General features: G+C 38.0%; 18 protein-coding genes and 1 pseudogene across 22 annotated transcripts; 8 read left to right on the top strand and 11 right to left on the bottom strand.

Annotated features, from left to right (window-relative positions):
- Window positions 1-2363: 2363 nt before the first annotated feature.
- LOC141840434 (7-deoxyloganetin glucosyltransferase-like) lies at window positions 2364-4106 on the top strand. Its single transcript, XM_074728417.1, has 2 exons — window positions 2364-2913; window positions 2990-4106. The coding sequence occupies exons 1-2, from the start codon at window positions 2397-2399 to the stop codon at window positions 3925-3927; spliced, it is 1455 nt and encodes a 484-aa protein (XP_074584518.1). The 5' UTR covers window positions 2364-2396; the 3' UTR covers window positions 3928-4106.
- An 8318-nt stretch (window positions 4107-12424) lies between these two features.
- On the top strand, window positions 12425-14083 carry LOC141840736 (7-deoxyloganetin glucosyltransferase-like). The gene is made up of 2 exons (XM_074728800.1): window positions 12425-12970; window positions 13047-14083. Exons 1-2 carry the CDS (start codon window positions 12457-12459, stop codon window positions 13982-13984), a joined length of 1452 nt encoding a protein of 483 aa, XP_074584901.1. The 5' UTR covers window positions 12425-12456; the 3' UTR covers window positions 13985-14083.
- A 1268-nt stretch (window positions 14084-15351) lies between these two features.
- LOC141841079 (7-deoxyloganetin glucosyltransferase-like) lies at window positions 15352-18157 on the top strand. Its single transcript, XM_074729204.1, has 2 exons — window positions 15352-15880; window positions 17162-18157. Exons 1-2 carry the CDS (start codon window positions 15373-15375, stop codon window positions 18088-18090), a joined length of 1437 nt encoding a protein of 478 aa, XP_074585305.1. The 5' UTR covers window positions 15352-15372; the 3' UTR covers window positions 18091-18157.
- A 2028-nt stretch (window positions 18158-20185) lies between these two features.
- LOC141839200 (protein EXORDIUM-like 2) lies at window positions 20186-21339 on the top strand. Its single transcript, XM_074726895.1, has one exon. The coding sequence runs from the start codon at window positions 20205-20207 to the stop codon at window positions 21156-21158; it is 954 nt and encodes a 317-aa protein (XP_074582996.1). The 5' UTR covers window positions 20186-20204; the 3' UTR covers window positions 21159-21339.
- Window positions 21340-25939: 4600 nt separating this feature from the next.
- LOC141839199 (uncharacterized) lies at window positions 25940-28890 on the top strand. Its single transcript, XM_074726894.1, has 2 exons — window positions 25940-27164; window positions 28580-28890. Exons 1-2 carry the CDS (start codon window positions 25993-25995, stop codon window positions 28584-28586), a joined length of 1179 nt encoding a protein of 392 aa, XP_074582995.1. The 5' UTR covers window positions 25940-25992; the 3' UTR covers window positions 28587-28890.
- Window positions 28891-30660: 1770 nt separating this feature from the next.
- LOC141841466 (uncharacterized) lies at window positions 30661-33795 on the bottom strand. The gene is made up of 3 exons (XM_074729641.1): window positions 33691-33795; window positions 32340-32450; window positions 30661-32224 (listed from the first exon to the last, which is right to left on the bottom strand). Exons 2-3 carry the CDS (start codon window positions 32439-32441, stop codon window positions 30851-30853), a joined length of 1476 nt encoding a protein of 491 aa, XP_074585742.1. The 5' UTR covers window positions 32442-32450; window positions 33691-33795; the 3' UTR covers window positions 30661-30850.
- Window positions 33743-37113, bottom strand: LOC141837181 (phospho-2-dehydro-3-deoxyheptonate aldolase 1, chloroplastic-like). Its single transcript, XM_074724626.1, has 6 exons — window positions 37084-37113; window positions 36118-36197; window positions 35767-36041; window positions 35089-35336; window positions 34085-34088; window positions 33743-33825 (listed from the first exon to the last, which is right to left on the bottom strand). Exons 1-6 carry the CDS (start codon window positions 37111-37113, stop codon window positions 33743-33745), a joined length of 720 nt encoding a protein of 239 aa, XP_074580727.1.
- Window positions 37114-37776: 663 nt separating this feature from the next.
- On the bottom strand, window positions 37777-38322 carry LOC141842351 (uncharacterized). Its single transcript, XM_074730560.1, has one exon. The coding sequence runs from the start codon at window positions 38320-38322 to the stop codon at window positions 37831-37833; it is 492 nt and encodes a 163-aa protein (XP_074586661.1). The 3' UTR covers window positions 37777-37830.
- A 6605-nt stretch (window positions 38323-44927) lies between these two features.
- LOC141841495 (homeobox-leucine zipper protein HOX20-like) lies at window positions 44928-46493 on the bottom strand. Of its 2 annotated transcripts, none has more exons than XM_074729670.1 (3): window positions 46079-46493; window positions 45620-45972; window positions 44928-45500 (listed from the first exon to the last, which is right to left on the bottom strand). In XM_074729670.1, the coding sequence occupies exons 1-3, from the start codon at window positions 46119-46121 to the stop codon at window positions 45060-45062; spliced, it is 837 nt and encodes a 278-aa protein (XP_074585771.1). In that variant the 5' UTR covers window positions 46122-46493; the 3' UTR covers window positions 44928-45059. The 2 variants fall into 2 exon arrangements, with proteins under 2 accessions (XP_074585771.1, XP_074585770.1); XM_074729669.1 differs by having other exon boundaries at window positions 45620-45978; window positions 46079-46492.
- A 3360-nt stretch (window positions 46494-49853) lies between these two features.
- Window positions 49854-55063, top strand: LOC141839665 (putative bifunctional riboflavin biosynthesis protein RIBA 2, chloroplastic). Of its 2 annotated transcripts, none has more exons than XM_074727466.1 (8): window positions 49854-49994; window positions 50096-50197; window positions 50703-51087; window positions 51188-51409; window positions 52079-52404; window positions 53622-53751; window positions 53939-54235; window positions 54548-55063. In XM_074727466.1, exons 2-8 carry the CDS (start codon window positions 50148-50150, stop codon window positions 54770-54772), a joined length of 1635 nt encoding a protein of 544 aa, XP_074583567.1. In that variant the 5' UTR covers window positions 49854-49994; window positions 50096-50147; the 3' UTR covers window positions 54773-55063. The 2 variants fall into 2 exon arrangements, with proteins under 2 accessions (XP_074583567.1, XP_074583568.1); XM_074727467.1 differs by having other exon boundaries at window positions 49858-49994; window positions 50084-50197.
- Window positions 55064-58180: 3117 nt separating this feature from the next.
- Window positions 58181-59721, bottom strand: LOC141838369 (transcription factor bHLH94-like). The gene is made up of 3 exons (XM_074725818.1): window positions 59260-59721; window positions 58396-58788; window positions 58181-58323 (listed from the first exon to the last, which is right to left on the bottom strand). The coding sequence occupies exons 1-3, from the start codon at window positions 59719-59721 to the stop codon at window positions 58231-58233; spliced, it is 948 nt and encodes a 315-aa protein (XP_074581919.1). The 3' UTR covers window positions 58181-58230.
- A 3210-nt stretch (window positions 59722-62931) lies between these two features.
- LOC141838368 (glucose-6-phosphate isomerase 1, chloroplastic-like) lies at window positions 62932-71919 on the top strand. The gene is made up of 14 exons (XM_074725817.1): window positions 62932-63515; window positions 64918-65040; window positions 66562-66660; window positions 66763-66846; window positions 67284-67427; window positions 67498-67563; window positions 67673-67741; window positions 67828-67935; window positions 69021-69073; window positions 69161-69299; window positions 69684-69840; window positions 69929-70007; window positions 70726-70792; window positions 71644-71919. Exons 1-14 carry the CDS (start codon window positions 62997-62999, stop codon window positions 71776-71778), a joined length of 1842 nt encoding a protein of 613 aa, XP_074581918.1. The 5' UTR covers window positions 62932-62996; the 3' UTR covers window positions 71779-71919.
- A 1215-nt stretch (window positions 71920-73134) lies between these two features.
- Window positions 73135-74543, bottom strand: LOC141840627 (mitochondrial uncoupling protein 5-like). The gene has a single exon (XM_074728668.1). The coding sequence runs from the start codon at window positions 74280-74282 to the stop codon at window positions 73308-73310; it is 975 nt and encodes a 324-aa protein (XP_074584769.1). The 5' UTR covers window positions 74283-74543; the 3' UTR covers window positions 73135-73307.
- An 8536-nt stretch (window positions 74544-83079) lies between these two features.
- On the bottom strand, window positions 83080-84504 carry LOC141837658 (uncharacterized). The gene is made up of 2 exons (XM_074725028.1): window positions 83743-84504; window positions 83080-83635 (listed from the first exon to the last, which is right to left on the bottom strand). Exons 1-2 carry the CDS (start codon window positions 84422-84424, stop codon window positions 83607-83609), a joined length of 711 nt encoding a protein of 236 aa, XP_074581129.1. The 5' UTR covers window positions 84425-84504; the 3' UTR covers window positions 83080-83606.
- A 2581-nt stretch (window positions 84505-87085) lies between these two features.
- LOC141840286 (phosphoglycerate mutase-like protein 4) lies at window positions 87086-93156 on the bottom strand. Its single transcript, XM_074728226.1, has 6 exons — window positions 92973-93156; window positions 89491-89541; window positions 89303-89413; window positions 88345-88476; window positions 87917-87992; window positions 87086-87603 (listed from the first exon to the last, which is right to left on the bottom strand). The coding sequence occupies exons 1-6, from the start codon at window positions 93069-93071 to the stop codon at window positions 87380-87382; spliced, it is 693 nt and encodes a 230-aa protein (XP_074584327.1). The 5' UTR covers window positions 93072-93156; the 3' UTR covers window positions 87086-87379.
- A 1848-nt stretch (window positions 93157-95004) lies between these two features.
- LOC141842097 (uncharacterized) lies at window positions 95005-96214 on the bottom strand (annotated as a pseudogene).
- Window positions 96215-101584: 5370 nt separating this feature from the next.
- On the bottom strand, window positions 101585-102686 carry LOC141841691 (heat stress transcription factor B-4c-like). Its single transcript, XM_074729872.1, has 2 exons — window positions 102438-102686; window positions 101585-102358 (listed from the first exon to the last, which is right to left on the bottom strand). Exons 1-2 carry the CDS (start codon window positions 102684-102686, stop codon window positions 101585-101587), a joined length of 1023 nt encoding a protein of 340 aa, XP_074585973.1.
- Window positions 102687-106552: 3866 nt separating this feature from the next.
- Window positions 106553-124425, bottom strand: LOC141838649 (putative serine/threonine-protein kinase SIS8). 2 transcript variants are annotated; one of them, XM_074726187.1, is made up of 13 exons: window positions 123651-124425; window positions 119784-120221; window positions 116211-116314; window positions 112955-114282; window positions 112778-112818; window positions 112145-112213; window positions 111015-111115; window positions 108922-109000; window positions 108706-108804; window positions 108499-108567; window positions 107793-107842; window positions 107526-107702; window positions 106553-107138 (listed from the first exon to the last, which is right to left on the bottom strand). In XM_074726187.1, exons 1-13 carry the CDS (start codon window positions 124158-124160, stop codon window positions 107009-107011), a joined length of 3195 nt encoding a protein of 1064 aa, XP_074582288.1. In that variant the 5' UTR covers window positions 124161-124425; the 3' UTR covers window positions 106553-107008. The 2 variants fall into 2 exon arrangements, 1 of the variants encoding a protein (XP_074582288.1); XR_012602656.1 differs by lacking the exons at window positions 106553-107138; window positions 107526-107702; window positions 107793-107842; window positions 108499-108567 and having other exon boundaries at window positions 108714-108804; window positions 108922-109029.
- Window positions 124426-126246: 1821 nt separating this feature from the next.
- LOC141837770 (putative plant SNARE 13) lies at window positions 126247-138560 on the top strand. 2 transcript variants are annotated; one of them, XM_074725141.1, is made up of 11 exons: window positions 126247-126314; window positions 126385-126560; window positions 131572-131664; window positions 132247-132340; window positions 132422-132459; window positions 133043-133140; window positions 134531-134610; window positions 134683-134739; window positions 137364-137456; window positions 137611-137685; window positions 138218-138560. In XM_074725141.1, exons 2-11 carry the CDS (start codon window positions 126484-126486, stop codon window positions 138302-138304), a joined length of 792 nt encoding a protein of 263 aa, XP_074581242.1. In that variant the 5' UTR covers window positions 126247-126314; window positions 126385-126483; the 3' UTR covers window positions 138305-138560. The 2 variants fall into 2 exon arrangements, with proteins under 2 accessions (XP_074581242.1, XP_074581243.1); XM_074725142.1 differs by having other exon boundaries at window positions 126267-126291.
- The last annotated feature ends 1057 nt before the right edge of the window (window positions 138561-139617 follow it).

Here is a 139617-nt window from a genome sequence, read left to right as displayed (position 1 = left end):
AAACTTTGTCATGTGCCAATTCAGAAAAAAGATAACTAAAGCAATTTCTTCAGAGAATTAAAATTAAAACTACGTCGGATCATACTCAGGTTGAATGAAACTAGCTAGATTTGAAGTCTAAATTTTTTTGTCATAATTTTTACTGACCTTACCAACGACATAAAAGATCTTTTATAGGAAAATAATAAAAAAATTTATTATACTATATTGTTAATGAATTATTAATGCAAATAAGCACTTACAAGAAATTACAGGAATGTAAATAATTTTAGCAATGTCAACTCCGAGTTTAATTCACACGAGCTTTCGTAATTTATATATTTGAAAAAGTAACTGGAGCATAAATATTTATCTTTTTAAATTTATAAAGGTGATTATTCTTGTCATAAATTTATCGATCAAAGATAAGCAACAGATCTACCTAACTTCAGCAACAGATCTACCTAAGGACGGACTTGTCATAAGTTTTTAAAGCATGTTAAGGTAATAATATTATAAATTTATCACCTTTTCAGTTTTTGACAGTTTATTTTCATGTTTGAGTGGGTTCAAATCTCTATAGATGCTATTTTCTTTTGAGTTTTTTTTTTAATTTTCTCTTAATAATTATTATGTGATCCCCAAATAATTATTATATGCGTCTTTAGAAAGTTAAATGGCCATATCTGACAAAACTTTAATATTTTTGTTCATATTTCAAGGCCGTTCAACAATTTTTATCACCCATCCATTTGCCTAACGGACGTGCCAACGACAAACACACCCTATATATTATATAGAGCGGCATGGGGATAATCCCGGTGCATGACATACGATTTGATTAGATCGTTCATAAAAAAACAATTTTATCGTTGACCAATTTAACTAACAAACATGCCGACGACACATATATCCTATATAGAGTGGTACATGATATACAATTCGATTTAGCAATTCATGATGATATTTTTTATTGTCGACCAATTTGACTAACGGATATGCTGATAGTGCATATATCCTATAGAGCGCTACGGAGGCAACTCTCGGTGCGTGACATACGATTCCATTTTACATAATTTTCCGCCCAATCTGTCTTAGTTCTTACTTACTCGTGCTTAATTAGTCAATTAAATATGATCCCAACTATATATTGTTTATTCTTATTCAAAAGCATTTAATTGTTTTTAGACGTCAATCAGTATATATTATTCCTCACTGCAGCTAATTTTTTAAAAAAGAATTAGTTAATTATTAATTAATATTAATATTTTTAAATGCCGATTAATTGTTTGTCGATGGATACAATTAATAATTATTTTTAAAAAATAATTAATAATTATTTAATGGTTAAGATTAATAATTAATTTATTTTATTAAAATTAATTAGAAATAAAGTAGTTATTTAATTAAGTTTAAAGTGTAAGTATATGTTATCTTTCCAAAATCTATTTAAGATAATTAATTAATATTAATAAGTAAAATTACTAGATTAATGTCTAACTAAATGTATGGAATAATCATATTGTGTGGTTAGATCATGAATTATATAAATTCAAGTATTAAAGATAATTAATTGATTATTGAGGAAATTAATTTATTAGTTAAATGTTTTAATTGAAGTTATGCATTATATACATTGTGAGTCTGAATAAAGTTATATATATATATATATATATATAGTTATTTAAAATAATTAACAATTTATATAATCTATAGCTAGCCATTAACTAAGATAATTTATATTATTAGCAATCAAATGCTTTCTATCTTAAATAAGAATGATTCTATTTTTACTATAAGTCTGATTTATCCATTATATTTTTGATAATTTTAATTGATTATTAAATATGTTAAGTCAAATTGTTTTTGACAGTTTTAGATTCTTTAAATTCATATAAATAGAAATTATGTGCTCCTAATATTTTCCAGTGTTTCATGTCAAGTAGCATTTATAAATTTTAAAGCATATAGAGTAGTATTAAATATTCGATAAAATTAAATGCATTAATTATCTTTTTTATACTCGTCAGCATGTCTATCCGAATACGTAACACTAGTTTTGTTTGAACTCTAACAGCAAATGGCCCCAGTCACGATTATCTTTGGTTAAAAATTAAGATGCTGGTCCATGTTTGCATTAGGATATTCAATTTTAAAAATAACAAAAGGACAACATCTCACTATAGCTGGTATAAAATATGTAACAATTTAAAATTTATTTTACTTAAAAATTATTATATAGACAATCCATTTATATCAAAATCAAACACCATCGGAAGATAATAAAACACAAGCAGCCTTGTAATTTTTGGCCATTATCTTTTACCTTCAATACAAGGCACCGCTTATATAGTCCCACATCAATCATCATACCATACCAGACGAAGGTTGAATTGGCCATCCTTTCGGAGGCAAAGATGGAGCACTCAACCAAAACTCATCTCGTGTGCATGGCGCTCCCCTTCCAAGGCCACATCAACTCCATGCTCCACCTGGCCAAAGTCCTCCACTCCAAGGGCTTCTTCATAACCTTCGTCAACACCGAGTACGTCCACCAGCAACTTCTCAAGCATAGCGGATCATTCTCCGCTCACGCCGGCCTCCCTGACTTCCGCTTCGCCAGCATCTCCGACGGCCTCTCGCCCCCCGACGACGACAGCGACGAATACAGAGAAGACATTAGAAATATCCTTCTTGCCACCCAAGAGAACTGCCCTGCTTCTTTCCTCGGGCTTATATCCGCGCTGAACGATCCGAGCTCGGGTGTGCCGCCCGTTAAATGTGTTATCTCAGATTCCTTCGCCAGCTTCACCCTCAACGCCACCACCAAATTGGGGATCCCTAATGTGTTCTACTGCACAGTGGCCGTGTGTGGCTTCACGGACTTCTACTATTGCAAGGACTTGATCGAGAGGGGCCTCGTCCCATTGAAAAGTAAGTACAACTTAAAACTGATATATACTAACTTGTCATAGAGAGTCAGCTAATGCATCTAATTTGTTGATATTAGGTGAAGACGATCTTGCAAATGGGTACCTGGACACAATCATTGATTGGATACCAGGAATGATAACAGTTCGCATGAGAGATTTGACTAGTTTCATTCGAACCACCGACCGAGACGAACTGTTTCTCAACTTTGTCATGGATGGAGCGCATGCATCTTCCCAAGGCACAGCAATCATCTTCAACTCTTTTTCTGAATTAGAATCACCGTTGCTCAACGCATGCTCATCAAAGCTACCGCCAGTGTTCGATATTGGTCCTATGTGCCTACTTTCTCAGTACATTCCCAATGATTCATCAACCTCATCGATCGGTGGACTGAACATGTGGAGAGAGGACTTGAGATGCATGGAATGGTTAGACGAAAAGGAGTCAGGGTCCGTGTTGTATGTCAACTTTGGTAGCTTGACAAACTTGACGAGCAAGCAGGCCCTGGAGTTCGGATGGGGTTTGGCTAACAGTGGATGCTCGTTTCTTTGGGTTATTAGACCTGACCTTGTGGTGGGCGACGCGGCGTTGTTGCCACAGGAGTTCTCGGAGATAACCAAGGGAAGGAGTTTCATTACGAGCTGGTGCCCACAACAGAGGGTGTTGGCTCATGCTGCAATTGGAGGTTTCTTGACACACTGCGGATGGAATTCTACAACGGAAAGCATATGCTCAGGGGTTCCCATGATCTGTTGGCCTTTCTTTGCGGATCAGCAAATTAATTCTAAGTACATATGCTCTGTATGGGGCATTGGAATGGAGATTGATGAAGATGTAACTAGGGAGGAGGTGGAAGGGCTGATCAAGGAGCTGATGGAAGGGCAGAAGGGGAAGGAAACGAAGAGGAAGGCAGTGGAGTGGAAAGAAAAAGCAGTCGAGGCAGCCAAACCTGGTGGAGGATCTTGGAGAAATTTGGAAAAGCTTATCGAGGGGATAATTATGAAAGACTACTGAAAGAAAAGACTAGTAGAGGAACAAGACTGATGATGTTAAATGGAAAATCTTTCTAGTACTACTCAGTATTCTATATTGAATAAATACACTACTTTTCTATTAGCTTATTAGCTTTGCAGTTCTTATCTGGTCAAAGAATAGCAAAAAGGCAGCTAGTTCTCACTATTAATTGCTGGAACGCACACTTGTTAGATCCCCTGTAACTCGTAATTATATCTTGGACGATGTTTGTTATCAGTGCTACAACCTTCGTGAACCCCTGTGAACTGTCGACGCCAATCCTTTATAGTTTAGTCCTGAGTCCGCTCTTTGGTGACATAAATCGCATAAGCATACTTAGTGAGTTGCCGATGGTTAAGATTAAATTGTGATTGAATCTGGACCATTCAAAACGATCTTAAAAAGAAATCCTATCCCTCCACCTCTACAGGATTTGCATTTGTTTGACAACTCGTGACCAGCACGGATTCATTTTCTAAGCAGCAAATCATTGTCGTCTTCTGTGTTTTTAAACTTGCAAATGATAACCACCACTTATATTGCATCATTGATTATTTATTTATTTAGTAGGAGAGTAGTCTGGAGGAAGAAACTGCTAAAATCAACAGTATGACATCATTCCTTTGTTTTAAAGTCAGGATCAAGTCGAGATAGATTTCCTTCCTTCACGACTCAACTGCGTGATATTATTTCATTAGATGCGCGACTTTTTGTCTTTAGTTTCCGACTCTTGGCCCTGGCCATTTTGGGACTTCGCCATGCTTCAGTTGGGGACTGCAAACTTCGTGGACTTGGTGCAAAGTTTAGGAGTTTGGCGAAAATAGTGAAATATCGAGTATCTGATCATGATAAATTCTTAATTGGAGAGTCCGAGAAAATTGAAAACGTGGTCTGGTAACTCTAGCAATTCAAAAGGCTTGATGGATTTTTAATTTCTTGAAAATTTGAATTCACTTACAGAAGGGAAAACTCATCATGAGCAACATAGCACAAAGGTTTGGTGGACAAAGACATGGAATTTTTATTGGCAACATGAGACACTATCAAGGAGAGCTTGCCTCGGTTATTTGAAGATTTCTTTAATTTGAAGGACGAGCAGCCTTGCAATGCAATTTTTTTGCATATCCCACTTATTCTAAAAATTTGAGGGAGAATTAATCCGAAGTTTGTGTGTCCGGTAGCACTTGAACATCTACTAATAAAACCTGCACTCGGGCATAAAGACGAAATTGAACGATAAGGAGATCCTTGAACGCAATCAATTAAAGGTGGATAAATGAAAAGTTCTCTGGCAATTTAATTAGTCAACAAAATTTTCTTAAAAAAATATTGGATGACCTTGCAATTCAAACTGACCTTGTAAAAGACATTTCAAATCAAAGATGGGCGACTCGACATCACTTACAAGCGTCAAAGCAATGACACGGTCCGCTGGCTTTTTGTTGATGCCATTGACGTAGAGCTACCTGAAGCCGAAAGAGAAGGACGGCAACCCTTTTTCTTCTTGACTTGAACGCTTTTCCGGATTGTGAAAAATATTTTAGTAAAAAAAAATTGTTGATAAATTACATAATTAATTTGTGAATAAATAGAGCATCCATCCCATGTGACAAAAGTTCTTCAATATTTAGGCCGATAAATTAATTATTCTTAGCAAACGATACGCTTAGATAAGCTTGCATGTGCACCGATGTGACGGATTTTGTTTAGCTTTGAATGGCAAGGAACATGATATGGCGGATTATGATTAATTTTACATGACAGAAGTAATTAAGGGGTAAACTGATGTGTTAAATAAAAAAAAATCAATAGTTAATAGTCATGATCGAATAGACCGTCATCTTGAGTCTCAGCCGTCCTACTCAGCCACTCGATCTCTCGATCACTTGGTCACTCGAGTCTTTCGTCCACTTCATCTCATTCAGCCACTCGGTCTCTCGACCACTCATTCTCTCGATCACACAGCCTTTCGTCCACTCCACCTCATTCAGCCATTTGGTACCTCACGACCTCTCAACCACTAGGCCTTTTGACCACACAACCACTCGGCCCTTCTGCCTCTCCGCATCCTATTTTGATCGTCGTCCTTTGCCTTATGCAGAACTGCCAAAAGCCCCCTAACATACGGTGCTTGATAAAGAATTAAGGTGATTATGAGATTGTCAAACCTAATTCCTTGGATACCTTCTTGTCTGTGTATACAGCCAAAATGATAAGAATAATCAATAGTTGTCAAGCTCCAGGGTGATTACGAGATTGGTAGACTTGATCCTCCAAATGCCCCCAAGTCGAAATCCCATGTCAACAATCATCAAAATCAATCTCCTTAGCCCCATCAAAGGTCTCTCTTGGATCAACATGGAGATGTCTTTTCCATAAGTATATAAGCTCCCTCGATAGGTATGAAAAATTCTCTCAACAACTTCATACACCTCTTATGTATTTTCATCTTCTTCTTCACGTGAATACTAACTTGAATGACGAAATAATCTGTCGGAAGTCTCCAATATCTATCTAACCTTCTCGCTCAATCTACTTTCAGATCCCTTCATAAGTGGAAATGAAATCTCGAGTGAGTCAAATGCTTTCCTGACTAGTGACTTAACTATCTTCGACATCCAACCTAAACATGCACCTTGCAAACTTTGTTAGAAATCATTTTAAACCCAACGTTGAATAGAGCATCCCCATTCTCATCGCCTTCAATCTCATTCACATCTTCCTTTACATCAATTCCCATGATTGAACCTTCATATAATTCATTATAATTATTTTCTTTTCTCTTAATTATCCAAATCTCCAAGTGATTGTATTTTTTAATTTTTTTGATAACAAATTTATCAATCATTCTAACAATTACAATAGGTATTAAACAAACACTTAATTATAAAATGCTCATTTTAGTTTTAACGATGTTAAATTAAAATTTATACAAATAATTATTTAGAATCCTCAAATTTTATATTTCATTTTTAAAAATCATATATTAAATTTTGAAGTATCGTATTTGATAATTCTAATGCATCAATCTTCTAAAATTAAATTATTCAATACTAAAATACATAAAAAAATTTAAATAAATAATTTAAAATTTTAAAAATTTCAAATACCATCAAAGGTCGTTTTCACAATCCAAATTCGGAAAAGTCTACTTTCGAATTGAAATAGCTAAAATAAAATTTAATTCGAAGTGGGGGCAACAATCAGCTGATGAGAAAAATTACTAGTGTTGGATGATGCTAGAAGGAAAATATTTTTGATGGTGTCACGGATTTGATATAGTTTTTTGTGTTTTGATGTAATTTCTTGTGTGATGAATCATATGTGTGTGTTTAACAGTTAGAATCGTCTAGACTATGATGCTGATCTTTTGATTGTACATTTAACAAGTTTAACATCTTTTATTTTATTTATATATAAATCATTTAAAAAAAAAAATAGAAGGAAAAGAGTTTGTTATTGGTTTTGTTGGAAGAACAAGAACCCTTGCTGGAAGAACAGGAAAAAAGAAAATGAAATGAAGAAATTTGCTGAAACAGTGCAAGAAAAGGAAGGAGAACCCTTTTTCCCTTTTCGCTGGTGGTCGCGGCTAGCTCCGGCGGCGGCTTCGGAAAAAAGAAAAATGAAATGAAGAAATTTGCTGAAACAGTGCAAGAAAAGGAAGGAGAACCTTTTTCCCTTTTCGCTGGTGGTCGCGGCTAGATCCAGCGAGCTCCGATGGCGGCTCCGACTTGCTTTAGCGGCTGCTGTGGTTGGTTGGAAAAACGAACAACAAGATGCTGCTCTTGAGAAGAGAAGAGAGGGAGAGGTTGTTGTTTGTGTTCCTCTTGCTTACTAGTGAAGAGGAAGGAGAAGAAGAGATGAGGTTGCAACGTTGCTGCGGAGAAGAGAAGGAGAAGAAGGAAAAAGAGAGCAAGAGGATGGGACGGTACAATGATGGCGTGCGGTAGGACGACTACCTGCACGTAGAGGAAAGAGGAAGAGGAAGGCTGGGACGGTACGATGGCGTACAGTAGGACGACTACCTGCAGGGAGAGAAACGAAGAAGGGAATGGGAATTTTTTTAAAAATATTTTAATTTATTTAAATAGGTCGAATCAGTTATAATTTTAAATTTGATCAATTAATTGTTTAAATCCGTTAAATTTAATTTGAGCTCGATGTGATTTTAATTTAGAGAAGTAATCTTTATAATTCAATTCGTGTCTTTATTATTATTATATATTTTATTTTTTTAATTTTTAAAAAAATTCAATACTTAACACTTTTATTTTAAAAAGTACTTAAAAAAATTTTTGGGGCCAGCGGAGGTGGGGCCCTGTACGACGGCCCACGTAGGCGGACTCTGGCTCTGCACTAGATAGCCACCACTTAAAAAAAAAAATTGCATCGTTGTATTTTTATTTATTTAATAGGAGAGTAATCTTGAGGAAGAGGCTACTAAAATCAACAGTATGACATTATTCCTTCGTTTTAAAGTTAGGATCAAATCCAAATAGATTTCCTTCTTTCAAGACTAAACTGCGTGATATTATTTAATTAGATGCGCGAGTTTTTTTTTTAATTGATAGATCATATTTTAAAAAATATATAAACAAAGTTAATATTAATAAAATATATAAAATTTTAAACATACAATTGCAAAATATATAGAGAGAAAAATACATATGAATTAAAAATATATTTAAAATTTATATTATTTTTTTAAAAATGTATTTGAATTTAATTTTTTTTATTAAAAAATAGTATTAAATTATAAAATGGTTCCATTTATTGTAAAGTATAATAATAATATCTAAAATATAATCTAATCTGCAAGTCTGATTATTTTCCTCCGCGCATGCGTTTCCCTGCTTCAGCTTTGCGCCGCCCACCGCGACCTCACCCGAGCCAGAGAGCTCCATGCCCGCCTCCTCCACTCCTCCTGCCTCGTCATCTCCGCCCTCATCTCCTTCTTCTCCAAGTGCGTCAGACCTATCGAAGCCCTCTCTGTCTTACTCTTCGATCTATTCCAAATCCCCACCTCTTCGTCTGGAATGTCACCCTCTCTGCCGTCGCCTCGAACGCCCTCCCTGCTGAAACCCTCCGCCTATTCCACCGCTACGTCTCGGAAGTCGGCCTTTCCCCGGATGAATTCACCTTCCCTTGTGCCACCAAAGCCTGCTCCAACCTAGGCGCTTTCGATGTGCTCCAGGAAATTCAGGTCGCGCTGTTCAAGGTTGGGTTTTCAAATGAGATGTTCGCTGCTAGCGCTCTGGTCCATGATTACTTGAAAATGGGGTTATTGAACGAGGCGGAAACAGATGTTCGATGTATTGCCGCAGTGGGATGTCGTTACGCAATTGAGTCAGTTTGTTCTCGGGGGCATTGTGCTGGCTGAGTTAAAGAGAAGATCATTTATGTTCTTTATGTCTTTGTTATCACTTGGAGTTTATTGGTACTTTTCCCTATGTTACTAGCATTCAGGACATTCCTTGAGCAACCGAATTATGGCACTGCTCCTACTCTAAAAATTTTTAAGTAATTAAGCACAATTTTGACAGGTTGAGAAACTTCCCAATGAGAAAGAGGTTATTTATAGTGCGTTGGACAAGTGGAGTGCTTTTGAAACTGAATTTCCTGTCATTGCTGCTGCAAAAGCCTTGGAAATTTTGCGAAGAAAAAGAAAGTGTCTCCAAATCATTCATGTAAGATGTACTCTTAGTATTCCATGTCAATGTACAAATTCATGGTTTTGTCGTTGATAGATTACTTCTATTTTATGAATTTACTAACTGGTTTGGTGGTGTTTTGTGAATCAAATAACTTCTCCATTTTGACCTCTGATGAAAGGCACATTATAAGAACTTTTGACTTGTTAGATGTTTTTTTTTTTTGCATAAATTAGGTTACCAAGTGGTTGTTGAGCAAAGGCCAAGTACTTACAATGGGAACATATGACACATTGTTGTTGGCATTTGAAATGGACGGAAGTGTAGATGAGGCTCAATCAGTGTGGTTGTTCGGTCTCCAGAAGGTCCTTTGCAAGGATAATTGCAGTGTATGACCATCATCATTACCTTGATAAAATTTTGGAGGTAAGCAAAATCAGTCATTGGACTCCCAGCTTCTCAGCTATCTTTCTGTGTTTTTTGCTGGTTATAAAATGACGACACTAAAATTTTACACTATATATCATCGCAAAAATTACTAGTGTGTTTCTGAAACACCCTGAAAAACTCTAGTTAAAAAGGCTCCATGATACATTTGGCTATTATTGCAGATTTCTTTAACTATGGATCGATAACTGGCATCAAGTTAGTCGTGCCTTTGGGGGTTGATTATGCTAATTGAGCTTGTTAATTCAATTGGCTTAGTTAGTTTGAGCAGTTTGGATAGTCCAGGTGAGTCAACTAGGATGTTCTGACCTGAGCGGGTTGGTCAACCTAAGAAGGCTGAATAACAGACAACTCTAGGCGTGCTTGGCAGGTTCATCAACCTAAGTGGGCTAATCAATCTTGCAGCAAAGTAGTTAAGTTGATGGCCTAATCCTCATTGTACATTTTTGATATCTCTTAAAATATTATATCAACAAAAGGAATAATATTTATTACTAAATTATATTTTATATCTATGAAATTATATAATCAATATTACTATACTGAATCATAGCTACTATTAAATTGTAATTAAGTGCTACTAAAGTATAAAAAATAATGTTTTAAAATTCACGTGCAAATAAAAAATTATCATGTGCAAAAAACACTTGAATTTCAAGCTAATTAATTTTATGGCGTGAGGTGTGTAATCTGTTAGATTTATTTCACGGTTGTGAAACATGTTCATATAAAATATAATTTGTATATATATTAATTTTATCACCACAATGCAGGCATGAAAAATAAAAAATTATATCAACAAACTTTCTGGACGTAAAGACTTCAACGCCGTGAATCTACGAGAAGCAGCAGATTCGCTCCCTAGCTTCTTTTTGACGATGCGACCGCTGGCTTTTAATGGACTTATAGACATTTTTTTCTTATATTCCTCCGCTTTAGAATTACTCAATTACTGGACTTATAGACATTTTTTTCTTTTGTATCTTCCTTCAGGATAATTTTAATTTTAAAAAACTTTAAACGCACTTTTTTTTTCTTTTGTATCCTCCTTTAGGGCAATTTTAATTTAAAAAATGTATCTATTTAATTCCCCAGAATACACTTTATTGATTTTTTTATCTGAATTAAACAGGTGTAAAACAGAGTAACAGACTGTGGAAAAAACTGAAGACCTCGTGACCGCTCCAACACGAGATTGCGGACTTGCGGTCAACTTACGGCGGTGATTTCACGGCCAGTGTGGCCTCTTGTGACCAATTCAATATTTTAGCTGCGATTTTGTACTGATTAAATTGTTCAACTATGATTTTATAGATTAGTTGAATTGGTTATGATAGAATAAATTTATTGAAATGGACAAAAGTTGAATTTCGATAAAACTGAGATAATATCCTTTTCCGTAATGACCAATTGTATCTTTTCGATTTACTTCCTCATAAATAATTATAGGACCATTTGTGTGAAACTGTTGAAGTGACGGATTTTACATGTTGAAATTGTCTTCTAGCTGACCACAATTTGATGGGGACACCTGTCAAATTATCGTGATTTTACAGTAACCTTGATTCCTTGGTTGTGATTTTACAGCCACCTATTTGAACGCCCTTCAGATCAAGTCAAGTTGCTACAAGGTCACCAACTGGCTGGGAGATATTTTATTTTATTTTTTCTAATGTGATATTTTCATCCATTTGGTTCGAGTAAAAAGATTAATAAAAATTATGTTAGAAAAGATATATATATATTTTATAACATAATAAAATGACTTTTTAAAGTTGAGTGTGAGATTTGATAAATTGTCCTGTAGAAAGAGAAATCAATTTGTCTCACTGCTCCAGAGATATATGCTGCTTCCACCCTGCCATTGGTACGAAGGAGACGACACAAATGCACCACTGTAGAATCAGGCAATGAGCCTGACGGCCACGTCTTGCTCCGTTCTCCAATGAGATGAGAGTTTTCAATGAGAAAGTGCAATGGCTGCCCACAAAAGTTGGAAGTATAATCACCAACGACGTCGTGTTGGTATTAGAATGTTAAATTTCAATAATATAACCAGATTTGAATATCAGCGGTCTATATCAAGAATTAATTCACAGAAGTTCTTTCATAAGATGTTGGGACGGATAACTGGAGGTGAAATTATCATTTTTTACAATAATTTATACAGCAATTTAACGTAACTATTATCATTTTTGGAATAATCTTTGAGCCGTCTTACTTACGCTCACTCAATTAGTCAATTACCTACTATTTCAATTGTCTATTATTTATATATAACTCATCTCGTGCATGGCGCGCTCCCCTCCTAACGGAATTATTATATATAAAATACTGTTATATCAAATCAAACACCGGAAGAGCGGCCGTGTAAGGCAATCATTATCTTTTACCAGACGAAGGTTGAATTGGCCGTCCTGTCCGAGGCAAGATGGAGCGCTCGACCAAAACTCATCTCGTGTGCGTGGCGCCCCCCTTCCAAGGCCACATCAACTCCATGCTCCACCTGGCCAAAGTCCTCCACTTCAAGGGCTTCTTCATAACATTCGTCAACACCGAGTACGCCCACCAGCAACTTCTCAAGCATGACGGATCACTCTCCGCTCACGCCGGCCTCCCTGACTTCCGCTTCGCCAGCATCTCCGACGGCCTCTCGCCCCTCGACGACAGCGACGAATACAGAGAAGACGCTAGAAATATCATTCTTGCCAACCAAAAGAACTGCCCTGCTTCTTTCCTCAGGCTTATATCCGCGCTGAACGATCCGAGCTCCGGTGTGCCACCCGTTAGATGCGTGATCTCAGATTCCTTCGCCAGCTTCACCCTCGACGCCACCACCAAATTAGGGATCCCTAATGTGTTCTACTGCCCAGTGTCCGTGTGTGGTTTCACGGACTTCTACTACTGCAAGGACTTGATCGAGAGGGGCCTCGTCCCATTGAAAAGTAAGTATAATTTAACATTGATATATACTAACTTGTCATAGAGGGTCAGCTCATGCATCTAGTTTGTTGATATTAGGTGAAGACGATCTTGCAAATGGGTACCTGGACACAATCATTGATTGGATACCAGGACTGATAACAGTTCGCATGAGAGATTTGACAAGTTTCATGAGAACCACCGACCGAGACGATGTATTGCTCAACTATGTCATGGATGGAGCGCATGCATCTTCCCAAGGCACAGCAATCATCTTCAACACTTTTTCTGAATTAGAATCACCATTGCTCAACGCATGCGCATCAATGCTACCGCCAGTGTTCGATATTGGTCCTATGTGCCTACTTTCTCAGTACATTCCCAATGATTCATCAACCTCATCGATCGGTGGACTGAACATGTGGAGAGAGGACCTGCGATGCATGGAATGGTTAGACGAAAAGGAGTCAGGGTCCGTGTTGTATGTCAACTTTGGCAGCACGACAAACTTGACGAGCAAGCAGGCCCTGGAGTTCGGATGGGGTTTGGCTAACAGTGGATGCTCGTTTCTTTGGGTTATCAGACCTGACCTTGTGGTGGGCGACGCGGCGTTGTTGCCACAGGAGTTCTCCGAGATGACCAAGGGTAGGAGTTTCATCACGAGCTGGTGCCCACAACAGAGGGTGTTGGCTCATGCTGCAATTGGAGGTTTCCTAACGCACTGCGGATGGAATTCTACAACGGAAAGCATTTGCTCAGGGGTCCCCATGATCTGTTGGCCTTTCTTTGGGGATCAGCAAATTAATTGTAGGTACATATGCTCTGTATGGGGCATTGGAACGGAGATTGATCAAGATGTAACTAGGGAGGAGGTGGAAGGGCTGGTCAAGGAGCTGATGGAAGGGCAGAAGGGGAAGGAAATGAAGAGGAAGGCAGTGGAGTGGAAAGAAAAAGTAGTCGAGGCAGCCAAACCTGGTGGAGGATCTTGGAGAAATTTGGAAAAGCTTATCGAGGAGATAATTATGAAAGACTACTGAAAGAAAAGACGAGTAGAGGATCAGGACTGATAATGTTAAATGGGAAATCTTTCTAGTACTCAATTTTCTATATTGAATAAATACGCTACTTTTCTATTAGCTTTGCAGTTATTATCTTAACAAAGAATAACAAAATGGGAGCCAGTTCTCACTCTTTGCTGTTGGATAGCATAAATTGTTGGATCCCCGTAATTATATCTAGGAGAGTATTTTCTTATGAATTTTCTTTGATAGCGGTTGATCTATAAATGTTGAAAAATTTCTGTAAAACTAAATAAATTTTCTTTTTTAAGACTCAATTGAGTGATATTATTTGATCAGATGAGTGATTTTTTTATTATAAAATTAATAAATCGTATTTAAAAAATATATAAACAAAGTTAATATTTTAATATAATAATCGAATTAATATTATGAAAGTCAAAAATTAAAATTAGGGACCTTTAATTTTACGGCAATTGATAGATGTTTTTACGTACGTTTAAAAAAAACATAGTATTTTTCTTACTTGAAAATTGTAAAAATAAATTTGAAATAGTTTGGACAAATCAAATATGAAAACAACAACTGAAATATAGAGGATACAAAAGATGAAGCAACAAAAAAAATAGAGGAAGAAAAAATAATAAATCTTATAATCAAGTCGGCATTTTCTTAAGTTTCTCTAAACTGCACCCTTAAGAAGTTATGTTCTATATTATATTTTCTGTGTTATGATCGATATTTTTTTTCACATTTTGTTCTTTTTTATTTTTTATTATACATTTATATTTGTTTTAAATTTCTGTAGAAAGAGAAATCAATGTGGTATCACGATACGAACTTTTAAAAATAATTTCAATCACACTTGAGTGCGGAATCCCCGGCGCGGGCCGAGGAGTGGCTGGCCAACGTGTAACTGTGTAAGAGCATCCACAATGGATGTTTTAATCGGGTGTTATAATATTTTATTGATATTAAATATTATTGTATAGAGATGTTAATTATAATACCCTTCCAATTGAATATGATAGATTGAATTATTGTGAACTGAATTATTTCACGTGTATTCGGATTATAAAGTATATATAAAAAAAACCAGTAGCAACGTAGATGGTCTGCCGTTCTTCAATTTTACCACAAAGAAATAGGTAGATAGATTTCGCCGTTTCTGATAAATCGTCATTAACTTCAATAAAAATGGCAAATTAATGTCACACAACTGTCGCCCTTAATTAAAAATGATAATTTCAGTAGTCACATCTCTAGGGTGGTTGGTCCGGTCCACGCCCACCCTTGATTAAAGAAATATATAGGCTAGCTAGCTACTCAAATAATTCATCTGCACAAACATTGATTGTTGTTGTCCAGATACAGAGCGTTAAGGGGAAGATCGATATATCGATCCCATGGCCAACACCAAGCCTCATGCAGTCTGCTTCCCGTTGCCAATCCAAGGCCACATCAATGGCATGCTCCACTTCGCCAAGGTCCTCCACTTCGTGGGCTTCCACATCACCTTCGTCAACTCTGAATTCAACCACCGCCGCGTCCTGCGGAACGCCGGCCCCGCCTCCCTCGCCGGCCTCCCGGGCTTCCGATTTGCCACCATCCCCGACGGCCTCTCGTCGCCGGAGGACGACACCGACAAGAGCCAAGACCTCGCCGCCCTCTGCATCTCCACCAAGCGCCATTGCGCCGCTCCTCTCCGCGACCTCATAAAGGGCCTCAACGACCCCTGCTCCGGAGGGCCACGCGTCAGCTGTGTGATCTCGGACTCCTTCGCTAGCTTCACCCTCGCCGTCACCGCTGAATTGTCCATCCCGAACATCTTCTTCTGCTCGGTGAGCGCCACTGGCTTCTTGAGCGGCGTCTACTTTGAGGAGTTGAAGCATAGGAGCATCATCCCTTTAAAAGGTAATTAATTATTAATTAACCACAATTCTATGCCTTTCTCTCAATTAAAATTAAATCCTCGTCACTGTTGAAACACAGGGAAAAAGAATAAAGAAAAAACTATATTTATACAACTTAATTAGATCATATATAAAAATAATATGATAAATATAATAATAGTTATAAAAATAATTAATAATAAGTATGATGTGACTGTAATGTTAAATATGACAAATTATAAAGATTAAAATCAATTTTAACTATTAAAATCAACTTATGATTACTATTATTTTTATGATTATTATTCCCAATAAACTCAACTGAAGATCAAACGAATCAATTTATAACGACGGATCGGGTTAATTTATTAAAAATCTAATATATAACAAAGTGGGATGAGGCAGACCGATCAATCAACTTAACAATTTAAAAAATCTTCAATCTAACTTAATCAAACGGATTGAGGGTTAGACGATGGGTCAATTCACTAACTTATCAAAAAATAAAAATTATTAAAAAATTTAAATTTGGATTATATTTTAAATGGGTTAATTTGATTTTTAATTTTGAATTATGATTTAAAGAGGTCAAGCTACTAGTCTATTGAATTTTTATTTTAATTTTAAATTTTGAAAAAAAAAATTCTCAACTCGTCAGCCAATCTAAGTCCTCTACAGACCAATCCACATAAATTGTAGGCCTAAGCAAGTCAATCCATCTAAATTCACTTTAAAATGGATTTAATAAAAATTCAATTCAATCTGTTTAAATTATTTGACCGGACGAGCGAATTCAATGGACCCAATTCAAATTAATTGCTCTATTTGAAATATTAAATTTAATTATGAATCTATTAAATCACTATTTAGATAATGATGGGGGAAAGATGTCAATAATTTTAGAAGATTAATAATTGTCTAGCTGTTATACTTTTCTATACAAAGCGAAAATCTATCTTCATCTATTTTATGCGAGCGTGTATAAATTAACAAACTCTTCTCGATTGATAATAAAAGTATATTAAATTGTGTGATAGTGATATATTGCAAGCTTCTAATAATGCTTTTTTTATTTCAGGATCAACACTTCATCTTAGTTGTTGTCGGTTCATGCATGGTAGAATCCAAGTAATATATATATTTACCTTTTGAGAGGAGATAATTTTCAGAATTTGAGAAAAATTTAATAATCGTGTGTCATCCTCTCTAATAGAAAATTTATGATTAAGAAGGCGCAGCAGAAAAGTTATTTTTATAGTCATTAATCAACTCTTCGATATATTAACTGTATCTTTACAAATAGGCGAGGAAGAACTCACGAATGGATACCTAGACACCGTCATAGATTGGATTCCGGGAATGCCAAACATCCACTTGAAAGATCTACCGAGTTTTATACGGACCACCAATCCTGACGACGTCATGCTAAACTTCTGCGAGGAGGAAGCGCGCGCGTCTTGCGGCGCCTCGGCTGTCATCTTCAACACTTTCCATGACCTCGAAGCCCCCATCATCGAGGCATTGTCGTCAGTGCTGGTGCCGCCGGTGTATGACATCGGCCCCGTGTCCCTGCTTTCTGAATACGTTCCTGATCATGATTTGCTTGGAGTTGGAGTAAGCTTGTGGAAGGAGGACTCGAGTTGCATAGAGTGGCTGGACGAGAAGGAACCCGGCTCCGTGCTTTATGTCAACTATGGTAGCATCACCGTGCTGACGAATGACCAGCTTATTGAGTTCGCTTGGGGTTTGGCCAACAGCGGGTGTGAGTTCCTGTGGGTGATTCGACCTGATCTTGTGGAAGGCGAGAATGCATTGCTGCCGGTAGAGTTCGCGACTGAGATTAAGCCAAGGAGCTTCATCACGAACTGGTGCGCCCAAAAGGAGGTGCTCTCTCATCCTTCCATTGGAGGCTTCTTAACTCACTGCGGATGGAATTCTACAATGGAAAGCATGTGCGCGGGGGTCCCCATGATATGCTGGCCCTTCTTTGCAGACCAACAGCCAAATTGCAGATTCTTATGCTCGGAGTGGGGCATTGGGATCGAGATTGGAGAGGATGTGAAGAGAGAGAAGGTGGAGAGGTTGATCAAGGAATTGATGGGAGCGCAGAAGGGGAAGGAGATGAAGAGAAAGGCATTGGAATGGAAGGCAAGAGCGGTGAAGGCAGCTTCACTTGGTGGAGGCTCCTGGATTAATTTAGATAGAGTTATTAAGGAGGTAATAATGAAGTAAATTAAATGAACAACCTTAAGAACCAAAGGGTAAGAGTCACTAAATAAACATCGACGTTCTTCTATGAATTGAAGAAGGTCCTTGTCTTGTCTTTGTCATCTTTGGTCGTCATCATTATGTTCAATCCTTGCTTGAATTTATTTTCTTCAGATGCCACCAATAGATGCTGGCCTTGTTGCCCTCCATCCCTGTCTTGTAGATATTGTGCATTAAAAATTGACAACCTCACCTCACAACTCTTGAGCATCAGAATTGAAGGCCCTTGCCTTGCAACTCTGCTAAATCATCATTGGATTCGCTGTTGGAAATTAAAGTGATTTCTGGAACTATATCTTCTTAGAACTACATCTTATTAAAAATTAAAATTAACTATTTGAAACTATAACTACATTTTAGAACTATAAATAATTTTAATCTTTTTATAATTATCCTCTTGCATCAGTCAGGAGAAGGAGATTTGGCAGGGCTATTAGAGCTATTTGAAATTAGAACTTTAAGATTAAGGGTATCTAGGCATGTATGAGATTTTAGAGTTTAAATCATATCATAGATGATCATAAATTAAGACGTATAATTCGTTATGTTTGAATAGGTCACATTAATTTGTATTTAAATTGGTCGCACTAAAGTTTAAACTAGGGGCAATGTACAAGATGACAGATCTCTGTATCGAACAAAGAAGAAGGCATGCCATAAAACAGGAGAGTAACAGATAGAAAAGCAACAAAGTTTTAGGCTTCCACACACGGAGTCCTCGGTCCTTATCATACTCCTCCATCTTTTCTTCCGTGCATCGTAAGCAAAATCCTTTTCAAGTTTCCTGCTCGAGCTCTGGCTGCCACCTTCCCTTTCCCCCATAATTAGCTCGAAGGACAAGCTAAATTCACGAAGCAAAGTCAAAAGTTTTGGTAATTGAGAGCATCGCGTAGTTGACAACAGCTGCAGGAAAAAGTAGACTCTGCTAGTCTGCTTCAGTAAACAAGCCCGAGAAGAAGAGCCATGGGTAAAATAGAGTATTGTGTGAAAGAAGGAACACAAACCAGAGTTCAATAAAAGAACTAAACAGAAAAATAAGACATGTTTTCTTGAGCACTGCCAGACACTTCTGAGGTCAACACGACCCAATTCAACCTAATCCAAGCGCAGTTTGAGACTCTAACCGACTCAGATACTTATTGACCAAATCAAGAGCACGTTACATAGAAGCTATGTTCAGTATCGAGGTATTAAACCCTCGAGTCTATGTTGACCTAATTAAGATCGTGTCAGGTACCACCCCTATTCATTTCCCTATCAATCATAATGCGCATGAAGTTGCTTTTGTCTTATCTTGCTGAAATGCATGAAGTTGGTTTTGTCTTGCTGAAATGCGATATATCATTTTCAAGAACACAACAAAAGAAGAGATAGTTCATGGTCTCATGCACAAATTTAATTCCATTCTATTTAGATTTCAAAACGAGTCCATGTGACAAAATTCAAAATTCTGAACAAACTAATTCCAATTGATGCATTTCAAATCCATTTTATAAAAGGAAACGTTATCAAGAAACTAGAAGCTGCTTGATAACAAAGCAATTTTAATCTGGTGATTCCTTTTACGACATAACCAGCTCAACTAGTAAAAGAGCCGACTAAATTAGAAAACCAAATCAGCAACTCCATAAGCAAATAAAGAGAACTCATTACACTTGCAATTTGAATCTTCACTGCTGACATTCTATCATGTTTTTAAATTTCTAAAAAAAACACAACGAACTGGTTTTTAATTTATTATGCCCCTATTCGAACTGCTTTTTAATCGTTAAAGGATCATTTTTGATCGCAAAAGCATTGCATGCAATGTTCCTCCCCAAGGTGAAGCCCTTCCCATACACAACTTGCCCACCTCTGTTTCATGTCCTTTCTATCTTCCTTTTATTTTTGCTATTGCATATCAAATATGATACGTGTAGCTTTGAATGGTCAGTTTAGCGTGGCACTCATGGACGTGCCCGTCACTGCTATGCTCTACGCGTAATGCCTAACTAGTAAGCTCCTTTATCCCCTATATATATATCGTCCTGCAATAGAACCTCTTACTGGTTGCTCTGCTTCCACTGCTGCTCACGATAATGACCTACTCTGCCATGGCTTTCTCCCCTGCTCCTCGTCCTTCTTCCATGCTTCTCTTCCTCTCCCTCCTTCACCTCCTCGCTCTGCAGTCCTCCGCCATAGTCCCCCGCATGCTCTTCCTCGTCCCCCAGCAGCCCCTCGTTCTCAACTACCACAAAGGTGCCCTCCTCAAGGGCAACTACTCCCTCAACCTCCTCTTCTACGGCCGCTTCTCCCCCTCCCAACGTTCCATCGTCGCTGACTTCGTCCGATCCCTCTCTGCCACCTCCGTCCGACCACCCTCTGTCGCATCCTGGTGGTCCACCACCTTCCTCTACTCCCCCGTCGGCACCACTCGCCTTTCCCTCGGCCGAGTCTTTCTCGACGACTCCTACTCCCTTGGCAAGTCCCTCGCCCACTCCGACCTCGTTACCCTCGCCGCCAGCGCCTCACCCCATCGCTCCTCCATCACCGCCGTCCTCACCGCACCGGAAGTCCTCGTCGACGGCTTCTGCGTCAGTCGCTGCGGCTTCCACGACTCCGGCCGAGCCGGCCGGCACGGCCGAGGGCGGTACGCGTACCTGTGGGTGGGCAACCCGGCGACGCAGTGCCCAGGCGAGTGCGCTTGGCCTTTTGCGAAGCCGATCTACGGGCCGCAGACGCCGCCCCTGGTGCCGCCCAACGGCGACATCGGTGTCGACGGGCTCATCATCAGCCTGGCCACGCTGCTGGCCGACACGGTGACCAATCCCTACGGCGACGGCTACTTCCAGGGCCCTCCGACGATGCCCAATGAGGCGGTCACGACCTGCACCGGCATATTCGGCGCCGGCGCATTCCCGGGCTATCCGGGTAACCTGCCCGTGGACCCCACGACCGGGGCCAACTACAACGCTCGCGGATTGGAGGGGAGGAAGTACCTGCTTCCTGCCATGTGGGACCCGAAGACGAAGCAGTGTAAACCCCTCGTCTAGGCTGTGGAAGAAGCGATCATGGAGCTATTGTAATAGACTCATGCTGCTGTAATTCTTCATGTACCAAGATCGTACACGTCTGCATTTATATATATTTGGATTTTTGGTGTTTCTAGTTTACTCTTCTTCTCTGTTCCCTGTACCGTTTACTACTAAATTGGCTTTCCTTGTTGAATCAATCCACATCTATTATACTTCTATGGGGAAAACAGTATTTACAAACCATTATAGATTTTTAGCCCATCAAGAACACGCATATTATAGCTAGCTCGACTTGATGAAGTATGATAATAAGAAACACTAGATAAAAAAGGGGCAGTCCCTCAATGCAGGATCCTAGAGAAGCATATACTTGGCATTCAATCCACTAACACGTTGGAATGATGAAAAGATATTGCTGTAGTTTTCTGGCGAATTCTGTGGATTCATACCTAACTGATATAGAAATATACAATTTTCTTAAACAACCATTCGAAATATTATTTTGATCTTCTGATCAGTAATCCTACTTTTCAGCCAAGAGATTATAGATAACTTCTGTTTCCTCATCAATTCGATCACTGTTCACTTCACTCTTACCATCAACTAATGTGAGTGAGTCGTTCTTATCACTTTCTAACGACGGGGAGAATAAGTTTATTGATGCCTTTTTCTTATTTTTGTCTTTATCTCAATTAAGAGAGAGCTGTGATGGCCGAAAGCTAAAACTGTGGTGCTTGCATGATTGTTGAAGTTGGTCCCACTAAGTCTCCGGTTCCAATAAATCCATTAAAAGAGAAAGATATATATATTGCCGAAGGATTAAATTGAATCAGATTTGAACGTATCATTCAAATAGTCTTAAGTGGTTTCCAGTTGGAGCAGCATATATTGCATATATATATTTTTTATTGATATAAAATATATAAGTTGTCGTGCAGAATATTCATGCCAGCTGCTCCATTAAAGCTTGCATAATGTCTGTTCTTTGTCTTGTGCACAAATCATAGCTAGCTAGTTCTATGATTGAGCCAACAATAAGTGGCTAAACGCTAAAGCAATCATATCTGATTCTTATAAAATATTTTAGCTATTTTTTTCTTCTTTTCAGTTTTTAAATTCATTACGCTTTCTTGCCGATTGATGATGCCCATGCATCATGCATGTAGTGAACTTGATGTCTAATATTTAAAATATAACATGCTTGATGTTAGAATATTAATATAATATATATTAATATTATTATGTGACCCGGTCATATGAACCGGTCTGTCCTAACTATCTATATATATGGCTGTAATCCTCTTTGTTTAATTCATTCAATCAATAGAAAATTATTTCCGACAGTGAAGTCTGAATGGCACTCTGACTATCACAATGAAGATCGGTGGCAGGCGGTTGAGGAATGCCAAGATCAGAAAGAAGTCGTCGAATCCAAAGAAGCTCAGAAGTAGAATCATTATATTCCAAAGCATTGTCAGTGCGAAGTGTTTTAATAGGACATGAGAATTGTGTTTGAATCATTTTTGCAAAAGTGGAGTAAGTAGAGGCAAGTTCAGACCGATTTTTCAAAAAATAAATCCAAGTAAATCGGGAATAATCATCAACAAAGATTACAAAATATCGATAACCTTTAAACGTACCAACAGGAGAGGGCCCCCAAATATCTGAGTGAACTAGGGAAAAAGGTTTATCAGCAATAGAATGATTATTTGAGAAAGAAAGTGCTGGCTGTTTGCCAAGCTTGCAATGCACACAATCAAAGGATTCAAATTTAATAGAACCAAAAAAACCTTTAGCAGCAAGAGATCGGAGATTATGTGATGAAGCATGCCCAAGTCTGAGATGCCACTGATAGATGGAAGAAGGAGAAACGACAGCAGAGATAGAAGGAAAAGGTTGAAGGGAACAAAGCTCAAACAGGCGACCTGTCTTGCGCCCCGTCCCAAGAATCTGACCCGTATGCGAATCCTGAACCTGTACACCAGAAGACGTGAAAATAACAGTAAGTCCCTGCTCAACCAACTGACCAATAGAAACAAGGTTTAATGTTAAATGGGGAATGTAGTAGACATCTTGGAGAGATGGTGAAGTGGCATGACCAATGTGTGTGATATGCATGGGGGCACCATTTGCAGTGTGAATGGGAGGCGAAGTGGTGAGAGGTTTTAGAGAATGTAATAGATTAATGTTAGAGGTCATATGGTTGCAACAAGCAGAATCTAAGAACCATTGTTGGTTACCTGATGTGGTGGCTAATGAAGGATTAGTAGATAAAACCTGAGTGAGCAGTTTATAGATATCCATAAGGGTGGGAGTAGTGGACTGAGGCGGCTGCAAAACATTTGTGACGGCGGCCATGGAGGAGGAAGAGCCAGCTGTAGAGGATGTGCGACTCAGTTTTGGACAGTTCTGACGGACATGACCCTTTTTGTGGCAATAACGACACTCAATGTTGGGACAATGAGTGTAAGCATGATCAGCATTAGAACAACGACGACATCTAGCAGACTTGTCCGATCGAACCTCCTTGTAAGCATTAACACGATCCATATTGAGAGACATAAAGTAGATTTGGAGCCCCTGACAGCAAGTGGAAGAAAACCCGAACAGAGATGAAATATTGCGGTGAGTTGACGGCAGTATCTTCTCTGCACGAACAAGGCACGAACAGGACACGGAAAATGCGATCAGGGAGCGGCCCGCTCTACAGAAATCCCACACGGCTGCTGCCGAAACCAGAGATGCTTCATCGTCCGGCGGTTCTGGCTGTAGTTATGGAAGAGTAGGCCAGCCAAATGCGAGCAGCCAAAGCCACAAGAGGAAGGCGAGGGATGGCTTCACACCATGTGCTCTGAAGCAGTCCACTATTCCTCTCTCTCTCTCTGCTTTCGCAGCTGTTCTGTTGTTGCAAATCGGCAAGAGAAAGAAGCGGTGGAGGCGAGGGCCTCTTTCAGTTCTCCAACTTCCTTAGATGCATCTGCTGTAGCTTTCTTTGTGTCGGAAATTAAGTTGAAGGAAGCCAATCAATCTAAGAAATCTGCAACTGAATCTCTTGAAACTGCAAGAGAAAAGCTTCAATAATCCACCACTTTACTGCAAGATGCGAAAACCGAGATCGCTGATCTTAAAGGAAAGTCAAACACATGGAGATTGAAGTGGCCAATTGCAAAATTGGATTCAAGGATTCAGAGAGAAATAGATCCGGAAAGACAGCGAGCAGAAGGACAAAATCCTGGGCGCGGTGCTGAGGAAATCCAAGCTTGACGCGACGGAGAAGCAGGCGCTGCTCAAAGACGTGAAGTTGCTGAGGGCGAAGAGAAGGTGCGGCGGTATTCGGATGGTGGCGACGGAAGAAGGGATCTAGGGTTTTTCTAGATCTTTAGTCGCGGCGCTCTGAAAAAAAACTGCTCTGATACCATGTCGGAAATAATTTTCTATTGATTGAATGAATTAAACAAAGAGGATTACAGCCATATATATAGATAGTTAGGACAGACCGGTTCATATGACCGGGTCACATAATAATATTAATATATATTATATTAATATTCTAACACTTGAAATTTTTGATTCTACATTTGAGCTCAAAGAGAAGAGTATTTAAAGTCTCAAATGGGCCATATCCTTATTTTAGAAGACAATCTTGCTAGAATAAAGGGAACAAGTGAAGTTGCTTGAAATTATTTTATAGATTCAATTATTATATGATTTTAGATGGACCATTGTTAGGTTAGGTTTCCCCTATGATGAGTTATAAAGAAATCAGCTAAGAACAATGCTTTCCCTGTCCACTTGTTCAACGAAGCTAATTCATTGTGAAAGATTATGCTACTTTGGTGAATATATATTGCACGTCTTAATCTCACTTGATGCAACATTTTTTCCCGACATATTATGAAATTAAATTTCATTTTTTCAGCATTTTATCAACCTAACAAATATAAATATTTATATGTATGTCTGCTAAGGTAAAGCATCCTTTCTAAAATAAATGTTTAGCAAACATTTTATGAGTTAAAAATCATTCACAATATAATTTTAAGATATAAGTTGCTAAGCATTAATTTATTAATTTATATTGACACAGTATACAGCATAATGTGCTAAAGTGTTTTTTACCGTCATCATGATTTATTTTCTATATATATATATATATATATATATATATATATATATATATATATAATTTGATACTCATCCCACTAATCACCTGAATTTATCCATCCGATTAATTAATAAAAAGCTCATATAATCAAATCAAATCAAAGCCTAATAAGCACTACTAATAAAGTAAGAATTAACCAGAATTATTACTATCGACAACTTTTAATTATGTGAATTAATGTAAATAGATACACTGGGGGTGCACAATTAGATAGTCATCTATTATCAAAGGATGCTTGACGTTTGGGGTGATCGTTACGTGCACTTCCCGATTTATCTTAGTAGCCTGTGGGAAACTTTCGTGAGACCGAGCCGATCATTTTCAGAAATAGTCAATAATACTAACTGGGATTATCATTTTTTTTTTTTTGGTAAAAGGGAAAGAAACCAATAGAAGCGCCAAGTGGTCCGGACCTTCACGGTCCGACACACCACGGCCTGGGCGCAATACAAGCCTAAGCTGTGGAACATCCGGGCCAGTGCGTTGGACTGTGGACATCATGGCCTGGGCTGTGCACGATACAGCCTGGGCTGTGGACAACACGGCCTGGGCTGTGCTCAATACAAGCCCAGGCCGTGGACATGATAAACTGGCCCACGGGCTTAATTTAGACGAATTCAACCCCAATACATCTGCGACTCTGCAAGCAGTCGCCTCTGCATCCCCCTTCTGCTTTTCCTCTCCAGAATGACCGATTCCGATCACTCCGACGCCGCACCTTCTCCCTCCTCTTCCGCCTCCACCGCTACCCCTTCTTTTCCGGTGCTATGTTCATCATGTGCCGCTTGCGACGCCGCCACGGCCTCCTGGTCCTCCCCTCCGCCGTGGTCCGAGTCCTCCCCTCCCCCGGTCTACCGCCCCATCCGTGCCCCCGCCATCAACGCCCCCACGGCTACGGCTTCCATCGTCCTCGCCCCCGTTCCCCAACCTCTTCCTGTCCCCCCAGCCGAGCCCCCCTATCATTTTGAGGCCCCATCCAAACGCATCTCCTATCCCGACGACATCCGCCGCTTCCACTCATCCACCTCTGGCCGCCACTTCCTTGGCTTCATTGCATCTCTCTCCCACTCCGTCCGCGGCCGCAAGCTCTCCGATCCTGTCCCTTCCCCGCTCTCCGCCACCCTCTCTGGCATCCTCTCCCTTCTTCAAACCCTCGCCCGATGGATCGACGAGATCCCCCCTCTCCCGCACTCCTCCCGCTATGGAAATCCAGCCTACCGGACTTGGCACGCCCGCCTCACTGACGAGGGGCACGGTCTCGTTCTCGCCCTCCTTCCCGAGTCCGACGAGTTCCGTCCATCTGCGGACGAGCTCTTCCCGTACTTTCTCGATTCTTTCGGCAACGCCTACCGCATCGACTACGGCACTGGCCATGAGACCAACTTCGCCGCCTTCCTCTACTGCCTCGCCCGTCTCGAGCTTATCAAAGAGGAGGAGTATCCGGCGCTAGTCCTCCGTGTCTTCTCCACCTACCTTGATCTTATGCGGAGACTCCAGATCACCTACAGCCTTGAACCAGCTGGATCGCACGGCGTGTGGGGGCTCGATGATTACCACTTCCTCCCTTTTATATTTGGATCCGCCCAGCTGATCGATCACAAGTACATGAAGCCGAAATCGATTCATAACCAGGACATTCTTGACAATTTCTCAAATGAGTACATGTACTTGTCGTGTGTGGCGTTTGTGAAAAAGGTGAAGAAAGGGGTATTTGCAGAGCATTCGCCCATGCTTGATGATATCAGTGGTGTTCCGACATGGAGCAAGGTAAACAGTGGGATGTTGAAGATGTACAAAGCCGAGGTACTCGAAAAAGTCCCCATCATGCAGCATTTCCTCTTTGGATCTCTCATCAAATGGTACCTTCGTATCCCTCCCATTCATTCATTGCTAGTTGTTTGTCCTTTCATAAATTGTTTTGTTTGAGCTCCTATTTATGTTAATCCAATTGAGTTTCCTAATGTTATAGTTTAGTTAGTCAATTTAAGACCTGGAGGAAGTTCGAATACTTGACGTTCTGCTAATCAGGAAATGTGTCGTTATCATAGGTGAATATCTATTTAAATCTCACTAAAGCCATCATTTGGTGCAATCAGAAAGACATCGTTTTGGAATTAAGAAAATTCATGGCAATCTATCCAGAGGATAGCCCATATTATGTTGTCCAAGTCTCTTTGATATGTTTGGAGGCCATATGGTAATAAGTAGGACCAAAAATTACATAGTTTCTTACGATTATATTTCTACATGCATCGAATAATAGAAATGGTATAGTGAAATATCATTCCTCAAAATTGTGCTCATGGCTAATGATGGTTTTGCAAAATAAACATAGCCTCCTTAATCAATCACTAGTTGTTAAATTCATTAGTTTGTTTTCTAAAAATAGCAGTCACTGTGGAGGTTTTGACCAATAAAATGATTACAATTGATCAATGTGTGAAGTATGTGATTATTTAGACAGTGGGATAAATGTAGTTCATGATAGACATTTAGGATCTACTCATCCTTCATTGTACGTGCCTGTAGTGGAGAGCTATTCATGAAATATTTGTTTGTGTAATGTGATGCCATTAAAAGACAAATATAGTTAGTTGAGTTTGAATTAAGTTCATTTGTAAAACTAGAAGTGCCAATTTGGCCAAACTAGGTTGGGTGCAGTTTGGCTTAGAGTCATGCCCAACCATCTTTCCCTATTTTTTATTCACATGATGAGTTCTCAACAAGCTCGAGTCGCTGCATTCCCTGTGTGCCATCATCCTGAATTACTCTAGCAGGAGCCTACAGCATCTATTTTTCGCTTGATTCTCTCCAGCTCAGTTCATCTTTACTGGAAACATATTCCATTTTTCAGATCAATGTTGATGCATTTCTTGATGTTCATTGATATTTTATTGTTCCATTAGAAGCTTCCTCAGATGTTATTATACTTCGCTAAAGAAAATTATGATTTATTTACAATATAATTTTGCGAAGTTCCTCAGATATCTGCCCTGTGATCACGAGTTCAATTGGACAGGACTGTACTGACTGGCTTTTTGATAAAATGTATGAAGGATTGGGAAGTTCAATTCTTAGCCTTGAAGTCTACAAAGCTGTTTAAGTTTAATTCTTAACCTTAACAGCCCACTAAATGACTGCCTAATCTTGAATGCTAAAACCCTACTATGTCCGTGTGGTTGAGAAGTTGCATTGTAATACTATTGGGCATCTGAAACTTCAACTGCATCTCATGCTCTGACTTGATATTTTTTCCATCTGCCAAACATTGCAGGGAGTGAAGTTCTCTTCATCGAACTGTCCTGTTGGCTTACCTTCAAAATGCTATCGAGGTTCTCTTATCTAAGCATTTAATGGACTCAATTTGTGTACTTGCACTATGGTCTTACACATCTGGTTGCTTTGAAACCTCAAAGCAGATGACAAGTAGTCTTGTCATATTGTTTTTTCACTTGATATAATATTTTGCATCTGAACGTGTTCATGTTGTGTGGTCATATCTGCATGTAAAATCTGCCTGGACGCTATTTTGTTTAACATCTTGTATGTCGTATGATCACATGGCAAGTAAAATATCCACATCCGTGACATTATCTGTCTTTTTATACTTTCAGATTCAGCGTTATTGAATCAACACTACTCAGCAAAGTCATTATGGTTTGTAAAAAAATATCAGTCTCTAGATTTGCTTCTATTCCATAGCACGTTCTGTTTATCTTGCTCTAAATTTGCTGTAGCTGGCGGGCAAATTTCTCAGCCAAGAACCATTAAGTTCTTCTAGCCATTTCAAAGAACAATCTGAAGAATGCTCTGAGTATGCTATTGCTTGAGATCTAGTAATTTTGCTGGTGTTTCTACTGTCATTATTTGAATTCTTTCTGCACCCTTGTTCAGTCTCTAATGTTGGGGATTTTGGAGAACGGGTGAAACTACCATTCATTTTGTCATCAAGCAATTGGCTGTTGAGCTAGAAACAAACAGAATGAGTGGGGATACGATTGAAAGCTTTACAAATCGATATAGAGCACTTATTTCGTTTGATTGTTGCAGTTGTTACAATCAAGGGTTTTTGCGAACTTTTAAATGTTCATGTAGAAAGCGTCAATGAGTTTTGGATCAATGTCCCACAGAGTTGAGCCAAAAGTTATTGAAAGCTTCACTTTCAGAGATTGCGTGAGACAGCCGTTTTCCATTAATCGACTAATTCCAACCGTCTTGGTAAATTGGTTTTATAATAATATATAAACAAATAAAAGGTCAATTGACTGGATCAAATTGGTTTTTATTTTTTTATCAGTAAGATTTTAAACACATGATTTTCTTTGGAAGATTCGAACTTCTTTTTTACTTTTTTTTTTTTCAGAATACTAATTATTTTCATAGGGTAGGTTTTGGCGACATCTGTTTCGGTTTGACTTTTTCAACCAACTCTAAAAAAATTGAATTCAAGTCGAATCAAGTTTGGCAACCAAAAAATAACCACATTGTGTCTCAAGCTTTTATTCAATCATCATTGTTAAATTGTATTTATTTTAGTTTTTAAACTATTCTTTCATTAATGTTTAAATTAATTAATATTCGACCTATCTTTATTTTTTATTTTTACATTTTCATAAATCTATTCTAACTATAAAATAATTTCATCATCTTTAGTTATATATCTATTATCTTAATCTATTATCTATCTCTCCTTTGTTATTTATTAAAGCTATATATTAACGTCTTTTCTATTGTGAATTAGTTCCTTTTTTTAGCTTTTCCCAATAATTCTGCATCTCTAGTATATTATATTTTTCTTACATGAAATTTCATAATTATATAACACGTTATCAATAAAATCGTACTAGTGATTTATAAAATTTTCTTATTAACTTAAAGAAAGATGGTTACATATGACTTTATAAGCTCTTTATTTAAATAATAAACTTTATCTTATTAATTATATTTTCATTAATACTTGTTGTTGAATAATAAAATTAAGATACTTAAAACTTTTTAATTTTTTCATTTACTTTACATTACTCCCTCAATTCATTTATTTATTATTACTTATTCAAGTTCTCTTCTATTTATTTTAAAACATAGAGAAACAAATTGAGGGATCAGGATAAGTCAATGTTTAAATTCGAATTAGATCCATCAATTCAACGTATTAAATACAAAACCAGAGACTAAACTCATCGGATTAGATCATTGGAGTAATCCCTAAATCAGAATTCGGACCAATTCAAGCTAATGAACTTTAAACCAACAAAACTAATCATTACTCGACGTCCAATCTCAGAAAAAAAACAAACAACCAGTGAATTTCACTATGAATCTCAAGTTTTAAAACAAAAAAAAATAAAGCTTCAATGTTTCATTTGATCCTATTTTTCTTAAACATAATGAATTTCGAACTTACATTATACATATATGCAAGCATTATTGCAGAGTGATGCTACAACCCTGTTGTATGGTTAAAAGCTTGCAGATTGACACGGATAAGAAGAGGATCTCGCAGTTTATTCACCAAAGAACTACCTGTGACGAATTTATTCTACATTTAACTTCTTTTTCTTCTAAAACTCTCTCCAAATCTCCGAAGAAATGTCTTCTTTGTTTTATTTGCAGCTGCTGGCTCAGTATCATCCAAATGACTTGCATCTATATGATCAAAAACATCACGGTTTACTGACTGCTCGTAGTCAGATACAGCAGAGGAAGCAACCTTAATTTCATACGTCCTGAGCTTCCCAGGTTCACCCATTGAGTGCGTATGATCATGTTGCAATCGTTTATTATGTCCAGGCCATCTTTCCGATGAAAACTTCGCTAAAAGTTTACCGGCATCGCCATCACTTATCGCAATGGGTTCACTCTCATGTGAAGGGGCTCCTTTGTCCATTGTGGATGTTGCAGCAAGCAAGCTCTTCAGCTCGTGGACACTATCTGTTGCTGCAGCTTCACTGACCTTTAGGCATTCATATTCTTGTTTTAGCCCCTGCAATGCTTTTTCCTTCTCTGATAAAAGGTCTTTTAGTTCAGTGTTATCTTTCCTAACAATCTCCAGGGATTCTTTGACAATGCTGGCTTCATTTACAGCCTGCTTTAGAATATCCCTCAAATTGGAATTCTCCTCCCTGACTGATCTTTGTGATCGGAACAACTTATCGTTCTCTGCTTTTAACTCAGTGATCTCCTCTTCGGACATTTTGATACAGTTTATGAAGCAATTCTCTTTCTCACACCAAGCAATGGTAGATTCCTCCAATTCATACTTGAGTCTTTCAGATTCTTCGGATGCTGCTTCAAAATTTTCTTCCATGCTCCTTAATCGTGCCTTCAAGTCTTCTGCTTCACCTCTTGCTTTCTCCAGCTCAGATTCGGTCGATTTGAGTTTTTCCTTCACCTGATTGGATTCTGTTGTTACTTCTTTCAGGACAGATGCTAAACCATCCATCGCTATCTTGCTTTTCTCTTCTGCTTCTCTGCTTAACCTAACCTCGTTCCTTAGTGTTCTAATGTCTTCTTCCGCAGAACCAATGCGCGCAAGATCATTCCCAAACAAATGCTTCTCAAAGTTCCTGAGGCTTCGGCTGCCAAACCGTCTAGAACTCTCCAAGCTTTTGCTGTTCTCTCGCAGAAACTTGTTCTCGAGTTTGGCCTCTTCGAGGGAGATATTTATCTGCTCAAGGAGCTTTGTCTGGGACGCGAGCGACCCAAGCAATTTTCTTTCTGATTCCTTCGCTTTCTGAACTTCTTTCTCTAGAGACTCCACTTTTGACTTACTTTCATCTGTGAGTTGTTCAGGTGCAAAGCTCTTTTTCAGAGAGGTAAGTTGTTGCATTACTCGGGATTTCTCCTCTTTCTCCTTCCTCAGCGCTTCCTGAAGCTTTTTTAATTGTTGTTGCAGATCAGAAGCTCTCAGACGTTGCTTCTGAAAATAATTAAGTAGCGCACAGAGAAGAAAAAAATTTGCAATCAATAACAACCAATGCAAGTTGAAAAAAAATGGAGCAATCTCATACGTAAAGTCATAAGCGAGAACTTACAGACAATGAGTGAGCTGTCTTGTTTAATGATCTTGGGTCTGATGAATCCAATGAGGAAGAAGGTCCCTCGATTGTTTTGGATTGAGATTCCTTATGCGCCATTCGGAAGAGCTAGGCATTAACACATGTGATGCAACGAATTAGTACACATTCAAAATTATTGAAGAGATCAAATTTGTACTCAAATACTCGGTAAAATTGAGAAAATAGAAAAGAAAAAAAAATGCCACAGAGAAGAGGAAATAGTGTTGGAATTACAATCAAAGTCCCACATTGGAAATATATGGAAAAGATCCTGGGGTTATAAGATGGAAAATATCTCATTGGTACGAGGTCTTTTGAGTAAAGTTCAAAAACAAAACCATGAGGGCGTGGGCTAAAAGTGGACAATATCGTACTGTTGTGGAGATATATATGGATTCCATCGGATCTAACAGTGATATCAGAGCGGGTCCATGTGGTGGGAGTTCCTATTAAGGGGTCCGTTGGGATCGTTAAGGGGGCGGGTCCGTTGGGATCCGTACCAATAAAGAGTCCGTTGGGACTGTTAAGGGGGCGGATCCGTTGGGATTCGTACCAATAAGGGGTCCGTTGGGACCATTAAGGGGGACTCCCAGTGGTCCTTTGTTTGAGGGGTAGATTCCCAGTAGTCCTTTGTTTGAGGGGTAGATTGTTGAAATTACAATCAAAGTCCCACATTGGAAATATATGGAAAAGATCCTGGGGTTATAAGATGGAAAATATCTCATTGGTACGAGGCCTTTTGAGTAAAGCTCAAAAACAAAACCACGAGGGTGTGGGCTCAACTGTTGTGGAGATATATATGGATTCCATCGGATCTAACAAATAGAAGACTCAAGAATCGCAATAACTTTCCTTCTTGTCTTTCTATCTAAAGTCAGAAAAATATGTTTGAAAGATGATTTGATCTCCAAAATCGTTTAATCAGTTGTAAAGATGGAATCAACGAAATGATGTCGAATTAGAAACGGAAACCGCTTGTTCCGCAAGCCACTAGAAAGCACCGTCAAAACAGAGAAAAAGATGTGAACTTTAGGGTACCTGAACTAGTAAGGCAGCATCATGAACTAAACTAATGACTATGCCTAGTAAATCGCTCGATCTCGAAGCCGCAGAAACAAAACAGAAATGACGGTATCGAACAAAAGTGCGAGCAAGCAAGATGGTGAACTAGTCATCGATTATACCAAAGCGCGACCATGATGCTGATCTCTTAATCGATTTGATCAAAACGGGAAAAGCCGGCACCTTGAAGGCGCAAAACATCTACCATATCGAAACGGAAAAGAATCGCTGGAAAGAAACAGAAATCGAAGGGAGGAGTGCTCACCACTGGTGTTCCTCGGAGCTCCAGCAGCGCGATCGAAACCGAGACAGGGGGACTAAAGCAGAAGGCTTTTCAAGAGAAGCAAGCCCTCAAGTCGCTTCACGACGCCGTTGGATGAAGGAGAAGCCAACGAAGAAGCTGCTCAAAAAGAAAACAAGCGAAGAACGAGTAAATGGCGTGGGGTTGGAGGCGCCGAGGCAAGGGAAGTTGAACCGGTCGGGTCCACCATCTGCGCGTTGGATTCTTCTCCGACTCCCACAAGGTTTCCCCTTGCCGGGTCACGGTCAGACTTAACGGCCGGTGATCATTGAGATTCAACACTTCCTCAGTGTTAATGTTCCGTCTATGGCCGTTGTTTATGTCATCGTGCATTTTCTTTTTTTTTTTTTTTAAATACCTTCCTGAATCCGATTAAATAGCAATCAATTGATATTAACAAGAATAAAATTAATAGGAAACTTACCTTTTCCTGATATAAATGCTTCCACATCAATCGAGTGATAGGGCGAATTGATATGGACAATCTTTCATTCATAGCCTATTAAAGTTATTCCGCCCGTGTGGTAATTCATGAGCTTCTGAATCAATCATGGACTGACTAATTTGATGCACCACCATCAAACAACACTCTCTCCATTTTCTTTTTCTTCTATATAAAGGTGAAATTTGTCATCCCAACAATTCTACACAGTCAGTCCCAATACCATCTATGAAGAGATAATCGAGAAACTGTAGTTGATCATGACGGAGAAAGGTATTGTTCGATTTCATGGAAATTCGAACTCTTGTCCTCTTCTACAAGTCTAATTCGTCGTAACCAACTCAACTATGCCCCAAGGACTCCGTATATAATGTTCGTTTCGCCCAAACCAGCAATCACTAAATTAGGCAGGGAGTCCAACTGCTTGAATGGATTGCGAGACTTTGATGCGATCCTCCTCTTCCTCAATCACTCAGCGATAATGAATGCCTGCTCGAGAGACTGGAAAGCATTGAGCCGGGGGTTACAATGGGTGTGGTAGCGCGAAGACAAGAACTATGACCTGTAGGGTAGTAGACATGAAAGAATAATTAAACCAAACCACACCAATATAATATAATTGAAAATATGGTCAAAATATTACCTAGCAAGTAAACAACCACCCTAAACTTTCAAGACCTTTTCATCAACAGATACAGAACAGGATAAAAGTTCAATCTTTGTTAATCCAGTATGTCAAAATTTGATCCGGTCAGATATGACAATTGTAACGGGAGATACTCCATAGAAAATCCACTGGAGGGCTCCTACGTAGCATTCCCGTTCAAGTTTCAGTGCCTATATGTTCATGCATGTGGTGCAGCCTTTGTAGCGAAATATATATAATTATTCAAAAACAGAAAAGAAGGATGTGAATCTACCAGAATTGAGTCAAAAGGTCGAGTCTTGAGACCGCAAGGGGCCTTGATGGTGTTCCCGTGCATGGAATCACTGACCCAGGTTACAATATGTCCAGTTCTTCGGACGGTCCTAATTTGATGAGGGAGCTTTACTCTCATCTTGTCTGCCCCCATCCTTGTTATAATGGTTATCCTCCCAGGCTTGTTCTGGGGATTGAAGATCTCAATCAGCTTCACAAGTTCGTTAGGATCCATCTCATCACTTACTTGAAACAATTGAATGATTCAGTTCTCAAGTCAAATCAGGAAATTCTGTTATTGTAAGATGAAATTTTAAAAGAATTGGCGCGGTAAACCAGAGCTTTTGGTTTTAGCTATGAAAATGCTCCTATAAATTATCACTTTTAAAACATCTATTCCATCAACTGTCAGGAATTCAATCTTTCAAATAAAAAAAAAAGTCAAATTATTCAAGGTCATCATTTTACTCATTGGTATAGAAAAATTAGTGCGAAGAGGATTTCACACAGAATAATATGAAGGCCCTTTTACGGCCATTAGATTTGTGCAAAACAAAAAGTAATTAATCCTAATAATAGATGCAAAAAAACGACCTTTATATAAAACACCATTCCATCATACTAGAATTTGGATAAATCTAGAACAAAAAATCTGGGTCGGTGAATACTATTCTCACATTGATACCGAGAGGATTGGCGACACCGCGGAGAAATTCAACATGCGCACCGTCAAGTTGTCGGGTTCTCTCTCCCACCCAGAGGAAGTGGGCGGAGCAATCATAGAAGAGACCGGCGGTGGAATCCTTGCGAGTGAGGGCCTGCTCGTAGGGAAGGAGAAGGCACTCGTGGGAGGTCCAAAGCTCAGTTGTTGTCATGGCAGGGCGCTCGATAGTGAGTCCTGCTGCAGCCATGAACCCCAAGGCCTCGTCCACTCGGTGGGCCAATTCTTGATACCTGGAAAAAGAACGAACACCGTGATTAAAGAGAAACAAAATAAGGCCATCCAAGAAGAGATTTGATGATCTCCTACCTGTCTCCTAGCTCACTGTGCTCAGTGAAGTCGAGGTTAAATATATTTTTTATTGAATATATCTTTAATTCATTGCCTTCCTTTATTGAATATATTTTTCGCTCATTGGATAAAAAATAGACCCCGACACGTTTAACAAAAGCGCCGTCCCTAAAATATAGCAACTGAGGGGTAGTTGAGGCACGCGCGGATCACATGATCATCGACTAGCGTAGGCGTAGTGTGTTTACTGTTAGGCGGCGGTTGTTGGTTTCCTGACTACCGTTTTATTCCACGTTTAAAATACAATTTTTATATTCTTATAAATTAATTTTTAAAATGCTATTCTTATTTTTCATTCAGGGTATAAGATAACAAAACGCCTTTTTATTAAGACAAAAAAAGGTGGAATGGTTTTTAAACATGGGAATTTTCTGTAACATCGCAGAAAGATGGATATTATATGGCAACTGGCAAGGAACCATACAAAGTAGTCTTAAAACATCATTCACTGGACTCGTGCTCTCTAAGTCGGTCAAATTTGCTTTTATTCTTTGCATAAAATAAAAATTAAAAAAAAACTTTTTAGATAACTTAAAATTGTTGCAATAGAAATATGAAATATATAATCATGCTTTGCCCTACGTTGATTACAAGATTATTGAATATTATTCTTTTGAAAACTGAATTTAAACTTGTTATAAGTAATATATAACAGCTTTAAATATGGAGAAATAAATCTTCTACGATACCTTGCCTTTTGGGAGCATATTGGTAGGTCTGATCAGGATGGAAACAATTTAGTTGCCTTCAATTCAATGCTCAGTTGGTTTGCTGATAAATATTTTCTTTATAGGAATATTTTATGAGATTTTTCAAGAGATAAAACCCTCCAAAGATAAATTTATCATATTAGGTAGGGAATTCTGTGCCATGAGCTCAGTGGAGAGTAACCAGGCGCTCGTTTGGTTAGGTAGACAGCAGCACCATGGTCCCAAAAGACCACATGAGTGGCATGTCCGGCTAGTCAGTTTATTTGCTTATGGTTATGGATGGTATATAAGGACGGATATAAGAATTAGAAGCGTGGAATATCAATACAAAATGAAGCAATTAAAAATTAAAAAGAATGTTCATCATTTACATTCAATAGTATAGAAGTTAATAGTTAATTTATACATGTAAAAATTAATTGTTAACTTCTATACAGTAATTATATATCATTTTGATTTTGTTTAGTTAAGTAATAATCTGATTAAAATAATATTTCAACGAGTAAAATAAATGATGAAGACTTCATATGATACTTAGTCAATTCTGCACACGGAGTATTCATCGACTAAGCACTTGGAGTATTCGTCCAACTCAATATTTGGGGTATACTTGCTTGATATTCCACTCGGACTTGGAAAATATCAGAGTAGCTAGCAAACCTTATTGTACTCGTGTACAGACCTTGGCCTAACCTTCAAAGCAGATAACTTGAGATTATGATCTTAGACCGCTCAACAGAAACCTTCGAAATACCAGCTAGTTATATTTAGCACCGTCATTATAATTTGAGTTAGATCGATGTTAATCAAACTTATCAAGATATGCATCTCTCTCTTATATATTCTCATACAGTCTTTAATTAAGCAAGGTAGTTTTTAGGACAATTAATTACATAAATATAACTCATTTAAATAAGAATAAATGAATAAAATAAACACATCTGATTTGAGAATTATCTTATTAGATCCATTTTGCAGAAGGCTTCTCCTTGAAGGTTTGAGAATGCAACAAACTACCACCACCTTGTTCCTGTTTCTTCTTCTTCTTACTTGAACCACCAAACAGCTTTCTCCAAAACTTCTCTTTCGTCACCTTCAACTCCTTGTCTTTCTTCTTCTCCTCCTCTTCCTTCCGACGACGGCCTCTAACGGCGAACAACAAAGACCGGCTCTTCGTCAGCCGGCCAGTAACCACCCTAGACTGCTTCATTTCATGGAGTCGTGGCGGCGAGGAAGCCGAAGAAGAGATGTCGTCGGAGTCGTCGTCATCGTCCGAGTACATCGACGAAGAGCACGACGAAGAAGAAAGACCCGCAGCAGCGGACGAAGAAGTCGAAGTTTGAGAGAGGTGCTGATAGAGCTTCTCCCTGAGGCAGAAAGGACAAACTCCGACCGACTGCCGGTGCTTCGGGTGCCTCTTGCACCGGCCTCCCTCCGACGCCGGCCTCCCCATTATTAAATCTCCAAATTCTTCTCGTGCGAAGATGTATGCGATACATATAAAGGCGATCGAGGAGGGAAATTTCCTGGTTGCTTCGTCGGTGGTGGGGAGTTGGAATATCCATGGAAAGAATAGAAGACAAGCACTTTAATTTGGACTCGACTTCTTCGGAGGAGCCAATGCGAAGTTGGAACCGTACGACAAAGATTCAAAGATCGGAACCGTGATTAAGGTGGTAACCATACTTGGGCCACATGTGGGTTTCTTCTTACGCAAATTTGACGTGGATATGGCATTGAATGTACAGTCGAGATGACGTACGATTGCCTACTAATCATTCCGTTCTGGCTGGCATTGTTATTTGACGAGGATTAGTTGACCAGTTGTCGTGCCAGGAAAGGTCGCGGAAGCTGCGTTCGACAGGAAGAGCACTCGATCCAACATGTGTTTGTCGTCGGTCAGCACTGCATTTGGTACGGCGGAAGAGCCTTTCTGGCACGCCTGCCGCTGGTGATGATACACCCTAATAATTTTATAAATTTATTTATTTTTATTGATATCTGATGCTGCCGTACGTGCGAAGATTCATCGATGTAATCTACGAATTGAAATGTAGAAATTTCAGAAAACTAATGATATATTTGATTAATACATATATATGGTTTGTAAAAATAATGTAATTGCTTCCGGAGCAAGTGAGTTAGTTATTATAGTGTAGAATTACGTACAGAAATAAATAAGAATTTGAATCTCAATAAAATTGAGATAATATCTTTCTTTATCGTGGGATCGTCGGAATGAAAGAATTCTAACTTTCAGAAAAGTAAAAGTAATGTAATTGAATGCCCTCGCCCCTCGGGCACGCTCCGTGTTAAAAAGGTAAGTTTGATTCTTCGAACTCTAGCGAATTCTAACGTGACGTTGAGGTGTCATATCAGAATCTATTTATGTTTTTCAAATCTAGTATTACGATATTAATGGCGCGCTGGAGCTCCATACATATGGGCATGTGTAACTTCTTGGTCTCGGTCGTCATCGCTCACTTAAGTCGTTGCGTGCCTGGTGCAGAGAGGTAGAGTTTCTTCCTCACACCACAGTTATATTAATTAGATTTCTGACTATGGGTAATTAATTATTGGTAGTAATTGTTGTTGAAGTTCGATGGGCATGGGTTGGGAGCTTGGAAATTTTGGAGAGGGTGCATGGAAGTTAGCAGTGTCGTCGTCGAAGTTGAAAAAGAGGGAGGAGGACATACATTCTGTCGTCGCGTCTACAGACTACAATGAATATATATGTATATATATATATATATATATCAAATTAATGGTTGAATTAGTTTTTCTGAGTTGATTTTCTGTAGGAGTTGAGGATCAATATCTGAGTGCCCACGAGTAACTAATTAGTGAGGTTAAATGGAGTATTGTCACAATTGTTGTCCCCGGTAGCTTCGGGAGTACGCAAACTGATATGTATCGTCGAGGCTAGTGTTCGACACTATCTCCGTAAACGATATTGCTCCGCTACGGTGCTAACGGATAGCAGCAACTCGTTCCCAAGATACAATGACGATCGTCTCGGAATAGTAGCACTCCAAATTCCGAGACCAGCGAACCTTCTCGTAGACTTCTTGGACTCTTGAACTCACAAGATGAGATGAATGCTCAAGAGAGAGGAGAGAATCGATGAATTGGATGATATTTCCATCATCTGGAGGGTTCTATTTATACTAAGTGAAGAGGTTGAGTGAGTGGATGTGACCCTTGGACGAGATCAATCTGGACCGTCAGATCTGGAGGGTTGTAACCCTTCATCTAGCCCCCTTGATCTCATCCATCAGATCTGAAGAGTTGTGCCCTTCATATCTCGCCTCTTGTCATCAGCCGTCGGATCTGAATCTCTTGATCCATTCGATCTGACGCTTCAGATCAGGTCTCATCCCAGTGGTCAGATCGTGACTCTTCGCGATCCAACGCTCCAGATCGCAACCCATGCGATCCATCACACCTCTTTGATCTTTGATCAACGATTGCCATCCGTTCGCCCAATCAACAGTCCAGTCAACTCTATTTGCCCTCGTGGATGCCACATAGGCACTGCCACGTCAGATACGATCCTGACACGTCACCCGAGTGCCACGCAGGCACCGCAATGTCCTCTGGAGCATAAATTTAAGCTCCTCAATGCTCCTCGTGAAGTGCAAAGTGCGCACGTGCGCACGTGGCGGGCTCACAGGTGCGAGCACCTGCTCGCCCATGGGTAGAGAGCACCTGTGCTTTTTGTGTTAACTCCATTAACACAGTAACACATATAAGGAAACTTTAGCTTGCGCCGGTTAGCGATGTGGGACTAAAACCCCATCTTTTCCTTAACGTTGTTTTGGACACAACTTTAGCCAATTAATTTCTCATTCACCCGTAATCGGTTTTGAGCAAATTAATAGTTTAGATTTATCTACGCGAAACATAGATTTCGATTTTGAAGTCATATCAAACTTCCAATGATCGATGGCACCTTAATTTTGCCTTGCAAAATCATATCCAACAACAATCTTGTTGATGAGGTGTCGAGTTTTGATATATATATAATCGCGACGGTCCCGACATCAATAATGTTGACAACGTCACGTTTGATTTGGTTTGCAAAACGCGAGTGACACGACACCTCAAATTGAGCTAGATATCACTAATATATAGCTAGGATCTGCAACACATATTGCAGGTCGGTATGAGATATATATTATTGATTCATTATCATAAAACACTCACTTGCTCTGATAAATATATAACGTGGCAGCTAGAATCACTCTACGAATGCTTGTGAGTTTAATAAAGTTGGCACTGTTGGTTTGATGGATGAGCGGTATTGATACAACAGTTGGATATCTGATGAATCAATTTGCCGATAAATTGACAGTTTGAACCGCGGCGGAGTTTGATATGACAATCCATGTAAACTTTTTCCTGTTTATACTCTTGATATATCCTTTTGGTTATCAAGATCTCTTTTAGATAATAAACATATCTTTTTTGATATCATTGTTGCCGATTTAATCTCACGGATAGATTTATTCTTTTAGTAAATTTTGTCGATCGAGTTATCCTTTTAGATTGTTGGAAATCTAAACCAAACTTGCATTCTTAGAAGCCTAAATCAAATTGGATTGTTGGAATTCAAAACCAAATTGCTTAAGTTGTAAGGGCTAATTAAGTTGTCTTGATTGTAAGTACATGCATTTGATTTAATGTAGGAAGAACCAAAATGTCTTTGGGCTTCCTTTCTCATGGCTATATAAACCAAGTTGTAGCAAGGATAAAATGTATTATTGAGAGAAAAAAGTTCTTCAAAATTGTTACACTCCTCTTTTCCCAAATACTACATCTCCTCTCCCTTCATAGATATCATATCGACACATTCTTTCGGATAGATTTGTTCTCACGGATAAGAGTGTTAAGATTGAGATGAAGATAACATTTTATACCTCTCAAGTACTTATGATTGATTGACAATCATCCTTCAAAATAGAACGATCTACGTGTAGAAATAGGAGCACTTAGAATTTCAAACTTTGGTAAACTTTGGAAATCTTGAATTCTTAAGAATAAGAGAGGAGAAAATTCAAGAGAAAATTTCACAAGCTGAGATTGAATTGAGCACTGAGTGAGTTGAGAAGACATACTGAAATTTTCTCTCCCGGGTGAAAGGAGATGAAAAGACTTAACATGTGTCTTTTAATTAATTAATGGTGTCATTCATCATTTAATTGATTAATTATTCAATTAATTAAATTTGTTGCCATATTAATTAAATTGGCTGCAACGGACATTAATTATAATCAAATGATTAATTAATACCAGAGCCATGAATATTGATTTTTTTTATTAATTAATTAATTATTTTCAATTTATATATATATATATATTAATCCTCACTTATTGATTAATTTTTTTACAACCAAATTTTAATAATTAATTTTGATTTCATAATTTTTAATGGTTCCATGTGGATTAATATTCATGCATATTCAAGTTAGCTTCGTGTATTTTCGTAATCACATCTATGAACCTAGCTTGTATATGAGTAAATTTTTTTTTATCGAATCGTACTGGAAAAATTAATTTTGATTTCATAATTTTTAATGGTTCCATGTGGATTAATATTTATGCATACTCAAAGCATACTCAAGTTAGCTTCGTGTATTTTCTTAATCACATATATGAACCTAGCTCGTATATGAGAAATTTTTTTTATCAAATCATACTGGAATAACCTCGATTACTTAAATGATTTTAGTTATTAATTTTTCATTCACTAAAAAAATTTATTTACCATGATCTACTCATGAAATAGTCATCCTTTCCATATTTAATTTATTAATTAATAAACCAATTTTTCAACAGGAACAGAGGCAAGGTAGGCTAAACAACAATTTCCTTTTAACTTACTCTGTAGGATAATTGGACTATGTTCTCTTGTAGCACATGCAAGACGGATGTTCAGAAATGATCGATATGCTACTGCTGCCATATTTTGCATTGAATCATTAATGACAGCATCAACAAACTATGGACACTCTTACTGATAATCCAGATGAAAAAAAATGTATCTTGTACTATACCACATGTGGTCATCACTTGTTCACGTTATGTGTTATTTATTTTGAATTTTTTGATCTTGCCAGACCAAAGAGTGCCAAAGGTACGGTCTTACATTTTCTATTAGGATTTTGCTTCTGTTTTTGGCCTGTGACATGGTTAGACCAGGTATCTAGATTTTAGTTAAGCATTCATTTTCCTTTTCCAAGTTGTGGATTTCTTGACATGGTATGGATGCCAAGCACACGAGAAGTTAATTCTTTAGAAGCTTATGGCCGTGGAGGAATACCAGTAGAGCAAGTGCATTGGGTAGGTCTTTGACCTTTCTTGCTATTAAAGAAGGCACATGCAACAGTTGAACTTTGGAAGACAACTGGAGAACAGAGAATTGGCGAACTTCTGATTATTAATTATAAGCAATGGTATGTATTCAGTCTTGCACTGTTTAATGCATATCTCTGTTCTGAGAAATTTTCAAATAGTCATTCGTGATGATTTTGCCACCGCAAAGATGTGTCGTTTAGATTTGATTGTGAAGCTCGCGGTCTGTTTATCGTTTAATTCGTTTTTGTGACTTCAGAAACGAACGTTTCATTTCATCTTCTCTCTTCTCGAAGGAGTAATGTACGACAACCTTGAGGGCAAAACGTCCGGATGATGCCAAAAATATTGCTGCCACTGGCAAGCCTCTCTCTTTCTCTCCTCCCGTTTCCATTTGTTGTTCATACTGTTTTAAACTGGGCTGGTTCGTTTGAGATGAGAGCATTCTAATTGAATTAGTTGATCAGGGTGTAAACTCTTTTTTTTTTCTGGTCTGTTATATCGAACAGGTACGAGTAATCTTTCAAATCGACGTCGAACTTTTTCATTAGCATTGTACCGATCGTTTAATCCTATTCACCAGGTCCGAAGTTAAAAACAGCGAGACTGACTTTACTGGTTCCGTGGAGCCCTACCACACCTTCGTGGTCCCTCTCCTTCCACAGATCCACTGTTGACTGCAGGCGTCAACGGGCCAGCTTCCGGCTTCTGCCTCAATCCATACACACACATTTCAAAGTAGCAGCCAATCGAGCTGTGGCTCATTCATTGCAGGGATGTGGAATCCAATGCTGATTTGGACGAGTGGCAGACGGGGACATTGCGAGGAGGGGAGAGGACCTCGTAAAGTGCACTTACCGTGGACCGCCTTTCTATTTCTTCACCTCTTTTTTTCCCAGCCATTTGAGCCCCCGGCCCCCCGCTGTGGCCGGTGGCCCCCCTACCGTCGCTGTCCCAGCTCCGTTGGCCGATGCGATGCATTAGGACCACCGCTGGATGGGATAGCAACCCAGTCTTTTTAGAAGAAGAATTCACGTGTTTTTCCTTTTTCTTATAATTTTTCATAAACCTCCCTCTTAATTACAAAAGAAATCAGAATCCACTCCTGAGCACTAGCAAAGTATTAAATGATCATAGAATGAAAATTTGTAAATATTAATTGTTGAATAACAAAAAGTTGAAGAAACAATTCCCTTTTTAATCAGAGTGTTTATCTGGCCAAGCGAAGAAGATATATCGGTGGATTCTGAAATGGACATGAAATTGTTGAAAAGTATCTGGGCCACTTAGTCGGCGGTGAAAAGCATGTGGATTGATCATGAATTGACATCCACGTCGGTATTAAATTTCTGTATTTATTTATTTTGAAGTTCTTATCAGGGACGTAGCCTGTCATTCAATTGATTGGATACCCGAAACAGTCAGTAAATTTTCTTATCCCACGGTCAAATACGAGATCCAACACTAGTCTTTTTGTCCTTCTGTGTATGTCTAAAAAAGAATACCTTACAGATTTGATATCTTGGCTTCTATAATGAGCGTTTATGGCCTGATTCAAGCAAAAATTGAGTGCTTGAATGTTTGAATTTAGTTTGTTTGAGTAATAAAAATAGAAAATAAAAGAAACAACAATTCATGAATCTTACTGAATTACGATATGTGTAGCATTTGATCAGCATGGAGTTCTGTTTTGTGCTAAATTAATTACTTGCACCATTAAAATTTAAGATAACATGATACATACATATTTGATTTTACAAAAATAATTCCGTAGAGCACGCTCCATACTAATTATTGATTATGATAATTACCGTCGCCGTCATTTTCGCTACCGGCTCAATTCCAGTACAACCAATTGAGACATGGCGTTGGCTCGTCGGCGAAGAAGCCGTTGCAGTGCTCCTCCTCTCCCTCAAATAACTCTTCCATCTTCATCGCGTGATTCTGGTAATAGTAAATCCCTCCGCCTGCTCCGATTGATTTCATTGTCCTCGAATCCAAGTTCAGAAGAGGCAGGGGCGGCGGCGAATCCGGGAAGGTGGCGCCGATGCCGACCGATGTCATGTTGGTGGCCGACGCAGATGACGACAATCCCCGCGGGCTGTCCTCGTCGTTGAGTACGGCGTCGTTCAGGATAGCGCTCGAGTCGCTGTCCGACGACCTGTTCTTGAACGCCAGTGACGGAGGAGGGGGTTCGTCCGTACCCGCAATCGCCTTTTTCTCGGCCGCTGGTGCTGATGGATCTTCCTCTGCCAACTTGGCCTTCAGCTCTTTGATCTGCACCGATATAGATGGGATAGAGTCAATATCCCCCTTTCGAGGACTATGGGCAATTTTGAGAGGTAAAAAATTAGGGTTTTCCCCCTTGAAAGATCGCTAATCCAGGACTGGCTTACCTCTGCGAGCAAGGATTCCTTGTCGTGGAGAAGGGCGTCGCAGTCGAGGCGGAGCACGTCGTGGCTGGCCTTGAGTGCAGCATAGTCGTGTTCTAGCTGCTTGGTCTTCCACCGCGCGCGGCGGTTCTGAAACCAAACGGCGACCTGCCGCGGCTGGAGGGCGAGCTCCTGCGCCAGCCTCACCTTCCGCTCTGGCTCCAGCTTGTTGTCCACCTCAAAATTCTTCTCCAGCGCCCTCACCTGCTCCGCACTCAGCCGCCGCTTCTTCGCCCCACGTCCTCCGCCGCCGTACATCTCCTCTTCCAGGCTCTCGTCCTCCTCGAGCCCGTCCATGAACGACGTGAACGTCCTCTCTTCTCCTTCGCACAATCAACTCCAGGTTAGACACCAATTACGCTAGAAAGATGAAATCTTTTCATAATTCCTTATCATAATTTAGCTACACGTAATGAATTATACCAGTGGGGATCATATGATCCGAGTAACTGAGTGATCTCTTCATGACGCCCCAACTTAGTTGGTGGTTTCGGGAGATCTTTAGGCTGTTCTCAACAAGCAAGCAGAGTTTCTTTAACTGTACAACTCGGTTTACCGAGTTCTAAAGGAAGAAGGGAAGTGGGCTGACGCACAGCAGCTGAGGGAGCAGCTGTGCGGCGAACAGAGGATGAACAGAGGAGGAGGGTCTCTTCCACGTCCCCTCTTCTTTCTCCTTCTGGCCCATCTCCTCGCCTTCAGAACCCATCAATGGAGATAGGTAGATCTATCTGTGTAGAGATGTACTCATGGATCAGTGAGGAAGGAGAGGAAAAATGAAGCTGAAAGAGATGGATCAGAGAGGAGGAAGGTGGCAGAAGAGCTAGAGAGCGAGAGATTCCCTTCCTCTATAAATAAAACAAATTTGAAAACTTTAGTTGGGTTTGGGGTTGGGTTTAGGGTAACATTGGTTAAGAGGAGACTTTGGCGTCCAAAATGAAATGAAATGAAACGAAATGAAAAATAAAATGAGGCATTCCCCCCTTTTCTATTACTTTCTTTTTTTACGACGTCCAATTGTGGATGCTCCCGTCCAAATGATCATTTGCTTATTTGTGATTTATTTACGTACTGCTTAAATTTTATTTTCCTTCATTTCAATTTAAATAATCATTCATTTATTTGTTCTATTAGATATTGGAAAAAATATATTCCATAATATTTGGATCCATAATCTATAACCATAAGCATATCTGGATATGATTGTTATGGTCTAATTAGAGAATGCAATTAAATCACATTGCCCATGATTTAACCTAGTTTGACATGATATGGGTTGTCGTATTAACCTTGACTCGTAATTGGAATCAGGCTTGGTGCCACATTTTAGGATTTATTTGGACCATCGCAATTCAATATCTAAAGCAAATAAGAGTTCATACCTAGCACAATATTAGCACAAATCTTAGGTTGAGCGCAATCTAGTGCTCGACTTGATATATTTTTTTCCCGCTTTCCACCTTTTAAATTGGTGCAAAATAATTAATTTAGCCTTGCAATAGTAAAAAAATATCAAATTACTAATAACATTTTAAACTTTTACCTAAATTTTCTAAAATATATATCACAAATAAACATCTCCAACTTTTATTCCTCAGTTAAATATCACTTTTATATTTATAGTGCGTGTATGGTTTCACTCGTGCTTAGCAAACTAAATTAACTGTTGATTATATACGAAGACTTAAGTGAAGTGATCATCAATGGAATTTCTCCAATTTTGAACTTTAAAAACTTCATTTTTTTTCAATTCCTGATTGAGAGTTGGATCAAGTTGCATGTGAAATCTTTGCACATAAGATTTATGTTCGGTGGGTATATAGATTGAATAATGTATTTATGTTCTAGAATTTAATACGATGCATACATATATGATTTATGTTGATACTGATACAGTCGCTATATGATACTGGTTGTCTGACGTCATATAATACATCCACTCACCGATATTCTATGATTTATGTTGCTACTGATTTAGTCGTCAGCATCAGTACTATACAACACTGTATTGGTCGTCTGAGTAATATTAGGTGCTAATTAAATTATGGAAAAAAATATTTAAAGATTTTTATATAAATTAACTTCGAAATTGTATGATCATGCCACAGGCAACCTTCCCACTATTTTTAGCTCATATATATTATATTATTCACAGAGGATCCGCATCTTCAATTTTATAAATTATCTGTAGCAAAAGCTAAGATTTTGACATGTTATGGCTTGAGTGCGAGTCTGGGCACGCAGCATGGTGGCAAATTCAATCGTGATCCAGCGCATTTATTCTTCCCTTCGTTAAATCCAGCCTTTTCGATGGGTCCCACGGCGGCCCCCTCTCTCCGTGTTTTGTTTCGCCAGTCAGCCTCTCCCATGACTGCATCCACGCTTACATGTCTACAGACAGCAGGAGGCGATGGAACAAACTCTGTCATTCGATGGCAAAGTGGAGCCTGAAATTGGTCGCACTACCATCCTGCTTTTAAAAAAAATGATAATCAGACCACTCCATTAAGCCTGAAATTGGTTGGAAATTTCCCAAGCCATGAAATGCTTCTCCAGGATACGGCTGTACGTAGTTATCATAAGCATCAAATCGTATTTATCTTAATCGCTAGTTATTCCAAGCTGGCAGCCAATGGAAACACTTCACGTGGGCACAGTATCCGCAAGCCATCAATTGCCTTCGAGCTTTGGAGAATTGGAGTTGCATAAACCAAAGCGACCAGGAAAGGCTTTTTCCCATTCCTTCAAAAGGTGAACAGGAAAGCGATGTGTCTTTTCTGCTATCGTTTTGGTAGACCCCAACGGAGCACCCACCTAATAAAGGGCTCACCATGGAAGAGGAGCTCCAGGAAGTGGACAAAGAATGAAAGCAAAAAGGAGAGAGAGAGAAAGAGAGAGAGAGCTGTCTGCCTCTGTTGATGCTTTTAGCTACGACCAGGAAATCCAATAGGATGTAGACATTGGACTTATCTTTGCTTGCAGAATTTGAATATGTTAGATGTCAATTGTCATGCTTCACGCAAAGTGGATCCTAAACAGTTGGGTGGTGCAAGCTTTTGGAAAAAGCTTGGGCCATGCAAAGTGACTGCAAGGCTTGCTTAACACTATGAATCATCTTTTTTTTTTTTTAGACTTGCAATTTCAATATGAGTTCCTAATAAGACTGAAGCAGATCAGACTTGTAATTTCAATATGAATTCCTAATAATATGATTAGCTCTTTAGGAGAGAAAAAAAGATCCTCTCTCTGCGAAAATATAGTCTTCCTGCGCTCCAGGATGTGCTGTGTTTCAAAATGCTTTCATGCTGAAGAATGCTGCAGCAGCTGCCACGAAAATAGCCAAAATCCTTGCAGCAGAGTCAAGCTGAAATCGAATGAAATAATCCTAAAATATTATAGCTTCCAATCAGTTAGCTTAAATGGGCCTAACCGAATCTATTGGGCCATACATAGATAATGCATCATGTGATTAGATTTCTGAGCGGCTGGCGAAATGTTTGGAGTCAGCCTGCACGTAGAAGAAGGATTTAATAAGTGTTTAAGTTTAATAAATTATTTAAACTAAACTTATTTAAGCTAAATCTTATAAAGTAAACTACTCTGTTTTGATTAGTTATGTATGGTTGCAAATGGTTGTCATTGTTGTGGACCTTGGAGATGTTTTTAGCGCACCAAATCCACAACAGCTAACTTGCCAATCCACAACAGCTATATTTAGACTAATAATAAAAATCAATATAAACAAACTGTTTATTGGTTCCATGTAGTTGGATAGGATGGTTATATATTATAAAAATACAAATGGTTGGATTTAATTATAGTAGTTCATAAAAGTTTGAATTACAAATAATAACTTTATTTAGTAAAGGAATTGAAATACAAATTGATAACTTGAAAATCTTAATTTAATTCGTTTAGTTTATCAGTCTGGCTTTTCATCTCACCGTCGTTAGCAATTAGCATCAGTGGATGAAACGGGTTATCGGATCCATGGACACCCTCATGTGCGGATCCACTGGCACCGCGAGCCATCCAATTTTGACCAGATGGTCGCGGACTTGCCATGAACGATGAATCTCAGTCCCCGATAACGATTCGTCTTCCCCTTGCGGCGGCTGCCGTGTGGTCTCAACTTAGATCTTGCTTCGTCTCTTTTTCTCGATCCTTCCTTTTTGTCTATTTAAAGTCCGTTTCGTGCCATTTTCAGAAAGGTCTCTGAACGGGTTTTTCTGCTGCCCTCTTTTGCAATCCTTCGCCCTTTGGTCAATCGCCTGCAGCGCCACCACCGCGTCGCCGCCGTCTCCTCGGTCCGATTAAGCGGCCGGGTGGTCCCTGGGACGAGGTATGCTTTCTTTGGGCTTTGGTGTGAATTTTTTTTCCTGAAAATTATGGAGCTTTCTAGGCCATTGATTTAGGATTTGATGTAATTAGAGCGTGTTGTAGGGGTTGTGCAACTGAAGGTTTTGAATTTGGTCGGACATCGTGACCGCTGGGAATGACTTCTCTTGGGTCTGCTTCGCCTGTCGTTGGCATCCGTCTTCCTCAGTAAGATCTCGTGTTCTCTTGTGATTCATCACTTCATATATTTTCGGTCGAATTTGTTTTACTTAACCCAAATCTTTCGTGAATTTGTTCGGAGTCGCGTTGGTACGAAAATTTCTTGATGTTCTTATGGGAAATCTTGGAATAATGTGATTTCAGCAAGCCTCTAATGTCTACTATTCCATTACTGATTATAAATGTCTATGTTTGTACATGCTGGAGCTTAGGTTCAACTCTTTCAGTTTATCTCTGCTGCAATATCAAATCCACTTGCTCCTTTTTGTAACAAACCATAGGATGAATCAGCAGAGCTATATGTAGGTTGGAGTTTGTAGGTATTCAATGTGGAAAGGCTGTTAGGGCAATATACAAGAAAAGTAGGATCGGTTCTCATGGAATGCTTGCATATATGCAAATTTACATACCAGAATTCGCAAAGGAAAACAATGTAAATTAACCCCATATTAGTTCACTATCAGACGCTTTATTTTTGTTGTAATGATTGCAGGAAGTGTGTTTTGCGGGTGTGTTTCAAACAGCATGAAGGTTCATACTACAGTGCATTTGAAGTAAAACACAGGAGAATCAATCTCACATCGAATGGTTTCAGAAAAGCAACATGCGCTGCTTCAAAAGCAGATAGTGGCTTTGCAAGTGTACCAATTTCTCCTGAGGACGACATGCTAATACAACAAAGCTCCATTATTGAACAAGATGATTCAACCTCTAATTCCATGTATCCATCACACTCATCAGCCCTTGCCGAAGGCATTGCTGATATTGCTGTGATTCCTGAGAACTTTTCTATAAATGATGATGAGCCTGATTTAGATTCTCCTACTGAAGGATTCTCTTCTATCTCTGAAGCAATTGAGGACATTCGTCAAGGGAAGGTTTGTCTCGATCAGATTATTTCATTTTTTTATCTTTGTTCTAGCTACTCTTGTTCCTTAAATTTCATGCTCAACGATTAGCATTGATCTGCATTTGTAGTTTGTTATTGTTGTCGATGACGAAGATAGAGAAAATGAGGGAGATCTTATAATGGCAGCTTCTTTGGTGACACCAGCGTCAATGGCATTCATAGTCAAACATGGAACTGGAATCGTGTGTGTAAGCATGAAAGAAGAAGATCTTGAAAGATTAGAACTTCCTCTCATGGTATCGAATAAAGAAAATGAAGAAAAGTTGCGGACAGCATTCACAGTCTCAGTGGTATGTATATGTTTATTTTCATACTATTGTGCTCCCTACCAAATAATTGGTTATCCCTATGAATTGTCATTTTAAGCATATGAAATAGATAGATAATCCTTTTAGCTTGCCATGATATCCAATTTTAGTTTTTTATAAAACAATATATGATGGCAGTGGTTTTTGGTGTTTGTTGACATAGTGGCTAATATAAGGAGTTGCTTCCTTAGCATCCTCACTATACAAGTGAGTATCTAATACAAGGAGTTGGTCCCTTGGTATCCTCACTATGCAGTTTAGTGGTTTTCTTTTGAATATTTCTCTTCAATTACTCATTCTAGTTTTTGTTTGGCATCACGAGATATAATTTAGTCCCTTTGATGCCTGAACTGTTCTCTTCTCTCCCTCCATCAAATTTAAAAATGAATATTTTCTGCAATTTTGTTTACATTGCAGCAGATATATTACCTTGAGTTTTAACCCTTTAATCGTTGAAGTGGTGATTCATTTACTCATACATATACAAATATACTTATGTTTCCTATTTACAATAAATTTCTAGTTTAGTTACTAAATTTGTATTAATCTATGCCAAAATACAAATTTTAAACATTTTTTACTCAAGCTATAAGTTCTGACTCTATGAATGCTGTGGGTGATTACAACTTTAATTAAACGTGTTATTCTCAGGATGCTAAAGAAGGTACAACCACTGGTGTCTCTGCTACAGATAGGGCAAAGACAGTTACGATGCTTGCATCACTCGATTCAAAGCCTGAGGACTTCAACCGTCCTGGCCATATTTTTCCACTGAAATACAGGGAGGGTGGTGTATTAAAAAGAGCTGGACATACAGAAGCATCAGTTGATCTGGCTATGCTGGCTGGATTATCCCCTGTTGCAGTTCTATGTGAGATTGTTAATGACGATGATGGTTCCATGGCTCGGCTGCCTAAGCTACGTGAATTTGCTGAAAAAGAAAAATTAAAGATAATTTCAATTGCAGATTTGATAAGGTGTGCTACTGTTTCTTTTTCTGGAACATAATGATATCAAAGCTAACGTATTAAATTTTAGATTTTTAGGTCAATGTTAGGTGATGAACTTATGCTGATAGAGTAATGACCTCTATGCTCCTTAAAGAAGCATGATGGCCTGATGTGCTTGGTACCACCACACTGCCATGCCTCCTTTTGACTGTCTTGCTGTGCACTAATCTCTACTCATTAACATGGAAGTGTACAACCTCGCCTACTTTTGAAATTGCATTAACTTAAATACTTCTTCAGTTCCCAATATTAGAAAAAATATGGAGTTTTAGGATTCTCTGACAGGTATTGCTATGAGCTGTTCGCATAATGAGCATGCCTTGGGGAAGTTTTCTAGAACATATTATAATGCCTTCAGTGCTCCTTGATGGGCAAATGGTGCTCAATTCTAACCTTATATCAGACTCCCATTATGCTACACTTATTTTTCTAAACTAAAATATTGTGCAAAAAAAAAAAAAGATAATCTATGGTAAGGTTACAAAATAAGGAAACATGGAATAAAGTCAAAAATTAAGGAAACATGGATTATGAGATAACAAGCCATGAGCTGAGTCACATTATTTGTGTAGGACACTGATATCATCCTAACATTGGTATCTCTCGAAATATGAGCTATTTGCATAATTATCCTAACATTGGATTCTTCTAAGGTCATATCTCTCGAAATATAAGCTATTTGCATAATTAACACCTATTGGAGAATTTTTCTATCATATATTATAATGCATTTGATGCTCCTTGATGGGCAAAATGGCGTGTTCAATTCTGACCTCATACTATACTCCCATTATACCACCCTCATGATTACAAAATAAGGAAATATGGAATGAAGTTACAACAAGACATGAAGTGTGTCGCATTATTTGGGTGGGACTATCCTATCATGGAACTCTTCTAAGGTTAAATCTTTTAAATATGAAAATATTCCTCAATAAATTGCAATCTTCATTCCCATAATATCAGTGTGTTCTTGGCATTATGCTTGCTCTGGTCCCTTGAGATTTTTCTTCTGTAAAATTATATTTAATAGACGATTATGCTATGACAAGGGAGAAAAATATCATACTGGGTTTCAGCAACACCAGGCGACACTGTGATATTTCCTTTGGAATTCCTTCTTTTGTCATTTTTTTAATACCTGAATATTCTAATAAACTCCAGTTGTGATCATAATATGACAGATATAGAAGGAAAAGGGACAAGCTGGTTGAACGAGCTTCTGTTGCACGCTTACCCTTAAAGTGGGGTTCTGTTCAAGCCTACTGTTATCGTTCAGTGATAGATGGAATGGAGCATATTGCCATGGTTAAAGTAAGTAGCCTTTGTCTTAATTCAACGTCTGTTTATGTTTATGCCTGCTGCTGCTTTTGTTGTATTATTTGAAGCTTAACTTCTCATGACTCAAGTCTTCAGTTCATGATACTAAATTTCATCCTCTTATCTTTTCTGGAACTCAAATAATGGTAATTTTGACATTTAAAATATACCATATATACAGGGAGATATTGGAGATGGTCAGGATATACTGGTGAGGGTACATTCTGAGTGTCTTACTGGTGATATCTTTGGATCCGCTAGATGTGACTGTGGCAATCAGCTTGCAACGGCTATGGAAATGATTGAAAAAGCTGGCAGAGGTGTGCTGGTTTACCTTCGAGGGCATGAAGGGAGGGGCATCGGACTTGGTCACAAACTTCGAGCTTACAATCTTCAGGATGCCGGGCGTGATACTGTGGAAGCTAATGAGGAACTTGGACTGCCTGTAGATTCACGGGAATATGGCATTGGTGCGCAGGTAGGATTAACAAATAGGCTCTGGTATTTCTTCATTTTAATATTATCTATGCTAATATGGACCATAATAAACTTAATTTAGCCAGTATAATTTCTTAGATGTCTTGATATGACACAATTATCAAGAAAAATCTCATCCATCCGTTTTAAATCACCGACGCCCAATTGGACAGCATTTCCTATAACAATATTGTTTAGTTCCTTGGTACTCGTTTACATGCTCTGGCATATCATATTCATCAATCATTCCTACTGAATTTGTTGTCATATGACTTCTAATTCATGCAATCTAAATTCCAAGTCCTTTTGGCAGATATTGCGTGACCTTGGTGTTCGATCAATGAAGTTAATGACAAATAACCCTGCCAAGTACGGTGGACTTAAAGGCTATGGACTGAGCATCACTGGCAGGGTTCCGTTGCTAACTCCTATTACTACAGAAAACAGAAGATACTTGGAGACAAAAAGAGCAAAAATGGGTCATGTTTATGGTGGTCTCATCGGAAGCAACGGAACTAACAATCAACATCAGTCATAATGTGGGTTTTGCCAGTGCACTATACATTTTATCTTGGTCCTGATTATGAATTTGATTCGCAAGTTTGATTCAAAAGTTTTTGCACTACATTCATCATTTATTCATGAAAGTTCGTGGAGGCATCTGCTTTTGAGGTATTCGTCTTGCACTATAATGCTAGACAACGAGGCATTTCCTCATATTATTGAGTAATGTATCTTGTAATTGATTGAACCAGGAAGGATTCAAATGTCTACTCATTTTGTAATAAAGCTATCGCCTGAGTACTTAATGGCATTAAACTTTTTTTTTTCTCTAGACTTAATCACATGGGTTCCATTATCACTTGTACCATGAAATTTGATAGATAATAACGAAACCATATTTAGTTATCATGTTCTATGATGTTTGGCAGGTTAACAAATCATATTTATTTCATGGTAAGGTTTAACCGTATTGCTTTCCTTTTAAAATATAGAATTAGACATTTACTGGTGGTTAGAATATCTTGCGGTGAAAAAAATAATAAATAATAGTAAATCTTCTGAGTTGCCTATTTAGTTTCGCAATTGTAGAACGGGAATACGAAATACTCGATTAAATGATTGCCGCATAATGAAAAAAAGACACCAGAAATAACGAGTCCAACTGCTGCGCGCGCATTTGCCTGAACTATCAAGACCCCGGCGGCCAACCACCACTTTCCTCCGTCGCCTCCGCTCCTCGATGGACATCCCCGTCTTCCAGTCGTGCTCCTCCCCCACCTGCTCCTCTGCCGTGTGCGCCAACGACGATGACAAGACCTTCCTCATCCTTCTCTTTGCCTCCTCCGCCGCTGTCGTTTCGCTCTACCTCGCCGACTTCGTCGGTCTCCGAAAGCTTCCATCGACGCGATCTCCGCACGGAACACAGCTAGGGATGGCTGCATACTCCTGTACGGAGGCTGGCTTCGATTGGGCGATCTGCCTCTGCGAGATCCGAGACAGCGAGCTCGTCCGGGTGCTCCCTGATCGTGTCCATGCATGTCTTCCACAAGCATGAAAATTGGATCTATAGTAGAACAAAAGAAACGCTCGATTCCTCTTCGTAAGAAGGCATATCTGAATGCCAAATTAATCAGGATGTAATAATAACAAAAAGCTAATATAACATTCAGATTTTCCTTCGCATTTACCAGTAGTAATACGTATACTTGAAACGTAGCATGTATGGGGATCACTACCATGTTCCCATTCTTGGTCAACTAAATCAATGTAGGTCAACCTATGATTTTGGTACGATCTAATCTAAGCACGTGAGTTAATATAAATCTAGCTACATGGATTGCCCCCCACGAGAAGAATGACAGAATTTCCAAAATCTTCCTCATTTGTTCCTTTGAAGAATATAATTGCGAATTAGGATCATATAATCTGCAAAAACAAATGTGCTATAGACGTTCTTGGTCTCTCATGGACACAATTGCTGAGGTGCTTGTTAGTCTCTTGTGTAGATGTACATAGCACAACGTTCATCTAAAGCTAATCATTCATAGTTATCTAGTCTATAACTTTTCCGTATATCCTATCACTATATCAACACTATAGACGATAACACTCCTAAATTGTTTTATGAAATTTATTTTGGCATGTTCAATACTGCCAATAACTTCAATCAATATTGACTTTATTCCCCCCCCTTTATGTAGTTGGCTTCCTGTACTAATTTTACTTCTTTAGAAGTAAAGGAGGAAGGCACGAAGACAGAAAAAACATATTCAAGTGTCTCATCGTCTTGTAGTATATGAGGGGGACCATGTCTTAGAATGTGAAGATTCTATTAGATTTGTCTCAATCTATGTCATAACTGCACCACTGAGATGTTAATTAAGGATAGAGCAGGAACATCGTGTTTAAGGGCTGCAGGAAGCTAAGTATTGTATTTGGTTGTGAGTGATATCTACCTATTTTTCTTGTTCTTGTTAAAGTTTTCCTCCAGTTTTTTTATCTCTCAGATGTATGATGTGAGAAATGCATTGCAACTACTGATCATCAATTTGCATGCATATATAGAATGGCTACTTTTCAGCAGCATGGAATTGTTATAATTATACTTATAATTTTTTTCCCCCAATGATAATGAAAATTTTACAGAGCTAACATTGCAATTGGCAATTGAAGCACTTACATGTCCTTCCAAATATTATTAAAAAATCATATCATGGACGTCCCTAACCATTGTAGATAAAACTTTGTGTATATCCAATATTCTGTTAGTCTGATATTGGAGATCTATTTGATGCATCAGTTTTTGGTCTTTTCCCGTACGTGGACCACCCTGTGAGAGATTCCTTCTGAACTGCAACCCAATGCCAGGACACTGGGCTGAACAAAATAATTCTCACAAAGCAAAACTTTCAGTGTATTGAACAGTTAAAAATTGAAAGTGGCACTTGTAGCCATCTGCTAATCATATATCTTCTGAGTAGGCCTTGCTAAATCTTTCAAGAACTATTCTGAGGGTGACTACCAGTAGGTTTACTTCTATTATGGTAGCTGCTAGACAAAGTTCCCTTAAATCTCTGCACCAGTTTAGGACTGTAGCTCACAACTTCTATATGCATTATCAGGGCCATGAAAGAAGCCAATGTGTAAGACAAATTCTCAATTGTACTTAGCCTACAGACAGTCTCGTTGCTTTTTAGGGAATCCTTTCCTCCCATTCTGCAAGAAAGAATAACATGAAAACAAAACATCTAGGCCAGAGCCTTTGGGACTGCCTTGCATCATATAAGACCATAACTAAAGTCAATTACCATACCATTAGTTAATAAAACGATTGCTTAAAGAATGAAATAAAAGATGCATGTGGGGTTGTGAGTTAGGGACCATTAGGTGAAGCAGTGGCCTACTCATCTCTTCTGTCATTCCTGAAACAGTTGTGTGAGATCCTCCTGTTGGCAAAGAAGTCACCAAGCTTTTCACCTTTAAATCTTTGATATTAAGACCAGACAAAAGCCCTCTTCTCAAGATCTGGACCAATGATATATAAATTAGAAATTGTACAAGACCTAGGGCTCAGAATGTTTATCCTTTCGAGTCTACTTTTGAAACTCATGGGATCTCAAACACCACTGCCCACCCTGTTCGTTCCTGTCATCACACTAATATTACAAGGTAGCTTACAAAGTGATAGAATTACTTCCTCCTAGGGCTATACAGACTATGCATTCTTTGTCCTTTAGCTTTTATCTTTAGTGAGCTCTCACATCAAGTACAGCAGCACCATTTGATGAAAAAAGTGAGCTAGCTTCCCTTTAATCGAGCACACTTATGCCCATTTTTCACAATTTTGAAGTGATCTTCTCAATTTTTTTGTCAATGAACATAGTTGACAATTTGCATTCAGATCAGTTCAGCATAATACGATCTTAAAAAAACATTTGGAGCTAAATTACTACAGCAAGCATATTGTCTTAATAACACAATCACATGGTACACTCAAAAGGCAGCCTCTTCTTGAATTTTACCAACCAGTCGGTGCACTGCTGCTGCAATCTCATCCACTGAAGTCAATTGACATTCATCTTCCACCTATAGAGTTCACAAACTTCATTAACTGGCAACAATGGTTGTGGTTAAAGAGGACTTGAGGCTCAACTGTACCTTTAGGCTGAAGGAGTAGAGGACCATTTCATCAATGGTGGTGACATTGAGGTGGAGCGTGGTCAGGTGTAAGTTCTGCAATCCAATCACTATCTTCAGCAGCTGCCTCGGCTGCCGCTGCGAGAGGATCTTCATGTTCGCGTAGCTGTCTACCATGGTCACCTCTATGTCTGCTGCAGATGGCTTGTTCTCCAACAAATGCTCATGCATGTTCTCATTAGCTGCAGGTTTTGTAGGAGGGTTGGATGAATACTGGGGGAAGGTGAAGAAATCGGCAAACGGGGCTGAATCAGATCGTTGCTTGATTCTTTTGTGAGCTTCAAGAAATTGGACTAGCTTTTCAAGCTCCTTGACGAAATTGATTGCCCCTCCAATTATGGATGCTTGATCGCTCTGCATGAAGAATTCAACATGTTCTTAAGCTTGGTTTGCTCAAAAATTGGAATGAACAGTTCAGAAATTTATGGTGGAGCACAGGGCCCCATCAGGTATGTGTAAGGTTAGTCACAGTGAACAGCGAGTGATGATAAGTTAGAACATGAAGCAATATTGTGGAACTGTGTAGGAATTCTGTTCAGAGACAACAAGAATAGATGAGATCTTAGCCTTAAATGCTGATAAATCAAGCACAAAAAGAATATTCAGAGTTTTGTTGGTCCACTGCTGGATGACATTGATAAATCTCTAAAATGACACAAACAACTAGTCTTCTCTCCTGTCAAACCAGTCACTATATGTTTCTGATAAATACACACTAAATTGTAGAGATTTTACTCACAGATTAGTAACATATATATGAACGTATATGGAATGAAATTAAGCACCGAGAGAGAGAGAGAGAGAGAGAGAGAGAGAGAGGCAAACCCTTTGCACATAGGAAGCCGGCATCAGTGATCGGAGCACAGCAAGGTACTCGTTCATCTGTTTTCTCCGGTTGCGCTCCACCGCAATGTGAGTCATCCTCTGGTTCTCCACTTCCTCCTGGTTCTTCTCGATCCTCGACCGCTGCCTCTTTTTCCGGCCCTTAGTTGGGCTGAAAACGAGTGCGTCGATGGTGGCGGCAGCCTCCGGCGATGAGGAATTCTCGAAAACTTGCACCACGGTGGAGCAAGAGGCGTCCAAAGTCGCATTTTGTTCTAGTCCCCTGCTTCCTTGACTACCAGCACAATCAATTGCATTACATTCAAGTGGAACCACCCCATTTTTATCAGCCTCTTGCTCTCCATCGCCAAAGTCATAGCCCCAGAACTCCCCTCCATTGCTGAACAACTCTCTCATGCTGTAACCAAAGAGGTCCTGTGGAAACACTACAGCTTCCAGCGCCATTTTACTGCAAGTAGAGGACTAGGGAAGAAGACTCAAGACTCAACCAGAAAAAAGAACCCAAAAGAGGTTTTCTTACATAGGGAGATGATGCTGGGAGGGGAAGGAGTAGCTGACGAGAGGAGGTTTTAAAGGCCTCAGTGAACGAGAACAGAACAAGGTTGCCACGTGAGGTCAGGAAAGGAAGCAAAAGGAAGCAGCAAGTAACAAGGTGGACATGGCAGTTAGGCTAACTCGACTGTGTTAGTGCAATTGAAATCTATCATTAATAGTAAAAAAGAACTGCAAAGGAATGGGAGAAAGATGCTTCTGTTGTGATCAGACTCTAATAGCTTGATGTGATCTGAGTCAGGGCCCAGAGATCAGAAGAGAAAGGGTGGGGAAAAAGAGATTTCAATCAGAGTCAGAATCTCTACTTGCCTACAGCCTTGGGACTGAGGCCAGAGAACATGGTGTTGAGTGCAATGGAGGAGTAGGCCATGTGTCCAACACGATGATGAAATACAAACATAAATCGTACGGAGAGAGACATGAGCTAAAGAACGTAGTCTATGATATATATTTTTTTAAAAAACGTCTCAGATACCATATGATCGATAAAATTATAGTATATAATGTAAAAATAGTAATATGATATACAAGAACCCTGAGGAACCCTCTCAGTTTCTTACAGGAATCATCACTGACACGAAACAGCTTCTTCAGCATTTGAAATCATAATATTGTTCTTCCAGAATTCGAGTTTCAGCCTCATTGATCAATTCCTTTTAACTTTCATGCATATGCACATCTTTGTCTTGTGTCCTTGTTTTTCAGAGAAAGTACTGCAGTGAGCCAAGGTCACTGTCCGCATAGATGAATGCTTGGATTCATTTGGCGACATCAGTCCTGCTGGTGAAATTATTCAGCATGCATCGATGCGTACAAACAAGCGTTCAGTTGACAGACATGACTGAGTACCACTGTGAAAATTGAACTTTTTCTATCGAAAGGAGCAAAGAAATAGTCAATCTTGGAGGCCAGCATCCCTGTCCACTGTAGCAAGTTGATGTTCTTATTTCGAGTCGCTGGCTTGTGTTCATCCTCAAGCGTGTGTTTACGGAGATCACCTTCATTCTTTAAGCGATATGGAAGATCCGAAATCAGAGTAAAGAAACTGAACCTGGGCAACAAAAAATACTCGCCGAGTCAGGCAAGTACAAAAGGTGCGTTTATTCTAATCCCAACTTTTACGCTAATCATGAAGATGATCATTTGTTTATATCAATTCCTTCCGACAAGATTCCCATCATCACGTAGCGGCCCTCAGATCGCACAGTAGTTGAGGTGAAGCTGGCAATCATTCAAAGTTTGGTTGCTCAGGCCAAACGTCTCCATTAGTAACTATACAGCAATTCCAGAGCTAGTTGATGTGACAGCATTTCGTTATTTTTTTTAAAACCAGTGGCAATCTGTGGAATGTGACACAGATTGTGGGGCAAGAATGTGGGTAGTAGTCCATGTCACTAGAGAGACTTATATATCCATGCATCAACTATATATATCATTTTGCTTTTGCATCTGAAATTAAAAGTTAATAAGGTTGAGTGAACGTGATCAGAAATGACATTTTTTGAATAGTTTATAGTGATTGTTATTCTGAAGAAAAGATACAAAATGAGATTGAATTAGTTAGACTTTGAGTTGCATTTTCTTGAGTTATGATATTGCTTCATGTAGAAGTTATCCCAAAATACAAGGAATGCAATAAGACCTTCAAGAAACTTCAAGGATATTATGAGAGACAGAGAGGAAATATTGCTTTTTAAGAAAGTTGACAAAAATTGTGAGATTAAAAGAGAGTCGTTGAATTTCACATGATATCTCAAACTATTTTGTAATTCCAATTAGCAGTTATAAAAACTTTCATAAATTTCGTATTTTTTAATGTGTGACTAGTATTATATATATTAGTAAATTATATAACAACAACATGTGTTTCCAGAAAGGTGGATAAAAGTTGTAAAACAAAAGGTGAATGAAAGTTGAGAAGTTCCTTCTGCTGGAGTTCTGAAACTTTGAGAATATTTAGTGCTTCAGTGGTGAGTAATGGGTTAACATGTTACTTAAGTATTTCTTAAAAGGGTAGGAAGAAAGTTTTTTTGTCCAATTTAACACATCAAACTTGATAATGAGACATGCTTGAAAAAATTTAAGCAAATATCGGAATATAAATTGATAATGTCTAGTTTAAGACAAATTGGACGACTATGCCTTTAGTTAATTAGCATCAAGGATTTTACTAATTGGTTCAATCGTTTAGGGCAAATTGGATAATGCTGAGGGATACATGCATGATACAAAAGCCAAAATAACATGACTTTCTTCTTAGTCAATTCTGATTGGGTGGGAGCGATTGTGGAAGTAATCTTAGCTTCTAGTAAAAATGGTAGTTGAAATATAAAGATTTTAGCCAAAAATTAGGAAGAAAATCCGGAATTTTAGACGCACCAATAAAAAAAATCCATGTCATAATTGTGTTCGTGGACTTCTTTGACCATTGTCAACTGGATATCAAACACTAACCCATAGTCATTCTTGGAACTAGCAAACGGATCAATTTATGATAAAACAAATTAATTCATTAAAAATTCATCAATATGATAGAATAGAACAGACCGACCCACTAATTTAGCTGATTGAGAAATCTCCAACTCAACTTAATTCAAGACGAATTGCGGATTAAACGGACTAACTAACCCACGGACATATAAAAAATAAAATAATATTAACAATTTTAAATTTGTATTATAGTTTAAATTGATCAAATTGAAATTGTTAAATTTGAATTCTAATTTAGACGAATTAAATTGACTAATTTATTGAATTTTTTATTTTAATTTTAAAATTTAATATAAATAAATAAATTTTTTCAATCTACGGATCATTCAAATCTGTCACAGAGCAACCCACACATATCGCGGATCTAGACGGGTCAATCTATCTAAACTCAGTTTAAAATAAATTAATAAAATTTTAATTTAATTTATTTAAATTATTGGATAGGATGGATCACTTCGGTGGATCCCACTTAAATTGACGGCTATGCTTGGAACCGTCCATTTTGAGTGATCTGGAAATCTCCTCCGTCCATATTCTCCTCCGGATTACGGACACCGTGTCGCCTCAAGTATCTCCGTCCCCAACTAGCGCGCATCTCGCACGTGCCGACGCCCATCGAGACAGTCCATTTCAGTCCCTCTTCCTCGGAGGGATTCCGGCTCTCTCCTTCCACTCTGATGGCTTCCATCTCCGGCGTCTGCTCCCCTTCCTACGCCCTTCGTCTCCGTCGGTCCCTCCCCGTCTTAACCTCTGGCCATGTCCGCCACGTCCGGCCGTTCCGCTCCGTCGCAGATCTCCATCGCTCCTCCTCTACCTCATCTTCCTCCTCCTCCTCCTCCGCCCATCTCCCCGTGGAGAAGGAAGAGAATGAATCCGTCGAGAAAGATCCAATTAAGCTCTGGAACCGTTATGTCGACTGGCTCTACCAGCACAAGGAGCTCGGCCTCTTCCTCGACGTGAGCCGGATTGGGTTCAACGACAAGTTCTTAGACCTGATGGAGCCCCGGATTCAGAAAGCATTCGTGGCAATGGAGGATCTCGAGAAGGGGGCCATCGCCAACCCCGATGAGGGCCGCATGGTTGGCCATTACTGGTTGCGGAAGTCGAAGCTCGCACCCAATTCGTTCTTGAGGCTTCGGATAGAGAACACGCTCGATGCTATCTGCAAGTTTGCCGATGACGTTATCAGTGCAAAGGTACTTTTTTTGTTACTCAAATGTTTAGCTCGCTTTACTTTTATGTTTACCTAGCGCGTCTGCTCGAACGTTTTGTTCGATAGCTAGCGCATTATTAGTATCGTCAGCATTGATCAAAATTAAGATTCAGCCTTTGGAGCAAAATTATCTGTTTGATACTTTTATTGCTCTAACCTACCTCCTGAAATGAAATTTATATACTCGTTGGATAACCAAATTGCACCCACTCAACTCCACAAATGGAAAAACAAAGTATTTATTTTCTTCGTAAGTCCCCACTAAGGAATCTAATTTTCAGTTCAATGAATAATGGGTCACAATTTTTTGTTTGGTGATTACATTAAGATGATTCGGTTTGGTCCAAGAAGTCCAACAACAGTTCCAATTCACCTTGAATTCCTATTGAAAAAGTAATCAAAATGGGGGGTGGAGGAGGGAGACGGGTACTTGTTCAAGCTGAAGACCACTTGGGTGAATGGAGCTCCCTGTAATCTCCATTCTTAGTTGGAGAATGAATTCTATTCCATGTTACAGCCTAAGAGACAACCCAATCCAACTAAAAAATGTCAAGACATTTAGGTGAGAGCTCTCTTGGTAACTAAGTATGTTTTATGAACTGTCAATTGGAGATGTGGTACTAAATGATGGACTGTGTCAGCTCCTCTCATATCCTACTTTTTAACATGCCCCCTCAAATCTAATATCATTTTTAGAGATGAAATCTAGTTCTGATACCATATTAATCTCCCAATTTGACCCAAAATACCAAAAGAAATTTAGGTGGAATGTCTCTTAGTATCTAGGTATATTTTTAAGAACCCTCTTTTTAAAATGTTGGACTAAGTGGTGGAGTTTTATCCTCTCTTCTCACACTCTCATGTGTCCATCTAAAATCAGTCATCGGATTCTAGTACATCATATAGGGACGTAATTTTTTTAGTGAGGCCAATTGACCTCATTGAATGAATCCCACTATCCCAGTCTATCTTAATATTGCAATCAGTTCAAGATGACAATAATTAATCGATCAAACATTAATCTTAAAGTTAACTCAATTGTGAAATGGTTAATTGATCAAACATTAATCTTAAAATTAACTTAATTGTGAAATAGTTAATAGATCAAAATTGTGCTAAGGCAGAAAAGCCATGACCCCAATGATTCCCTTTGGACTAGTACCTTTACAACTACTAATTTTGCAAATTCTACAAGGAAAAACTAACAATCATTTTGTATCAACTGTTTTTATTTTATATTTTCATATTTTATACCTTTTAATGTTTAGACATCTAAAGTTGTGTTACTACCATTCAAAATATCTTTGGTTCCAAAGTATTTAATGAATTCAATCCTATAAATATCTTTTTTGCTTTTGACTTTTAATTGATGCTATTGAAAACAGATTAAATCTCCATCATCTCCAGCTGGCCGCTTTACCCAAGTGCTCTCTATAGGAATTGGGGGTTCAGCATTAGGCCCTCAATTTGTTGCAGAGGCATTGGCTCCTGACAATCCTCCTCTGAAAGTAAGCCTCCTATTACTCCACATTTTTATCATCATCTTGTGTATACAATCCTCTTCTGAAGGCAGGCCTCCTGTCATTCCTTATATTTTTCTTCATAATCTTGTGCAATCAAAATCAAAATCATGCATTGTGCTCTACAACAAGTATCTTTGATAGGTTCATTTTCCTCAATGCTACATTTGTATATGATAATTTCCTGCACTTCATTCAGTTTTTCATTTGTTTTGCTCTTAAGCAGGGTTTAAGTTGTACGACTTGTACTCGCTGTGCAGATCTGATCCATATGATCCTGTCAAAAAAAGGGATAGTCTATAATGATGTTTTACCAGATTTTGCTAGATAATTTATGAGATGGAACTGGAGTGGTGTCATTTTGTATGACTAGTATACTTACCTATACTGTCAATAAGGTCTGCATCCCAAACTTGTTTGCAGGTGATATTATGTAAATTCCCTATATTAGGGCAGTGTGGAAATTTGATAATCAGTTATGCACTGAAATTATGGTAGTTTTTATTTTATCATGTATTAGTTTAATATATGCTTATAGTTGTATCAAAAAATCTAATTGGAAGGATGAGTGTGTCTTACAATGAACTAGAGATTTAATTTAGTAGATTTAGTGATCCTTTGAGCAAGAACTTTGTTGTTGAGAGCTAGAATAACCTTCTTCTTTTATGTTGCAAATTGGCATAACCTATCAATGGATCCGCTTTGTTTGCTGAACTCATTGCTGTTGCTTGTAGAAATCTAGTAGGCTTTCACAAAAGAATACAAGATTTGATTCTTGAAAATACCTGCATTTAAGTTGGTCATGAAGAGGATCTATGTTTCAAACTTGCTTTATGAGGGAGTTGATGCTCTTTCTTTGTTTTTATTGGCACATGCATTTAACTACACACTTTTTTGCTACCAACATGTTAGGCTTGAATTGGTAATTTCTATAGCTACTCTATTTTTTGTACATAAAATGACAGATATATCATATAGTTAGTACTTTGTGTGTTTTTTTGTATATAATATAAATAACTTAATGAGACTAAACTTTGAATATCTTATACCAATTCTGGTGCTCTTCAACTACTTGTGGGTACCATATTTGCCTGTCATTGATTTTTTGTTATTATATTGTTTCCTCAAGTTTTACTTTCTTTTTTCCATGCGCATCATACTGGCCTTTTTTACACTGCCCACAAATAACTTACATAGTGTGTTTTTTTAAAGTTTGGTTTATGCTTCCTAATTAGTTTCTCAAACTTTCCTGCTAAATATGCGATTCTCTTTTTTCTCATGTTTAATATTTGAAAGTTTTACTTCCTTTTTTCCATGGGCGTTATACTGGCCCTTTTTATATAGCACAGAAATAACTTACTTTTTTAGTTAGGTTCATGATTCCTAGTCAGTTTCTCAAAATTTCCTGCTAAATATGTTAATCTCTTTTTCTCATGTTTAAGATTTGAAAGTGTTGACGAATTATAAGAATTCCATGTCTTATTTCTCTGATTTTCCCTTATTTGCCAGATAAGATTTATTGATAATACAGACCCAGCTGGAATTGATCATCAAATTGCACAGCTGGGGCCTGAGCTTGCATCAACACTTGTAATTGTAATCTCAAAGGTCAGTTTAGTAATACCAGTAAACTATATGTGATTCTTTTGTTTTTTTGTCCTTTACTAATCGGTGTTTTACAACATAAACTCAAAATATCAAAATGCGCAGAGTGGAGGCACCCCTGAAACACGAAATGGGTTGTTGGAAGTGCAAAAGGCCTTTCGAGAAGCTGGGCTAGAATTTTCCAAACAGGTATTATCTAAAGTTCTTGCACTCATGTTGACAGAAGATTGTCAGTATTCTTACCTGCATCATTATAGATGTTTGTTATCAATATGTTTTGATTAGAATTTTCTGAACATTAACTATCATTAACATTTTTGAGACAATACTTAATGTGAAGGGATTATTGTTTATCTTTTTCCTTTTCTAAGTGATTAACTGTTATTTCACAAGGGAAATTATTTAATTATCTTATTGCTGGCACCTGGATGAGATTTTTTTGAATTTTGCCATAAATTTTGAATGATGCAGGTTAATTATGCTCAAATATACTTTGTCTGAACTCTGCAGTTTATAAGTGCTTAGCAGCGTGTTAATTGGCTGCTACTCTTAGGGATGCTTTTTAATAAGTTGTGGGTGATTCTTTCCAAACTCTAGTGATATTTCAAAATTGTATGCATTTGCAGGGAGTTGCAATTACTCAGGAAAACTCCTTATTGGACAATACAGCTAGGATTGAAGGGTGGTTAGCGAGATTTCCTATGTTTGACTGGGTTGGTGGTAGAACCTCAGAAATGTCTGCTGTTGGTTTGCTCCCTGCTGCTCTTCAAGTATTTATCTACCATTTGATTCCTTTTCTGCCAATTACGAAAGGTTAAACTCACCATCGCTGCAATTCAGGGGATTGACATCAAAGAAATGCTTGTTGGTGCATCATTGATGGATGAAGCAACTCGCATAAGAGTGGTATATTACATCTTACATTGGCTAGAAGTTATCTGTTAATTTATTTTATAATCAGTATTATCATTTTAGTTGCTGTTGTCAGCTATTTATCTTAAACTGTTTCATCCAGATCAAGGATAATCCAGCAGCATTACTTGCTTTATGTTGGTATTGGGCTTCTGATGGCGTTGGATCAAAGGTTTCATAGTTGAACTACATTTATATACGCAATAGTCTGAAATTGTTGTTTTTACCTAATCTACTTTTATCATCTTCTAATGACAGGATATGGTTGTACTTCCTTACAAGGATAGTTTATTGCTCTTTAGTAGGTATCTGCAGCAGTTGGTCATGGAATCCCTTGGAAAGGAATTTGATCTAGATGGAAACCGGGTTTGTAGCATTAGCTGTTAATGGACTCTTTATGTCTACATCATGGTCTGGATACATCTGGAAACCCAATTAAATGTTACATACGGTTTCATTAAATTTATAGCAAGACAATGTGGCATCATTTCAGTAGTTGACACAGTATCATACATGCGCTGTTTGAGCAAATCAAAATCACTTAAAACATAAACACATAACTTTGCTTACATTTTCAAGACAAGTCAGTATAACAAATTATGCAAACTTGCACCTCCACCAAACAAGTAGTGTGGTTAGTTAATACAATGAAACAAAATGGTAGGCAAATAGTAAGGGGGCTGAGAGTTTTTTTTGAGACAAGTCATTAGTAAGAAGTGGGTGTAGCAACATGCTTATGATGATATGACCATAAGAATTGTGTATGTTGTCACTGTATTCACAAAAAAGTGTCATTTATTTCATGGTGGATCTGCGAGTCCTACTTGGTGCATCTACAATTCCAAATTACATGAAGTCCCTTTTTAGTTGCTTAGAAATACAAACCTAATTGTTCAGTCAAACTGCTGTGATTTCTTGACAGACTTTAGGGCATGTTGTTCATCCATACTGGCCAGGGGTGGATAATAAGGGGTCGCCAGTTGGGCCGCCAGTTGGGCCGCCCAAGGGGCCGAGGGGCCGGGTCGTTACAATGTTTCTCATCCATAAATAATTTTGGGCACATATAATGCATAGTGATTACCATACATTAAAATAATTTTGGGCACATATAATGCATAGTGATTACCATACATTAATTATTTCAGCATCTTTCTGCTTCTGAGTTTATCATGAATCTGAACTGTTAGTTTCTTGTTTTCTTTTCTATTTAGGGTGCATAAGCCATTATATTTTCACTAGATCTTATCTTTGCACACTTGGTGCCTTATATGTTATTTCATTTCAGGATTACTTTTTTCTATTATTGGTAGATAAGCCAATCCCGAGTGATTATTAATGTTACTTCTTATCACACTAAAATATTTAGTTTGTCTTCTATGCTTGTAATGTGTCCTAAAATAGTTGGAACTAATAATCGTAGAGTTTATAGGTTTCTAATGGGTCTCTTTCAGGTCAATCAAGGACTTTCAGTGTATGGTAACAAAGGAAGCACGGACCAACATGCGTGAGTTTTTTTACTGCTGGTTGTTTGTCATTCTACCTGATAGCAAGTAGCATGTTCTCTGATTCAATGTCATCTTGCTATGAGCAGGTACATACAACAGCTGAGAGAAGGGGTACACAACTTCTTTGTTACTTTCATCGAGGTATTACGTGATAGGCCACCTGGTCATGATTGGGAGCTGGAACCAGGGGTTACATGCGGCGACTATTTGTTTGGAATGTTGCAGGTGGATATTAAATTTTCTGTGATGCGTCATACAATGAAATACCACTGGTTGGTGTAACTTTAATTTTTTCCGTGATTTTGTTGACTAGTGATAGTTTAAATATGCTAAATTAGCCAAGTCTATACCATTTTCTTTAAATTGAAATAATAGGCTGATGTAAAAAATTGCATTGCCCTTAATGGAATATTCACATCAAGTTACTGGTGGTAGCTTCAGTCACCTCCATTGGTAGATATTCCGATGTCATCAAACTATCATAACTCGTTTCATTTTATTCCTCCTCTTGTTTGAAAGTGTTTTTTTGGTTAATACCTTGAATAAGTTGTATATGCTTAATGTCTATCATCTTTCTCATATGCTAACGGAGGGTTTATGTCTGCACAGGGTACGCGGTCAGCACTATATGCAAATGACCGTGAATCAATCACAGTGACAGTGCAAGAAGTGACACCTAGAAGTGTAGGAGCACTAATTGCACTCTATGAGCGTGCTGTTGGAATTTATGCACATTTGGTCAATATCAATGCGTATCATCAACCTGGTATGATTACATGTCTTCACATTTGATGTGGTCGTTATCTTAATTCATTAACAACGTCAATATTTGCTGCATTTGTCTGTGGTTGCAGGCGTGGAAGCTGGGAAGAAGGCTGCTGGTGAAGTATTAGCTCTGCAGAAGAGGATCTTGACTGTTTTGAACGAGGCCAGGTAAATTATTTTTTCTTATAAGCTTCTCCTTGGAATTCAATGGACTGTCCATCTGACATCTAGTAAAGATGTCCAGATTCAATATCATATAAAAAAAAAGGAAGTTTTCACATTATGTTGTCTCTTGGATGATGAAGCACGTATGCCAATGTATAGCTTAGTATTCTACTGTTATAAAATGTTCTTTGCTGATCAAATGCTGGAAAAACAGACATGTTTGGATTTGGTGTTAACAATGCCATCAAGCTGTGTGAATCCCAACTATCTGGGGATTAGGGTTTGGATCATAAAGAGCATTGAACCTAATTTGGGTAAATATTACTCACTTGCAAGATTTAAACATGGTTTCCAGTTTTGATAGAATATTAAATTTAATGGTTGTCATCTTATCCCAAAACTTCAAGATGTTAGCAAAGAGACTCATATATATACATTTATATTTTTTATTAAACAGCATATGTAAATGTCCGTTTATTGAAAGTTAAAACAAAATTGCTGGCTTGAATTGGCCCAAGTACTATTTAACTATATCATAATAGGAAGTACTGAGCAACTAGGTGGATCTTGTTGTACCATTTGGCTTGTTAAGTTACTATACCTAGCAATACACACACACACACACACACACAAGTATTGCACTCCCAAACAAAGCAGCAATAAAATTTGTCCCTAGTTTTGCTTAATTGTTTAATTTACAAATACTGGGATTTCTCTTCAGCTGCAAACAACCTGTGGAACCACTTTCACTGGAGGAAATTGCAGAACGATGCCATGTCCCCGAGCAGGTAATTTTTTGGACAACTGAATGAATAAATACACTTGGTGTCATTTCAAAGGTTAAGAAAAAAAAAGGAATTGTGAAATTGTCTACACGTGGTCCATACATGCTCAGCCTTGTTTCAGAAGTTAAGAACAAAACTCATTAGACAAAAAATCTGCCCATTAATTGCATGTTCTTTTTCTAATAGTGATGGCTAATGCTACTCTCGTGCAAATGCAAGATCCTCCTGACTAATATAGCTAATAGTTATGAATAATATAGTTTCTCTCTAGTTATTAATATAAAATCCTTTTGTTTGAAGATTGAAGTTTTGCCTATTTAGTATTTCATTTGAATAACTTGTCGAGAGTATGAAAGATACACATTTTTTGTTTCATGCATTGTTTCTGTTAGGTCTATCCCTTTATGAAGATATCCAAAATTTTCCACATTGGTTCACTCCTAATAGCACTTCCATCTTTCATATATCAACTGCTAGAAAAGTTGTGCATACAGAAGCTGCGAGAAACTAGTATGAAGTCTGGAACCAAAAAACTTGTGATTATCGATTGATATTGGTATTAATGAAAGGCATTCAGATGAGCATGTAGGCTCTAAAGCTAGGCCAGATGCCACCACAGAGCTATCTTATTATAAGAGCTACTTAAACTGAACTTTGCCTAGGCAAACGCCGCATAAGAAGCCCTAGTTGAACGGTTGATAAACTAGATGCTCGCCTTCGAGGAAAAAATTTTCAAGTACTGCTGGAAGTTGGTGTCAAATTCGTGTTTTGTTGGCTAACCTATGACAGCATAGCCAGTGCAATTACAACTAATTTCAACTATCTTTTTCTTCAAATTTTCATTTCTGGCGCAGATAGAAATGATCTACAAGATAATCACACATATGGCTGCAAATGATAGAGCATTGATCGCTGAAGGCAGTTGTGGCTCGCCACGAAGCATCAAGGTTTACCTCAGCGAATGTAATATAGATGATTTGCTTGCTTAATTGAATTTTTTTTTTTGTGTTATACTTCAACAACTAGATATGTGAACTCATAGGTTGGTAGCCACATTGTAATGTGGATGGTTTACAAGTGAATTTGTTACTAATAATTACCGAAGCCTGTTGGTTCCACACATTTTTTTTCATGCTATTCTCTTTTCATTTTGAATAAGAAAAGCATTTTGAAGTTCAAGAAATAATGAGCATGGACTATTTTCATTTTAAACAAAGAAAGATTGTTATAATAGATCATATGATTAGTATGTTTTGTATGCTCTATTGAAGTTTAAAAAAAAAAAAACACAAATCCTACTAATGAGCCACATCTCCTAACATATGTCACACCCTACCCTGAAGAGGTTCATCTGCAAAATGACACACTCCCAAATGTGCATAAGCTATAGCTCAGAGCAAAGAGGATATCAAACAAACTAGAGATCTAGCACTTAACTTAATAGACAATTTTAAAATAGAGATAACAAAAAAAGTGAGTATAAATATTCCTTATTGTTCTGAGGAATATATATAATTACTTGAAAATAGTAGTTATTATTATTATTATTTTATTTTGGTTCAGTAGCAGTGTTTTTCAATCCATTCATTGTTTGGTATTCCCTTTAGCTTTTAGAACATTATACTAAATGAGATATTCATGGATTTTCTAGTGTCCATGTTTAAAACTAAACTACGCTTAAATCTATAAAAAAAAATTAGCAGAAGAAAACTAAAAACATTTTGGAATCGTTTTCAGCTATGACTCAAATATTTGGCCAATATATAATATTGCAACTTTCAACAATTCATGATAAAAGTATACAGCTGTATATATTGTCTGAAATTTACTTTCTTTTTTTACTTTTGAGAGCGTTGACAAGAGCATGACAAATTTTCCAAAAAGCTAAAAAAAAAAAATCACTTGATCTGTTTATGAATGCTTTAAAATGTCAACGAATATTTTTGAATTGTCAACACCAAATTATAATATCTACTAGTGGTTTTAAGTACTTTTCACTTAATCTACCCTGAATTGAAATCAATTTGAAATTGTTCGCTTAATTTGAAAACAAGAACTGGAATAATCAATGCTTGGTGCATGATTTTTGACTATTCGCAAATTGTTGGTGAGTGGGATTTCCTTGAAAAGTCATAGATTTTAACTTTTTGACTTTGGTTTTTGTAGTAGGAAGTCGTTTTGACTTTTGTTATCTTTCTGTCTCGATGAATGGATTTTCTCAAGTTACACTGATCAATGTGCATGATTCATTCAGATCAAAACTTGCTAATAGTATGAACATGGTAAACGTGCAAGTGAATTTCGTAAATAAAGCGTTAAAACCAAGTTTGGAGATCTAAACCAGGTTTCGCAACGTAAAATATCATTCAAGTTTAATGCTGAAACCAAAACCTATAACAAAATCGTATTTTTCGCATGTATTAATGCTTAATTGCTTTATTTCTATCGCCATCATCTCGTGGAAGCAGTGGAATTTAGTAGTAGAAGCAATGGTGGGCTGTCGGCGGCGGAGCAAGAATCAGAAGTCCTTCAGCAGCTTGCGCACCTGCTCAAGCGTGACGAAGAGGACGACGGTGAAGGGGCCCTGCCGGGACACGGTGGGAACGAAGCCCTTGTAGAGCGCCATCGGTCCCTCCGCTCTCACCGTCTTTAGGGCGCAGTCCACCGCCCCGGTGTACGGAGGCGGCGCCCCGTTCCCCACCTTCATGTTCATCACCCTCGTCTTGACCACGTCCACCGGGTTCGACGCCGCTGCCGCCACTAGCCCGGCCGTGAAGCTCGCCGCCACGTGAGTGCCCAGCCCGTCCGAGCCCGGCCCGCGCCGCCGCAGGATCGCTTCCTTCGCCTGGTCGTATGTAGCCAGCTGCGACGCCGTCACGATCATCGCACGGTTCACCGTCAGTGACGACCCGCGCCACAGGCTGCCGACGCCCTCCTGCCTGGCCATCCGCCCGATGGCGTCGAGTACGCTCCGGTAGTTGCGCCGCTCCGCCGGGGGAAGCCGCCCGTCGGCCTGCATCCTGACCATGGCCAAGTCGGCGGGGTTGCCGACCGCGGCGCCGATGCCGCCGGCGATAAGGCCTGCCGCGATCTTGCGGTGGAGCGGGAGTGAACCGCCGTCGGCGGACGCGGACCATCGCTTCTTGAGCATCTCGTAAAGGCCCATCCGGGTGGTCGAGTAGAGGGTCTGGCGGAGGACGGTGGCGGAGACCCCAGAAAAGAGTCCGGAGGGCCCCTCAGCGCGGAGGATCTGCGCGCCGACCGCGATGGGGCCGGGGCGGGGCGGCGGTTGCAGAGTCAGGTGGGGGTGGGGGAGAGCGGCGGCCACTTGGGGAGTGCCGTGGAGGGCGATGGCGGGGCGGAGGCCAGAGACGGCGGGGCTGAGGGTCTCGCCCTGGAGCTGCATGCGGACCTTGATAAGGTCGAGCGGGTGGGTGGAGCAGCCAGCCACAATCGAGGCGATGCCCCCTTCCACAAATCCTTTCGCTCCCATCTCTCAATAACAAAGGGTAGATCAAGATCGCTTCTTTAGGTCAAATTGGCGAACAAAATCCTAAATTTCTGCAGAAAAACTGGGAAAGAAGCCTCCTTTCGAACGATCCGCGAGAGAGAATTCGAAAAGAGATAGAAGAAGAACTATAACCAGTTGGAATTGGAGTTCATCTCGCTGGAAACCAGGAGATGGGAGTGGTGGGCGAAGGCTATGGAAGAAGAGTGCGGGACGCTGGGCCGCTGAGACATATGATGCTTGTGAGGTACGAGTTGAGAAGAGGCGACGAGCGCAATTTATAGCACAGAACGAGGAGAGAAAGAGAGAGAGACGAAAGACACAGAGAAGACTACGAAGGGGAGGCCGATTCAGGGGAGGGTTCCACTTGCGAATTCCGAACGTTTCGTATCTCTTTTCGTTTCGCAACCATATTTTGCTTTTGACGCGGAAATATTTTCTTATGCTGAATGTCTCCTGATTACATCTGACGGTTGGAGTTTCGTTCCCGTCTTCGACTTCGTCCGTCCGTTTGAACCGGTCGCGTGACCCATCCGCGGACTCTGAGGGCGCACAATCTTCACGCGTGATTCGGTGCTTCCCCTATTGCAACAACGATTGTGGAGATTTCATTGTGCCCGTTGGTTTCTTACATCAATGATCAGTGATCTATAAAATTTATCGTGCAGTCGATATCTTATTCGTCGCAGAGGCGAAATGGTGGATGCATCTTTCTATATTCGATCCCGCTGATCGTGCAGTCGATGCTGTGGCTCCGCCAGAAAAACATGTGCCTTCCGCGTTGTTCTCGAATGCTCCCACCTACTTCATTCAGCGCCCTGTCCTGCATTGGCTGAATACTTGGGTCCCGCAACGGCACAGAAAATTCTGCTATACGAAGATTGGGTTTAGAGATACTGCGTACGAGTATCAAATTATACTTTTCGATAACTTTTGACAGCTGCCTATTAGCAAAACAAATCCAATTTTATATTTACCAAAGGTCATTTATTTCCAAAAATATTACCCTTCTACTTAAAAAATATAAAATAATAAAAAACCTATTGACAGTTGCGATTGGTGGGACCAGCCGCGGCTGCCAGTAGCAGCCAAGCCGGCCGCGGCCTCTAGTCTTAAATCGTGGCAAAAAATCACAATCAGCCTCTTGTCCATAAAATTATATATATATATATATGAAAAATAAATAAACCGTGATGAAATATTATTAAAAGCTGATTGAAATTTTTAAAATATTATTAAAAGTTGACTGACCTTTTGATAAATTGTCGTTTTAAAAATAAAATTGCATATTAAAATGATTCACAATTGCTTCTAGCTCATGCAACGCCAACGAAGCCTTTAATAGAATTACGGACGGAATTAATCGATTAGGTTAGACGCATCTCTCAGCATGATATACGTGTCGACTGACGAGAGCCTGTGCGTGTGTTACTCCTTTTCTGAAGCAGAACCAAGCTGAAATTCATTCGATTCCAGCGAGACTTTGTTTCCATTGCATATCGAATATTGTATTGGATGGTATTGTTAGACACCGGATTTTTAGAATTGTAGAGATTTCCTTTTTGTTAATGGGGAATCCAATTAAATCTTTTTCCAGTTGGCACTGGAAGGTTGTAATAGGACGAATCCTGCATCAATAACACATTTGGAATCTAATAAAATGCATATCAAAAAGACTAAAGATTAGGCGGAGCTGATTATCAGTAAATATATATATATATATATATATATTTAAAATGCATTCTGCCTAATCGAATTATCTATGCAATCCAACGTTTTTGGGCTCGGATGCAGATCGGGCCGACTGAAAAAACAACCAGTGGTTGGTAAATCGCGGCTCTGCGTGGATCAGGTTCGATGGAGATCTACTTTGCCTGCCTGCCTGCTGAGCAAAAGAATGCACGCACGCACGCCAACGCTTCCTCGTGTGCACGCGCAACAGCCCGGACACCATCATGCAATCACATGATTATTATTTCTCCCATTGGCCATTGCCACGTACGCCTTCTGTCCATCGACTGAGATCATTCTGCTTATCTAGCCATCTCTACGTTACCCCACCTGAACAGTGAACAGTTTGGCTGGATCACCTTTTATGAATTATATGGGAAAACAAAGAAGGTTTCACGTTGGGGACTGGAAAAGCTGACGCGAAGGTGGGTCATATATATTGTGCAATTAGGAATCGATCGGCGCAGGTGTCGAGTCCTTTCCGTGTGGCTTGGGTCGATTTATGTCCCTCGCTTAATTGTATTGTACCAGCCTACCAGGTTACCTTGTCCACTCACATTAAATCAGGCCCTGAGTTTGTTGGGATCCAATGAAGACTTGCCCCCAGTTATGACATCGAGATGGACGCATCATGCGGGCACGAGTACGTGTGGAGCCTTGCAAATTACATGTGCATGATTAATTAGAAGTTTAGAACATGTTTAGGTTAGTATTAATTGGCTTCGTTCAGGAATTTGTTGGTATAAAAACTCATGAGAGGATCACCCATCACCCATATCAAGACAAGTATCCTACCTCTGTTTTGAATTTCTTCTCATGGCATGGCATGATGCATGGCAAACTCTTTTGAAGTGATCATGTATAGCCGTAGTGACTACCTCTTAATTACATCTCATAGTCGCTATAATAAATACATTTCCTTCATCCTTAATCAAAGTCTTCTCCTTTCAAACAACATATATACGTAGTTGTTTTCTTTAGCATTTTGTATAGCCTATGTTAAGAGTGCGATGTGGGGCGGAATCCTGTTGCCCACACGTGGTACATGTGGTCAAAAGTTATACTGATCTGTCAATCAAAATCAAGGTGGGTCAAACATAACCCATAGGGAATCGGACGGCCAGTCCAGATAAGATTCAAGTCTGATCGAACTTACTCGGTGCACTCATCTCAAGAAATAAAATTTGTCTGAAGATAAGACAACAATTAAGATTCAGTCTCAATCGACGATATTATCCCTGTCTCGACCTTGATAGCTGAGATCATGACTCAAACTTGGATTTCAGCATCATCGTTGTCTTGGTTGCAAGACACTGATCTCACCTCTAACTCGGCTACAGTCACCGAGCTTAGATATCGATATCATCTCCAACTCGACGACTATAAATGCTGACCTCATCTTCGACTCCACCTTTGACTAAGCCACCATCACTGACCTCATCTCCAATTCGGCTATAGATGTCAACCTCATTTCCAACTCAGTTACCACGACTTGGTCACAATCGTCAACCTCATATCGGACTCAACCTCAGTCATCGACATCGTTGTCTCCATCACAATTGTTGACTTTGTCTATCCTCGAGTTTAGTCAACGTCAATCTCATTTTCTTATCCATCCTCATATTGGACCTACACTCTACAAGGCCTACTGAAAGTATGTGAGCAGCGCATGGATAAGAAAGCAGCATAACCGTCTCATTAATGAAGTTGTTCTTTTTGAAAGGTGTGAATAACAACTGCGAACATGTGACATCGTGTAAATGGTAAAGCAGTTATGTAGTTAGTAGAACTGGTCTCCTAGATACCCTCCATTAAACACGTGGCGCTTGGTGAATGAGGAGGTCACTAATAATTGTCGGATCTGATCCTCTCACTGGCTTATACAAGGATGATGAAGGAAAATGTAACATTGGATATGGAGATGCTCTTCTATTAACTATATAAATTCCTAGAGAAAGTAAAAGAAATTAAAGGAGGCCTTTTGGCTCCATGAAGCTTTCTCGTACTCCTAACTTTGATACATATGCAAACCCTAACTTGAACGTTGAAATGATCCACCGAGATCCCTCTTCGGTGTCATTCTAACCCTTTGTTGAAGTGTTTTTCAAGCTCTTTCATAGCTTCTTGTTGATGATTTTTGGAGTTACATGTTGAGATCGTTCGTTGACTAATGACTTGATCATTTTTAGTATTTGACCGAAATAGAGTATTTGTAGGCAATTTAGGTCATAAAGTGATTGTAGCTTTATTTGAATTATCGACACATATTCTTTTTGAACCATTTTTGTTGCTAATTCATTCATTAGGTTGATCTAAAATATTTTCAAAATACTCTTACCTCTTCATCATTAGTCGAGCTATCATCTCTGCCCTAGTTATTCCATGATGATATATGCTTGTTTGACCATTGGCGTCATATTGATGACATTAGACAAGTCACAATTTGATGATTTTAACATCTATACTATCACCATTAAATGTGTCCATGATTCTATCTAAAAAAATTTCCTTCTCTTTTTCCTTGAGAATGTTCCACAAATTAAACATCGATCGTTACATCAGAAGGTTTGACCATCCTTAATTTCTAAACAGTTTCTTACAACTGGACACACACAGGCCGGCACCTCCTTGAAGATTTTCTAATTATTTCAAATAGGCATGGCATGCATGCTTAAATAATATAATTAATACCTAATGTAAAGTGGTTTAGTTATCCAAAGTAGCACTGACAGCTCTGAAAAACAATGCGATTCATGATGTTAATGATCGTCTTGTTTGTAAAAATGAGGTCCCTGTCTTGATTCGCTTTAAATACCTTTCTTATTAAAAATGTACCTTCTTTCGTGGCGTAAAACCAATGTGGTCCTGATTTTTCTTTCTTTTAACACAAATCATTATTACGTCTACTGACGTAAAAAATAAATATCTGAAACATACAAATGCAAACTGTCCTTCGTTGAGTAATTCATCACGCATCTCTAGTTCTCATTTTAGGGTCAATTGCAGATCACCAGTACCTTCTTACTGTGCTTCTCCGGAGAGGTAAAAAACTCAAAAGGAGCAGCCAATCTCACTTCTCAGACTTCTTCTATCGAACATCATTCGCATTTTCATACAACAATAACAAAAAAAATTTGCTATATATATATAAATGTGTATGAAATCAAAGTTATAGTTTAAAAGGCCAAAATGCATTCATGGTTTCTTCTCAGTGTCACAATAAGTGATAGTAAGCTCTCAACTCACTATTGATGATCGACAATGAGCTGCATGCAGAAAATATGTAAAGCTAGTTAATTTCAGAAAACAACTACGACAGAGACATCCCAAGAGAGATGTTGTTAGATCGATATAGCTATAATACACACACACACACACACAAGAAAGAAGGAAAACAAACCCATCAAAACTAATATATATGTGCACAGAATAATTCTGCCTGAAACCAGTTCTACCAATCAATAAAAGGCACACTAATTATTGAGCCTGACAAGGAAGATGCTCAACTCAGGGACGCCGGTGCCGTCGGGGTTGATCATGTACAACGCCTCCGAGTCCTTCGATCCCACCACCCTCTCGAACCGCGCCCTCATGTACGTCAATTCCCCCTCCTGTTGGTATTTTCCTAATGTTGAGAAATCTCAACGCATGTATCGTCTATCCAATTCTTAAGAAACAACAAGAACAAAATTCGGAAGCGTACCGGAATCCATCGCTAGCAGCCGAGGATGATCTTCCAAAAGGTGCAGAGTTCCTTAGGTTTCCGTAGTTTCTCTGACGATGGGGATTCAGAAAAATAAATTCTGTCGCTCTGCCTTTTGGGGACCATAACCCCTTATAAAGATTGACATAATTCTAATTTGGCCCCTCATCAAATTAGAATTACAAAATGGTATCCACATTTATAATTCATAACAATTATGCCCTTAAGTCAAATTCCAAATAAAATTTAGATCACAAATTTTGACTTAATTTATTTGATGACCATATATATTCATTTAATTATATAATTGTCCCATTAGATGCTAACAATCTCCCACTGGACATATATATAATTAAAATGAATGATATATCCTTAGTGTGCACAATATTGTCATCAAATCCGAGGACATTCCTAACAATCTCGTCCATTAGTCATATTAACATAGGATCAAAGCGGTCTTCGTTGTATCAATCACAACTAAACCTATCAATGGTCACATACATCAACATAACTAAATGACATAGATCAATCATGAATTTAGTGGCATGAAAATTACATGCAAGGTGATCTGTTCATGTCAATTTTCAACTGGTCCAACTTTAACTTTATTGAGATCAAACTTTAACATAATTGTACAAAGTGTAATGAACTGAATGATGCTTTATTACTGATCAGAATAACAAATACATGAGTATCTATAAAACAAACTGAAAGACAATCAAAAAATTACAAACTCCCACTCAACCTAGAGATCATCCATCTCTAAAACTCCCATACGAGCAGTATGCTCAAGAAAGACATTAGGTGGCAAACCCTTTGTCAGTGGGTCAGCTACCATGGAGTTTGTACCCAAGTGTTCTATAGAAATCTGTCCACTTTGTACCCTTTCCTTCACAACTAGGAACTTGATGTCGATATGCTTTGACTTCGTTGAGCTCCTATTGTTGTTAGAATATAATACAGCTGATTTATTGTCACAAAATAATTTAAGGGGTCTTTCAATCCCTTCCAGAATACGCAGCTCCGTGACAAGACTCTTCAGCCATATTGCATGATTTGATGCCTCATAACATGCTACAAATTCTGCTGCCATGGTGGAGGAAGCTGTGAGTCCCTGTTTGGAACTCCTCCAAGAAATGGCTCCACCAGCCAACATGAAGACATAGCCCGAAGTGGATCTCAAACTATCTTGGCATCCTCCAAAATCAGAGTCAGAATACCCAATGATCTCAAGACTATCTGACCTCTGATACGTGAGCATGTAACCTCTAGTTCTCTTCAGATATCTCATAACCCTTTTAGCTGCTTTCCAGTGATCCATACCTGGGTTGCTTAAATATCTGCCTAATACGCCAACTATGTACGCAATATCCGGACGCGTACAAACCTGAGCATACATAAGACTTCCAACTGCCGAAGCATATGGAATCTTTTGCATTTCCTGAATTTCAAGATTTCCTTTAGGGCATTGTTTGAGACTAAATTTGTCTCCCTTAGCGACCGGGGTGCTTCCTGGTTTACAATCTTGCATGCCATATCTTTTAAGTACTTTATCGATATAGCCCATTTGTGACAATCTAAGAATACCTCGAGAACGATCCCGATGTATCTGAATTCCTAATACAAATGAGGCCTCACCAAGATCTTTCATCTCGAAATTTCTTGACAAAAAATTCTTGGTTTGGTGCAATAAGCCTATATCATTTGTGGCAAGCAAAATGTCATCCACATATAAAACCAAATATATGTGTTTACTCCCACTGAATTTGTGATACACACAATCATCAATTAAATTCGCTCCAAAACCAAATGAGAGAATTACCTCATGAAATTTATGGTACCACTGACGAGACGCTTGCTTAAGCCCATAGATGGATTTCTTTAATTTGCAAACCATATTCTTTGGATCTCCTGACACAAAGTTTTCTGGTTGCACCATATAGATTGTTTCATCAATGTCTCCATTGAGAAACGCCGTCTTTACATCCATCTGATGTAGCTCCATATCAAAATGTGCAACAAGTGCCATGATTGTCCTAAAAGAGTCTTTGGTTGAAACCGGAGAAAAAGTCTCTTTATAGTCAATCCCATATTTTTGAGTAAAGCCTTTTGCCACAAGACGAGCTTTATACTTTTCCACATTACCTCTTGAATCCCTTTTGGTTTTAAAAATCCATTTACAACCAATAGGTTTCATACCTTCTGGTAATGGGACAAGTTCCCAAACTTTATTGTCTTGCATAGACTTATACTCTTCATTCATTGCATCAATCCACTTTTCTGAAATGGAACTATCCATGGCTTGACGAAAATTGATGGGATCATCTTCCGTCATACCAGGATCATCCTCATGTTCCTGAAGAAATACATAGTCATCCGACATAGTGCTTCTTCTTTCTCTTGTAGATCGCCGCAATGGCACTTGTTCCTCAATAGCTTCTTCTTGAGGTTGTTGAGTTTGCACCTCTGGAAGATTAACATTGTCTTGATTTTCTGGAATTATTCCGATATTTTCAATGACCGGACGAGAATCCTGATCATTGTCCAAAGAAATCGGAATAGGAATCAACTCCTCGTTAACCGAAGTAGAAGTTGATTCTTCCTCAAAGACAAAATCCTTTATTTGATTCTTCCCCCCAAACTCAATATCCTCAAAAAATACAGCTGTACCCGTCTCGAAAATCGATTTTAAGTTGGGATCATAAAATTTATAGCCCCTCGATCGCTCAGAATAGCCAATAAAATAGCTGCTAACTGTTTTGGGGTCCAATTTATCCGTATGAGGCTTATAAGGCCTTGCTTCAGCTGGACATCCCCAAACATGGAAATGCTTTAGGCTGGGTTTTCGCCCTAACCAAAGCTCATAAGGTGTTTTAGCAGCTGCTTTTGTTGGTACTCTATTGAGAATGTATGCTGCAGTTTTTAATGCCTCACCCCAGAGTGACTTTGGTAAGGAAGAATGGCTAACCATACTCCTTACCATATCCTGTAGAGTGCGATTTCGTCTTTCCGCTACACCATTCATGCTTGGAGAGCCCGGCATGGTGTATTGTGGAACGATACCACACTCCTCTAGGTATTTGGCAAAAGGCCCTGGACGTTGTTCACCTGAACCGTCATACCGACCGTAGTATTCACCACCACGATCAGACTTTACTTTCTTTATCTTTCTGTTGAGTTGATTTTCAACTTCAGCCTTAAATGACTTGAACACGTCCAATGTTTGAGCCTTTTCTTGAATAAGAAAAATGTATGCATATCTAGAGAAATCGTCTATGAATGATACGAAATAGCGTTGACCATTCCAAGAAGGAATTGGAAATGGCCCACATACATCCGTATGTATCAACTCAAGGACTTCCGTAGCTCTATATGCATTCAATTTTCTATCTTTGGTTTGTTTTCCTTTAATGCATTCAACACAGACATTAAAGTCCGTGAAATCAATGGAATTCAGGATCCCATCTGACACAAGACGTTCAACTCTATTTCTAGAGATGTGACCTAGACGTTTGTGCCATAATGCACCCGAAGTATTATCATTTAGTTTTCGTTTAGTACCTCTTGATTCAATGTTTAGGGTTTCATTATATGAAGCATTTGTATCAAGTAAATATAGATTGTCATATTGCATTAATGAACCGGTTCCAACAATTGAATTACCAATAGATAACTGAAACTGATTGTTTCCAAATGAACAAGAGTAACCAGATTTGTCCAAATAACAAACAGAAATTAAATTCCGTCTAAAAGACGGTACCACAAAAGTATCTATTAAATCCAAATAGTGACCAGTACTGAGTAACAATCTAAAGTGCCCTATTGCTTCAACTTCTACCGATTTTCCATCGCCCACAAAAATGCGTCTTTCAGCATCACTTGGCTTTCGGTAGTTCAGGCAACCCTCCATTGAAATACTGATGTTAGTAGTAGCACCGGAGTCTAACCACCAAGTATTTCTAGGTACTGAAGCTAAATTTACTTCAGAACAAACCAAATTAAGAAACATACCCTTTTTCTCGCGCCATGCACGATATTTGGTACATTCCTTCTTTATGTGTCCAGCCTTATTGCAAAAGAAACAATCTCCTTTGTTTTGTTTCTTTGCACTTGGACCTGCAGCATCCACATTCTTCCTTTTCTTGCCCTTATCCTTAGAGGTGCTTGCTAGATGAGCACTTTCAGTCTTTTCTTGCTTCAATCTCTCTTCCTCTTGAACACAATGAGAGATCAGTTCATTCAAATTCCACGTTTCCTTTTGACAGTTAAAACTGACCTTAAAGTGGTTGAATTGAACTGGAAGAGAAATCAGAATGAGATGCACAAGTAACTCCTCATGCAAATCAAGCTTTAATGCTTTAAGTTTTGAAGCAAGATTGGACATCTCCATGATGTACTCCCTTATATTACCATTGCCCTTATACTTCATTGAAATCAAGCTCTTAAGAATAGTGCTTGTTTCAGCCTTATCGCTTTTGGCAAAGCGCTTTTCAAGTTCTGCAAGGTAATCTTTAGCATTGGTGGTGTCCTTAGACACAGCACCCCTGAACACCTCCGGAATTGCACGCTTAATGATCATTAGACTCATGCGGTTAGAGCGTTCCCACTTCTCAAATTTAGCTTTCTCTTCAAGAGAGCTAGCTACCGTAGGAGTAGGGGGTTGCTCCGTCCGTATCGCAAGGTCCATGTCCATGCATCCGAGAACTATCTGAATGTTCTCCTTCCAGTCCTTAAAGTTGGAACCATTAAGGACCGGTATTGAATTTAAGTTGGCAGAGATATTTGCAACATTAACTGAAAAGAGAACAGAAAATAAACTGTAAATAACATGCACACTACTTTAATTTTCAATCTAGTTCAAAATAATTAGCAAACCCATCCAAGATATTTAGTGCACCATTAATTTCAAGTCTTTGGACAGTAAAATTAACTGCTAGTAATATTCTTGTTGTAATAATCAAACACTAACAATAAAGCACGACAAATAACAAACCCCTCTTTGGATTGATTTGCTATTTTCATGTGAAATCCTTATAATTGTTACGTGTTTATTATCACAGGTAATTTATGTACTCCGGTCAACCATTGACCGTCCTTTGGGTCGATCAAATGATCACATGGAAATACACAATTACAAACATTCAAAATTCAAAATTAAATAAACCAAATTAGAGAGGTCACTTTGGCAACATCATAATTCAACTTATTTAATTTGAATAAAGAACTAAATGCTAATTAAAGAACAAGATTAAAAATGAAGGTTAATCTTTAAATGAACTCATGGCCATGTAATTAACTGTAAAATTAATTAACTGACGGCCATATAATTAACTATAAAATTAATTAACTCTTTCCTTTAATTAATTAATTCTATCTTTTAATTAATCCACGTCATATTAACTGTTCATTAAAAAAAAATACCATGTTGCTAAAAAACCGATGCAACGTGCTGGTTTTAACTTCTAATGGCACAGTCCCATTATGAATTAAAATCTTTCATTGCAACATCAAGCAACGATCGAACCAAAGCAAGCAAGCAATTGCTTTATGCATGCATTTTATTTAATTTTGCTTCATGCATGTAATTTTATGTAATTAACCCGAAGCAAGCAACTGCTTCAATTCATGCAACGTGTACCTCATGAATTTAAGGAATTGCATGCAATTCATGCAATTTAAACCGAAGCAAGCATTTGCTTTAATCCATGCAACGTACAAGAAATTTCCACATCCAACGTGCCTTATGGTGGACCGTTTTTTTTTTTTTTAATTAACTTAATAAAAAAAAAAAAATAAAACCACCGAAACGTGGTTTACAAATTAACTTCATTAAAAAAAATAAAAAAAAAACGTTTCGGTGGTTTTTTTTTTTTTTAATTAACTTAATGAAAAAACGTTTCGGTGGTTTCATTTTTTTTGCAGTTTTTTTTTTTAAAAAAACTGCAACTTAATGTTTCCTCATCACGTTTCGGTTTTTTTTTTTAATTAATTAACTTAATTAAAAAAAAAACCACGTTAATTTCCTTGCCCTAACCAACGCCGTGCGCTGCAGTTCCGCCCGTCTGCGCGCTGCAGTTCGCCTGCCGCCGGCGATTGCCTTGCCGACGCCGCATGCCTTGCCGACGCCTGCACCAGGCCGCCGTTTCTTACTTCGCCGGCGTCACAGGGATCTCTCGCACGCAGACAGCGCCGGTGCGTTGCCGTGTTCGTCGTCGGCCAAACACGCAGAGAAATCGCGGAAAATCCGTGAGAGAAATGCGAAAAAACCAGAAAGAAAACCGAACAGTATAGTAGATTTCTTAAGAACTGAGATAAACCTCGCTCTGATACCAATTGTTGGTATTTTCCTTAATGTTGAGAAATCTCAACGCATGTATCGTCTATCCAATTCTTAAGAAACAACAAGAAGTAAATTCGGAAGCGTACCGGAATCCATCGCTAGCAGCCGAGGATGATCTTCCAAAAGGTGCAGAGTTCCTTAGGTTTCCGTAGTTTCTCTGACGATGGGGATTCAGAAAAAAAATTCTGTCGCTCTGCCTTTTGGGGACCATAACCCCTTATAAAGATTGACATAATTCTAATTTGGCCCCTCATCAAATTAGAATTACAAAATGGTATCCACATTTATAATTCATAACAATTATGCCCTTAAGTCAAATTCCAAATAAAATTTAGATCACAAATTTTGACTTAATTTATTTGATGACCATATATATTCATTTAATTATATAATTGTCCCATTAGATTCTAACATATAATTAATGATTTCAAAGTTTGGTTCCAAACAAATTTTGCCAAGCAGCAAGAGCTTTGAAAGGCACCTATTAGTATTTGATCAGATCTATAATTATTTGTCGAACTAATATTATTTTATTTTATTGAATATATTGTTTTATCTTCATAATGGTTAAAGGTATACTTAGAATCTTATATTTCCTAACATCGGGAAGGGGCAGTTCGTAAGTTGGAAATGATATGGCCAGAGAGAACGGAGGAGAGGTAATGGTGGAGGGGATAAGGACGCGGTGGACCGCGATGTTTTATGGAAAGAAATACGAGGGGGGAAAGGAGTCCTTTTTGTGCTTTCTTAGCTGGGCATGTGCATTTCTTCATTGGATCATAACATCTCTGTGAAACTTGCAGCTTCCATTTTATTAGCTGAGCAGGTTTTTGTACGGAGACACTGTTTTCTCATGATTTTAAGAAAAGCCGCATTTGGTATTGGAGGCTATATGTCACAGGTAGGTTGTGTACTGATTTCACGGAGTTCATTGGGAACAAGAAAAGATGAGCAAGTGCAAGAAATGGGAATTGCTTGGCACGGACAGCTAGCTCATGTGCAGTTCTAGATGCATAGTGGACAAATAAGAAGATTGAATAATTTAAACGTCGTTCAAATTGTTGGAGTGGATAAACACCATTGCATTTTCACGAGTACCTTAACAATGGAGAGGTAGACCACCATTGATTAGCAGAAATGAAACAAGACTTGAGAAACCTTTCCTTCAAAAAAGGGTATGTCAGTCCATTTTCTCAAATCAATAACATCATGAGAAGCTAGCCTTGAAGAACTTGAATCAGAAACCAACTTCTTCTCCATGGACTTGTTGCTAGTGTCTGGGTTTTCATGTTCAAAAGAAGTACATACTCATCCGGAAGTTCTATCACCTCCGAATGCATCGGTGAGGACTCCAACTTCTTGAAGATGGCTAATGTCTCCCCATGTTTTGAGAGTCCAATCGCCACCCTCAGAAATAAGGAACACATTGACAGATGTATTATGTATCTTCCCATCTTTAGTCTGTGCAGAAACAGCATGTCCATGAAGTTCTCTCAACACCCCACCGTGGGTGACAATAATGACTCTTTCTCCTGGATACCATAAAAAGAAAAAAAGAATTTGATCATACATCTTTATTATGCTACCGATACAATAGGACAAGACAACATTTAATGCCCCAATTTAAGTATCAGCACAGCAATTTGGAAGGTTGGTTGAAGAATTTGATGTCAAATTTAAAGAGCAATTCAAATGTTTACAGCATTATACGGTGGATGATGACTAGTATATATTGGTACTTAAATTGAAATGGCCATAAAATATATATATATACTGCTAAAACCATGCATTCATTTCAAATAATAAAAAAAAAAGAAAAAATTTACATGTTCAAAGAAATTATACCTATGTGCTTCCTAGCAATTTTCTGTATACAGGAAACACATCGCTCATTAAGTTGATCAAGACTTTCTCCACCTCCCTGAATACAATAAAAGAATGAAAGGAGATGAGGAAATAGTGAATGTTTGTCCTTATACAAAATGTTAATGTCATTGCTCTGTAGGAGTTCATTTTAACTACCTCCTGGAACATGGTGGTTGGTACCTGCTAGCCAGGTAGCCTTCTTGGGGTAATAATAAATTACACAGAGAAGAACTTGAGTGAAACTGTTGTCATGGAGAAAGAGGAATGAACAATAACGGGTTATGCTTATGTAATTCTATTCATTAATACTTGAATATCATACAAGACATGAGGCCTTATCATTTGTTCATAAACAAACAATTTTAAAATCCCAGAACACTATCTTATAATAAAAGATAGAAACATACAGGAATCTCCCCGTTTCGTTTGCTTGAAAGAAATTTCTTGTAGGCCTCAGGTTTTAGCTTTGCAGAATCACGTAAAGTTAAGCCCTGAAGATCCCCTAGATGCCTTTCCCGCAAAGATGAATCCAATACTACCTAAAAAAACACAATAAACCATTCATTAGCTGGAAAAAACAACAGCAACATGAAGCCAACCACAATATCCTTGACAGAAACTGAAATAGGGTATTTCTTCAAATGTTCTGCATACTTATTTCGATCTGATTATATAACTGTAAAGCGTGATTGATATTCCCATGAAAAATTGCAATTGCTGATTTACTTTGGTCAAACAAGGCAAAGGTAGGATATACTCTGGCCAAGTTGTAAACTCTCATTATAGACTGTTTTCAGACATTTTAATTTTACACTAACATTTGGCATCCAGGTACAAATGTTAGGTGATATGTCAAGATGCAAATGTAAAAGCTTGAACGTTAGTACATCAGCTATTCATTAACAGGAGAATAAACAGATCAAGGTCAGACCTGCAACTCCTTAAGCTTGGAATTTGGGAGGTTCAGATTATTCTAGCAGTTTGAGAAAAAACAAACATGGAATTACAATACTATTATCTGAATGGCACTCTAATGGCTTGTTTACTTGGGCATGAGAAGAAGCACAAAAAACACGTGGATGACCTTTTTCATGTGTTTGTTTGTTCCTTTCACTCCCCTACCATCTTTCCTCCTATTTATACACCCAAGAAAACAGTCATAATATTAGAACCATCTCAAACAAAGTTGGTGAAGAACTAGATGCTACACCAGTATAAGTTTTGTTTATAGAACTATAGATACAAAGAAAAAATGTTGGTACAAAACCCATTTCATAACTAGAAATATATCTTGCACATATGGCTAACTGTAAAAATCCATTGGAGGAATACAATTTTTTTTTGCATATTTAGTTTTAGGTTCACCTCTGGTAGCCCACAAATGTCTGCAATAATGTTAGCAGTTTCAGCAGCTCGCTTCAAGTCAGACGAATATATAGCTGCAAATTTAGGTTCTTTAGACAGCCGACCAGCCACCTTGCATATAAATAGAGACTCCAGAATCAGAAGCACAAGGAGCAAAATTTTATATGGAGATAATGATTGTAGCTTACAACAATTGCCTGCTTCCTTCCAATTTCATTAAGCTCTGGGTCCAAATGCCCCTAAAATAATGACACCATATTATTGGAAACCTTCGAGTTGATTGGTAATTTAATTGCAGTTATATATTCGTAATTGCTCTAAGGTGTTGGAATGCAATGATTAATGGAGACTTGCAGTACCATCTAATAAGTTAATGGATTGCATCACTTTTCTGAAGTATATGTAGGTGAACACCACATATCATATTGATTTGCCAATCGCCACATGATGTTAGTTGATGAAGAGCATCACAGTTTGCAATGTGTAACAATAGGACATGGTACATTGATCAATGATTGAAGATCAATACTTTAATGCAAGTCCAAACAAGACCAGAGGACAAAAAAAAAAGATTGAATGAATGAAGACCATGACATTTTTGTAATTTTATTTTTAAATCATATAAATTTCCAATTCAACCTATGCTTTGATAAAAATTGATCCAAAAACCTTGTTCAAAGAATGTCCATAACCTGAGAAAAACATTCCAGGATAAAATAAACTAATCCAACAAAAGACTGCATTGAAGAACCTCTATGGATAGGTTAGTTGAGCTCCATCTATGTTTCTTTTGGTTGTTTTCACCTCAGCAACAAAGCTTCACATTTGAGTCATCTAAAATATCCAAAACCTGGAAAATCCAATAAAAAAGGATCTAAAATATTCAAAACCTCTCTGTTGAAGTATTCACTGAACATTCTCAACCCTATAGTTCCTTGAAGCATAGACTATCCAAAGAGTCATAACTTTGGAGGGAAGAAAGCCTTATAGGAGCAGTATCAGATGGACTCCCTTCTGCTACTTGCCTTTTCTCCATTTCATTAGGTGAAGCACTCTCAAGGTAAGGGAAAAAAAGGTTCTTCATCAGTTTGATTAACTAGTTGCAAGCATAGGGCTGAGATTATGGTTCCTAAAGAAAGACTAATCGCTGTTTCAAACTCTTTGAAGTTATCATCAATTTACGTGTAAAACCTAACTAGTAAACATAGGCATTAGGCAGAACCACTATATTTTCACTCGTAGCATTTCCTTTTTCTCTCTGAATTGCTAAGAATTTAAATAATTTTGACAATTATGCTTAAATGGTTACAATTTTACCTGCAAGTTATCATTTTCTCCAAGTGTGTTAGCAATCTAGCTAAATATATTACTTGGGCATACTTGTTGAGAATATTCTTATCACATTGTAAGAATTAATCACATATCAGATCACATATTGTGTTCATTCAACTGTTGTGCTAATTTTTCTTTTTCTGCTATAAGTTATCCTTATTAAGCTTGGTCAACTATGCAAATCTCTTATTAGTGACCCAAATTTAGATGGCATGTTCACTTATCAAATAAAAATTAACTTGAAACACAATAGACCTATAATCTTAAAAACCCTTCAACAAACATGAGTTTGACTGTTAAACTCTTTAGTTATTTGCAATTCATCAAGCTTATACACAATGAATGTCAATGTGTAATTGCCTTTGTGGATGGGTACACAAATTATGAATGATGTGATCCATCGATAAATGTCAATATCATGAAGGATTGAAATTTGGTCCGATCCCACCTAATATTATTCTATTAGTCAGTGAAGAACTGAAATTGGTGATGAGAGAGGGTGCATAAATTGGAACAGTATGATAGATGCTAGGGATTTACAAGTTACAACACAAGGGGAAATGGACACACAAGGAAGGTTTCAATGGATGGATGAGGGGGAAGATGCTCTTATAAAGTTTTCTTTCTAACCTAAGGGTCATGACACGATCATACAACACCCGAAGGATAATTTTGTTCATCATTCTTAAGTATCTGCCGCTTCCTTTGTCATTGTTAATACATTTCGCTCATTCAATTGAAATTCTTGTTAACACAAGCTTTAGTTTCTAAAGTTTTTCTTCAACAATTGAAGCTTCAAATTTATTCTATTTATGCTTTCCCCAATTATTAAGATATCATCTACATGTAACATACATTAAGAGGCATATCATGAATATGTCCAATGAGTTATCGAAGACTAGTGCTAATCTAAAACTGATAAGATTTAGAATTGAGCAGTGATATAAACCAACAGTAACAAGAAAATAATCTGTTACACATATAACACTAGTATGTATCATCCACATCCCATATTACATTGATATATTTACTCGATATTCCTTTCCTCTAAAAATCTCACCATAATTAATGTATAGTACTGTGATACGCTTTTTCCTAAATAAGTATCATCTGCAAATGTTTTTTATCCAGATGAAGTTGTTCTTTTGGGTATTAAATCAATTTGGGTTTCAGAATATTCTCAATTCTTATTCTTCTCTCAATGACCTTTTCTCCAAATTTTACAGTGACACTAATACTAATGGCCTTCGTATACCACCACCAACTCTCTCCTACATGTGTCCCTCAACCTTTGGAATCTTCAAGATTTGACCTTATTACATTTGCAATCTTATTTGTAATTAAAATCCACATACAACAACAGCATCAATCTTTTCATTCCAAATTTCTCTTTGTTTCATCCCACTTTTGGAAATTTTTACATTTTATCCTTAAAATTTCACCATCTAGCTTTTGTAAAGATTGCCACAATTTTCTTTTTATAATTCTTAAGATCTATATCAAACATCATTATTCCGTGTTGAATAGTGAAAAAGTCCTTGGGTATAAATACAATTTCAATTTCAAAATTGCATCTACTTATCTGTCAAGAAACAGTTAACTACAAGTATAATCACCTCTAAAAACAACCAATTTTTCATCCTTTTATCTTAAAATACAGATTAATAATCAGATGCACCAGAATCCACAATGTACTAATTTTTCTTCAAATCCAAATCATATGTTAGCTTAAACTATTGATTGCATTCATTTGCACCAGAGAGTACGAGTGTGGAGAAACTTTGTTTGGAAAAGGTTGTCATTGCTAAATCAGACACTAAGTAGCAGTGTTCATAGCAAGAGCAACAACAATAGCCTAAACCGAACATGTTATAAGTAGATCCACATAAAGAAATGTTCTTTTCAGCACTGCTAAGATAACATGTGCAACATTACATTTTAATCCAAAATTACAAGAACATCACATTTAGAACAATTTATATGACTAATTGCCATAAGAGCACAGAAGACAAATTTGCCTATCTATATTTAACACAAGCGAGAGAGAGAGAGAGAGTATCTTAGTCTTGGATACAATAAGTTATACATAGCGTGACAATTGAAGAGTTCTAAGACAAGAATTTGTTTGACGCCCCAACAAGGATCCACTGCATATCAACAATTTTGACGATCCTTCAGGGTACACTAAGTTTGTAATTAGGTTATCCTCCACTGTATTCTCATTCACCAACCACCATCATTATCATTTCGCACCCCTAAAGTCATGTTTGGTTTAATGCCTCAAAGACGGATCAAGCGTCGAACCCATGTCGGTCGAGGAAAGAGTGAAAAATAATACCTGCACGATTCTGGAGGCGTTCCACGCCGTCTCTCCGTGGCGAATCACGACGATCTCAGCGAAGTGCGGTAGATCTTCAGGACTGGAAGCGGAATCCATGATCGTGGATCGTCGACAAAAATGGCTGAGAGAATGAGTGCACAACCTCGCTGCCTAATCGCAAAGGGATTCTCGCCTCGTGCTCATGTAGCGTAGACGATCCAATTATCGATTGGAATCGAATCAATGGATGGAATATAATAATCGAAGGAGAAATCGACGGCTCTTGATTTCTCCACTGAAATCCAACGAGCTCGGTGGTTAAAATTCGAGGAAAACCTAGCACAAGGAAGCAAGGAGGACAAAAAAATTGGGTTAAAATTTTTTCATCTTCTGTTTACTTCAAATTTATGTATTTTGAATAAACTTAAATTCCTACTTGCAAGCAAGTTAACAAATAAAAAAAACAAAAAACTCTTATCATCATTATTTTATTTTATTTTTAGGTGTATTCAAAAGGTATTATATCAATAGACATATCATTCATCTTATAATTTTAAAATTTTTTCTATATATTTCTAATGTAAATTTTGATTGTATTTTAATAATTTACCTCTCAAATAAAAGATCACTGGAGACTTCCTAACAATCCAAATAGACCCTTTATTGGTCAAGTCCCAACGGACCCTTACTAAAAGCCTTCAATCATTCTTTAATTTTATTTTTTTTTTAGAGTCTTCACATGTCTTTATATAAACCTACTCTTATACCAATTGAAAGAATTTGTAAATCCTAATCCACATAAGTTCTATAAACCAAATAAGAACCCGGATAATTGAAAATATAAGAATATAAATCTCAACGATTAACATGGCACAATATATTAAAATACATAATTAACCATAAAGAATTTGATTGGAGAGTCATTATCCTTAACCTATAGTGTCAACTGCTCAATTCTTATGGAAAAAGATGAAGCAAAAACAAGAAGGTAATCTTTCAAAAGATTTAAGGTGACGACACCATATAACCTTCGTCAATGAAAAATAAAGATAAAATGTCAATTAATTTTAAATCCTCAACGATTAAACTCTATATATAGAAATTCGATCAGTTCATAGATAATTATAGATCGAACTAACGTATTCTATATATATTAAATCCACTATAAAATATTAAATCTAATAGATATTATTATAATTAAGCTCATCATAACATATTAAATCCAATCGATATTATTTCAGAAAGATAGATGTTGCACGAGATGAGCATCAAGAAGAGTGACGACAAGGGCTGCCACTAATTCTGGGATTACATGCTCCATTAAAATGATTCTACACTTTTCTGACAGATTTTTGTCTCTTCAGCTTCTTTATTGGAGAAGATAATTAATTGTGAATTCAACTCGTGTTTTTCGTTGTACAATTACGACCACAAAGAGCAGAAATTATTTGTTCCAAGAAGGTTCAGATATTATTCTTCACATTTGATGTATCTAGCTAACGGTTTCTCCTCTCTCTCTCTCTTATTATCTTATTGGATCAAAATTGTTAAGGGGTAAGATGAAAAAAATCTATGAAAAACATTAAAACCATTGAAAAATCTCTATTGCTATTCCAAATGAATCAGATGCATGTTAGTGAAATAAAATATTCCCTGAATCACTCTTCTCCGTGTCTCCGTGTGTATTATGCTATCTGGAATTTAAACCATTTGAACACTTCTATAATATAATATTCTTTTTAAAATATTATTTTATTTATCCAATCATTAAAATTCAAATAAAACAATGTAAAATTTTAAATGAAATACAATGAATATCGCATTGGATTCTGAGCTCAGTTGTGTTTATATTATTTATTAAATTAATTTCTATTTTTAATAATAGTTGCATTTACATCGATGGTACAAGTATTTCTTTATTCCTCGCTTTCTTCACTCCATGACACTCTCTTGTTCAACCCGTCGACCGTTAGAAAACATCATCGAAGAAAAAAAAAAAAAAGGAAAAAAGAAACGAAAAATGCTCGTAATCGAGTCCGGACACAGCAAATTAGGATCGGGCCACCTGCTCCACCAGCTTCTCCAGTTTAAGGGCGATCGCAGGCGGTAGTTTCACCGGCGAACATCGCTGCCTCCCCCTCTGCCGGAGGAGTTCGAGGTCCAGCGCATCGGAGATCTCTTCGGGGCTCCACCCTGCCAGGCGGAGCGAGTCCGAGCAGCGGCCCACCTTCACCAGCAGAGCGTCGAGCGCCGCCTCGGAGTCGACCATTGCGGCCTTCCCGCTGGGCTGTTCGCCACCATCGAAGACCCTTGAGGCCGGCACGTGAACCATCTCATGGATATCCGATTCGCCCCACCCACCTTGCCTCAAGACGGATCCGATGCCGTCCAGGTAGCCCCCGACCCAGTCCGGCAGTCTGGGACTTCGAATCTCCACGAAGCGCGCCGGATTTGGAGGTGGAGACGACGATGAAGTTGAGGAGACCGAATCTGAAACCGAGGAGGAGGACGAAGAAGAGGAGATGCGGCGGCGGAGATCGGAGGCGGCGTCACTCCAGAATTCAATCCAGCGAGCAGCGTCGAGGCTGGGGAGAGGAGAAGAGGAATCCGGGTGCGGAGACGTGGACCAATGACGCAGGAAGAAGTCGCTGAAGTCGAGGGCGCAGCAGAAGACACGAGAGTCGTCGACGTAGAAAACAGGGTTGCCAGAGAGACAGGGGAGGCAGGGGATGTAGCAGCGGCCGAAGAGTGGTATTAAGAGTGGCGCACGGCGCAGTGAGGCCCGGGCGCGGCGGAGCGCCCGGGCAGGGTCAGCAGGGCGGAAGCCCCAGGAACGCGGCCATAGGACTCCGCGGGCGACCTGGAGGGCCGCGGCGGCGCGCGGGAGGCAGAGGAGGAGACCTGGATCGGGCACACGCCAGTCTGGGAAGCCAGGCCCGGAGGGGATCGCCAGGGCGAGGAGCGCGCGGAGGTCCGGCGGGGAAGGAGAAGGCGAGGTCGGCCTCGAGGCGGGCGAGCTCTAGCTCGGAGAGCCCCGGGCAGAGTGAAACGGAAGCGGCGCGGAGGTTGGATAGGACGGCCTCGGCGAGGGGGTGGAGGGAGAAGGTGCCGAGGCGGCGAGCAGAGGTGGATGCGGCGTGGGAAGAGGCGGCGCGGGCGGAGAGGCGACGGAGGCCCGCGGCGTGGGCCGGGCTCAGGGCGGCCATTCGACGGTCGACGTCCACCATGGAAGCTACGTTGTATGGTACCACTGGCGACGGTGCTTTCGCAGCCTTTGAGGAGGTAACTTCTTCCTCTTTGCAGCAGTCATTCATGGCGCCGCTCTCTCATCTTTGAATGCACGCTCGGCACGTGGGCCCACGAGCCTACCTTATGAAATTGAATTCCTTTCTCCTTCGCGATCAATTCAAATACAGAGAGAGAGTTGGTGACCTGAGCACTGATGCTACGCCTGTTAATTGGCTGCGGTTTTTACTGCATGATTCCAGCTTCCGAGATAAGACAATGACCTCCAAATGCAGTATAGAAAAAGGATTAAAGATCCCTTTCTTTTCAGATGCGATCGCTTGCTTCTCTAATATTTTCGAAGATATTCTAACAAATGCAAAGACGAAAAGGGCTTTTACCCAGTCGCACGTTGGCACAGAAAGATGTCCGTGGTTTGCTATGCTGCGAATCAGCTTTCTAGCAAGCTGTGTAGTCTGTACTGTGACTAGAAGATTAAAGGCGAAGAACTTGAAAATTTTGTCCATTTTTTAATTCTCAGGCATGCAATGCAGGGACCATACCAGCTTCTCATTCCACTACTCAATAGCATAAGCAACTAGTCAACTCATGCATGGTTAGAAAGCAAGAATGATGTTAAAGCCCATCAATTGATTAACTACCCTAGCTAAATTCTAGCTACTGACCGTACCTACTCACATTAGTAGCCATATCATGTCTTATGTGTCTTCGGTTCAAGATCCTAATTATAAGATCGAATACAAGCTGAAGCCTTCTGCTGATGTTACAGTACGAGATTATATTGGAAAAGATCAAAGCATTGTATTTATATGTGCACAACAGGAAATTATTGGAAAAGATGTGCTTGTTTCTGTGTGCACAAGGCACTGGTTGTTAGAGTTCATAATGTTCCTAAGAACATTGCCTCTCAAAGCCTAGTATTCTATGCACCTCAAATTGTCTTTTCTAATTAGTTTGCTTCTCAAGACCATATAATTGGCTAGATTAATATTACATTGAGAGCAAATAGATTAATAAGAAAAAGAGAATGTAATAGATATAAATCTACAGCTAAAACCCTGCACACTTTTACAGGAAAATTAATTAAAGCTCTAGGTAGATTAAAAATAGGATAATATATATGAACCCTAGCGCACTATTGAAGGGTCTCTCTACAACTAATTAACAAGAAAAATAAAAGTTGTTTATGAGGAGTAATAAGGCTTGCTTTGGGGTGCTAATTATATAAGTTTATGTAGCTTGAAAGTGGGAAAGAGAGATCAGGCACCTGATCAAAGAGAAAAAGAAGATACCAGTTCACTTTTTGTTGGTTACTGTTAATTAAAGAGATGTGTCCGTGTGGTGCTGAAACTAAATGGTGCCTCCTCCAAGGCGCAACTGAAAGTGTGATTCAGGCCTTTTTCTCGTGCAATACTGATAATGGCTCTTTATTTTTGTTAGAAGATAAAAAAAGACGATGACAAGCTAAGGATACATGTCACTGGAAAAGAATCTAACCGCTGAATCTTGTCGCATCAGGGAAGAAGTAATTAAACTCCATTTGGTGGTGAATGTTCACTCATCAATCGTGGAAATGTTCATATTGTTGTGTTTGATACTGTAATCTTCTCGATTTCTTTGTTTCGCTGATGTATGGAGTCACTGAACAAAAGCATTCTAATGCTTCATGAATATAATGATGGATTTTGCCTAAAATCAAGCTGCATGTGCCAAAACGATGGACATCTCAGAATTGTAAACCAACAGGAAAAATTGCAAATGAGTTCGTCAGTATAAGAATTGTATTCCACCCCGGGATAGATGATAAAATACGAAGGTCAAGGGAAGTGAATTGGTGGACTATAGCTCACAGTTAATCAGTACAGATCACTTTTACTTTCCAGCTAAAGGTCTAGAGTACTGAGCACTGTTAAAGGTCTAAAGAAAGCTTGGGGCCTTAAAATATGAAGAAAAAAGAACTTGACCAATTGCAAGTCGCTACTGAAAAAATTCCCTTTGCACATTCAAATACTCTGTAACATTTAGGCATGCAATACAGGTACCTACTAAAATCGATCATGGCAGCTTCTCGTTCTACTCGCAAAAAGTAAAAGCCACTTCTCATCTCGTGCACGATCAGGAAAAGAAAAATGATGACAAGGTACGTCCATTAATTAACTTACCTCTGTTCTAGCTACTGATGGCCACTGAATCAATGTCGTCACTTATGAATGAGTATTAAATGAAGGTTAGATGAAATTCTTCAAAGGAAAGAGAAATTAGCATTTGATCCTTAAGTTCAGTTACTGAATCAACGTCACAAGTAGAATTTCTCTATCGCTGTGAAAATGAGTAATCAAATATGCATCACAATTAATCGATCAAGTCTTGGACACCATTAATGAACATTTTCTTTCGAGAGAAACAATAATAAAATACATCTACACCAACCCATGTGAGGTTTTTTTTTTCAAAACCCTTAATTCCTAGAGTGGGCTGAGTATGGGAGAATATGAAGCTTATAGCTAGCATGAACCACTAAAGGTGCCGTGGGAAAGCATGCATGCAGTAAGTAACTAGGGCCGGGGCATCATCAAACACCCCATTACGATAATTAATGATTAAGAAATATGTTTTGCATAGAGATGATTAATTTGTGTGCATTTGAAGTGTACTAAGGATAAAGTCACATGTACTAATTTATTTGATGAAGCAAATTCTCCAGAATATATAAAGCCTATTTGACACTAAGAAAAATTATTCAATCAGCTTTTGTTATCGATTAAAATTTTAAAATAAATATGATTGTGATGATTGATAATCAAACTTGACATGATATCCGAATCTTAGTTGTGAGATGATCATAAGAAAAGGTAAAATAAATGTAGGAATTTGGGGATATTGAATTTGATAATAGGATGCTTTGGTTAAATATTATTGTGCAAAAAAATAAATTTGATGATGTTCGATTTGTCCAAAATGCATGATTAATGGCTAATTAATGTGAAAGGCTTCTTTGAGTGTACGCCACGAACTCTTCAAACATGTGTTTACAAAATCTGCTGGATCAAGATCGTTTGTTGTTGGCCCAACAGTCCAATAAGCTTATATAAGACACCAAATAAATATTAATTTGAGATTATGAAACCAATTTTCCTCATTAGTATTGAAGAGAAGCCTAAGGAGGGTAGAGAAATCTCTTTCATAAGGTCTCAATATGGACTTAATTGGCAAAAGAAGCAAGCTAACTATATATATATATATGCAAGGGATGAAGAATTAATGATACTATTGCATATCACTCAAAAAAAAAAAAGAAGGAAAAGACTACTATATCAAGTTCAAGTAGGAGCACATTAATAAAGGCAAGAAGAGAGAGTCATACTAGCTAGTGAATGTAAATTCAAACCTAAACTTTTAGATGATATTAGTGCTTCAGATGGAATGTATATGGTCATGTTAAGATGATTAATTAGTAGGTGCAAAGCATTTGGGCGACATGGCACATCAAAAAGAAAAAAAAAAGTAAAAGAGCAAAGTTATTAGTACTTATATGCAAATGGAGAGGAGTAAATCAACTGAACACAAGCTTAATCAAGGTCAAGTCAAGGAGTAGGATTAGTGGTGGTACAAGTCAAGACCTCTCTTGAGGATCATTTTAGAGTTGGAATACCAAATGTAATATCTATGCTTTAAATTCTTTTTCAGCCTGGTGTTGAGATAAGAGATTAAGGAGGATTGATTGATTATAAGGTGTCAAATTAATTATATCTCCATGAGAAGTCTCTTCTCTCTCGACACTAGTGTTTGAATATTTTCGAATCATAACATATTTTTGATTCCTCATATGCTTCCAAACATCACAGATCTACGCCGAGACGTCTTGATACTTTCCAATATGCATGCCGTACACGAATCCCCGGTCCTCACGTTCACGTACCTGTTCAGTGGCCTCACATGCTCTACATATCCAAACCAAATCCATCCTTTATAATCTTTCCTTCCATATGTTCGATCCACTTTTGCTTTGCTTTCTTTTTTTTTTTTAAAGAAAAATTCCTTTAGATCATGATTTAGTTCCCCATGAGCTACCATCAATCTTTTCCCCCCTCCCTTTGGCGCACATCCATGCGCGCCTGCGACTTGAGGAGAAGAGAAGAAAGACGACTACGTGGAGTCCACTCTGAAGAATTCAAACCTTTAATGGCCTAGTCAACTTTAATCACTCCCTCACTGTCTTTACAACATACGATAAAGCAATTTAAATGCTTTTATTTTCGGCAAAAGGCATTTCCCAGTCAATGACTCCTCGATTTGGATCTCGGGCCAAGAGAAAGCTAAAGAGAACCCAATGAGATGGAAACGATGGGGAGGAAAAAGATCAGGTAGCTAGCCATATCCCATGGTGTGGTGGTGCCATCAAAAACTCTCAGGAAAAAAAAAAAAAAAAAAGACGCCATGGCACGTTGCAGCAGCAGCAGCAGCAGCAGCAGCATATTACTTTTTGCACTCTGCCCGACGTAGCATGGCATGGCCAAAACAATAATATACGCCCTGATTAATATTAATGATTAATTGCATTACGAGATGGAAGGTTCAAAAAGATGGGGAAGAAAGAAGGCGAATAATTCCGGGAAATATGGCTTTGGAAGCGTACATGTATCTATTAAAATCGACTTCTCTGCGACTGACATGATTGAAGGGTGGTCGTCCGATTTTCATCGATTAACCACAGGCATTGACTGCTGCACAGCAGTCCAAATTGTTCTCTCTGCTGTTGGTTCGCTTTCTTATTGCGTTGCTTCTTGGCATTTTGTGTGGACAAAGAAATGGGACAGCACGAGGACAGGGAATCTCTGAGAACTATCACGTTCCCCAGTCATTGGTTTAATTTGCTAGCTAGAGATCGAAGATGACCGATCCGTCTCCATCCTCTTTCCTTTCTTAAATTCATATGCTAACGTAACCTAATAATTCATTGATCAGCAGCTTTGCTTTCCTGCTTCTCTTCCTTTTCCCAGGTCAAGACGATCGAGGAAAATATAAACATCTGACAGTGTTTCTAAAACACTTAATTCTATCTCAAGTAAATATTATAATTCGTGTCGATGTCTAGATCAAGTATTTCCACTGTCGAGTGATTATATTGAAACATCAAATAATGGCTAGTCTTACTGTTCTTTCTACGATCTCCAATCATTTCCGTTTTTTCTTCATGGATGTAACTGGAAATCGAAGTGCACGAGAAATCGATTAAGATCGATCGGGTTATTTACATTAACTCTCAAGAAATACAGGAGAAAACTAAAGCTAGCAACATACACTACGAAAAAGCTCGCTAACTCATTAACTAAAATGTAAACAAGAAATTAAAAGAGTCAAATTAATCAAGAAGATTAAGGAGATCATGATGGCGTTAGATTTAGTCCCAACTCGTCCTTTTCGACCACAAGGCGTAGCTTGGTCGACGGCGGAGGCTCGTCGACGGCTTGCAAGCTAGATCGCTTCGAACGGCCAGTGCCAGCGCCGAGGGACACTCCGAACAGCTTCGGCTCCTCGCCGCTGCTCTCCAATTCGTTCTTATTAATGTCGTCATCGAGCGGCGGCGGCGGAGGGGACGTCCGCTCCTCTGCGATGGTGAGGGAGCTGCTGGAAGCAGGGCTCCCGGAGTTTCCACCCCGGGCCGGCGCCACCCTCCGGTGGGTGGAGGAGAAGAGCAAGCCAGAGCTGGGGGCGACAGGTTGCACGTGATTCTGAACGAAGTAGATGATGTCGTTGTAGAGCTTTCGCATGTGCGTCAGCTCCGCCACCAGCGCCTCGTTGCTCCGCCGCAGCCGCTCGTTCTCCGCCAGTAACGCCGCCGCGCCCGTCGCGGCTGCCGGCGGCCCTCTGATGGCATTCGCGGAGGCCTCATTGCCGCCGAGGAGGAGGAGGCGGGAGGAAGGAGCGTCTGCGCCCGGCTTCCAGCCGTGGGTGGCGGCGGCTAGGCGGTAGTCGTCGAAGTGGGAGTAGAGAGGGAACAAGGGAGAGGAGGAAGTCGCCAAGGGAAAGGAGGAAGAAGAAGAGATGGCGATGGAGCAGGTCTTGCGGCGGTGGATCTCGCAGAGGAGGTGCTTCTCTCCTTTGCGGAAAAACTCGTTAGCGAACTCCCATCTCTCCGGCACCACCTTTCGAAATCCCTGCAACAACAAAGTCAAATTTCTACTTACTCGATCGGTCGATTACTTAGTTCAGAGTAATGTGGCACATGATACATACATAGGTGTTGAGTTGGCGGACGAAGCTGGAAAAGTTATTGTGCTTGAAGAAGTTGGGAAGGATGTCGCGGGCGAACTCGGGAGGCCGCCACACGATGAAAGTGGAGACGCGGTCGTCGCCCCAGGAGACAATGTGGTCGGTGGCAGGGTCGTCCACCAGCTGATACGTCTTCGTCAGGAACGGCGCCGGAACAGGCTTGTGCGCCTCGGCTCCTCCAGCCGCCGCTGCTTCCCAACAACTCTCCATCATCAGTACCGCGCGCGTCGCAGACTCGCAGGGAAGTGGAACGAGGTTTGCTTGGCCGTAATTTAAATATTAATAGTGCATAAGGCGACCGATAGGGTGGGAATGGGCCGGAAGGCGGTGGAATGTGTGTCCTTGTCGCTGCTGTGGAGACTGGACACTTGAGAGGGAGAGGGAGAGGGAGGGAGGGGGAGAGGGAGATGGATGGACTGTGGTGCTGTTTGGGGTTTGGGATTCAGCTTTGAAGAAGATAAGCCCGTGGCCGCGAGGGAAGGCCGGGTTCCTTTTATTGACCTTTATTGTATCTTTTGTGACGTGAACGGCTTTGTTTGTTAGCGTCAAAACACAAAACAAAAGTAAGAGCAGCAATCATATTAATTAATTAATTAATTAATTAATTAATCAGCCCTCGATATACAACAGCCCTCAGCGGTTTTTTATGCGAGAGGGACACGGGACACAGGCGAAAGTGGTTGATTCTGTCTCTGATCACCTGATCCGAAAATTGATGGCGACTGATAAGTTTTCAATGTTGGTCAGGTACGCATATATGTCTTTATACTTTACCGCCCGCATAACTGTGTACAAGCGAAAATAATTACCGCAGAGTGCCAAGTTTCATTACTATAAATGGTCCAGATCAATATATTATTTTACAGTAACTAACTACCGCATAGACAAATTCAATTTAAGCGGTAAATGTGTGAAGATCATAAAGAAGATTGGTACACATGACAAGATGGTGCTTTACAGAAACAACTAGGATGAAGGAGGGGCTTCATGCCATGAAGCTGAGCTGCCTCAATGACACGAGTGGTCTCGATGGCACAAAGTCCAGCACCTGCACACCAAGTATTCGATGTGTAACCATCAGGCTATGCTTGACCGTCCGTGCATGAAGTCGAGATCCACACCATGGCAGGTTTGCACGAGTTTTAATTTCACGGTCAGAGGGCTCAGTTCTCCCTCCGAACTCCGAAGAGGAGATAAAGCCGAAACAGGCCATGGATTCATAAACCGCACCGCGTGTCGTGAACATGCGTTCCAATGGCGACGTCCACAGCTGATGTCCATTGGTGGGGCAGCGGCACAAGGAAGTGGCTTTGCTTGCTACCCTAAATCCTAATCCACTGTGCATGAATTCATTAAGAAATGAGATCAGAAGGAAGCAGAGCATGTGTGAGGAGCTACGCTTCCGAAGTCATCAGCAGCTGCTCCATCTCCCAATGCCAATTCATGCTAAAATCCCCAAGGATTCTCTGCGCTACTGCATCCATGACATGTATGTAATGTACTGTACACGATCAGAAAAAAGAAGGCATCTTTTCCAAAATGCTTCCTGTGTAGATCCCTTTTCGGTAATGAATTAATGAGAGGATATTTCTTTTTAATTTATTCAGAATCTGTAGGCTTCAGAAAAAAAAAAGTTTATTTCCTGCCATCTTAATTAATTTCTTTGTAAGGATTCATAGATAAGGATCATTTTCAGTAGTACTTCCGTATGCATTACCAAAAAATTAATGCATGTTACCTATTTAACCAAAAGATGATTGAAGAACAGCTCCTTTCCCCAAAAAGTTATTAATGAGGAATTTTTCAAGAGGATTCATATTCAGCTTTGTCAACTACAACCCAGCGAAGTCTCCTAATAAATAAAAAGATTAGAATTTGACTCTAAATGAATATTTTAAAGATCGGCTGTTGAATGTACAGAAATTATATTTTAAATTTATTCAATAGATCAAAAGGAAAATGTGTTAATGCATACATTTGACTATACTTGATGATAAGGAAAATGTTGATCATTAACTGGGCATTTGACCATACACTTCACATACGGAACTTCATTATAAATACAGTAGCAAAAAGAAAATTAAATTTCTTTGAAATTAAATTAAAAAAAGATAGAAGAGCTATTTCAGCTAATAACTGTTTATTTTATATCACTACTTTAAGGTTTTAATATACGTTTGTTTTTGCAGTCAAGCATGAAATAGAGGAGCATATTTCAATCCACATCTAGCTAGGATTCCGGCAACTTTATTTCCTACACATCTTCAATTTTTGCATCAAGCATAAGGGTATTCATAACTAGCTAGTTAATATACTTCAGAAGCACAAGATGGAGACAAGCATCAAATAAATCCAACCAACATGTTTTCCATCTAAAGTATTTTGCTATTTAATACAACACAGATAATCTTTTATTGAAAGTATGCTGTGAAGAGTTCTACAATCTTTCTTCTCAATAACTTTCGTCCATTAGTGAGACATAATAAAATAAGGACTTTAAGATCTAGTAGTATCTATTGTGAAAGAAGGTCCACATTTACACCATCTTGCTAAATTCTAGAATCCTACCAGTCTTACATGCCACAACCCTTTGACACAAGAAAACAAAGCAAATAATTACTGCAAAATTACTTAAGCAAGATGATGATCAAGGAGGAAGGTGTCTTTGCGTGTGTGTGTGTATACACTGAAGTAATATTAATTAGCAAGTGGGGACTTTGGAATCCTATCGGCCGGCTAACAAAGGCAGTGTTATAGTAAGAGGGAAATGTTCTCATCGTTGTCCTCTTGCTTTACTGTCTTCTGTCGCTTTCCCCTGCTCTTTGCCTGTGCGAGGAACACGAGAACTGCGGCAGTTTTCTATAGTTTTGTTTGTGTTTTTGCTGCGAGATGCCTATCCTCTGTGACAGTGTTCTTATCTCAATAATTGTTATTGGATGCATGGTTCACGAGAAAAAAAAAAATTTGCATGCATGATAGATTCTGTTCCCGCCGATGCTTCTCGCCTTTAATTTACTTTCAGAAAAAATAATCGTATAATGTACACATGGTTAAAAAAAAAAATGTCACTGTACAAAAAAACTATCGAACCTTTCCAACCTGATGTGTTTAATTAATTTAAGAAATGAAGTTATTGTGAACATGAGAAAATTAAATTAAACAGGGAGGGGGGAGTTGGGCGATCACTGCTGTGGTGTCAGATCCAACACTAAATAAGAGGGAGATGGCATTGCAGGCAGATAATAAAGAGAGGAAAGAGTTGAGAGGAGTGTGATGTGAGCCCTAATGCCGAGAGAGGGGGGCACAAAGGCTGTTGCCATCACATGCTCATCACCTTGTTCTCTTCTTCTTCTGCACTTCTTTTTATAATTCCGTCACTGGAGTTGACCCCACCTTCTTCAACCACACTGCCATTTTCCTGCGTCGCATTCAAGTCTTCGTGCCCTTCCTACTTGCCTTTTTCCTCCTCCAACTTGCTCTTCTTGGAGGGACTAATATTAGAAGGGAAAAAGAGGGAATGGAAATGAAAGGAAAAGAAACGCAGAGTCTTCCAACGTCTTATATACTGATGTGGAAGCAAATTGTCCACATTACCTTGTAATGGACACATTTATCACATATGATGCTGATTTGGAAAAAAAACAGAGACCTTTTAGGATCAAATCTAGTAATGTTGTTCTTGCTTGTATGAGGCCATAGTTCGGGTAGTTAGCACTTGATACTACAATCATGTTGTATAAACTCAGAAAATATATGGATCAAAGATCACAGATGTATATAAAGGTTTACCAAGTCTCAACATGGAATAAACACACCAACATGGAATAGACACACTAACAGCAACTATTACAAGGCAGAAATCCATGTGCATTAATTATGCACAGATGGCAACATCTCTAAGCATAATAATGCGACATTAGGTTCCACGGAATCAAATTTGAATACATTTTAAAGATGTTCCGATAGGACAATGATAAGAATCAAGAAAGCATGGGAACCAAATTTCACTTACCAGAAGAAATTCCTTACCATCGATTTCAGTGTTTGTATCACTCATGTGTGCACATAAATTCCATGTCTAAAAGAATAACACATAGATACATGACAAATATATGTACAGCAATTTAAGTTGGACTTTGTTCAACCAAACAAAATATACAAGAAAAATTGGAAAATAACTGAGAATAATCCATCGATGTTACAATGAAACCAAGTAGTTCAAGCAGCTCAGCGAGTGACCATAACTCGAGACTCCAATCAAGGTCAACCAATTACTGCATCATGATTTTTTCATGAGATTCAACTTCCCTAGGTGCACAATGTCTTTTCATGTTTTGTTGTTCTTACTTCACGCATACTACTTTTCGTGATAAATTAACTGTGTTGGATATAAAATAGACTTGATTATTGAAAGGCTTCACTGACTGAACTTCTCAGTCCTGGAGTGACTGCTGGACAACTTACATTTGAACAACTTCCCTCAAGCCATACAATTTCTTATGAACTGAATTTTAGAATTTCTGACCTTGTTTTCCCTATAATCCTGCCTTCTCCAAGCTTTCGACCTGCCTTTTTTGTCTAAGACCTTGGTTGCTGGATATAGGTTTCTGCAAAGGTTTCAACGCAGCCATGATCTCTGCAAATGAGGGCCGCATCTTTGGGTTTCTGCAAAATGTACAAGGGGTATTGGAGGAAAATATCTTAAAGAGGAACAAAGTAGAATATGAAGGAAATACCAACGAAGGATTTTGTCTTTGCCATAACAAGTATGAAGGTTACATTACTATAGGTTCAAGAGGCATTACTATATTTATTCTCGAAAAACTAAATTTATAGTTCAAATCAACTGCCTTAAGTCTGAAAACCCTTTGTTCATGCTCTCTGCAGGACGGTTTAAAGGAAAGCATGCTGAGAAAGGTTTCATAGTTAAAAGAAGTGAAACCATACAACTGCAAGTGTTCTTAGTGATTCAATCAATTCAAGCTGCCTAAGTTTTAAGAATCAGCAACTTGTTAGTATAATCACATACAAATAATTGTTCTTTAAACTCACATTTGCCAGCACTTCCTTATAATCCCAGCTATGATTGGATCCATGTCATCTGGAATATCTAGACGACGATCCTGGAATCCAATAGCACCAACAACCTGCATGGGATTCATTCCTTCCCAAGGCTGCTGCAAGGTACAGAGCTCCCATAGTATAACTCCAAAGCTAAAGACATCACATCTACATTGTGGAAAAGAAAGCAGAGCCAAAAGCATGGTGTGAGGTCATAAAATGCCAAAAATTGAAATCTTACACAGGAGTTGAACATACTTCTCATCTGAAGGTTCATTCCGTAGAACTTCTGGTGCCATCCACTCAGCCTGAAGCAAAGTACTATTAGTGTAAACTGTCAATGTGGTACAAGTTACACAGAAGGCACAAGCAAGATGAACTTAATACTTCAAAAAAAAAAATCTGTTATTATGACTTGAATAGGCTCAGTTTCTTAACATACAAACTGAGTTTTTAAGTAGGAGCAAATGCGCTCAGATAACCTCTGAGAAAAGATGTATTGACCATCATCTACTACTGAGCATAGCATAGAACAGTGTGATTAGTAGTAATTGCTACTAATTGTTTAAGCTGTCTTATCACCTATGGCATAGATTTAGGACAATACACAACATAAATAATTCACGTGTATATATAATACACAACAATAACATGTCATACAATACACAATTTAAATTAGTCGAAAATGTCTGCAGTTTCATGAGCTGAACTCCATATAAATTTGAGATGGTATATAAAGAAACTAGATGATTACATTCTGAAGCTTTCGCAGTTATTGTAATTCACACTGCACTTGGTAAAGGAACTGCCTAAAAAAAAGGGGATGACTTACAGAAAATAAGCATGCTGAAGAATTGTTCAGAAAGGAAAAGAGAAGAAAGTTGCAAGTATACTTAAATGAATCTGCCAGATTATGAAAAATAAATAATGATTATGGAAAAAGAATGGCTGATTGTTTGCTCACTGTTCCAGCCGTTGACCTTGAAGAAAGGAAGGTGTTGTGCTTTATACGAGATAAACCAAAGTCACAGACCTATATCATGAGTACATGGGTGATAAAATTAATAGACAAATAAAATGTGAATAACAAGAAAATAACAAATTCACAATTTACAAGCACACATATCTTTATATATATATATATATATGAACATACTGAAAGCTAGGTTACCTTCACAACCCAATTCTTGTCCACGAGAAGGTTTGGAGACTTGAGATCACGGTGGACTATAATAGGAGTGCAGTTGTGCAGATAATTCATTCCCCGAGCCTTGTAATTCAAGTATAATATAAAAAATTACTAGGACAAAATACCAGATTTACAACACATCAAAATCTAACTATATGCAGACAACAAATATACTGAGAATGAGCTGCATGATCATACAATATCAAGAGCCATCCTCAAACGTCTCCTTTCATCAAGTTGATTATTGGGTCGGTGAATTAAGCGGAACAAACTGCCTCTGCAATGCAGATTACATGCTTCAAAACACTAGTAAACATCAACACAGTTAAAGCTTGTTAAATACAGCAGCTATATTGGTCAAAGATTTACTATTATGAGTATAATAACCAAAGGAAACACAAATATGTAAAAAAAAATTGAGCACTAACCATCAAAATAAAAGAAAAAGTCTGACAGTTCATCATGTTTACATGGCTACCATTATGGACAGTAAGCAGTAGGCCGCCTCAAAATTTTGTCACACATAATCCAAAGAAATTATGGTTGTGTTACAATCTAGCAAATATTATTAGTGAGTCAATTTTAGCATTAAAAAAATAATATTTACTACGAGTATAATTTAGTTCTACCAACTAGGAGTTAGACAGATGTCCTTGAAAATTTAACCTTTTTTTTTGGTATGCCAAAGTATGAATTTTCACCACAAGACAACATGCAGTATGTATCACACAGTGACTGTCACCTGAGTATACTTCTCTAGGCTATACATATGAGATTATCATGTCTGCAAAACACTAACAACTCCAGAGCAGTGAAGAACTCCAACCAATTTTAGACTAGCAATCAGTTCTTCTAGATTAGCGTTTTAGAACCAAAATGTCAATGGGGAACAAAGGTATGTATTCCCTATTTTCCTAAACGAGAAAAATGTTAAAGAGACAGAAGGAAGTAAAACACCCTTGAAAATTTGGAACTGTTTGAGGGGAGAGGGGATCTTCATATATTAGCTGCAAAAAGAACCTATGCGGTAGGCAGAAATCAGAAAAAGGAACTGGAGTAACCCCTTATTCAAGAACGTTTCATAAAATCTAGTTCCTCTCATTAACTATAGATGTCCAACTCAAAGAAACCACACTTTGCAAGAAATCCTTTTTCTATCTGAGATCTAGAACAAAAAAAATTCAGTCAAGAAAACAGTGCAACATAAAGACATTTGCCATTCCCATATCCCATATTGGCATGTGCATCATATGCTAGGTTTTCCAATTTATCCAAAATTTGAGCATTTCTCCTGTCTGGAGAGAAGCCTATTATGCAATAGACATTGCTTCTACAATAGCTAAATTCCTAAATTTGGGCATGGGCCCATTCTATTAATCCTTCTAACTCATCCTAAATTAAACTCAGTCGACTTTTAGGAATCCAAGCTACCACCATGGCATTTGTGAGTCACTCTAAGCTACCACACTAGGTTGTTGGGAACAAACTCCTTTCCTTTCTGGTTATCATCACACAAGTCTGTGTGTTTCAATGCTTGTTTAGTAATGGAGTAAGGATGATATTTTGAAATTGGCTGCATCTCTTGTTTTTTGGCTAGAATTCAACATATTTGTCATAGAGAAAATAAGTTTGCAAGGTTCATCTTTGATATAGAAACTAGAACTGTCAGTAGGATACACACACAGCTCATGGAATAATTGGTAAACAGGAGGATTTGCATGCTAAAATTTATGTCATATTTCCTATTGATTCTTATTTTCTTAGTGTTGAAATTTACTGACTATGAAGTCTTAGCTGCTTCCATATAAATTTGTCCAGTGAAACCCGCTTGGAACCAGTCATATGTAGTGAAATATAGAAAGTTCATTGGTCATTAATATAATCCCAAATACAGTGAATGAAGACATGTAGAAACCACTTACTGTCTGGAATCTTGCATAACATTACACCTTAGTAGGTCATGCAAATTACTCAAGGTGACAATGGAGAGAAGAAGATCTATGTTGATCGTGTTCCCTATACTAATTCTTATTTGCTTAAAGTTAAAATTGAAATGTACTGAATATGAAGCCTTAGCCGCTGCCATATAAATTTGTCCAACAAACCCAGCTTGGAATGAGCCATATGAAGCAAAGTATATAGGGCATTAATCCTAAATACAGTGAATAAGACATGTAGAAACCACCTACTGTCTGGAATCTTACATAACATTACACCTTAGTAGGTCAGGGGAATTACTCAAGGTGACAATGGAAAGAAGAAAATTATAATCCTGAAGGAGAAAAAGGTACCTATGTAGAAATTCAGTAACAATTGACAGATTAGGTACACAAGTTACTGCACCCATGAAGAGAACGACATTTGGATGTCGCAACCGTTTCATTATTCGCACCTGAAACAAAAATCATTAACATACATGTAAGAAAAGGAAACCAAAACTTAATGCCAGATAACAGAGAAGGCAAATCCTTTTTTCTTACCATGAATAAACCCTCTCTTTATATAGAATAGAGGTTAGGTCTGGTGCACCACAAACACAACTTAACTTAGACTACCAGTCATTGATAAAAACCTACTCTAACACTTTCCTTCATGCTGGAACAATAATATCAGAGGGATTTTTACAGGCATTCAAAAGATGCCTCATGCCTAACTTGTTGGCTAAACAGAATGAGAAGCTCCCAAAGGGACAGTGCATTAATCAGCAAGTCATTCGTCGGTAAAAGTGTGTAACAATTTCCTTTGACAGAACTGCAATTTACATGAAGTGACAACACACGACTACCTCTGTATGCTGGATGTGCTCATAAAGTTCAGGATTATTAGAGGTATAAATTGTACATTATTGCCACAATATATAATTATAGGTTAAGTAATTTAATGCTGAATTCTTCCATTAGGGCTTCACTGACAAATCTTAGAAGCCGCAACCCTTCAGCCTAGAATAAACAACAAATATTTTCATTTTACACTTCTGAGTGTTGGGCAAATCAGTATAAAAATTCTACACGGTATGAGATCTGTTTAATCATATGAAATCATCTTCTGCAAACAATCACTACATAGCTAAATCCAAACATTTGAGGACAATTATCATAAATAATACCAGGAATTTTATATTGTCTTCAAAGTTTCAAACCTTATATTTTCAAAAGATTGTTGAGAATTACTTCCAGCAGCTTGGGAAATGGACTTCAAGGAAGCTGAATTATGTTTTAAGGGCTATCCTAATATGAAATTTGCCCGATATGTTAAACAGTAAGATTTTTTGAATCATATTAAAACATGATACCAGCCATAGAGGAACACCTGCTATTTAACCCCTAAAAGTAATAGTCAAGCTGTTTAATAGTAACGAGAATAGGGAGTTTAGGTCTATTCGATAATAAACAATACTGCAATGGAAATTTGAGATAGCTACCTCGCTTATAAATTCTTCGAGTGCATCACTAGAGATATCTTGATGCAAAAACCTTTTGACGGCAACTTCCTTTATCAGAACAAGGATAAACACATCAACATATACACAAATAAACAAGTACATTAAAAAGGAATGTTAGATAAATGTTTTTTCATATAGAAAGATGTGAATATAGGCAAATATTTCCGCTGAAAAGGCTAGGAAATCCATTGTCCATTCTAACAATTTAACAATGAATCTTCTTATTCAAGAATGCAAAATCCCATGTTCAGATCTTTTCAACTATCTGATGAGGCATGAGTAGTTTTGAATATTGAAATTACTGCCAATACTCATCTATTTTTTGTTACATCAACATCATGTTAATGAGTTTGGTAAAAAAAACAAAGGATTTTTTTTTGTAGAGGAGACTAAATTAGTAGCCTTAGCAAGGGTTAAAGTATCATTCCCTGCTGAAGTTTAGGTCCTGATTGGAACACTACAATTTCAGCTAGTAAGATCACATGCAAGTTATATATGAACTCTGAAGCTTGTGATCAGCTATTTTCTAATACAGATATTCAAGCACGCGCACACACCAACATCAAGGTAATTTGTAGAAGAACAAAAACATTTTTCAGTAAAAGTACTCACTGTTCCATGCCAATCTCCATGATACACCTCTCCAAAAGAACCTAAGTAGGAAAGAAACATGAATTACTAAAAGCAATATCAAAAAAATATTTATGTTTCTTTTCTTACTAAAAATTCAGTGAAAACTAGGGACATGATGTAACTTGACATTTAATTAAGGGCTCCTGAGAAACATACCAAGCCCTATCCGCTCACCAAGAATGATATCTTCCCATGCTATTTCAAATTCTACAACATCCTGCAGTGCATTTTCAGATTTTGTACTTTCTGTTCCAGTGGATTTTTCCGAAGTACAATCCATTTCTTGATGAGAATCATCAGACCTTTCTTTTGTATTAATTTCATCATTACCATGACAGCTAGCTTGCTGCTCTTTGACAGAAATAACTTCATTTTTCTCTATTAGATTTCGTTCATCACCTCCAGAAATACACTGCATCCTAGAACAAGGTTCCAAATGCCCATATTGTTTGCTGACAGCAGCAGTTGTAGCTACAACTGCTGCAGCAGTTGCAGTGGCTGCTGCAGCCACAGGAACTTCCAAATTCAGGTCTGCATTTGATTTTACTGCTGCAACTACCATTGAAGATGCAACAACAGCAGCTGTTGCAGCAGCAGCAGCAACAGGCATATGTCTAACCAGATGCAACGGAGACTCCTGCACCAATGGTTCATCAGACATTTCATATACAGGATTTTTAATGGCTTCTCTGGAATCTTGATTGCGACAAACACTCAATCCATCTGCAGATTTAGTAGCATCCATTTGCGACCTAGAGAGATTTACTTTCTGATGGAGCATGTGGCTAGGAAGCTGAGGCAGGAAGGGCCCATGACTACCACCAGTTTCAGTTTTCTGTTTTAACTCAGGCTTATTTATCTTTCTCTTGTATTTAACTTCAATTGAATGCATCTCTTCAGTCGGTGGATCTTCTATTTCTGGAGTATAAATCTCAGTGAACAAATTAGGGGGTGCAGCCACACCACTTTCTAACAACACATCCTGTAACTTTTGAGCTAATTTTGGATTTTCTTTAGCAGCATTAATCATGTATTCTGATACATTCTTTAATTTCATGCTTTGGACAGTTGATGAACTAATACCCTCAGTCCAAGAAGGAGACCGTGGGTGCTTTGACTTACCAGATGCATCTGGAGTTTTTGACATGACATCATTGGAAGTAGTTGGAGATTTGGTAGGGTTATTCATGTCAGTATGCATGTACCTACTGTTTTGATGATTTAAGTCACATGGGTTTACCCCAGCAGAATTTGGACCTTTTTGGTAATTAGACATTGCACCTTGTTTGGTGAATGACTCATTATCAGTACTACAGGCAGCAGAGTCTGCTACCCTGCTACTTGATACGGCCATACGAGTATCATTTGATACTCTTGCGAAAGATTGAATCGTGATGGTAGCTTCTTCTGGTTCATTAATCAATCCTACACCATCTGATGGGATAAGAGTACCAGGCTCTGACATTAAATCAACAATATAGTCCCTGTTATGTTGAAAGTGAAACTTGTGAAATTTTGCATTAAAATATGAACAAAGGAATTGAAGAGATCCCTTCTTATCTTGGATGCAAATCATGTGAAATGAAGATGAGATAGAGTCAAAATGAAAATTCCCTCATATCAAAGCAAACACTAATGGATTCCATTGAAGAATAAGAAATGTCAATTCTAGTATTAACATCATAGTATCCTTCATTTTGGTATCATAATGATTTAGACTTAATAGTAGGTTCATACTTTGTTCATTACATTCTAGTGCTATAATGTGCCAGGTTTTCGTTAATCTTATCAGGATCTGGTACCATCTAGTTGAATCCACGAGCTGCTACAGGGCTAAGCTAATTGGGTTTCTAAATACCCAGATCGGGAATGATGCTTGCCCTAGAATAAGTTAGTATAACTCCGACTTTGTGCAGATTTAGCTAGTTTTGTCTAGAACAGACTCAAAACTTCCTCACCTTGATAATTTAGTATTCTCACAATCATTTAGAAAAAAACTTAATCTAGAAAATATAATTCAGTTGATTTTCCTTTTTATGTATTAATTTAGTATATATTATGAAAAGTCAATTTTCAGAAGAAACCAGAGCATAAAATAACTTCTTACTGTCACCAAATTTGTTGAAGTCAACAAAATGAGGAATAAACAGAAAGGAATTTCAGTTTTCAGCTGAGTATTGTTTGTGGGATTAGATATGGTTGAGAGACCCATACAAACTGGTGGGTAGGTGCCAATTAGCTCTTGCTATAGCTAACTAAGGATCATATTATCGTTACACTATGGCATGCGGTGTTGCGATTCCCACCTAACTCAAGTTCACATGGCCTTGAAGATATTGTGGATCAGTGATAAAAGGGTGTTTCCCCCAATCATAAATCGCATGATTAGAGATATTGTGAGCCTATGGCAGTTGGGCCTCATTGAGGCTGACCAGAGATAATATGGTCAAAGAGTTCCAACCTAACAGTTGAAGCAATCCCTCAATTGATACAACTGAAGCACAACCTTTTTGTTATATATCATTAGGCTTCCCCATCAAAGAATGGATAATAAGTCAAAGATGAAGTTTGGCTAATTTTATAGATATATATATGAGATATGAGACATTTTGCCTTCTTATTTATATACTTGTTTGCCTTTGTTTGATTTCATTAGGAGGCTCTTCTATCAATTTTAGTGATAATCGTATTCGTACATTTTTTTTTTCTCCAGATCAGCCCGAAGTTCGACCCCACCTAGTAGGCTCTTTGAATCACGTTATTAGGCACATTGCTAGTTTGTTACTATGAGACACCATGTATATTAGAGTTGAAGCTTTAAAGTGTCCCTTTTCTATTTTCTTTTGTTGTTTCTACTATTATTTGTGACTTTTTTTCATATTTGAGCATGCGATCTTTATTTTTGCAACTATGAGACATTTTGTACTATTAAAATTTTATATTTTGTATTTCCTTTTTTTAATGGATCATATTTGAAATATTGGTGTTTTTCATGCATACGACTGCTTTGCTATCCTGTGTTGTTGAATGCAAATGAGATTCAAACAATATCTAGCATTCTGGAGCACAATGCCTTGGCTAGTACGAGGTTCATGTGGATTGACTTGAACAATCATTGGAGTGGTCATTCTCAACTATGGGAAAGGAGCTCGCTAGGAGCATGGCATGCAGTTAAGACCTTTGCTAGAAAATTGGTTGCCAATCCATATTTTGAATTTTCAAACTAAGCAGTATCAAATTCTACCAGCTGTCAAGCATATCAGGAGGTGAATTTCCCCTAGTTTTCCTTTCCTCTCCAAAAAATCTATCAGGCATATTAGCTAAGCCGTTTGTTACTTCACAGACTTCAAATCTCCATACAAGCAGAAGAATTAATAAAATGGAAGTCAGCCTTTGTACATGCAAGTGTTACCTTCCATCATTAAGTTTCACGGTGGCTAGAGCACTATCATCTGAACCCGTATATTGCTTCCCTTTCACTAACCGGCAAGATATGCCCAGACTATCAGCCAAAACCTACAGCACATAACAACTTAATTTCACAAACTGAGGTACCAAAATATCAGAGAGTAATTGTCCACTTTAGCAAGCTATGCATTTTTATCTGAATTTAACTTCTGCTTGCTTAGCATTCATTTCTATGACAGGAGATTTTAAAAAAAAAGGAAACAAAAGGAACTATAGTAATCCAACACATTAGAATCATCAGATTTGTTCCACAAGGAATCTACAATGTCTTTTTTTTTTTTTTTTCAAGGAACAGTCAATACATTTTCATTTAATCCATGTAAGAATTGGTAGTACAAACTTGAAGATCTAAAAGTCAACATCAGATTTGCCACACTAAAATTGTATCTAAAAAGAGTAAAATTCCTACTAAAATTTGTGGTCATCTTAAATGAGCTAAATTGTGAGGTAACTAAAAGGACAAGATCAAAATATTAGAGAAATATTATTTTGTTATTGGTATAGAAAGGCAATTACAAAACCCATAAACATATAGGCTCTAAGCCCAATTAACAAGAAAAATAATAGGTAAGGCATTCAGTCTATTATTCTAACACTCCTGCTCAAGCTAGAGCATAGATATCTATGCTCTCTGTTTGTTACAAAAACACAAATCAAAACCGACTAAGTGGCTAGGTAAAAATTATGACTAAGTGTACGATATGCAGCATGCTGATCATTTTGGATATGACATCTCAAGTGAAATGGCGATCAACTTCAATGTGTTTAGTCATTCATGAACCATAAGACTACTTACATGCAAATTGAGCTTGAAAATTCAATGGTTGAAAATTGGCTGCTTGATTATCAAATGTATATTCAATGGTTTAATGCTTGAAAATTTGAGATCATCAAGTAAAGAGTTAATCCACATCATTTCACAGATTTTGTATGTCATTTCTTCATGTTCTTATTCTCACTAAATTGAGCTATAACACTTTGTTGCCATTTGTCATGTTACTAGATTGCCTCCAAATATGTTTTAAAAAAATCTAAAGTAGCCCTTCTGTGAATAATAGATTCAACATAATTAACAGCAAAAATATTTCAACATTTAGATTATCATACTTCCTATAAAGAAAATCTTTCATTGGACATCTTTTAATATACTACAAAATTCATAACATTGCATCCCAGTAGCTTTTTGTCTTTTGCATGAACTGACTTACCACACCATTTGCCAAGGATTATGATTTGGGATAATAGGAATATCTACTAGTCTTTGAAGCTATAAGTAACTTCCAATCCAAGGAAATAATAATATCTTCCCATAACTCTAATAACAAATTTGGCTTCAAATGTTTTAAAATATTTGTGATGTCCCTCAATTCCTATTAAAAATGGCATCAATGTAAATTGCCAAATTACAATTCTGATTCCCTGATAGTGCCACCCAACAAACACTAAAGCATCTGGTTTGTTGCACATGAAACCAACTTGAGTGACCACTTCACAAAACATTTGAATCCACATTCAAGGACTTTGTTAGAGTCGTAGCCTGCTTTTTAGAGTTTGCATCAAATTAGCCTGAATTTTTGGGAATCAACTAACTTGTAGATTGCTCCATATGAACTTCTTTAGAAAGATTGTCAAACTGAAAAACATTTTTGACACCTATCTAAAACATACATTTACTCTGATTAACTATAAAAGAGCAGTCTGGTGCACAAAGCTTTCGCCAATGCGGGGTCCCGGGGAAGGACTAATGTACGCAGCCTTACCCTACTTTGCAAGAAGCTATTTCTGAGACTTGAACCTGTGACCTCTAGGTCACACAACAACAATTTTACCGTTGTGCTAAGGCTCTCCTTCATTTACTCTGATTAAGTATCACGAAGAAAACTAACTCAAACTGAATTGAGAAGAGTAATAAGAGAGAATGCTCAAAATAATCATCATCATAAATCTGAGTGTAACTTTTGGCAACTAATTTTGTCTTGTCAATCAATTAACACCCAACAGCCACAAGTTGTTCACCACAAGAAAGAGAAACAACCTCCTCAATCTTTGTGATAGCATAGCATAAATCTCATCATCCATTGTCTATTTTTAGCAGGAGACCAGATGACTTTCTAGAATGACCTAGGAATTACCATAAATAACGACAGGACAAATTCATAAATAATTTTTGAAGAACACGAAATTGGCAAAAGAAAAACAGATTTACCATTTCAAAGAGCAATAAGCAAATATCAGATGAAAGATGCAACAAGAATTTATGCCAAAGTATTTATTGACAAAGTCGGTTGGAGAGGTTATGAATCTAATAAAGATATATCTTTGTGCCAATGATACAATTGTAGTCGAGTATTAGTATAGATATGATGTGGGGAGGTGTATATAGTTGGTAGAGAAGTTGTATGGACTTGAGTGATATGGTGAAGAGTTCAAGAAATAAGATGTTGTCTCAAAGAATCTGATATCAGTAAAAATGGTGTTGTGACACCTTTAACCTTTTGGATATGAGAATATTTAAGGAAGATGCAATAAGTGACTCTAGGGACAAGTTGGTCATATACTGATCCAAGAACATAAATAAAGTATAAACAACTAAAAAGCTGCAGTAGTAAAGAAAAGACAATTTGTTAATTTGATGAGGACAAAGTCAAGAACATGGGTTAAGTGCAAAAGCGGTTCACAATAAATAAGCATGTGGTGAAAAAAATGTTTCCCCAATAATATCTAGATACATGGATATCAAACATCATAGTGAGGACAGCTCTTCACCTTCCTTTAGCTTCTTCATCCAGAATCATTCAACTCACAACATTGCTCTTTTGGTTAAATGCAAGTTGGGGTTTAGATTTATTATTGTTTACCAATTACTGGTTAACCATGTGAGATTGATTGACCTTGAACTGGAGTATGAGTTTGTTTTGATGTGGCTATGAGCCTGCTACAGTAGTCTGGAAGATCTAGGTCTGGTTGACCATCAGACAAGGCTTTATCTAGGTGGAGACAGACCTTATATTTTGACCTAGGTTTGGGGTCAGATTCTAGGTTTGAGCTTAAAACTGGATATATTTCGGCACGGGCTTCCTTCTTGATTGTGGTTGAACCTGGTTAACTCTAGTGGAATAAGTCATGTCTCAAACTGAGTCCAACTTAGCTGAATCTAAGACTTGCCTCAGGTCAATTTGAACTCTGTAGAATATACTTCATCAGCTGTCTTGGATTAGGTTGAACTTCAACCGATGAAGTGAATTCTACAAAAGTTCATGATGAACAAAGTCTGAAAATACGTAGACTCAAAAGCAATGATTACTTTTGCAGAAAATAAGAGAAATTAATAAATAGCTTCCATAAGTGTCGAATTATATTGTACGTTACTAGAGAACTAAATGTAGTATTCACATGACAGTTTTAGTTGTCCTTTGAGCTAATATTCTATTGCAAAATTAAGATAAATGGCTTTGAAGTACATATTATCGAGCTAAAACAATTCCTTACAATCATTAAAAGGCAAAGAGCTGCTAACCTTAAACATTAAAGCACGATGACGGGCTAAACCAACTGTCAAATGTCCAAGTGGTAGCACAATGCTTCCAATATTTGCCATCAGATTGTTTCTAAGGTTCTGATATGAATTCAACATGCTTTCAGGATCAGAAACTTTTCCGCCCATATAGTCAGCAACTAAAAAGGCAACCTTCTGCACTAAGAGACTCCCTGATGAATCCAAAGATTCAGCCCCTAGCTTTTTAGCCATTAGTAGTGCTTTCTGTTCAAGTTTGGAAAGGTCAGCATCTTCTTTTCTGTTTACCAATGCAACTTCCCAACCAATATTGTCAGAGATTGGTATTTGCTGTAAATCCATAAGGGAAGGCATTTCTGAAAATGTTGACTCAATTGAAACACCATAAAGATCATAGAAACCATCCAAGATCTTATCATCATAACCAAGAACATTATAACTCTGTCAAGGATAAAGAAATAATAAATGTCACTGAGCCAGTAAAAGTTGAAAATGAATGATATCAGTTTCATCAATAGACACGTATAAACACTAGCAAGAAATCAGTACAGAAGAAGTGAATTTGTTTGCAACAATCAGAAAGAGCAAGCATATGATAAAAAGGTCCATGAAAAAAATAAAATAGACTAGTTAGAAACAGTGGTTCAAAGTTCATTAGTTTACACATATCACATAACACACAAACAAGATTCTACATCATATGAGCACCAAACAAATAGCACCAGGTAATACAAAAGTGAAATTAGGGTATAAACATTTTATAACATGATTACACAAATTACTACTCTCCTTAAGCTAGAGCATAGATATACCAAACATAAATTTTAAAAAACGAGTCATATCAGGTGAAGATATATCAACAATTTGACATATTAAACAGTCCTTCCATATGGTAGAAAAATTGCTAGACTATGGAGGAAAGAAAGATTATAATTGTAGTATTGACTCTAAAAAAAGAGAAAATTAGAGAAAGAGAGAAAGGGAGACATGCCAAAAGGGAGTATCATTCAGACAGTGATTTAATTGAGAGAAAAATAAAGAGGGGGAAATTGATTTATTAAATATTCCCTCTTTATGGTAGAAAGAAATGACAGATTATGGTGGAAAGAAAGATTATAATTCTAGTATTGACTCTAAAAGTGAGAAAAGGAAAATTGGCAAAAGAAAGAAAGGGAGAAAATGCAAAAGGGAATAGCATTCTGGCATTGATTTCAGTGAGAGAGAAAAAAGGAACAAGTGTTCGAAAAGATAAAGGGTAAAATCCGGGATCAACTAGATTAAGACATAAAAGAGAGTATAAAAGGCAACGATTTGGAAGAAGATAGAGTTAGATTCAACATTTACTCCGTTATATGGTGAGAGAGAAAGAGAGAGAAACTAGTTTTCTTTTCATATTGCAATTAATATATAAATGGTTAAATGAGAAAGAAAATTGGGAATACATAGGGAAAATTTTGAAAATTTCAAAATAAAATTGTTTTAAAAAAAATCAAAACGTAGCAAAAGGTAGACTTAATGAAGGCACTTTTCTGATGAAGTCATGTGCAAAACACATAAAGCAGACGAAGAGTCAGGCATTTTATGGTATCCACATGTAGCAAACAAGACTCATATGGTGCACATGAAGCAAATGTAGATCTTTGTTGGCGCATTTCCTGCTGCACATTATCGTACTAAGAAGTGGATTTTGATTTGTTATCATATTAGAAGTTGCCTTCCACCTCATCCATTATAGGGATTACCAATCTGCCAACAAGCTACATGTGCCAATCGATCCAATTTTGATAAGTTGTGCGACTATTTGACCCAACAGATCTAGGCGAACTAGCAGTTCAAACTGTAACAATCTAGATCGTTCAACCAATCCAATGACATAAAATAACATGGATGGGTGCAGCCCAAGAGAAACAGTCCAACCAAAGAATGAGAATTGATCTATATAAGGAGCAGGAGCAGGTAGGACAGAATCACTTAAAATTTGTGAATCACCACTAGTCTTCTTCCTCCTTGCCTACAAAGCACCAGCAACTGGATTTGCACACTCTAGTGGATGAATTATGGTGACCTTGTGTCACGCCCCGGAGGTGTCATTCCCGAACACCTTGTCTTTGAGTCAAGTGGGCCACAAGCTCTTTTTTGACAATATAGGTTGTAGAAGAATAGATGATCTTGTCATATCTTGGAGGAAATTTGCCAAATCCCAATTAAATACTATTGGTGGTGACAAATTAAGTCTTACGGAAAGAAACTACACATTCAAGATTGTTGACTGCTACGAGTCAACAATCCATCATTCTGACCCATCGACAACAAAATTTTTCAATAGAAAACACTACTTTGAAATGCTAGTAAAGATGTAGCACTTTAATGGCAGCAAGCATGAAGATTATGATTGAACATGGCTTGCAGGTCCTAGGGTAGCTAAATCTGAAGTGAAAGAAGATAGATGTTGCATCAAAGAAGACAATCAGACATTCACATGAGACCATATGCATAAAGTAGGATTGAAATATTGGTCAACGTTAACTTTTGTGATCTATTGATTAATAAATTTCGTGGATCCTACCAATATGTTTATGACAATAAAGAATGACTAAATTTTTATGATTAGAATAATCATTTTTATAGTGCATTACCCATCTTGCTTCTATCATGTCATACAATGCTATACCACCAAACCAACACAAAGATTATGTTCACTGGGAATCACCAACAATTGGATGGTTCTTGTACTGGTCCCTAGGACTGGTAAATTTCAGCAGTACTGGGCAGTAACGTACAGTGTTAAACCATACCTCTGGTCCTCAGCATCCACACATTTTCTTAAATTGTTCATCTACCCTCATTGCTCCTATCCAATTTCTGTTTGCAAGCTACACCATGCTAGCAAAGCATCTACGATCATCAAATCAACCAACAAATGCGAAAAAGTTGGAAAGAATTTGACTCCTAGATTAGCAAATTAGGATACTCCACCATTGCTAGGACTTAAGCTTTTTGGTACAAATACTTCAATCAAATCTTAATATTGTACGCAGCACAATTCATGAGTTTTTGGTAGAATTTTGACCCACGCCCTATATTTTCATGTTATACATCCTAGCATAGTAATCCATAATGAGCCCGCCCATCCCACAAAGCCCATATGACTTTAGTTCGAAATGTCCTTCAATATTGTTCATGGTTTAAGCTTAGTCCAACACAATAAGGCATGTTAAACTATAAAACTGTAAATTTAAATTTATACAATTAAACTTTTGTGTTAGGTAATTTTGCAATAACATCCTAACAATATCTTATGCTGATGATTGGAAATCCAGTAGGGCATGTCATTTACCTCTTCTGTTAGAAATTTATTGCCACAATAATTGTCACACTTGAAGCCTAAAAGCTTAGAACTGACGCTGGAACATCCTATATGGGAAGAATTTGGATTCTCAATTGACTGACATAATTTCCTTCTTAAAAAATCATTAACCATCACTAGCTGATCAATATGGATCAAAATCAATAGTGGGAAAGGAATTCATACTAATGATCAAGTAACAAAGCATTGCTAGAGTAAGATTAAGTAAAACAGTTCAACTTGAATAACAGTGACATTGACTAAACAGAATAAGACAACTTGATTAACTGACCTTAGGCTAGGTAATCAACTATGAACAGTTCTCAAGTACAAATCAGATTAGCTTAGAAGCATAATAAAAAAAAATTTCTAACAAACAAAAATAAATTAGTATAATAGTAGCATAACATTCTCAAACACTTCCTACAGAAAAATAATACTAAGAATCGAAATGATGCACAGACAGATAGAGAACGAGTAACTAGAAATAACATAATGAGACAAGAGAGCTCGAGGATGTTAACCCAGTATCGATAAGCAAGGATTTCAGCTGGGGAGTTCTCCGGTGGGCAAGAGCCCAGACTAATCTGCTTCACCGCCTCGATCTGGGCTGCCTCCGGATCCTCCATTGCGCTAAGCTCAAGGGCGAGCTGGATTTGATACTCCTCGTCCATTTCCTGGTTCGTAGGATTGCTCAATTCGGAATCTCCAATGGGTGCATTAGATACCATATCGGAATCGACCGAGGTAGTCGTACTCTGCGAATCCCTCTGGTCCACTCTCTGCCCGACAGCAAACGAGGAAGACCAAGAGGAGAAAGACGAGGAGGGAGGGGTAATGGCTTGCCTACCAGAGACCGAATTCAACCAGTTGCTGAAACCGGACAAGGGCTTCTGCTCGGGATGAGACTGGGTTGCCTTGCCGTTGGTTGCAACGGGGCAGACTCTGATCGTGGAGGAGGAGGGCGAGAGCGATGCTTCCCCGTCTTCCGAGTGACTCGGCACGATATGTAGCTTCTTGAGGAGGTTTTTCATCGTACGCACGGCACGACTCCTCTCATCCCTAACCTGCTCCTTCTTCGATTGGTGCTCGTCTCAATTTGATCCCTAAATCCGGCTTGTTCGTCCTTCCGATTGTAGCCAGCGGCGGGCGATGGCTGTGCTGAATCCCTGATTCGATCTCCTCCTCCTTTTAATCGGTCGCTCGTTTTCCTGGTTGAATGGGCACGGAGGAAGACGACGTCAGCAGCGGACGACGAAAGGGGGAAGCAGTAAGCGCAGCGGAAATCAAAAGTGGAGAACTGTGCCGACGATGACCAAGTGGAACGAAGATGATGCATTTATGTACGCACGCCACTACCGGCTGTGCCATTGGATGCGCAAGTGGGAGCTCTTTAACCGAAAAGGTACGGAACTGCGTGCGATAACAGAGCGGTAACGTTGAAGAATTACGATATTATCTACTAATCCCTGGGGATTTGGTGCTTCCAATGACGGTCCACCGTCGGATGCATGACATGGCGGGGCCCAGGCGGTGACCCGACTCTCATCATGAAGGGGTCAGCACGTGCTCCTGGAGAGTGAACATTTTGGGCAGCCGCACCACTTGAGCCACTTGCCCCCTTCGTGGTGCCAGTTCGAGTAGTTTACGTTAGATCGTACCCACCAGGCCCTCGAACCAGAACGAACTTGTTGATCGATTCACGCTGCCGTTGCCCTGGTTGGATTTCAAGAGTTGCGATCCGTGTTGGTCAAAAGTAGACAAGCTGATCCGTAAAGATGCATGCCAAATCTTAAAATCATCACATTAATGTGCCGACAACTGAAGAAGGGTGCAGCCAATGTTGTGTAGACAACTAACAGTCTGCTTGACGATAAGAGGCTGGATGATATTGAATACAGATGCTGATCCAAAAAGTTACCAAAATGTATCAAATTTAAATAGTTTAATAATGATACAAATATTGAATGAGTTGGATATACCTGTTAATATCAATGGAAATATTTTTAGTGGGTAGTTGAGATAATTTGACAATTGCTATTATTTGAGGGCTTTAAATGCTTAATGAAAGAGAGCATCAGCTTAATCCATACAAAATATGTTCATTTTACATTTTATATAATCTTTTGTCATTTCATCTAAATCCTTTTTTAAAAAGATAAATCTGTCAGATGGAATCTCATACAGGAGTGAAGTTTTCACAATTTTAACATATATAACAAATCATTTGCTAGATATATTGCTCGAGACAAACGAATGCATAAAGTATTAGTGTCATAAAGCATAAGTGACCTAATAGCATTGTTTAACACAAACTACTGTAGAAACTATTATTTTGTCCACTTACCTAACAAGTTGTCCTATATTTGACCAAAAAATAGAAAACACGAACTGATCACGCGTTCTCAAATCTCTTAATGGATACTTTTTCTATCATTATACGATATGATCAAAGACAACTTTTTTTTTTTCACTTTAGATCATTAAGGGAAGCAAGTGCTAAATGATTTCCCCATATTTAAAAGTAGAGCAGATCAAAACAAACTTTAGACAAAAAGTAACTTCGAATAATTAAGATTAATAATTATATATATTATTAAACTATTTTTTAAAATATATTTTGTTCAGTGTTTTTTTTATAGAATTTGTAAGTTATATTAAAATGAATGATGATCCATTCATAGTGTAAGATGGAAGTTTGTCGCTTCAAATTTGTTTCCCGGCGTTTCGCCCCTTTCCACCGTGATTTCACCTGAGGTAAGCTGCAGATAAAAAAAACACATAGCGGATCCATAGGGAACGACTATAGTGGAGGAGTCCTTTTCCATGGCGGGCCCACCACTAGCGGGTGCTCACCTAAGTCCGATCGCACGGGCCCCACGGACAGCTCACGTCCACCTCATCCACCCTGTCAACCGGACGCGCACCTCCGCCACATGATTCCGTGTTTAGTATTAATAATTTTCCCGTCGTCTCCTTACGATGATTATACGAATATTTCACATTAGAATCACGGCAATTAAAAGAGGAAAAGAAGAAAACAAAGTCTACGTGGCACTCATTCTTTCCGTCTTAGTGCCACGAATGCATCGGATTTGATTCGAGTCGGAGTCTGAGGGAACTAGGAAGTGAGCGAGCCCTAGCAACCCTCTCTTCTCCCTTCTCGTCTCTCTCTCTCTCGCGGATTGGTGATCTTCGTCGGATTGGTGATCTTCGTCTGTTGTTTGAAATTGAAGCTCTTCTCGCTTTTTGTCGTAGGTGGTTTGGATCTGAGGAAGAGATCTCTCGAGTCAGGTCCGAGGAGTTGGAATCTTGAACAGCTCTTCGCTGCTGGGATTTGATTACTTGCGGAGAGCAATGACGAGCGATCTACCGATGAGTCCAGAGCTTGAGGAGATCGATGGCAAGATCCAAGACATCTTCCGAGCACTCCAGTAAGATTTGATTACCTTGGAGTTCCTGCGCGTTCATATGTTGATTCGCCTTTCTTCTTTTGCTCCATCTTTGAACTGCAGATGCCATGTCAATGGATGAGATTATATCATATGGGAATCTTCTTCTCTCTTATAATTGGGAAAGATCTCTGGTTGTTCATAACTTATGTTGCTTAGAATTTAAGGCACATTGAGGAACTAGTTTTATCTGGCTGGACGATGATCTGTTTCGGATGCTTTGCCCTTGACCCTCTGCAGACTCAATTTTTATATTGGGGTACTGAGATCTAAAATCAGGAGTGAGTGTACAGTTTGCTGGTTCTACAACAGAGATTGACATAGACAATATCTGGGGAATTGGGGTAAAGTTCCATCACAGGTTCTGCTATATTACTACTAGAACTATGAAAGAACACCATAATTCAAACTATGTAATAGGCAAACCCTAATAACTTAACAAAGAAAGCATAATGAATTTTCATTTGACAAATAACCTAAATTTGGTTGGTGTTAAAATATGTTCACAGTATAGTAGAAGTTTGTGGAAGTTAAGTGAATCTTGTTATATAAAATGTAAGATATCTAACAAACAGTAAGTAAACTAGAATTTGTATGGAGGGGACTTACTGTTAGTGCAGCCGCAGTGGATTTAATTGAGATAGTTTAGAAAATTTTGCAGATAGAGTAAAACAATATGGCGTCAGCAAGGCCAACATATAAGTAAACAGATAACAAGCATATGTAAGTTATATTTCATGATCGACCTATTTGTTGCACTCTTCACAGGAAACTAGATGCAAGTGGTTATTGTAAAGGAATGGGCCTCATTCTCTTCAATTCAGGATTTTCCTTATTCTGATAATGTGTTCGTCAAACCCAAGGGATGAAATTGCCTCCTTAAAATTCCAAAACAAACATGATACCATATCATAGAAACTTCTTTGAGAAACTTCAAATTAAGTTTGCATTCATTCATACAAATATCAAGATTGGCTAAAATCTTGTAATGACCTTGTCTGAGGAGTGCAGGGAGGTGCAACTTCTATCAAGCTTCTAAGATGTATGGGCAAGAATGAATTGAAATACAAATCGAAGCAGAGAAGTGTAATTGGGCCATATGTGTTACTTGCCTTAAAATGGATAAATATATACTCTCAATAACATGACACCTTTTGGTAGAATTGGTCCAATTCTTGTAAGAAACCTTAGTTAATCATGTTCCGAGTGAAGCAATTTCGAGATGGATGACGAGCCACCCCTTGGAGTCAAATTTCACCATGAAACATACCAACAAAAGCTAGTAAGTGTATGGGTTTAAGGATATACCAATAAAAGCTAGTGGAACTATAGCGACTCGGTCTAAGGTGGGGAGGGAGTGATCAAACAACAAAGACAAGGTGCATCTTCTTGCTGACTTTTAGGATGCATGGAGTAAGAATAACTGAAACACACACTGAAGCGAGGAAAATATGGTTGGACCATAGCTGTAACTTATCTTAAATGAATTAAGTATATACCCTCAATAATGAGACACATTTTGATAGAGTGGGCTTGATTTTCCATGAACTCCATAGTTAAGGGCACTCAGTGTGGAACAATTTTAGAATGGGTGATTTCTTGAGAAGCTCCTCACCTCGGAGATAGATTTCATCATGATTCAAAACTAAGGCCAATAGTATAGGATGACAATTAAAGCAAACAATATCTTGATGTTGTTGAGAATATAGTGTGACACAAATCTTCTTACAGAAAGTTCAATAAAGAAGTATATGCACAAACTTTATCATAAAGTTGTCTATCATAGAATTCAATTTATAACATAGAAAGGGCAAACGATGGAGAGGAATGGGAGGCATATGGGAAGTGAAATATAAGAGGTGTGTTAAACCTAGAGTTTACTCCCAAGTTCATATTTTATACACACCATTTATACCTCCTTATATTTATATGCCAGTGGAGAATTGTGGTTCCTCCTAACCAATTTTCTAGATAAATAGTCTCAAATTTACATAACTAGTCTAAACATACACTTCCTGCACAAGATGGGGAGCATAGATATCTTCAAACTTATGTTTGCCACAAGATGTTACATTTAAGGTAGGAACTTTTCCATTTGTGATGTATCTCAAACCTAGTCAAATAAAATCACAATCCACCTCAATATGATTATTCTTTCATATTGCTCGTAGTATAATTGCGTAGGAACAATTGAGGAGAAGAGTAGTCCATGTGTAAGAGAATGTAACCACATAAACTCACTGACAGTATGAGCCATAACATGATCCTTTACTTCACTTCTACTGTTGCTACTATTATATGCTTCTTACTCTTCCACCTTACTAAATCACCCCAACAAAGTTGAATATCTAGTGATATTCCTCCTATCATTGACTGAACCTTCTTCAAAAACAGCAATAGACTTGATAATATCAAGATTTTTGTTCTCCCAAGTGGAAGAAGATATGGAAAAGTAGGAGACGAAGGGAAGAGAGAGACAAGAGATGAACCAAACCTAGTTCTTTCCTCCCAATTTATATATATCATTGTCATCCACTTAGATTTACACCCACTTATACATATATTTCACATACCCAATTACCCTTTGGGTATGGGGCATGCCTAACCAGTTTTGTGCAGAAACCGGCTCAAACTTACGCCTGAGATATTAATCTTTCAAGTTTTCCCCTTTTGGCTCCAAATTGTGGTTCTTCCAGAAGTAGATGTTCTATATAAACATTCAACTCAATGATTATAGTTTATGTGTTCAACACGTGTATATTAATCCTGAAAAAACAGTAAGTGTGCCAATATATTTTCCCTTATAATTTCATGATTTATCCAGAAGTTCAACATTGAGGTAGTTCTGATATGCAGGATTTTTTTTCCCCTGTTAAAATTGTCGGAGGACGTGAACTTCCCCTTGTCTATTTGATTTTTTTCTTGTTTCTTCATTATAGCAGTTGAAGTTTTAATGTATAATTATCAAAAAAAAAAAATTCCTTGTAGATTGTGGGAAATCTCCAGTCTTATAGCAATATGTTTAGAAAGGTTTGAAAGCTGCCTACAGTTTTTGTCTATGTAGTATGTACATCTCAAATCAGATCATACACAGGAAGAAACCTTTTCTTGGTGAAAAAGTTTGTTGAAAAAGTGATGCTGATGGTATTGGGTAAAATCTATGCCATTACTTTGTAAACAGCTATCACATATATGCTAGTCTCAAGTTAATCTTGATACCCAATAGCAGCTTCCTGCTCTTGAATGTTAATTTCAGATTTAGATATCTTTATATCATCTTGTATTCTCATTTGTCTGCATTATTTTTCATGCTTAATATTAAAAATATAAATGTAATCGATTCCTTTTCCAAGAATTAAGTTTTTAGGATCGGTTGTCAGCTAAGTTCAAAACTTGGTAAAGGAGCAATGGTATTAGAGTAGGAGGTTCAAAGTTCAAAACTTACCTATGTCGAAAAGAAAAACAAATATCTATTAGTTCATGTGTTGTGGTTGGACTATTTGATAGAATTAAACCCCCCACCTGTATGCTAACAAGGAGTGCTAAGGATATAAATAAATTTTGGTTAGTCAATTAACTTTAACTCTTAATATTTGTATAATATTCTTTTCATCAATGATTTTATCTTGTTCTTAGGGGTGCACATATTTTCTTTGGCCCTTCCCCACATTTTTAGGTTGTCACTTTGAGATTTAAATTGATCGAGGTTGGAATAATCCCCATTCCCTTTTCCATGGATCTCCTTTCCTTTTCATGCTTAATTCAATGTAAGGATTATATAGAAATCATTATCATTATCATTTATTTGTGTTTGTCTGGCTGTTAAGATATTGTATATGATTCTCATCCCTCACTGAGCTCTATGCAAGGTTAGATCATTAGTATTCAAATTAATTAAATTGTTTTTATTACATTGATGGGTATTTGTTTGGTCTTCCTCTACCTTTACACTTTCCACTTGAATAGATTTAACTCTTTGAACTATAGAATTTGTTTATTTTTCTTAAATATATCCAAACCATCTTAACTTATTTTTCTTATTTTTTATTTATTGGATTCCTAAAAATTCTTATTTATAGGGATTTTATTCCTATTTATCTTAACAGTTCCATCAATTCTTTTGTTTGCTATTGAAGCTACATTTCATATAGCTTTTATTCTATTTAGTTTAAAGCCTTTAATTTTTTAAGTTTTCTCTACAATTCAAGTTTTGAATTTAATCTAATCACACTTTTGTTGTCTACAAATAACATATATCTAGCATGTTTGTTTTGAATATGATTCATTAGTTCATGATGTTCATCTAGTATTAATATGCATATAAAATGAACCCTTAAATATGAACCTATGGTGAAAATTTATTTATTGCACTTGAAAGTAGCTCTAACACTATAACAACATTACTGGATATTCTTTTCTCCTTCAAAAACTAATTGCAATAGCTGGCTGGAAACTCTATTATAAGCTTTTTTCCCAAAATCAATGAAAACAATATGCAAATTAATCTTCTTTTCTCTATAAATATTACCTATGGTTGATCTTGTAGACATGAAACCAAATTGATTTTTGGAAATAATTTTCTCACCTCTTATTATCCTCTAGTAACTCTTTTTCAAAGTTTCATAGTATGCCTCATGGACTTGACACCTCTCTAATTTGAACGACATTATATATTACCTTTTTATTCTTATAGATAAGTACTAGAAAAAATTTCCTTCATGCTTTGAACATTTTCTTAATTCTTAAAATTTTATTGAATAACTTAGTTTTGTCAAATTATATCTCGATCTCCTAAACTCTTCCATACTTCAATATGATTATCGTCTAGACCAACACTTTTACCTACATTTTCTTTGTAGCATCTTTTAGCTCACTTCATTTGGTGCATATAGCTTATCCATACTATAGGCATAATCTGGGATGATCCTTTTTGAGAAATGATCGTTTGTAAACAATTTATTTTCCTCTTGATTTTTTTATTTTTATTTTGCAGGAATGGATTTCAGAAATTGGATAAAATTAAAGATCCTAATAGACAGTCTAAACAGTTGGAGGAGCTTACTGGGAAGATGAAGGAATGCAAGCGGTAGGTGACTTACCTTATTTTGACTTTAAGATCTCACCATATATATGTGGTTTAATGTGAATGTCATATATGTTGTTTGTTGTGATACAATCAAAGTCCCACATTGGAAATACATGAAAAAGATTATAAATTTATAAGATGGAAGATATGTCCATTGGTATGAGACCTTTTGGGTAGAGCCCAAAAACAAAACTATGAAGGCTTAGATTAATTCCATCAGACCTAACAATTAGTATCAGAACCATGATCTATGTGAAACCATGTGGGGAGCGTTAGGAAAAATGCAAGAGGTAGGGGAGACCCGGACCATAGGGATGATAGGAGGAGACTCCCAGATTATGAATTTATAAGATGGGAAGATATCTCCATTGATATGAGACCTTTTGGGTAAAATCTAAAAACAAAATTATGAGAACCCAAATACAAAATTATGAGAGCTTAGGCTCAAAGTAGATAATATCATACCATTGTGGAGAAATATTGATTCCATTTGACCTAACATTGTCATGTTCATGACTTACTCTTATATTTTGTTTTTATCACCAATAGTCTTTTTAGAATTTAACATATTAATTTTTACAGGTTAATTAAAGAATTTGATCAAAAACTTAAAGATCAAGAGAATCGGAATCCTCCAGAAGTTAATAAAAAACTCAATGAGAAGAAGCAGACCATGGTCAGTAATCTACTTCTTGTTTTGCATTTTCTGTTTATGTTCTTTCGTCTAATTGTAAGTAATTGCTCTCGTTTATTCCAGATCAAGGAACTCAACTCATATGTGGCCTTGAGGAAAACGTATGTTTTGGGAGGCTTTTCTAATTCATGTTTTTGTTCTTCCTAATTCCCATTTCTGTAATTTCCTCTCAACTTTATGTCTTCGAGAAAGAACACACGTATTGTTTTGCTGTCTTAGTTTCAATAGAATAAATAGTCTCACATGTTTGATGTCAAGGATGTTACTGCTTGATTTTTATTCAGTGTCACAATATGAACAGTGTTCTAGTTGTAGCTGCATTAGTGATGTAAATAATAAATAAAGAAGCCTTTGGCATCAGGCCATAGATATACTAGAAACAATTATTGTACGTCAATGAGAAACTTAATGGTCATTTGGGCAGGGCATTTCTGAAATTGGACATGAAGTAATGACAACTAGAGAAATTTCACAAAGGCTTTGACGTGAGATGATTGAGTTTAAATTTTTAACCAAAGATTTTAGATGTTGAGAAGAGATGAGAATAAATTGATCTTTGAGAGAAATGAAAACACAATGTAATAAAATATTTCAGAGTAATCACTAATCAGTAAAACATCTCTCGAGTGGCTAATTGTTTCCATTATTTCTTGATTTGATTTCTATTTGTTAATGAATTTTTAGGTACCAAAGTAGCCTTGGTAATAAAAGAGTGGAACTTTTTGATATGGGTGTTGGAACCAGTGATCCTGTGGCTGATGAGAACGTTAAGATGGCATCAGGTAATCAGTTTCTTCCTGTGAAGCATCAAGGGTACATCAACATTATATTTGCTATTATTTTTTTTAGTGTCTTGAAATTTTATATGATCCAGTTTTGTTATCACTGATCCTGATTATTGCTGGTAGGTGAAACAAACAAATGTAGTTAATGGTGCATGTAGCTAATGATCAATTCCTTCAACTATAAACACAACTGTCCTTGACCTTAACACATTGATAAAGGAGGAGAAAGACAAAACGATGAAAAGAGATCTTGGCAACTAATCTCACAAGTAGGCTTCTACCTGAAGCAATAATTACAGCAATACACAATAACTGAGAGAAAATAAAAATGCTCGAGAGAAAAGAAGTGCCCTTGAGAGTCTTGGAGTAAAGAAAGAGGAACACATAGCTTGGTCTTTGCTAGACGTTAGCTAGATAAGAACAGAATATCGTTTCTGTTCAGTCTCCGCTGGCTTTGGGTGGTGTACATTGCTTGATTTTTTCTTGACTTAGTAAGATGAGAACAAGATATCTTCTCTGCATAAGTCATGCAACATACAAATAGGATATAATTGGATGAGAACATAGGTGAAAATTTTTTGAGTGGGCTTCCTCCTTGCATCACACCAGCCGAATGTGATAGAATAAAGAAAAGAGAAAGCAACCACCTGATGTGGTTCCTATTGTTGATACAGATCATCAGCCGCACACAAATATAAGAGTAGGGAAGAAGAGGGAAAATAAGGCAACAACAGAATAAAGGCTGATTGAGATTTGAGGAAGAATGAAATGAACACAAATTCCCCTAGAAAAGAGAACAGAGGTTGGTTGAGATTTGAGGAACAAGGAAATGGAAGATGAATGCTCATTGATTCCTCTAGCGTGCAACTTGGATAAGTCTGAGTGCAGAGACGAAGAGAGAATGAATTAGAAGCCAATAGCTAGAGAACTAAGCGAATAAACACAATCTACAGACTGATCACTGAAGCTAGGTTATAAAATCTTTTTCTGATGCCAGGTTTTGAAGCTAGGTTTTGTTGTTTTCCTTAACAAGTCCTCTAGCTGTTGCTTCTGGCCACCGAACTTGCATGTTGAGCTTTGTTGACCACCCTTTTTTGCACATATAGTGCCTACAGTCATCCAACCGTGACCTTCCAGTAATGTCTCTAATTGGGGCAAGTTTTTCAACACCATTTCACATCTTGACACTTGCACATTTCAGGTGAGATGGAAACTGTATTTTAATCTTTGTTGAAAAATGAAATTACCTTTTTTTGTATTTCAAATTCACTGCTAATTGTGATTGTTAAACTAATATTACTTGAATGGTTTTCTCAAATATTGTGAATTCCTGTGCTATGCTTTGATGAGCTTTGTTTCCTATTATGTGATATATTGGTTCTTACAGATATGTCTAATCAAGAACTCATATATGCTGGAAGGAAGCAGATGGATGAAACTGATCAAGTTATTGAACGTTCAAAGATGGTGAAACACTAACCTTCATAAAACTTTTCTTAACTTTTGGAATCATTTTTGATACATAATTTGTTCTTACAGGTTGTTGAGCAAACTATTGAAGTAGGTACCCAAACTGCTGCAAATATGAAGGGCCAGGTAAGTTACCTATCATTAAAATTGCCATTTATATTTTCAAAACTCCGCTACTCATTTATCTTTGTGTGAATTTAGATATATTGATTGTCACCTCTAGCCCATGGTTTAGCTTGTTTTTCAGCAAATATTTTGTAGCAGGTGTCATTTCAATGGAAGAAATTTCCTTTTTGTTTAGTTATGCATATGAGGGCTGAGATGAACTAATTTCTAATGTTGTGGTTCACGACGCAAATATGCAAGATCAAAAGCCCTAATTTGCTGAAATCTTTGTGCTGTTAAGACCATCTCTCCTAGGGATCGATCTTGCTAGGTTCTAATCTACTGATGATCTTTAAGAGTATATGTTGTGCCGTAGCCCTTCTTCTTTAGTGTCTTGTGCTGCACTTGACTGTGAATAACACAGGCTAGTTTCTCATCCTTTGCTACAACCCTACAATTTATTCAAATTCACGACACCCATATTTGACCTTCGCACAAGCAATAAGTGCCTCTTTAACTCCCATACTCTCCCTCTTCATGGTTCCTGTATATTGTGCAAAAAGTGCTCCTTCACCAAACCTCTGTTTCCATTGTCTCGTGGGCATGGAGGCAGTAATGACAATTGTCCTAGAAGATCTCTAGATTGATTACCATTGCCATCTTAATTTTGTTTTCTTTAAGAAGAAATGACAGAGAGTGGATGCACTCAGAAAAAGGGGAGGATTGAATTAGAGAGAAAATAGAAGTGATAAACAAAAACGGATGATTGGATTTTAAAAAAGATGTGAAAATGGTAATATAAAAATGCATATTGTTGCAAAAAAAAGTGATAATATAAAAATGCATATTGAGAGAGACGATGGATATTCACTATTTTCAAGTTTTTCTCTTCTTTTCTGTCTTATGTTGAGTTACCATTAGATTCTACCTTACCATCCTTTATTAGTTTTGTGTGCTTGATTCAAAATGAGATTTGTGGCTGTTAATTGTTTTCAACAACTGTATTCTTGTCACTTGGTTTTTCTGACACCTACTCCCTCTTTTGGAGCAAAATGATTGGAAACTCATTCTCCTTGTACAGTCAATGATCGAAATTTTAAATTCATTTATGTCTAATGCTTTTCTTTATGGATTAGAACATCCAAAAGATGGATTTATCTTTTTTTTTTCTCTTCCAATATTGTCTTTCTCTCGAGTAAGTGTCACATTTTATATATGATTTCCTCATATCTCCGAGTAATATCAGTTTTTACTCAGTCTTTGCTGAATATTAATATCATCTCAAGAATAGATGCTGGAATCCTAATCTTTGCCTTTCAATCACCTTTTGCAAGGTTTCATCTCATCTTGATAAACTTTGAAATCTTGTTACCTTCTTTAACTTCATCTTTTGAATTTTGATCATCAATCCACAACTCTTTGAAGATCTAGAGTGTGCATCACTAGGCTTTTAAACTGCTGCACTAGTATTAGATTATTGTCTTTATCATCGTCAAATGTCCAAGCTAGTTTCATTTTTTTAGTGAGACATTTTCTAGTTTATATAATAAGCTTGGCATGGTATTTCTTTATTCTTTTTTGATATTAGGTAGATGACTTTCCCTCCTTCGCCTAGGCTTATAGTTTATACACATTCAGAAACCAACCTCCAGAATATTCATCCCTATTGGGATAGCTGGTACCCTTAGTTGTCTAAGTGCTTTACCATTACACCTCACTTACAGGGGCAACTTGGCATGATATTTCTACTCTAGTTTGAATTGGAGTGTCAGAATTGTTAGGGTCATCAACTGTGTTGTGGATTTAGTCCTATATTAAGTATTTTAGTTATATGTTATAATGTCGAGTTTTATATATATCATGTAATAATTCTCTAATAACAGTAATATAATAGTTCATCCCTTACAAACAACTTGTAATTTTATACAGTTTTACTTACTCATGGTCAATTTGGGTCCATTTCTGTTTTTGTATTCTTAATTTAAATATACTACAACTATTGAGTTTAAAGTATTCTTTCTAATGTTTATATGTTTTGAATTATTTTCATTTTCGCTTTAAAATGTTTTCTTATATTTAGGATATCATAATGATGTCAACATTGAGTTACATTGGTTGATTCAAAATAATGGAGGACCTATTGGAAAAAAATCAATAGTTCATTACAAAATATTTGCATATAGTTGTGTCTCTCAACATAGTGAAATCACAATCTTTTCTCGATGCATAAGTGAAAAATGAATTTATCAACTATTTCCATTTCACTGATGCGTTTTTGTCTACCAAATACCAAAAATGCCAAACATCAAAGTTATGCAGAAAATAGTTTCTTTGAAGCTGTTTTGGGTGACATACAGCTTGGTACTTCTGCATAGATATAAGTTCTGAAGGACCAATGTAATTGTCTTAATTAATGAACTTGTGTCCGCCTATGATTACACTTTCTACTGATGGATAATTTTTCGCACGGTTTTATATGTGGTGATCATGAAGGTGTGTACAGGATATGGCTTTAAACACAAGCAAGTGAATCTTAGGTTGGATCTTAATCTCTAAGGACTTGGCAGCATAGGATTTAAAAGTTGGAGCATGTTGAAATCTTCTTTTTATCTTGTATGCTGTAGATTTAATCCTGTTATTTTTAGACAGAACAAATGGGTCGAATTGTTAATGAGCTGGACACCATCCAATTCTCAATCAAGAAGGCTTCTCAGTTGGTGAAAGAGATTGGTAGACAGGTTTGTCTCTTAAGTTTCCATGCACTAGCTTTTCCCCTCATCTTTCATATATTTTCTGCTTGCCTATTCTAATTGCAAGCTCTGTTTGTTTTTCTTAACACTAGTTTCCATGTGATTCAGCTTCTATCTTGATTGAAAATTCTTCTATTTTCAGGTTGCTACTGATAAGTGCATCATGCTCTTCCTATTTCTTATAGTTTGTGGTGTAATTGCAGTAATCATTGTAAAGGTACTACCATCTCACCTTTACTCGTAGCAATCTCAAGCATCATCTGGACCATATTTCCATTATCTGGTTTCTAGATCTTTTCCCCTTTAAGCATATTAGTTAATAATACAACTTTACAGAAAATTATGATTTCAATCAAACTATATCATTGCATCTTTTGAACTAAACGGTTAAGATTTTGTGAAGCATTGCATGTCTGCTTACAGAGTTAAGTGAGCATTTACCACATTAATTTTGTCAGCTTCAAACCATGTCAGTCCCACATATTTTATGGTTGGCTGCATGTGTTAAATCCTTTTATTGAATACTATGGAAGACTTATACCACATGAATTAGATCCTTTTAATGAATACTATGGAAGACTTGTAGACTTTGAACCTGAGACCTTGGCAACAACTTTCAAACTCCTCACCTACTGTGCTACTTGGCACTGGGCACCCTTATAATTCCCAACATTTGATCCACTCATGCCCCTGATTTATTTATTAAACAGTTCACTAATCTTTTACTTGTTTTGTTATGGAATTGATAGGTTGTGCATCCGAACAACAAGAGTATTCCAGATATACCTGGATTAGCACCTCCAGCTCCAACTGCAAGGAAATTACTATCCGCCTAATTTTCTGTGGTAATCTTCTGTGGTGGAAACTCAAAAGTGTCATGAATGCTTTGTAGTAATTCTTTTTCTCCTGTATATGATGCCTGCGTTATGTTTTTGTGATCATAAATATGTTTCCTAGCTTGGTGATATATAGAGAGGTAATCTGCCATTTGCCACCTGTAGCAGATTTACCGACATCTTTGCTCTCTTGTAATGCTGTTGTATTGTGATTGCGTAGCCTTAGACTACAATGTTGGATCATTCCCGTGGTGGATGTGACTGCTTTCTTCTCGATTTATTTGGATGCAATATTTTCAACCATTTGTACATATATAGTTGAGAAGCCTATTGAATTCTAAATTATTTCAGGGTATTCTCTTTCCTGTGATTTTTTTTTTATAATAGATAGATGGCCTTCTCCCGATTTGTCTATTGGGCAAATGGACATAACTTATACACATTTAGAAGTTGACTTTTAGTATTTATTCTTATTGGGATTTGAACATTGGTGCTCTTAGTTCTTCTTCGTAGACTTAGAGGAATGCCTAGACTGACAATTTTGATCATTAAGGTGAGGAGAGTCAACATCCAGTGCCTTTTTCTGTTTTATGGTGATGCACAAAATTTGTATATCTAATGCATGTTTTGCAGAGCAGGATACAACCTAAGGCATGGCTTCTACAAGCTGCGATTTATGTAAGTTGGTATATATACTGCTGGCTCTAATCTGGACTTGTGCTTACAGCCCATTTCCCCCTCTATTTTGGAGCTTCAGACTATATTTTCTCCGTCAGGCTGTATCAAACTTTTGGGATGAAGTAGCCCCATTTACTTTTTTTTTTTTTCCAGTTTGCACTTCTAATTTTTGTGGGTTCTCTTTTCTGCTTTGTGTTCATTCTGGTAAGACTGATCGCCCTTGAGGGATAGAGTTGGTTAACATTGCTTGTTAACCCTAGATTACCTTAATCTAAGATGAAAATATAAGGGAAAAAACTGCCTAATTTACCAATCACCGACAAGTTCAGTCAATTTCGTCTGGTTGAAGATTAGAAAATCTTGATCAGATTAGCTTTTTTAGTCTAAGCAGAGAATGCAACATTCCCTAAAGATTTATCCGTTTCTCCACCCCGAAAATACAACTGGAGCTAGCCTCCTTATTAATCTTAAAAAGCCTAGAGAATTTTAAAAGAAAAATAAAAACAATTTTATTGTTCACGCCGGAAGTTGATCTAATCTTTCTTAAACATGAAAGCTCAATTGTAACGAGGATGAAACAATACATTCATTGAAAATTCTTATTTGCATAACTTAACACCATCTATTATAAGATT

The sequence above is a fragment of the Curcuma longa genome, chromosome 11, assembly GCF_044706935.1.
Source record: "Curcuma longa cultivar G26 ecotype Majalengka, Jawa Barat chromosome 11, ITB_CL_G26_1.1, whole genome shotgun sequence".
Classification (NCBI taxonomy): Eukaryota; Viridiplantae; Streptophyta; class Magnoliopsida; order Zingiberales; family Zingiberaceae; genus Curcuma; species Curcuma longa.
This window is presented reverse-complemented; position numbering and strand designations above follow the sequence as displayed.

Bases quoted from the DNA above. Each gene is read 5' to 3' on its own strand.
- LOC141840434 (XM_074728417.1), top strand. From the start codon at position 2,397: ATGGAGCACTCAACCAAAACTCATCTCGTGTGCATGGCGCTCCCCTTC. The intron at 2,914-2,989 runs GTAAGTACAACT...TGTTGATATTAG, and splicing joins GGGCCTCGTCCCATTGAAAA to GTGAAGACGATCTTGCAAAT.
- LOC141840736 (XM_074728800.1), top strand. From the start codon at position 12,457: ATGGAGCGCTCGACCAAAACTCATCTCGTGTGCGTGGCGCCCCCCTTC. The intron at 12,971-13,046 runs GTAAGTATAATT...TGTTGATATTAG, and splicing joins GGGCCTCGTCCCATTGAAAA to GTGAAGACGATCTTGCAAAT.
- LOC141841079 (XM_074729204.1), top strand. From the start codon at position 15,373: ATGGCCAACACCAAGCCTCATGCAGTCTGCTTCCCGTTGCCAATCCAA. The intron at 15,881-17,161 runs GTAATTAATTAT...CTTTACAAATAG, and splicing joins GAGCATCATCCCTTTAAAAG to GCGAGGAAGAACTCACGAAT.
- LOC141839200 (XM_074726895.1), top strand. From the start codon at position 20,205: ATGACCTACTCTGCCATGGCTTTCTCCCCTGCTCCTCGTCCTTCTTCC.
- LOC141839199 (XM_074726894.1), top strand. From the start codon at position 25,993: ATGACCGATTCCGATCACTCCGACGCCGCACCTTCTCCCTCCTCTTCC.
- LOC141841466 (XM_074729641.1), bottom strand. From the start codon at position 32,441: ATGGCGCATAAGGAATCTCAATCCAAAACAATCGAGGGACCTTCTTCC. The intron at 32,225-32,339 runs GTAAGTTCTCGC...AATTATTTTCAG, and splicing joins AGACAGCTCACTCATTGTCT to AAGCAACGTCTGAGAGCTTC.
- LOC141837181 (XM_074724626.1), bottom strand. From the start codon at position 37,113: ATGCCACTCATGTGGTCTTTTGGGACCATG. The intron at 36,198-37,083 runs GTGCTGCTGTCT...TATTCAATAAAG, and splicing joins TGTGGTCTTTTGGGACCATG to GAAGGCAATGAATTAAAGAT. The intron at 35,337-35,766 runs ATGTGAGAATAG...TTCAATTGTTTC, and splicing joins CGCCAATCCTCTCGGTATCA to AAGTAAGTGATGAGATGGAT.
- LOC141842351 (XM_074730560.1), bottom strand. From the start codon at position 38,322: ATGGGGAGGCCGGCGTCGGAGGGAGGCCGGTGCAAGAGGCACCCGAAG.
- LOC141841495 (XM_074729669.1), bottom strand. From the start codon at position 46,121: ATGAAGAGATCACTCAGTTACTCGGATCATATGATCCCCACTG. The intron at 45,979-46,078 runs GTATAATTCATT...GATTGTGCGAAG, and splicing joins GGATCATATGATCCCCACTG to GAGAAGAGAGGACGTTCACG. The intron at 45,501-45,619 runs GTAAGCCAGTCC...ATATCGGTGCAG, and splicing joins AGGAATCCTTGCTCGCAGAG to ATCAAAGAGCTGAAGGCCAA.
- LOC141839665 (XM_074727466.1), top strand. From the start codon at position 50,148: ATGACTTCTCTTGGGTCTGCTTCGCCTGTCGTTGGCATCCGTCTTCCT. The intron at 51,088-51,187 runs GTTTGTCTCGAT...CTGCATTTGTAG, and splicing joins AGGACATTCGTCAAGGGAAG to TTTGTTATTGTTGTCGATGA. The intron at 53,752-53,938 runs GTAAGTAGCCTT...CCATATATACAG, and splicing joins AGCATATTGCCATGGTTAAA to GGAGATATTGGAGATGGTCA.
- LOC141838369 (XM_074725818.1), bottom strand. From the start codon at position 59,721: ATGGCGCTGGAAGCTGTAGTGTTTCCACAGGACCTCTTTGGTTACAGC. The intron at 58,789-59,259 runs GTTTGCCTCTCT...TTCTTCATGCAG, and splicing joins CGGCTTCCTATGTGCAAAGG to AGCGATCAAGCATCCATAAT. The intron at 58,324-58,395 runs GTACAGTTGAGC...TGAACTCTATAG, and splicing joins TCTACTCCTTCAGCCTAAAG to GTGGAAGATGAATGTCAATT.
- LOC141838368 (XM_074725817.1), top strand. From the start codon at position 62,997: ATGGCTTCCATCTCCGGCGTCTGCTCCCCTTCCTACGCCCTTCGTCTC. The intron at 67,742-67,827 runs GTTTCATAGTTG...TTCTAATGACAG, and splicing joins CTGATGGCGTTGGATCAAAG to GATATGGTTGTACTTCCTTA. The intron at 69,300-69,683 runs GTGGATATTAAA...ATGTCTGCACAG, and splicing joins ATTTGTTTGGAATGTTGCAG to GGTACGCGGTCAGCACTATA.
- LOC141840627 (XM_074728668.1), bottom strand. From the start codon at position 74,282: ATGGGAGCGAAAGGATTTGTGGAAGGGGGCATCGCCTCGATTGTGGCT.
- LOC141837658 (XM_074725028.1), bottom strand. From the start codon at position 84,424: ATGGACATGGACCTTGCGATACGGACGGAGCAACCCCCTACTCCTACG. The intron at 83,636-83,742 runs GTATGTTTCTTA...ATTTCAATGGAG, and splicing joins TGCATGGCGCGAGAAAAAGG to GGTTGCCTGAACTACCGAAA.
- LOC141840286 (XM_074728226.1), bottom strand. From the start codon at position 93,071: ATGGATTCCGCTTCCAGTCCTGAAGATCTACCGCACTTCGCTGAGATC. The intron at 87,993-88,344 runs GTATGTTTCTAT...TATTGTATTCAG, and splicing joins AACGAAACGGGGAGATTCCT to GGAGGTGGAGAAAGTCTTGA. The intron at 87,604-87,916 runs GTATAATTTCTT...TATGGTATCCAG, and splicing joins AATTGCTAGGAAGCACATAG to GAGAAAGAGTCATTATTGTC.
- LOC141841691 (XM_074729872.1), bottom strand. From the start codon at position 102,686: ATGATGGAGAGTTGTTGGGAAGCAGCGGCGGCTGGAGGAGCCGAGGCG. The intron at 102,359-102,437 runs GTATGTATCATG...TTGTTGTTGCAG, and splicing joins TCCGCCAACTCAACACCTAT to GGATTTCGAAAGGTGGTGCC.
- LOC141838649 (XM_074726187.1), bottom strand. From the start codon at position 124,160: ATGAAAAACCTCCTCAAGAAGCTACATATCGTGCCGAGTCACTCGGAA. The intron at 112,819-112,954 runs GTATGTTTCTCA...TTTCCTACTTAG, and splicing joins TGGTGAGCGGATAGGGCTTG to GTTCTTTTGGAGAGGTGTAT. The intron at 108,568-108,705 runs GTAACCTAGCTT...CTCATGATATAG, and splicing joins ACAAGAATTGGGTTGTGAAG to GTCTGTGACTTTGGTTTATC.
- LOC141837770 (XM_074725141.1), top strand. From the start codon at position 126,484: ATGACGAGCGATCTACCGATGAGTCCAGAGCTTGAGGAGATCGATGGC. The intron at 134,611-134,682 runs GTGAAACACTAA...TTGTTCTTACAG, and splicing joins TTATTGAACGTTCAAAGATG to GTTGTTGAGCAAACTATTGA. The intron at 137,457-137,610 runs GTTTGTCTCTTA...TTCTATTTTCAG, and splicing joins TGAAAGAGATTGGTAGACAG to GTTGCTACTGATAAGTGCAT.